Here is a 143,160-nt window from a genome sequence, read left to right as displayed (position 1 = left end):
TGAAAAAAAATATTTAAAACATGTGTTTATTTATTTATTTTTAATCAATATAACATTTTAAAATAATAAAATCAGACATGATAAAGTACACCAGATGTTCATGTGTGTTTATGTGCTAGACAATGTGCTTTGTGACACGTTGAAAAAAATTGTCTGAATTTCTTTGTATCTTGTTGCTTGTCTGTGAGGGAGCATTATCCTTATTACAAAAATGATAGAGCTTCAGATTGTAGTCTGTTGTTATTATTCTTTCAGAAAATTTATGGCTCGTGGGAAATGGGTTCATTAGACTTTAGGGTCATGGGTGACAAAAAAAAAAATATTTAAAATATGTGTCTATTTATTTATTTTTAATCAATATAACATTTTAAAATAATAAAATTTTCATTTCTGTCGATTATAACCGCCACCATTAACTTAAAAACCGCCAGAATATGTGAAAAATATTTAAAAAAAAAAAGGATTTTTTTATATATCCACCAGGACTTTATGTCAGATATAACCGACAAGATTTTTCTAATATCCGCCACTAATTAAATGATGTGTCGGATATAATTTATCCGACATGATTTTTCTACTATCTGCCACCATCATCCACCACCTAAAGCTAATATTGTAGTAGTGCTACCTACTCCATGGCCCTGGCCGTCCTTAATCTGCCACCATGGCTCCTAGCACTGTCGATCTTGCACCACAGCTTCTAGTCATGCCACTTTGTGGCTTCTATTTACGCCGACCTAGCCTACGACACTTCAAAGTTTAAAGCATCCAACAATGAAGCAAAATACAAGGCCTTACTAGTAGCCTCTGCTGGCAAAAAACTTAGCGGTGGAGAAGCTTGCTATCTATTCAGATTCTCAGCTGACCACCAACCAAGCCTCAGAAGAACACACGATGAAACATCTAAGGATGGCGCAATACTTGGAGAAGGCCCAGAAATAACTTATTATGCTTCCCACTTACACCCTTATGTGGGTTCCACAAGCAGTTCGAAGTCTCAAGCATATCGCCAAACAAAATTTCACAGACTAAGGATTATTTCAGTCATCCAGCTTTCCTCAGCTGCGTTCACGACAACGACTTCCATGCTCTCCAATGCGAGGGGGTAAACCAATTCCCTGACACCCATATGGGTTTGTTCTCTAGTGCGAGAGTGTAAACTAATTGCCCTCCAGTGCAAGAGGGTAAACCAATTCCCCGACACCTATATAGGTCAGCTCTCCAATGCGAGAGGGTGAACTAATTGCTCTCTAGTACGAGGGTAAAGCAATTCCTAGTAAGCTCTCTAGTGCGAGAGGGTAAGCTAATTACTCTCCAGTACAAGAGAGAGTAAACTAATTATCCGGCACCTATATAGGTAAGCTTTCCAATGCGAGGGGGTAAACTAATTGCTCTAAAATGTGATAGGGTAAACTAATTCCCCGACACCCATCTAGGTAAGCTCTTCAGCGCGAAAGGATAAACCAATTCCCTGATACCCATATGGGCCACACAGCTCAAAGGATCAAATACTCGAATACCAGCTAAGCAACAAATGGTCAGGTGGCAGCAGCTGATGATGAACTCAACAGCTCGATGCCCCAAGAAGCCAAAACTCACGGCTATAGTGATTCTGTGGGATCGTCAGGCTTTTTTAAAGTAGCGTGCTCAACCGACAGCTTTATAACTAAAAGTTTTGCAATAAGCTTTAAGCAAGCAAAGTTTCAAGAAAAACAAAGATGAAGTAAAGCGAAAGTAGTTTATTAAATTTCTAGCAAATTTATAAACTTATAGGAAAGTTGTCAAAATCCGACACAAGCTAAACCGAGCAGACTACTCATTTACCACATTGGATAACCTTGGGCTTTCTAGCAACCATCCTACCTTTAGCAGCCACTTCGATCTCAAAAGTTTGCTCACCCAACACTTTATCTTCAGCAGCTCCGATCTTGGCAGCACCATATTCGATTACTCCATCTACCGCAGCTGAGAAATCAAACTCAAACAATTTCTTCTTTCTTGACAAGCAGCCCAAACTGTGGCCTCTGCCACACCACTTCCCCGACCCATGTCGAACCAATTCTTGGCTCCAGCCAAGCCGAGCAGCCCAAGTTGTGGCCCTTGCCACACAACCTCATCGGCCTATACCGAGCCGACTCTTGGCCCATGCCAACTGACGTGCTGCACCACCTCAACGACTGCCCTACGACATCACCACCCAAGAAGAAGACAAAGAAAATTAAATTTTTCTTACCTTGGTGCGGCATGTAGAAGACAAATAAATCAACAAAAGACAATTCTTTGCATGAGCAAGCAAAGAATAATGCTAGGGGAGGGGGAGCAACTATTCTCTAACTTTCTCTATTTCTTGTAAGGATAAATAGGCTTTGGAGGCGATTTATTTCACTTTCCTAGAAGAATCTAATTCCAAGTCCAAGTGGGAATCTGCATGAAAGTTGTAGATCTCTACACTTGTTGCCCTTTCTTGAGAGCAGCCCAGCAGGTGTGGGGACGTTTGTGGAGCCAAAAATAATCAAGAAAATTATGGAGATGACACGTGGACTTTTGGGTTAAAAGCAAAATTACCCTCGAGGCACAACGGGATTCCCACGTGCATGCAACGGACAATAACAGCTCCATCAAGGAAAAGTCAAAGGTGATCAAATTAAATTTATTCAAAATCCCTCCTATCATTCCTTATCAAATCCTTATTCAAAAGGTAAATTCTAAAACTTCCTATTTAATTTGGGATTAATTATCATGTTAATTGCAAGATATTATTTCACATAATATCTTGCAATTATTCTCCAAATACACCATATATGGCCGGCCACTATTCTCCAAATAGGGCCGACCAATTCCTTATAAATGACCCTATTATCCCACTAAAATGCTAAGCCATCTGCAACCCACAAACTCCTAAACACACTCTTTTTAGAATTCTAACTTTGGCATCAGAGATTCTTCAGCCAAAGCACCCCCCATTTATCGTGAGGCTTTTGGCCTTAATCTTAGGTGTTATTATCTTGCAGATGCTTTTTCGTCAAAAGAGAAGATGTTGGAATTTAGCATCCACAATTCCAAATCATACATGTTGCACATGTATGCGTACTATTATGAGATGCCTTAATTATATTTATGACCATGAATAGTATTATATTGACTAAAATTATCAGATTACTATGGCATAATCATACTTATGTTACTACTCATCATACATGCTTACACTGGTGTTTGTACTCGCCCAGGGCCAAGGCCAGCCTTCAGGTGTATGTTCACATCACACCGCTACGCTCACCTTGAATCCATGGTAGGTGTCAGTCTTGTCCTAAATTGCTATAGGCAATTAGGACTTGTATGTGATGCACTTAACGCCAGCCTTCACGTGATCGTAGTACTAGAGCGTAAATCATTATTACACCCAATCATGTTCATATCAAAATATTTTTGTGTGAACTTGTGTGTCGGCATATGTTGATGAGCACCGGATGTTATATAGTTTATATGCGAAATATTGTGAATTATTGCATTTTCAAGATATTACTGTTTACGGTAAGTATTTTCATACTATATGTAGTATGCTATATTTGGAAAGTATACTTGTTTCGTGGCGATGGGCTATTACGTTTTCTAAAATATTTTACAAAGCTTTATTTTTAGGCCCACTCACCCTTGTTTTTCGCCCCTCCATGTTTTAGTGGCAGAGCTTTTGTGTCGACGATGATTCTTGGCAAATGTGGACATAGGAGATTACTACCTGATGGTATAATTCTTATTTTACCTCTAATGTACTTTACTTATGCTTTGACATCACGTGTGAAATGGGTTCAATCTCGCTCACATGCGCACTCTTGCATTTAGGCACTCTTAGGTTTAAATTTATTCATATTTTCTACATCACTACACTATATGGCTTCGTAACTTCACTTGAATAGTAAATTGCCATGTCAATTACTATTCATAATGGGTAAAGAGTGAATAGTAATTGACATGGTTGTTACTACTCACAAATATTGATTTGTAATGTATAATTCAATTATTTAGTTGTACTCAATGGATGAGATTAATTTAAAATAGATGACTATGATTATGCCACGTGTCCATGTCAATAAAAATCTTATTTAGATTTTCAAGTAGGTTTCGGTTTCTCTCATTGCACCACGTGTCCTCATCTTATCTTCAGCCATATCTATCAGAAATCTTGTTGAGCTTTTTGAATAAATCTAGTTACTCTCAGTTGCACCATGTGTGCAAATCTTATCTTCAGCCTCATCTTCTAATTACACATAAATATCAGGATACATTCTTCATATCTTTCACACCAATCGTGTATACCCTCTTTATCCCTCTCAATTCTCAAATTTCATAAAAGTAGGTTTTCTCGTTGCGCCACGTGTGCAAATCCTATCTTTAGCCTCATCTCCTAATTACACATAAATATCAGGATACATGCTTCATATCTTTCACACCAATCATCTATACCCTCTCTATCCCTCTCAATTCTCAAATTTCATAGGAGTTGTTTTATCTTCAAGGTTTTACTTTAGTCGCTTGCTAGAGAGAGTCGGGCAACAAAATAAAAAACGAACACGAGACAACACAAATAATGAAATTGAGCAAGAGGTATATAACTCCCAAGTTATTTTAACGGTGGGTTGATGAAGAAAGCCAACAACAATGTGGTAGTTCACGTGTCAGTTATGTACCAAATTTACCCTCCAAAAGGATTTAGTATTTATATATAAATTAAATTTACAAGTGAACATTGTACTATATTTTTTTTGGTGAAGTATCAATTTAGTCTCTGAACTATCACCTCAGTGAAAATTAGGTCCCTGAATTATTTTTTCATGTACAATAAGTCCCTAAATTCATTAAAAATTGCTAATTTCATCCCTACTATTATATTCAAAGTTATTTTATCCAATTTTTCGTCAACTTACGTCACTTGACACACTTTAGAATGTAATACCGTTATTTTCTTGCCTATAAGCCCTTAACATTTCATATAGGTTGCGAATCTAATGTCTAATTTACCCTCAAAAGTTAAATTACACTATTTTTTACGTGGAACTACCAATTTAGCCTCCAAAATTAACTCATACACTAGTTCTTAATGAAAAACTACCAATCTACCCTCCAATAGTGCATCACATGCAAGTAACGTGACTTAAATTGACTGGAAAATTGAATTTATGACCTTTGAATATAATATTAGGGATGTAATTGGCCGATTTTTATAATTCAAGGATTGATTTTTCTGAAAAAATAGTTTAGGGACCTAATTTTCACTGAGGTGATAATTCAGGGACTAAATTGGCAGTTCACCCTTTTTTATTTGATTTTTTGCTATTTTTCAAAATCTTTTTTATATTTTTTGGATTTAAAAAGAAATATTATTACGAAAAAATAGTAAGAACCGTTGGATTAAAGTGAGAAATAGAAATAGACGTCTGAGATGTGGCCATATGGCAAGTAGCCGTTAGAAGCCCAGCCAACTGTTATGGCGAGCCACAAGCAGTTAATTTTTGTCATGCCACTCTCCTAGATGGGCGTGTGTGGCGCACACACTTGGCGCAAAAAAAATAAAGTGGACTTGCTGGCATTAGCACCATGGATTTGGGCTTGGACTCAGAATCAACATGCGCGAGCCATGGTTGGTGAGCCTTGGCGACCCAAAAATGGGTGGAGGTGTGTTTGGGTTGGATTTGGGATCTAGCCATGTCAATTTAACATGGATGGCTAAGGATTGAAGAGAAACTCCTTTATAATTGAGGAAGAACCCTCCAAAATACGTCATGGCATATTTACATAACTTTACATTTATCATCAAAACCCATCATATTATAAATTGTTATGTAAAGATTATCCTACCAAAAAAAATCAATTAAAACTAAAACCTTTTAGTTATTGAACTATATAAAAACAGATGGACGAATTCAATGAAAGTATTATGAACCGTCTATCAATTTGCTACAATTGTTTTACTAGACGATTTTTGTTTTAATTGATTTTTAGAAGAGATGATCTTTACATGATGATGTACAATATGAATGATTCCAATCATAAGCAGGAAGTTTTGTGAGTAGGCTACAAAGTATTTTGAGGAGGAACTCCTCCTTAACCTTAAGAAGCCAAGCTCTTCTCATTAAATTTTGTTCCATCATTTGCTACTTAGTACTATGGTTTAGTAGCATTTATCTACATCTGTAAGTGAGAGATCTTAGGTTTTAATCTCTGAAATGAGAAGTTCGATACCAATCTATTACCCTCATCCCTTAGTGTAAATATATCACTGTATTGGGAAAAAGAAATTATTTTGTCACCTAAAATTCTAACGTTTGAAGCCATGAGCTTGTCAGGGCCCTTGTGAATGGCATGTATATTCACAATACATTTGAAGTAATATTAACAAAAGGGCATGTTGAAAGATAAAAATTCTCTCATGTAACTGTTTTCTTAACCAATAATTCTTGCCATGAGATTTCTCAAATCCTAAGCCCATGATATTTGAACTCAAAACCATTGCAGACATGTAAATTTTGACAAAATAAATGTTTATCAACAAATTAAATTTTGAGCCGCCACGGTTTATGTGGTGAACATCATCGGTCCACAAATTGCACAGATGGTATGTAACTCATCATAACTGAATGGGCTATCAAAAGTGGCACATGTTAGCATTTGAAGCTTTCACCAAACAAATCAAATCAAATCAAATACAAAGGGGACAAATTAATCATAATTTGGTCAAATTATATCAATTAGGATTTAATTTCCTAAATCAATGATTCTGATTTGATTAAGATCTAAATTAATTATTAGCTCAAATAAAATAAAAAAGCAGTTTTAATGAAACACTCTCGGTACTAGTTCATTTTTTACAGAAATGACATTTTTACTCTAAATAGTCACTCCTAGTACTATTTACTTACAACATCTTTTTGTCCTTTTGATTAAAACTCAAAGTTTTCAAGCCATTTCATTAGTTTTCCTAATAAAAAATGAATCTCATAGTTCATCATGTTTAGATTGTGGTACGTATAACTCTAGGCTCATTTTCAAGAAATGGACTTGAGAGAAGGGAAGCAAGTCTAAGCTTTGGAGAAAACTAGAAATCTAGCTCTTTGGCCAAAGTAAATACCCAAACACTCTTATGTTCTTCATCTAGCCCGTGGAGAACCAACAAGCACAAAAAACACACGTGTTGGTTCATCCACGACCAAAGCCAAAGACCACCCACCACGTGAAACTCTTCGTGGTCCCTGTTTCGTTCAAGATCAAGCCTCAATGACCCTTAAAAAAACTTCAAGCTCGATTCAAGATCAAGTGTTCATCACCCTTGAATCAGATTCTACTTTGGAGATTGATTAGAGGAATACTTCTAAAAATAAAAATGTCACATCCTAGCCCGGGGTCCACCACATCCTGGGCCCGCTCCACCACCGTAGCATGATATTGTCCGCTTTGGACCCCAACTACGCCCTCACTGTTTTATTTCTGGGAACTCACACGAGAACTTCCCAATGGGTCACCTATCATGGGAGTGTTCTCGCACGCTACTAGCTTAGCTTTGGAGTTCCCATGGAACCCGAAACCAGTGAGCTCCCAAAAAGCCTTGTGCTAGGTAGGAATGAGAATATACATATAAAGATCACTCCCCTGGGCGATGTGGGTTCTAACAAATAAACCACACAGATTGTAACCCTAAACATTCATTTATATAAGTATTATTTTGTACACATATTCTTCTATCATTAGTTGTAAGAATTTTCATGTTTACAACCACCTTTAACAAAAAAATAAAACAGCTCCAAAACCACCTTTAATTTTCAACCCTTTTAATTGTATTACCGTCTGTTTGTAATTGTGTTCTTGTTTCTTAATGAAAATACTATTGCTTCTTGTTAAAAAAAAAAAAAAACAGTCATTTTGTATGCATTTAATGTTTTAGGAGGAATGCATATTGACTATTTTTTGAGTGTCAATAACAACACCCTTAAATTTTGATGATTTCATCCATAAGTTTGGACAACTACAATTGGGTTTATTATTTGAGATTTAAATGCAACTGCAAAAATGATTATTTTATTAACACCCCACATATTATTGACTACATCGTGCTTACCTGATACACTCCACATCTACTTTTTAAATTACAATTTATCTTAAAACACCCAACTTATTTCCCATACTACTCTTACACTTTTCATCTCACACCAAACTCTATGTTTGTTTAAAAAAAAAAAAAAAAAAAAAATTTGCGTGGTTGTGCCACTAACTTATTTCTTTCTTCTTGGATCTTCAACTAAATATATAATATTTGAAATTCAGTTCGATGTAATCTCTTGGCAGCTTTGTATAAATGTATAAAATGGAGTTCCTGAGGAAATTACCGTCATTTCAAAGAAGATACGATTGCCTATTATTAATTCAGTTACAAACTCACATGTTGCAAAATACAGTTTTTCTTGTTTCTCAATTACCCTACCTTATAAGTTCATAGCATAATTATTTTCTCGACCAGTTCTAAAAAGAATCAAGCATATTGAAATCAAATGGAATTTTGTTCTCAAATGGTTTGATTAATAAGATTCTCATACGTGTTAAGTTCAGCCATGGAAAACCTATACAATGTTTGGAATTGTTCAATTATAATGGGAATATAAGAGAATTTTATCACAGTGAATTTTGGTGTGCATTGATATATACATATGTGAATATATTTAAAAACTCATGGATCTTAAATAGTCATTTTATATTTTACATTTTTACTTTTGTTATTAAAGCATTGGCTATCTGAAGTTTGTATTATTTGGGCCTAGAAAATGGGCTTTCATCCCTCTTTTAACAGGCCAACACAATGCGACCGACAACAATATCGTCCAGAAAGTTTCGAAACGACACCGCATCCCCGAAGCAACATAAATCCCCAAATTCCTCCCCTGACCATCTCTCTTTTTCGTTTCTAGGGTTTACGAAACCCTAACCCGCAGTTGCAGAAACCGAAACTTCAAATCCAAGAAAAATGGGAGGTAAGTGCCCACACAGAAGCGTCAAGAAACGAAGATACTCTCACAAGACTCACCGCCGCGCCAAATTCGAAATCAAAGATATCCTTTTTTCTTCGCCGCAATTATTACTTTCTCGTTTTTTTTTTTACAATTTTTTGGAATTTTGATTTGGTTCCTTGACTGAGAATTTGATCACGCGACGATATGGTGTATGATGGTCTGAAGAAGGCAGAAGACGGGGCGAAGCCATTGCCTCAGGACCAGGACCTTCCTGGGATGGGTCAGTACTATTGCCTACACTGCGAGTAAGCTTTTATCTTCTTTTAGTTTTTGATTTTTTGTGGAAAACTTTATCTGGGTCTGTTTGGTTGCTGAGAAAAAAAAAATGGAAAGTTACCCAGCTTTGAGATTCATTGGTGTTACTAGCTTGTGTTACTTGGGTTTGTTAATTTTGCTTAAGTGAGCAACTTCGTTTTGAAATTGTAGCCGATACTTTAACAACGCATCGGTGAGGGACGATCATTTCAAGACGAAGCGTCACAAGAAGCGCGTTAAGATAATGATGGGGGATGCACCTCACACTCAGCTGGACGCTGATTTAGCTGCTGGGATGGGTATGCCGGATAATGGTCCCAAGCTTATGTCATTTTGAGCTTTCTGTTTTTTGTTTTATTTTATGTTCCTCGTAGCAGAAGATACATGAAACATGCCGCTGTTGTAAGAAGGATCTCTTTTTATCTATAATGATATAGATGTTACTTGGTGAAGTACATTCGCAATTATCGATTGATTTTCATTTTGGGTTTCTATGTGCCATGCTATTTGTTGATTTCTTGGATTCCAATAGATGGGAACAGCTTTCTTAAATACTGATAACTCTTGGGTGGAGTATTTTTGTATGTTTTGTGATGGTCTAGTCTCTGAAGTTTGTACTAGGCGATCTTTTCAGTTTTATGCATCGTTCATCGAATGCATGGCTGGGGAGTAGGAATGTTTTACCTGAAAATAACTGCTGAAGTACTTGTGTAGGTTGTACAATCCCATATAGTAATATTCTTTCTGGATTACAATGCTGTATTCACATTTTTTAGGAAATGATAAAAGTAGGTTGGTGCAGACCGAATATTGCAACTCCGGTTTAGTAGGAGAAGCACTACTAGATTACAGAGACCATCAAAGGAAACTAGAAGCTTTAAAGAGAGACTTTGAAAGAATCAGGATTTTAGGTTTTCTGATTGTTAGGACTGCAGTTTTGAGCACTGTGCCGATTCCTATGTCGATGAACATCCTATTGAGCATTAGGCTAGACTTTTTACTAGAAATTCTTCTACTAACAGAAAGAGAGGGGCGACTTGCATGCTTACTTGCTAGAGTAAGAGCTAGTTCCCTACTTTCCTGTATTGATAAGGGTTTGATGGGGCTTCTGAAGAAGTTAAGTCAACCGGGGTGGTGTTTAGACAATGAAGATTAGATCGATATACTCTTTTATTTCCTGGAGTTGCAACACCAAAATCGCACTGCCACATGCTTCCCACATAACAACAGCTAAATACAATATAGACCCTTTTCCATTTTCAGGTAATGCGTTGGCATTCTATCAATGTTCTATCCTGATGTGGACTCACAGGTTTCTGTTGCCTTTGTAATTAGACAAACCAGGTCTCTGTTGCCTTCTACTCTATTGACTCGTTTGGTGTTGAAAATTGTGGTGGAGTGGATGACGCACTAGATTCAATGTATGTTAAGAAGAAATGGATACCAACTTCAAAATTTGTTTGTTGAAATTTGAAGATGGATTAGTCGTGAAGGAAACAAATCTGTCTCAATCCAACTATTTTTGTTAGATTGGAATGGATAAGTTTTCTTCGTAAGTAATCAAATCTTCTACTTTCAACTACATAACAATTGGAAGTTGGCATCCATTTCTTGTTTCAAAGTATACTAAATCTAGTGAGTTATTTAATCCGATCCAATCCATTCATTGACACTAAACGAGGCCTATTTTCAACCCCTGCCCATTTAGGGCATTCAATTCACCCCTTGTACCGTCTTCTTAGTTGTGTTATTTTAGATCCTATTTTCTCAAGTCAGGTTTTCAGACACTAGCGTTTTGCCTTAGTAAGTCCACTTCAACTAAAGTTTATGTTAGCAGAACAGAGTGCAATGTTCTTCAAAGAGTAAAAGTTCAAAAGCACTTTTTGCTCATAAGTGCTTTTGTTATATGGATAATCTATTTTAGTTGTTTTGGGTGTTTCGATGGATTGGCCATCCCATTAAAGGAGGGCCTAACACCTAACAACACTATTGTAAGTCTCTAATATATACCCCTGAACGGAACTTATTAAGATTTGACACGAAAAGGTCATAATATATAGGAGTTTTAACGAAAAGTTCACGGTACTGTTCATTTTAACGAAAAATCACATTTTTACACTAAAAAGTCAAACTTGGTACTATTCATACTCTTTATTTTGTCCTTTTCATTAGTTTTCCTGAACGTGAAGCATGGGCACCGGGTTGGTAATTGACAAAATCGGAATCATGGGACTCAAGTAACAATTACAAGCTGTGTTAATAAAAATAAAAAATAAAAAATAAAAAATACTATTTAGTAATGTTCTTTAATACTACAGTCTAGTGTTTTTTTTTTTTTTAAGTACATTGATATTTTTACATTAAGGGGAGGGGAAGTTCGGCCAAGCTCAACCTAATTTGGTATTGAATTCGTCATCCACGAGATTTGAATTTAAGACCTCTTACTTTCAAATGAAGAGGAATACCATTAGACCATAGTACAGAAAATCAAATCCAAATTCCACTACAACCGCGCTAACCCCCTTCAACAAAAATTGCCCAGTCGAAAAATTTGCTAATCAGTGGAAAGAAATTAGCAATTTTTTGAGATCAACGAAAATAAATAAATAAATAAAGATCCGTAATAAAAAAATTAAGATTTCAGTTCTTAATGAAAATAAAATTACATATGTCTATATATACAAGTTATTTACTCACTTGTAATTATAGCTCATCTAACTAACTCAAAATTAATGTAACTAGGCATAACGAAGCTGCCCTTATTATCCCCCTCGAACTAAGCTGAGGTAATCAAAGAGAAAGTTTGTCTTTGAGAAGAATGAATCTTGACTTGGACAATGCTTTGCTGCAGATATCTGCAATTTGATCCTGTGTGCAGCCAAAAAGAATAGTCACTATTTTAGCTAGTACTTTCTCCCTAGTATACTAGTAATCAATTTCCACATGTTTCGTTATGGCATGGAAGATATGATTGTTGGCTAAGGAGATGGCAAAAATGTTGTCACACCATAGCTTAGGAGGACAAGTAAGAACTAAGCCAACATCAATGAGTAACTTGCAGATCCAAATGAGTTCAGCTGTAATGTTTGCAAGTGATCTATATTTAGCTTCAGTGGAAGATCTGACCGCAATTGGTTATTTCTTGGACTCCAACTAATAACATAATTTCCTAGAAAAACATAGAACCCATAAGTGGACCTTCTATCTATATTGCAACCAGCCCAATCTACATTTGAGAAAACATTGATACTAAGAGGCTTAGAACATTTCGGAAACTAGAGTCTATGAGAAGAGTACCTTTAAGGTATCTTAAAATTCGTTTGATAGCTTAAAGTGAGATTGTTTGGAACTATGCACGAACTGATACACAAGATTCACTGCAAATGTTAAATCTGGTCTGGTCCAGGTTAAGTATTGCGAGCCACCAACTAAAGATTTATATTCCTCCGGATTTTGAAGAAGAGAAGAATCATGATCCAATTTTGATGTACTGAGAGAAATGACACTAGGCTTAGCACCATCCATGTTAGCCTTCTTAAGTAAGTCCAAGATGTACTTAGTTTGATAAATGAAAGTGCCTGAAGAAGATCTCTTAATTTGAATTCCAAGGAAATAAAGGGGTCCCAAATCCTTAACAGGAAAAAGATCACTGAGTTGAGAGATTGTATCCTTGCGGGCTTAAGGAAATAGACTAGTGACAAGAATGTCATCACATACACTAAGATAAAAATCAATGTAAGATCATTCTTGACAAAAAGAGAATGATCATTCTATGATCCTAAGAAACCATGAGAATGCAGAGGTGTGTATAGTTTCTCATACCAAGCTCTCGTAATTGACAGACATAGTTTGGTTTAGAAAGGTCTTCAAAACCAAGAGGTTGCACTATAAACACAAATTCTGATAAATTTCCAAGGAGAAATGCATTACTCACATTAAGTTGATATAAAAACCAGCCAAACTTAGCTGCCAGAGTGAGAAGAAGTCTAATTGTAACAAGTTTTGCAACTGGGCTAAAAGTTTCAGTATAGACCAATCCATGTTGTTGATGAAACCTTTGGCAACAAGTCTGGCTCTATACCTATCAATATAGCCATCATGTTTCCTTTTGATCCTAAAAACCCATTTGCAGCCTAGTAAGTTCTGAGAAGGACTTGAAGGTACTAGATACCAAGTTCCAGTATGAAGAAGTGCATTCAATTCTTCTTGCATAGCCTGTCTCTAATGGGAATGCTTTGAAGCTTGATGATAAGTAGAAGGTGTATGATCTTGAGATAACTGAGAATGGATATGATATTTGATCTGGTTTGCATAGGATGAGTATTTGTTGCATGGAATTGAGTAGGTACAAGAACAACATCGGTGGTGACAGGGGAAGAAGATGGAGAGAGTGATGGGGTTGGAAAATGTGAGATAGGTAATGTAGATGTTGGAGGAGTTAAATTAATGGCATTAACTGTTTTAAATGTTAATGTTGATGAAATGAGTGAGGTTGAGTGGGTAATGGAGGAATGGAACTAATAGTGAAGTCCTTTTGATGAAAAGGAAATGTGAATTCATAAAAAATGACATGTCTTGAGATGTAGATCCTCTCAATTTGATTATCAATGCACTTGTATCCTTTGTGATTTAAACTATAACCCAATAAGACACACTGTTAACTTTTGGGATCAAGCTTAGAAGTAATATAGGACTCTAACCATGGAAAGCACCTACAACCAAAAACCTTGAGAGATGCATAATTTGAAGACTTGTGGAAAAAAAAAAAATGCAATAAAATAAAATTTTCTCAAGGTGATGTTTTGGTGCCAGTGTGCATTCTGTTGATGTGATAGATGGTTGTAGAGAAGGCTTAAACCCAATAAAAGTGTGAGACTTTAGAAGCAGATAGAAGAGCTATGACAATTTTAAATAGATGTCTATGCTTGCATTCAACACAACCATTATGTTCTGGTGTGTGAGGACATCTAAGTTGATGGAAAATCTCATGTTCTTTGAAGTAATTGGAGAAATTAATATCTAAGAATTCTCCACCAGCGTCAAATCTTATTGCAACAATTTTGGAGCTCAACAAATTTTCAACTAGAGATTTTGTCACATCCCAGTCTCGACTCCGCTGTAGCACAATATTGTTCTCTTTGGGCCACGGCCACGCCCTCACGGTTTTGTTTATAGGAACTCACATGAGAACTTCTCAGGGGGTCACCCATCCTGAAAATGCTCTCCCATGAACTCGCTTAACTTCGGAGTTCCAATGGAATCCAAAGCTAGTGAGTCCCCAAAAAGTCTCGTGCTATATGGATGTGAGCATATACATATAAGGCACATCACCCCCTCTCCGTTGGTCGATGTGGGATATTACAATCCACCCCCCTTATAGGCCCGATGTCCTCGTCGGCACCCTTGCACCACACAGCAGAGTGGCTCTAATACCATTCTGTCACATCCCAATCTCGACTCCAAAATAGCACGATATTGTCCGCTTTGGGCCCCGGTCACACCCTCACGGTTTTGTTTCTGGGAACTCACACGAGAACTTCCTTATGAGTCACTTATCCGGGGAATGCTCTCTTCCGAACTCGCTTAATTTCGGAGTTCCAATGGAATCCGAAGTCAATGAGCTCTCAAAAGGCCTCGTGCTATATAGAGGTGGGCATATATATAAGGCACATCACCCCCTCTCAGTTGGTCGATGTAGAATGTTACAGATTTGAAGTGAACAAAAGTAGTAAACACTTCATATTTGCTCTTAAGAAGGAAGAACCAACAATACTATATATAATCATCAACAACGATGACATAATATCTGAAACCTTGTATAGAGAGAAGTGGTGATGGTCCTCATACATCGTTATGAAGGAGTTCCAAAGGTTTTCTGGCATTACAAGGAACAAAAGAAAATGACTACTTAGAACATTTGCCTAAGGCATAACTGGAACAAACATACTTAATTATCTATTTGAAATTGAAATACAAACTTAGATGCTAGCTTATTTAATACTTTAAAAGAAGGATGGCCCAAACGTTGATGCCATACATCCTGAGAAGCTTTAGCAATTGCTACAAAAACATGTTGATTGCCTGTAACAAAAGAAACATGAAATAGATAAATTCTAGCTTTCACAGGGCCTTTAAAGAGCATCTTCTCTAAAGAAAGATATTTCACAATAAAGTGAAAAGGATACAAATGAATGGAACACCAAGTATCAAGTATGAACTTATTGGCAGAAATCAAATCTTGTCTGAGATCAGGGATATGAAAAACATTTTTTTAGATCAAAACAATGAGAAGAAGTATGAATAGCAAAAGAGCCAAAATGAAGGATGGGAAAACCTTGCCATCACCTATATAGACTTGCTCAGGACCATTGTAGGATTCAAGATTGGGGTTTTTTTTTTTTTTTTTTTTTTTTTTTTATCACAAATGGTTCCTACAATCGACTCTCACCATCAAAATGGTCCCTGAAATTAAAAATCAATTAATGTAGTCCCTGAAAATAGATGTCCCAAATCAATGTGATCCTTCCGTCACAAATCTTTTAAAATTTCGTTATGTGTTGGGATGGCACATAAATGGGCCCCACAATGTTTACGGGTTTTTATCACAAATGATCCTTGAAATTGACTCACAAAATCAAGATAGTCCCTAAAATTGACCCACACCATCAAGATGGTTCCTAAAATTGAAAATCGATGAATGTAATCCTTGAAAATAGGTGCTACAAATCATTATGATCCTTTCGTCACAATTCTATAAAAAAATTTGTTATGTACTGATGTGGGTTTAATAAGTAATTGAAAAAGTTGTCTAAATACCTTTTTGCACAATGAAATTTTTTTCTTATAGTAGGACCTACTCCAAAGAGAGATCCCTTCCATAAATTCTCAAAGACACAAGGCTTAACCAAGGCCTAAGAGGGGTTTGGAAATAGTTTTCAACCAACAATAGATGCACTTCGGTTATAACCTCATTATCTCAAGGCAAACCTTGCCGTTCTTTGAGTCACCAGACCACTAAGGAAGCATCGAACAAGCTCTACAAGATTAAGGTTGTGAGGATGTTGATCGCCTAAATGTTAACGGTGATGTCCCAGAAGTCGTTGCCAATCAGCCAAGCCATCACCAAAGGTGATCTCGATCCAAGTTCAATTTGCTGAATGGTGTCGAAGTGTGTAAAGATGGGTGTGTTGAGATTTTTTTATAGAGAATAGACAATGAAGGAGGTAGAGGAATGTGGAATGGGATTGGAGGTGATTGCAAGACTGGGTTTTTGTTTCACAACTTTTTATCAACTATTGAATTATTAAATCTATTTGTAATTTTTTTAATTTAATTAGACTCGTGTGATCCATTAATGTGTCACATATGCACATAACAAAAATTTTGACAGAGTTGTGACGGAAGGACTATATTGATTTGGGACATTTACTTGCAGGACTACATTGATTGATTTTCAATTTTATGGACCATTTTGATGTCGTATGTCAATTTCAGGGACCATTTTGATGTTGCATGTCAATTTCAAGGACCATTTTGATGTCGCGAGACAATTTCAAGGACCATTTGTGAGAAAAAAGAACTTATGTGACCCATTTATGTGCCATATCAACACTTAACAGAAGTTTTAACATAATTGTGACTGAATGACCACATTGATTTGCGAAACCTATTTTCAGGGACTGCATTGATTGATTTTCGATTTCAAGACCATCTTGATGGTGAGAGTTAATTTCAAGGACCATTTGTGATAAAAACCTTCAAGATATTGCAAATTTGCATAAGAATTGGTCATGTGTGAGTTTGCTCCATAATCGAAAAGCTATGTGAAAGCTATAAAGGAGGTGTTGGCATGAAAGGTAGACTGAGAGTTCTTGGCATAAAATTATTTTACCTAGAGTTGTTGAAATGAGAGCAAGAACCATGAGTGTACCTCTAGTTACCTTGATTGCCTCAACTGTACCTTTAATTGCCTTGATTACCTTGATTGTACCTCTGATTTCCTCGATTCCTAGTGCTTGAAAATTTTCGATCCATACCACGGCCTTGATAGGAATTGAAATTAGGTCCATTCTGAGCAACATAAGCTTGAGAATTTGAGTCACCAGTTGGTGTAAGAGAATTCCACTTGATGAATTGTAGGCTTAAAAAGGTGTGGAAGATGAGGATTTCTTCCAATTGTTCAATTGAATTTCCTTACTGAGAAGTATGCTATGAAGTTCATCAATTATTGTAAAACCAAGCTAAAATCGGATCGCATCAACAAATGATTTGTACTCAAGCAGCAAACTATGAAGAGTGATAAAGATGAATTCAGAATCTTCAACTAGACACTAGCACTTGCAAAAGCATCATCGATTTCTTCAATTTGTTGAAGATAAATTGCAACAATAGATCTCCCTTGGTGATGTTATGAATACGAGACCAAAGCTCATGAATGTGCAATTACAAAGCCGTCGCAAGTCTGGATTCCAATTTTGACCAGAACTCACGAGTAGAGGTAACACCAACAGTGTAAGGAATAGAGAATCAGAAAGCGTAGAATTCATCTAGATCATAATATTTTGATCATGAGTGCAGAATTAGTTTAGATCAGAATATTATGATCATTCTCAAACCAAGCCACATATTGAGGATTTAGTGCAGATGTGTGATTTCATGATGAATCAAGAAGGTATTTGGGCGGAGCCACCATAGGTCATCAATAATTCCAGTGAAATTATACTGACGGAAGATCAGAGCAAAGAGAGCACTCCAGGTAAGGTAATTTGTGGTGGTCAGTTTAATTAGAACCATAGATCCAATATTCTGGATCTCAATCGAAGAAACCAATGGTGTAGTTGAAGAATTAGGGCACGGAACCTATTACGGACTTACATCCCAAGCTCAAAAACTAGTATGTGACCAATAAAAAAACAACATCTGCTGGGTTCAAATCCATTTTAAATGTTTACAACCTAGCCTAACCGGCCCACCAAGCCGGCCCTAAAAAGATGCATGTATGTCCAGGCCTCCCGAGGCAGAAGACAAGTCCCTCTCCCTTGTCCGACCAGCACCAACAGCAAATGATGACTTCAACTAAACTTTGTGGAAGTATCTGAGTGACTCTATCCTACACAGGAAGCATGGGCTCATTATTCTACTAGCCCCACAGTCAAAGCATACCACCTTTTCTTCCGTTTCTGAGCAGGTTTTTATTTTGACTTCTATTGAAGAAAGTGTCTCTACTCCAATAAGCACCCCAAATAACTAACAAATAGAGAAAAAAAAATTAAAATCATTACACGATGATTAAATTCAATTGCTCAATCACGAAAATTCTCCCTATGCTCCATTGTATCGTATGCACCGGATTTTTTTTCCTTTAGACCTAAGGGCCTAAAAACCCGATGAACAAAATTCTCGAGAGCATACCAAAAAAATCCTCAGTCTCCATAGTTAGAGTTGCACCCTTTTCAGTTTTTACTCTCTGATTGAGAAGGAAACATTGCTGTAATCCAACCTGAGGATCTGGCATTCTTGTCTCTTCCATTTGTTTTTCACTTTTTCCATTTCTGTTTCAGACTAGGGATATCGATTCTGTGGCAGACTAGCACTAAAAAGCAGTGTGTGTTTTCCACTATCTCAAAAGGGGAGGATATGCAAACAAAATGATTCATGGTAAATGAATAAGGGCAGGCAGGCTTCAAGCATCTCCAAGAATGCTAGCAAATAGTTGGTTAAATTTGATTTCAAATAATTACTTCGCAGCTATTTGATAACCAGTTACAAAGGTGTGAGTGCCTGAAAAGTAATGTACTACTTTAATACTGCTACTCCAACCACGCTCTCTAGAATGGTGGTGCCAGTAAATTTTTGTCTAGATCTCCTCCTCTAAAGAAGATATACCCTAGAAGCGTCAAGGTGATATACTGAACTAATAACACGATGTCGCTTATTTTAAGTTTCACATGGTAATGCATAATTTGTTTAGAACATTACAACCTTGACTTGCCCAATTCATCAGTCCTTCTCCCATCACTTACCACTCATATATTTACCTTGTATTCCCTTGGGACAGAGATTAGGTGGAGGGCCACTCTCACACACACATGCCACCCACAAATCAAACACCAAAATCTCTCAAATTACCATGTCATTTTCTAATGCCATACATTCATTCTCTCTCTCTCTCTCTCTCTCTCTCTCTCTCTCTCTCAGCCTTTGTCCACTACCAGCCACTAACTTGAAGTATTCATTTCCCAAAATCTCTCAAATTACCATGTCATTTTCTAATGCCATACATTCATCCTCTCTCTCTCTCTCTCTCTCTCTCTCTCTCTCAGCCTTCGTCCACTACCAGCCACTCACTTGAAGTATTCATTTCCCTCCACCTCTTGGGTCTCTGTCTATTTTTTCATCTGTATTCAATCTCCCTCCCATTTCTCTGTCTTTAAACTCATGCACATGGGCATCAAATAACTCAATAATACTGTCCCCCACAAGCTCCATCACATATACATGCATTTATCCTATTCAGATCTGGACTGGGTTGGATTGGACCATTTCAAATCGCCACAGACCGATGGACCAATCAAGTTCAAAGTTTGGACAGTGACATGCAATTAATCAAAAGCCTAACATGCAGGTCTCCTTTTTATCCCAGTCCCAGGTCTACATCCGACGCCATTATACCCATTTGCCATGCGATCAGTGTTGGACAGTGATGGATTTCTAACGCAGTTTATCCAATTCATACTCAAACTGCAGGGGTGCTAATCATTATTGTGAAACACCAACTGGATTCCTGGCACGATTGATCTTGACAATTAAAGCATGCACACGTGGGTTTGTACGTCGAGTTGTCATCATGTTGTGAAGGTTAGAGTTTAAGAGAATCTGTCTTGTAACCGGTTGTATCTCTCCTGGCTCCTATATAACTCTATCTCTTATTACGTGACCTGGACTCCAGAGAATATAAAACTGGAGATAGCTAAGAATCTCTTGGTGAAAATCCACAAGGGTTTAATTATCAATTTCAATATTTGCCGACTATCATTCTCTTCAAAGATTCATAAGGGTAGAGAAACATATATATGGTAAAAATAAGGAGTTTTTTTTTTGGGGGGGGGGGGGTTTGTTGGGGTTTTGGTGGTGGAAGAAAGATACTATTACTATACCAAAAACAGAAAAACAAAAAACAAAAACAAAAAATCAGAAGGGGTGGTATGTGGGCATATACTCCTCTTTACTAGTATGTGACTTCACCTTACTTTCCTTCTCCTTCTTCCTCTTCTCGCGGTTTTACTGATGAACTTGAACCTGATGCAATTCCAATGGCTTGGGTGTGCGTGAATCTTTGTAGCTGTATCATGCGCGCATAACACCCATCCGGGTAATTTTTCAATAGATGGGAGTGGGATCCTTGCTCTGCCACCTTTCCATCATCAATCACTGCAATGACATGCGCATTTCTGATAGTTGATAGTCTGTGTGCAACCACAATTGTGGTTTTTCCCGAGCAAGCACGCTCTAGTGCCTCTTGAATAGAGCTCTCCGACTCAGCATCAAGTGCGCTTGTTGCCTCATCAAGAAGCATAACCTCTGCCTTCCTCAATAAAGCCCTGGCAATTGCAACTCTTTGTTTCTGTCCTCCAGATAACTGAACTCCCCGTTCCCCAACAAATGTTTTGTATCCCTCCGGCAATGCAGATATGAACTTGTGAGCGTTAGCCAGATTTGCAGCTTCAATGATCTCAGCCTCAGTTGCTGACTCGTGTCCATAAGCAATATTTTCGTATATGGTTGTAGCAAAGAGGCATGGCTCTTGTGGAACCACGGCAATGTGCCTTCTTAGGGACTTCAGATTGTATTTTCGAATATCCTTCCCATCAATCATAACTCGTCCTGATGTTGGGTCGTAGAATCGCTGTATCAGCGCAATGACTGAACTCTTACCACATCCACTAGGACCAACAAGGGCAAGAGTCTTGCCTGCTCGGGCACGGAGGGAGAGGTCACGGAAAATAGGGACATCAGGGCGAGTAGGGTAAGTAAAGTCTACATGCTTCAATTCAATTTCCCCACGCAGACGATCAGGGACTACAGTAGCATCTGGATCATCAGGTTCAATTTCAGTTTTGCGGTCAAGGAGTTCAAACACTGATCGCATGGCTCGACCACCTTTGATAAAGTCAGGTGCCAGGGTCAATGTTTCTGCTGCACCATTTGCAGACACCATGAGGACCATGAAAACTCGGATTGTCTTCGAGAAGTCGGAGATTCCATGCTTTACTAGCCAGGAAGCATACCAAAGACCTAGAGCATAGGAAGCATAAAGTGCAAACTGAGCTATCCCAAATCCAATTCCAGCAATCTGGCCCTTCCAAAAGCACCGGCGTAGTGGAATCTGGAGGTTTCTGGTGAAAAGACCAACAATTTTTCCCTCTGAATTAAATGCAGCAACAGTCCTTACATTGGCTATGGCCTCCCCAGCTAGTTGGGTGGCCTTGGCATGTGCAGCTTCAAGGTCTCCAGAGAAACCCGTCATGAACAGTTTCTGTTACAAATTCACCAACAGACCAGTAAATTACATGACCGTGTCAACAGATAATCTATCAGGGAAAAAGAGTAGAACATGCATCAATTTTCACTAGAGTATACTCTTTCCCCCAATTAAATGTCCAGTTTGAATGTGGCAAGATTCGATTAGTTTCCCATGATTTCTAATGCATGCTTGATGAACTATTTTTGGAAAAAAAAAAATACCTGCAAAACTGTGGCTGCAACAACCAAAGGGAAGACGGCTATGAGGACAAGGGCGAGGCGCCATTGCAAAACAAATCCCGCAGTGCAAGCAACAAGCATGAGTGCTGTGTTCTGTACAATCACAGAAATCCTGTCTCCGATAGCTGATCTGACATTGTTGGCATCAAGAGCCAGCCTTGCTGAAATCCTGGCACTCTCATTTTCCTCCTGATCAAACCAAGCCATTTCATTTTTCAAAACTGCTGTCAGCATTTTCTCCCTCACCCGTTTTGTGAGGTTTTCTCCCACAATATCCCAAAAGAAATGTTGCAATGTGTTGAAGATTAGTGCAGCTGATGAAAGTCCAATTAACAAGTAGCAGTACTTATTAATTTGTTTGATCATGAAAGCATGGTCCAGATTGTAGTAAACACTGAGGACAGCACTTAGAACATAGGCAAAGAAAGCACTTAGAGAACCACAAACAACAGAGCCAACTGACCCAAGTAAAGCGTAAACCCATTCAGGAGAGTTCATTTTAGCAAGGCGCCAGAAGGAACTAGCTTGCTCCTTGAAGGGTAGTTTTTCATGCCGGTAATTGGGATATGAGGCATCAAGGGAGAGACTAAAATCAGAAGTAGAAAAGTCTGATAGCCGACGTGAGTATGGTGATCGACCATATGAGGAATTTCTGGCAATTATAGGTGAGCTCACAGAGTTTCTGGCACTAGAAGGCCTGCAAAATGAAGAACCGTGATAAGCACATATATTTGTCAAGTTAAAAACTACGCATTTACAGTAGAGATAAATAAATGTTCAAGAAACAATCATGAATCGACAATGTGTGGACCCTACCTTGCGCTACTCTTTCTCGCATTGTTGAGAGCAGTTTCATGTGCCATCTCTTGCATCCGAATGAGCTTGGCATAGACACCGTTTTCTCCCTTCGAGAAAAGTTCATCATGGGTTCCAATTTCAGAAACACTTCCTTGTTGGAGAACAGCTACAAGGTCAGCTTTGCGAATGGTTGAAAGGCGATGGGCAATGACAAGAGTTGTCCTTCCAATCATAAACCGGTCAAGGGCTTCTTGCACCAGCTTTTCCGACTCAGAGTCCAATGCACTTGTTGCCTCGTCTAAGAGAAGGATTGCTGGGTTTTTCAGCATTGCCCTAGCTATGGCTATTCTCTGCTTCTGTCCTCCAGACAACTGCAGTCCTCTCTCCCCTACCTGCCATTTTCAACTTATCGTTAATTTGCGTATAATTTTACACTTAAGTTCACTTTTCCATTAATTCAATAATTCTTATTTAATCTCAGACATACTCTATAGAAAGAGATGAAAGTTTTACAGCAGGTTTTAGTCTAATCGTTAATCCCAGACAAAATATGTACTTTTTTTTTTTTTGTTACAAGACGACATTCTAAATGCTCTAATCTATGGGGAGGGGGAATCGAACTTCAGTTTTCTTCCTTGTATCTTCTTTTGTCTTGAACTTGCTATTATTTAATCTAAATAAATATTCCCTTCTATTTATTCAGTCCAATGTTTCACCATGGACATGCCAAGCCTTATGATTCCTGCACATGCATTGTTGATTGCACCATGTTACTGTCTACCAAATGCAGACATGACCAAACGCTTCCCCACATTGACCTTTATTTAAAAATTAAAGAAAAAAAACCTAAAGATAAAGTCCGTTCTTGTTTGTTGACCAAATAACTTAATGCATCTTTAATAATATATAATATAAGAAACTAAAAGCCATTAGAAATTGACCTGAATCTGGCTCCTTTCACTCCAGATCCAAAGAGATTTTAAGTTCTAAACAATCCTAATTGTTTCGGGTGTCCGAAATGTATCTCAGAGGGGGTTCAGATTCACGTTGAACTGTGCTAATTTGTGAATATGATAATTGTATGTTACTGTCGTAGTTAGCTCACCTGAGTATCAAAACCATCAGGAAGTTTGATAATGAATGAATGGGCATTGGCAACTCTGGAGGCTTCTTCGATCTCAACTTGGTCCGCATCCGGCCTGCCCAAAAGTATATTCTCTTTAATGGTGGTAGCAAACAGAGCTGGTTCTTGGCTCACAAGCCCTATTTGCTGCCTCAGCCACTTTAGTTTCAATGTCTTTATGTCATGTCCATCTAGCAGCACTTGTCCTGCACACAAATTCAAATATATGAACTCGGGAGCAACGTTAACATCTATTCGGAATTTGGATCGAAGACATTGGAAATGAAATGACTGGATGATTTACCTGAGGAAGGATCGTAAAACCTCTCAATGAGAGAGACCACAGTGCTTTTACCAGAGCCACTGCTACCAACCAACGCAATGGTCTTTCCAGCTGGAACATTAAGCGAGAAATTGTTGAGGATACGATCATCCTGCCTCGAAGGGTAGGAAAAATCAACATTTTTCAGCTCAACTAGTCCTGTAACGGACTCTAATTCCATTCCTGCTTCGCTATTCCGGTCCATGCCTGGTTTGTGATCAATAATTTTGAAAATCTTTGCGGCTGCAACTTTAGCCTTCACGAATGCGCTCATGCTTGGGACAGACTGTCCTAACCCTCTGTTGATCAAAGAGAAGCATGAACGTACAGCAATTTAACAAGTAAAACAGTTTCAAACTCACACGAACGTAACACAGTACTTACATTCCACCTAGCATGACGGCAAACATGGTGGAGATGGCAAGACCGCCATTGGTGAAGTGGTGCCTTACAAGATAACCCCCATACCATAGAAGAAGTGCATAACAGCAGAAAACTACAAAGTAAGTTGCTCCGAGTCCCATTCCTTTAGCAAATCCACTTTTGTAACCAAGCTTCTGAGCCACCTTCAATGCCGCCGAGTATGCTTGTAGCGCTCTCGATTCCCCAACGTATGACAAAACAACTCGAATTTGAGCTACAGTCTGCAATTTGGCTAGAAATCAGCTAAACCCCATATGCAAAAACAGCTTAAATTTTTCCACAAATCAAGTAAAAATCGAAGCTCGGAGACGTAGATGAGGCAAAAGGAAGCTGCATTTTCTCACCTGTTCTACCGTGTGTCCTGCTTGTGAAAGAGCATCTTGGCTCTTGCCTGAGATTTTGCCTAATGCGGTGGTATGAATGGCTCCGATCACCGCTATCAGCGGAACAACAGCAAGTGTGACAAGTGCTAATTGCCACACAGCAGTAAAACCAACCACGAATCCAGACACAAATGTTGCCATATAGTGAATGAAATTACCTAACTGCACGAAAAAACCAATCCCAAATGAGAACCAAATTTACCAACTCGAATTTTCGAGCAAAAGTTTCGAACTTTCCGCTTGCTTCACCTTCTCACTAATGGCGTCCTGGACCATCACTGCATCGGTGTTGATTGCAAAAACGACGTCGGATGTCCGAACCTCAGTGTCAAAGTACTGAACGTCCTGGCTCAGAGCAGCCTCAAGGTACTTTATCCTCATCTTTGTTGATTGCCGCTCTCCGGTCCACATCCAACAAGAAATCTCTGCAACCCAAATTTAGAAAAAAAGTCCCAAGTCCTCACTTGCATTAGCAAAAACCCCAGAAACGAAAACCCAAAATTATTATAAAAGAAAAATAAAATAAAATAAAAAGCCAACGGTTAAAAGCTCACCGGCCCATGAAGCCGCCCATATTGCCGCTCCAACCACCAGAAAGTACAATGCGTACTAAAAAAAAATCACAAACCCAAAAAAGGTCAGTAAAAAATGGAGTTTTGAACTTTTGATTCGATCACCGCATTCATAACAGCATGCTAAGATTTCGTTTCATATAGTACCTTCAAAACCTCCTGCATCATCTTATCCATGTCGTTCGCATTCGCGCCGAAAGAATTAACAAGATCGGCGAAGAACCGGAGAAAAATGGGGAGAGAGCTCCCATGCACGACAGCTCCGACTGACCCAACTGCCATCAGAACGTAATCCAACCCATCAGCGAATCTGAAGAGTTCCTTGAACTGAACTGCAGGTAAAGACTCCGGCTTTTCTCCACCGTCGCCGCCGCCGGTGGAGTCCTTTTTGGGCTCGGAGCTCTCCATTCTGTCTGCCCTTTGGGGAGTTGATGTTGTTGCCCTCTGGGGAGTTGATGTTGTTGCCGTTGGGTTTGATGGGTTTGCTGGTGGATTGGTTTTAAAAGGATCGGCAGCATCAGGCAGCAGCTCAAGACCTTGCATTTCGGACCATCTCCACTGCTCAATCGTCTTTATCCCTTCAGAATCTTGTGACATTTGCAAAAAATTCCTAGCTTTATGAACAAGCCAAACACTCTCTCTCTCTCTTCTGTCTCTCCTCTCTCCTCTCTCCTCTCTCCTCTCTCTACTCTCTCTCTCTCTCTGTCTCTCTCTCCTCTGCTATCTCTCTCTTTTATCAGTTCAATCTACCTGGTGGCTTTTGGAGCTCATTGTCTTCGCTTCTTCTTACTCTCCTCTGATTTCTTTCACTCCCTCTCATAATTTTGTTGTTTTGTGTGTTTTTCGTTATCCTGTTTCCATTGGTGCCTCCCATGTTTTGGTGCGTTTTACGGTGGGAGGGATTGCTTCACTTTTTATAGAGAAATGCTACACTTAGCACTGATTTGTATTATTTTTTCAAGACTATTTTCAATTTTTGGATTAAAACTTAACAGTTTTTAGCTTAAAAAATTTGGATTTTAACTTAGAAACTGTTTTTCTTCTCCAATCCTTATGGCCTAAAATTTTAGTCTTAAATTATTAAAAAATATATTTTAGCCTTAAATTATTAAAAAATAAATTTAGACTAATTTTTTTCTTAAAGTAATTTAAAAAAAATTATGCAAAAATATTTAGATTCCAATAAATATTTAGATTCTGCAAATAATTTTTCGGAAATATTATAATCCAAAAATATTTAGATTCTGATAAATATTGAAAAATCACTAAACCGACACTAAGAAACTCGTGAAATACTACGAAAGAATATAAAACACATAAAATATTTTTTTAATTACTTTAGCTGTTGGATTTAAATTTGAATAGTTAGATGGATGTAATTATTTTTTTAATTACTTTGACTTTTTTCTTCCTTTTGTTTGTTCTTAGATGGATGTAATAGTTGTTATGACCATAAAAAAAACAAAAAAAAATAAGGTAGATGTGATAGTTGAGACGTAAGTTAGGCCAGGTAGAAAAGGTAGTGTATCTGCTGTTGGACTGAAGTTCAAATTTTCCATCCCATAAGTGTAGTTTAGAATAAAAGTAACGTTACATTTATTATTTATTACTATATTGAGGTAAGGTCTACCAATACATGTCTGTTCCAACTTCATTACAGATTGAAGTTCAAATTTTCCATCTCATAAGTGTAGTTTAGAATAAAAGTAACGTTACATTTATTATTTATTACTATATTGAAGTAAGGTCTACCAATACATGTCTGTTCCAACTTCATTACAGATATTATAAATAATAGTACAAATAGATGATACGAATAATATTTTTGTTAGAATAATAGTTTGTAAAATAAATAAAAAATCAGATTGACAGTTGAAGGTCTCAAGGCCGAGTTACTTTGGCTTCTTGTACAAGTTAAATTGTAAAAGCACGCACAAGGGAAAAAAATTCACTTTCTTGTAAAGTTCAAACCTGCTCCCCCTCTCTGTTTATCTCCTCTAAATCCGGCGTTGTTGCTGCTCACTGTACGCTTCACCACCACCCCCACCGTCACCCCCCAAAAAATAACTTCTATTATTTAAAAGGCACCCAATCAAACCCCTTCCTTATCAAATATTTAAATTATGGTCTGTAAATATTCCTTAATTGTATTATTGCTGCGTTTTCTTTGAATGTTGACTGAAAAAACTGTGGACGGTGAGCTCACTTTGTCAATGTAAACTCTGCTATTTTCCCACAAAGTTAGCTGCTTTTTCTTTTTTATAAGATGATAGCGTTAGTGATTAATGTCAGATTAGGAAGCAAACAGACTTCGAACTCACATTAAAATTTAAAGGTACAACTCATTTCTACCATTGTAGTAAAATGCAACTTGCCAGAAAGTTAGCTGCTTTCAATATAAAAAAGGACACTTAAAAAAATAAAATTAATTTGTCAAAAAAAATTGGTTAATTAACCCACGGTCTATTTTTATTTACCAAGAAAAAGCCAAGTTCCATTTTCCACTTTTGCAGTTATTTTTAATTAGATAATTGAAATTGTTAAAAAAAAAAAATCAAGTGGGATTCCAGAAAATTGTAAGTGGTGGACAAATCTGAGGATTCCTCTAAATTTTGATTGAGTTAATCTTTTGCAGAAATGCCAGCGAATATCTGGATTTGTTTAGGTGCAAGATTAATATTCCCTAATTAATTAACTTAATTAGTCAGAGTACAATCTGACTCTGAGCTTAAGAAGTGATTAAACAACTTAAGCATAAAATTCAGCCAACTGTTGTGTTTCATACTTTCAGGCTCTGTGAATATATTCAAATCACGCTTTGGAGTTTAATAAACGAACTGGGCTGTAAGTCAGCCCCTTTTTTCAGCTAAAATACAATAAACTGATTAACATCTGACACCCTGAAAATACCTTCGAGTTTCAATTTTTTTAGTATTGTTTTTGTACTCGGATTGTGTACAAATTTGAGATGACTTATTTACGTTTCTTTTAACCTTAATTATTTATTTCGTATCATTCAATGTTATGCAGTATTGAAGAATATTTTTTTTTACATTTTGTTAATCAAGCGGACAAGAATTCTCTAACTTGAATACAAGAAAGAAAGCACAGTGATTTAGCGATGAATGAATATAGGTTTGCAATTGTTATCTTTTTATATAACGATATATATATACACTCAAAAGAGAGCACAATAATTTAACGAACTTGACTAAATCTAAGTTTTCCATTAGTTGTTTTCTTGGCACAATCATATATTTATACTAACATCAAACTCGCCATTCTAAGTCTGGATTGTTTGTTCTTTTTGTTCAGCTTTGGTTAATTTTAAGGAATAAAGGAAAAGTGAGTTTTGATAGCTTTCTCTCTTTTCACGCTTACAGTACCATGTATCTGGTTCTCCCTCTGCAAGGTCTCGTTTAGCAGAGGCTCTGTCTGTTTTGCTTTCGCGTTTCGCCTGCGGGAGTTTGTCGACTCTTGTAACTCCCGCCTTCAAAAATGCCACTTCTGTTGCATTTTTTTCACATGCATGCCCTTCCTTCACCCATTCTTCTGGTCAGTTTTTACTTACATATGTCACTGCTTCACCTATTTATTTATGTCTCCACTTGTTTGGTTTTGTGTCATATTTGTTTCATGAGTGTAATAAATGGTGCAATAGTTCTCTTCTTTGTGTTGTAGTACTTCTGTATGATGAATTAATTTGTGTATAATTAGAGTTCGATAGATCTTTTGTAAGGCATCGATATTGTCTTTAACTTCCTCCTTAGGTTAATATTGGATGTGATCATCTCATTTATATCTCAAATTTTATCTTAGAAAGCCTTGGTACAACCTGATAACAATATTTATAATTTAAGTTAGAGTTCATGTCACGATACAAATAGATTTACAGTATTTATCCTATAGTTCATTTTAAGGAGATCAACATACATACATAAAACGGGTTTCACGTCACATAGTATTATATGATTTAATAATAATTGTGTGGTAAGACATTCACAATAATGATTTTATTGGAACAAAACGCTATAGACAGTAGATATGTTTTGTGTAAGTCATTTTCCATTTGAAAAGGTTAGGATCCATTAATGACATGAACTAGAAGACACTGAACCCCAACGACTACTTTTAACATGGGATAGAGAACTTGGTGAAGTAGAAAATATGGAAATAGGTAAATCTGATGGAGAAGGTAAATATGCTACAGTTACTACTTTTGGGGAGTAATACTTGCATTCTCTTTTTTGAGGAGAAAGCTCGTTCACTTGTAACTAACATATCTTCATCACAAAAATTTTATAATCAAAATTGTTCAATGTCTTAATTTTTATTTGAAAATTATCCTTACAAAAAATAAAAAAAACATTCGAATAAAAACTCATTTACTCATCCAAATGGTTCAATGTCTTAATTTTTATTTGAAAATTACCCTTATATTACGCTAAAATCATGATTTTGTCCCTATAGTTTGATGTAGATCCACTTAGTTCCTATGTCAATTGTTCTCGTAGTTTACTCATCGTAGCAATTCAAGAACAATAGCTTATTTTTTACGATTATTATACTTAACTAATTATGTAAGGGTATATATTGAACTTTTTGATGTTTATATCTTAAAGTGTAAAAATTATCTCCACTCTTATTAATAGACGTAGATTAGTATCGGCAATTGACAATGTTACGATCCCATTATTCATCTTCAATCACCAAATGCTATAAACTAAGGCTTATGTATGAACCCTTATATCAAGCTAAACCCCCTGTAGTTTGAGCGAAGATCCAATAGTCGTTGTAGTTTCAATTGGCGCAATTTAATCTTTGTAGGTTACTAGCTATAACAATTTAAGAAAAAATAGTTTAATTTTGTAGATTTTTCAACTTAATTAACTCAAGAGTTGAGGCTACAAAAGGTAGGAACTAATAATCGTTCTTAAATTGAAACACTTAATAAATCATATGATTTAATGCGCAACAATCACTGTTCTAAAAAATCACCGTCTAGACGCTAGACAGTTGGTCACTGCTTCGATTAATTTTTCAGCTTTGAAAATTAATATCAAGTGCCTAGGCACCCGCCTAGTTTGCTAATCTCACAGATAAAAAACATATAACTTTCATTTTGCATTTTATTTTTTTAATAAATTGTAAGAGACTTATTAAATTCTTAGATGAAAACACATTATGTATTTGTTCCCCATGGTTTCATTATGTTTTAATACTTTATAATTTGTATGTCATTCTATTTTATAGTTTATATATCTCAATGAAATTATATATGTTTTAAGTATAAACAGACATTTATTCATACAGTATTAATAAATTTACTTAAATCTGCACAGGCCCTAGGCCTGAGTCCACTGCCCAACTAGTGCTTAGCGTTTTTTAGAACCTTGGCAATAGTGGAGTGAATGAGGCAAATCAGCTAATTGAATTGTTAATGGGTACCCATTAAAACTTGTTTAATTTGTTATCATCATAATATAAATGTGAGATTGGTAGTGGTAATGATGGTGTTAGGTGAAATCTAATTAAATGAGTCTTAATGAATACCTATTAATAGCTCAATATGTTGATTTGCCACCTTGACGATTGAGACTACAGAAACTAAAAATAAAACTTGACCGAAATCATGTTACACTCATAGTACACTATAATTCGCATTTTGACTGGAATAAGGTGACATTGGCATTACCATCCTAAATACATTTGTAAGCACCCAATAAACTTGTTAGAAATATAATGAAATTTGCAGGTTGTTACAGTGTAGGTATAAATTAATAGGTTGGTGACCAAACTTCTATATGGCAGAGTTAAATTAAGGTTAATTTCCCTAATAAAAAATAAAACTACTATTTACACTTTAAAATTTTAATTATGCACTGCTTATAAAAGATTTTTTTTTTTCAAAATATAAAAAATTTAGAGTGCTTAATTAAAATTTTAAAGTGTCAATATTTTTTTTTTTATAAAATGGGAAAGGAGAATAAAATTTAAAACCCAAGGAAAATACTCAAGTGGCCACTCAAATGTTCAAAAGTGGTGCATGTGGCCCTCATTATGCCGTTTTCATTGTCTTTTATAAGGTTAAGTGTGGTTTATTTTAAGATTATTCCTTAATTATTAAGATCATGAGGGATCTTAGTTTATAAGTAAGGATGATTTCCTTTGATGTGGCTGTAGATACACAACCACAACCACAAGATGTCATCTTAGCAACTTGGGATTTTCTAGTTATTTTCTGTTATTTTAAGGTCACATAGGGATGGGGCGGATGCAAACAATTTTTTTTTTCATATTAACTGGATTTTGCGTTATATTTTTCGTGCTTATATGATTGTCTTCATTGTCCACTCTATTATATCTCATTCATTATTCGTGTCTCACTTTATCCCATTCTGTCAATTGAGTTTAAAAAAGACATTTGTTTTGCTAAGATGGCGAATTATTTTGGCCATTTTCAGCCTCTTTTAACATTTGGGACATCTGAAGCCTAAAAAATCACCATTGCACATAAGAACAAAAAACCCAAAACTCTCTGCAATAATACCCCAAATTCTCTCCTTCAGGTAAATGACGCGACTTTCGAAGATTACCATTAAAACTCGCATTTTCTTTAGCCTAGCCCTACACTAACTGCTGAAAGGACCAAAATGTCTATGCCACATTAATGATACTAACGTTTCCTTCAACCCAGTTGGCGGAATGACGATCTTCGCGTGATTCTCTTTGTGAATATTCGAATAAAGGTCATCAAATTATATCTGTTTATCGTAAATTACGCGATCAGAAATTATTAAATTTTTTTATTTAAAATTAAATTTAAAAAGTACCAGATAAAAACTTGACCGTACGATATACAATAAACAAATATAATTAGAGAATTTCCAATATCCTCACAAAGAGAATCCGAGAGGATCCTCTCTCAATTAAGTGAGACATAAATGAACAGTACACGAGTAAAGTGACATAAAAATAAGTCTTTCAAAATTTAACAACTGCTGTAAATGAAGGTTTGACTGTCCACAGAAACCATGTGAAATAGAATAATGGAAGTCAAAGAAGTTTGGTATTTATAGAATTTCAACATTTAATATTTGGCATTATGGACTTTTGCATGGTAAGTGTTTTAAATAAAGAGCATATGCAATGTATGACAAATAATATAAGAAAAAACATAAAACATATGAAGGAAAGGAAAGGAAAGAAAAGAGGAAAGGAAGAGAAAAAAGAAAGAAGAGCTATGCAGGAGAAAATATCAATGAACTAGGTTAGAGAGAAGAGAGAAAATAGTGAGAGTTATCTTTGTACATTATTGTTTCAGATAATGAAAGAAAATACTACTACTACCCGAGGACGTAAGCACACTTATCGAATCTCGTAAATATTGCATCTTGTTTACTTTATATTTTAATGCACGCGTATTCTTAATTTCACAACAACAACATATATTTCTCAATTATTCCACATGTTATCTAACTTTTCAGCCAAATTAATGAAAATGTCATAAAACCAAGAAATTTGAACATCTCTCTTTTTGTGTACTTTTTACCATGTAGAACCATTTTTTTTCTTTTTCCCCAACCGGACTACGTCTATCGTATGGTCCTTTGTACATGGACACAATAATACATTTGCTTTAGTTATTTATGTTCCCTTAAACTGCTGATTTTTGCTAGAACAAGCCAATTAGTATTGACTTTGAGTAGTGAGTAGTCAATTGACCACTCACTTTCAGTGTTTAAAAGTAATTAAAGGATAATCGACTTATAGAAAAAGAAGAACAAGAACTTTGAAAAAGTTTTCACTTCTTTAGCAGTGCAAACTAATTGATGGCTCGGGTGAAAAGAAAGATGATAGGGCACTCCTTGTGCATGTGATCGTAATGGGGAACAATTATTATCATTATTTTTTTTTTTAAGAATTTTTATTAGCATTCTAGAAATCTCATTTAGCATTCTAAACTTTTTATAATTAGAAAGAAAAATACACTTGTGAGGAGTGTAGAATGAGATTTTTGAGTGTTAATAACAATTTCCTTTTTTTATTCTCTCTCTAATTAGTGTTTAATAAAGGATAATGCTAGAGAGATCAAATTTTAAACTAAACTTGCAAATTAAATAATGTGTCGTCAATAGAAAATAAGTAGGTTAATCAATACTTAAATATTAATTCAATTATTAAAATCCACAAAATTTGGTTTACAAAATTTGATTTAGAAATTGGTCTATCTAGCATTACCCTTTAATAAATAGGTACTGCTAGGAATATCAAAATTTTAAACCAAATTTGCAAACGAAATGATGTGTCACCAATATTAAATAAGCACGATAATTGACACTTAACTAATAATCTAATCATTTACAACCACATCATTTGTTTGCAAATTTGATTTGAAAATTTTGATCTCCCTAGCATATCCTTAATAAATCAATATGTTGAGGGAATGAAGAGCTTTGGAGTGGAAACTGATCCATAATCGGGTCCACCTACTTAGTCTCAATATCGATTCCTAACTCCTAAGTTTTGACTTTCAATATATTAACAATTGTTAGTTTTATGGTTAAAGCAACGGTTTTTATGTCTTTAATTTACATTTATTTGAGTATTTTAGATGGTAATTTTCACTGTCTTTTTCTTCTTATGCACTTCTTCTTTTATTTAATCATAAAGCTAAAAAAAAGTGAAACCAGGCATGCATGGGCTCCATGGAGAAACTGAGAAATGTTAGGTGCAAAAGATGAAAAAATTATGTCAATTGGAATGGTTCATGGGTGCGTGTCGTGATAATTTGCTAGTTTTGCATATCAGTATGATTGATTTGCTTCTTGAACATAAGATGTCGCCATATCCAACCAGAATTAGTTAAAGCTTAGGATTTGTTGTTGAAAAATGATCGGGAAAGAGAAGTCCTTATCTGCATATAAGAACATCAACTTTTCAAGAAGGCACTACCATATTTTGTCCGGAAAATCCAAGTCCCACACATGTGTAATTAGTTTCTTTTTTCCTCCATATCATATTCCAAATTATCTTAGTGTCTGGGCCTAAATTAACATTTTTGGTTGATTTGAGTCTCGTCATTCTCAACCAATAGTGTTGCTGAAGTAGCCGAGTCCCGAATAAGCTAGTACTGGTGAGGATTGAGATGTTTTCTGATAAGGATCGAAGATTGTGGCTGGTGGAATAAGGAACGAATTAGTCACATAATAAGTCATGGTTTAGATTTTTAATCAAAGAGGGTGAGACTTGGATGCGATAAAATTTCGGCTGAGAATAATTCTAAGCATATTTAGAAATATGCAAGGAATTAGATATTATCATAATTTTTTACTTCGCAAACTTGGCCATCACGAAATTCAAACGCTCTACGTATCGAATGACCTCTTATTTTTACAAATCAGCTTAAATAGAGGTAATTATCATAATTTTAACTGAAAATAGTTACCAAATAAAATTTTAAAAGAAATAAAAACTGAAAATAAAATACGTATCGAATGACCTTTTATTTTTACAAATCAGCTTAAGAAAACATACTCAAAAGTCTAGGTACTACTATAAAATGTTCTATATTTTCAACATTGGACATTGGCATTCTATGACTTGAATATTTGAACTTGCCTCTTGGGGGGGACTTTAAACCTTTGAGATGCATACAAGAGAATATCCAGGTTGCATAATTGCAAGCCAATGGCCATTGCTTAAGATATTTAAATAAAAAGATAATACAGTTTTTATTCATATTAAGATATTAGAATTGCTACCACTCCACTTTAATAATGCAGAAGGCAGGGAATTTATATGATAAAAGGATCCACATTATTATCACCAACTCATTGCAATTTATTTGTAACCATTTGAAATTTGATTTGTGAACACTTTTAGCTCATCCCCTTATAATATATAGTAGTTGGTACACTACATCCTTGTATTTATTTGACACTTTGTGGAAATTTCCCACTTCCTTCTAGATAAAGCTTTTGATTAAAGATGCAAATTATTCCAATTACATGTTTGTTTCGATTATTTTCCAGTGGGAATCTAATCAGAAAGTATCCTTGCATTCCATAAAAGTCTTTTTTTTTTTTTTTTTTCCTTTCAAGAAATAAGTATCCTTAACGGTAGCAAACCTCCATCAAATGAAACATAATTATATATTCATACATTGCTAAACATATGTATTTGATTAATTTAGCATGTTAAGTGGCTTCCACACTATCTCCTCCATGCTTTCATGGCCTGTCTCTTGGAACATTAAAAATGTCGAAGCCACATGCATGGAGTATCTTAGTCAAACTTTACGTCTCAAATAAGGGTTTTCAATAATAGAAAGTGTGTTTAAGTATTTCTTTTGGGAAAATATGTTATAAATTTCACAAATAATAGTAGTTGTAGACCATGTATTACTTTGACAACGCAAAATGTAAATTATACTTCAAATAAAGAGAAAAAGAGAAGGTTGAGGTGATGTATCTTTTACGAGTAGACAGTAGAGTTTAAGTCTTTGACAAAGTGTTCTAAATTTTTTTTTTTTTTTTTTGGAAGATGTGTTCTAAATTATTAATTACTAAAAAAAAGTGTTAATAATTAGTTTTTCCTATAAAGTAGAAAATGGATGGGGGAAATGGAGAACAAGGGTCAATTGTTCACCTAAACCTTGAATTCTACAAAAAGAAAAAGAAAAAGCAAGCTCAATCATGTGTGCGAAACCAAGACCTTGGTTTCGGTGCGGAGTTTTACCCCGCTTTCTTTTTGGGTTCTGAATTCTTGTTCTACTGCACCGGAGTTGGAACTATGTTCTTACTGGTTCCCTGGTAGTGGATATAGTTGTGAGGTTTGGTTGCTTCTTTCGGTTTGCAGGTTAATTGGTAAAAAATTTCAGTTTTGTTTTGGGTATTTTGATGTTGTTTGTTTATTATTCGGGGCCTTTTAAGGTTTATATACGGTATGATGTAGGGGTGAACAACTGTTATTTTGTGGTGCAAAATTGGTTGTGTGGGTAGTTTAGCCACTTTTGGTTTCTGAGCAGCTGCGACAGGTCCTCTCTCACCTAGGCTTCTAAGATTTTTTCTACTAGCAATTTTTGTGCCTCTACTATTTGAGCCCCTACTATTTGAGCCCTACTATTTGAGCCCTTGTGGAGGATCTTTTTTATGGGTTGAAACTCTTTATGTTATTTTCTTTATGTATTATTTTGCGTCTGCTGCAGGTAAAGAACTATTACTCAGGCTTTGTTTGCATAAGTGGTGTCTTCTTTCTATAGGCCGATCATTTCTAGAGTTACGTACTTTGTAATCTATCTGATAGGACTTTGTTTTGTGAATGTTTCTCTACCTTTGACAAAAAAGATGAAGATGTCCATTAGTGGAAAACTTTGTGCATCACATAAAATATACGTTCAGCAACAGGACATAAACTCTCACTCGTTAAGATCAAAGTATATATTTTGGCACCTCTAAATCACAATAGAAAATGATAAAGATAAAGCCAAGTTAGGTGAAGTAGGTTAATGATACAATTTGAAAATGGCGAGTTAGGACAATAAATCCATGGGTTTCCTTTGGTTGATCCAATTAATGATGCAAAACATGGATGAGAGACTAATGGGTATCATGAGAGTTGATGAATAGTGCGGATTTTGGGCAAAAAGGGCAAATGACAAAAAGAGTGTGTTGTGTTGTAATGATGAAAAATGATTTGTTACATAGTAGGTGTTGGTTTTTTGGCTTCCATTTATGCATGTTAGTGATCGATCATACACATGTATATCACACCACTTTGCATCTTCCATGCTTTGCTCCCTTGCCCTTTTTGTCATTTTCATCACTTTTTTTTTCCCTCTCCCCTCCTCAATTATTTCCAACTCTTCCTTTCTTCAGAAGAAAAATAAAAAATAAAAAAATTATTGCTTGTATATAACAAATTACTTGAATGCTTTATATTATTGTCAAAGAAATCATGAATGTACGGTCATGGCATGGGCTTTTTTTTTTTTTTCCAATACAACAATCTAAAGATCTCCCCCCCCCCCCCCCAAAAAAAAAAGAAATATATAAGTTGGAATATTTTGGATGTGGAATTACAGCAAAATCCCAACCCAAAATCAAGCAATTGAAAAGCAGGATCTGGCCTTTTTTCATATGCTGGACATGTGAACCAATACCTAACCAAAAATTGATGAATCACAGGTCATACAGCAGATGAAAAGAAAGATTCGACTAGTGAACACACAAGCTTTTTAGTAGGAAAATGATGTTTGATAATGTCAAAAGCAGATGCATCAAAGATGTGAAAGACATGTCTTCAAAGTGTTGTGATTTGATAAATTCAACGAACTACCGCTGGTACTTTGTACCTATAGGATATCAAATCACATAAATAAACCAAATTCAAGTTAGGTATTTGTCTACGTTACGAGTTCGTATTGCATGCAAATACCTCACGTTCACTCTTCTTTGCTAAGGTTTAGATTAATTACAGTATACCAAATTGTGGCCCAACTAGAATAAAGTATAAAATGTGAGCATATTCAAGGTTCTAAAAGACGCTAATTGTTAGTTGGGCGGCGGGTTGGGGTTTAGCACTTAGACTGCTAAGCGGGGGTCTAGGCGAACTTAAGTAAATTTATAATATATTGTATAAATAAGTGCTTTCTTATATTTAAAATATTACATAATTATTAGGCTATATAAATTACAAATAAAATGATATATAAATTACAAAGTATTAGAACATATTAAAAACATAGGAACACAAGCATATAATAAGTTTTCATTCAAGTATTCAAAGAGTCTCTTACATTTACTAAAAAAATACAAAATGAAAGTAATCAAATTTTTTATCTAAGTGAGAATCACAACTTAAATGAGTGCCTAAACAAAGTAGGTGAACGCCTAAACAGGTCTAAGCGTCCTTTATTAATCATGGAGTTTTTTTTTAGAATGGTGACAGAGGGTGGGGGTGGAGGTTTTTTTTAGAATGGTGACAGGGGGTGGAGGTGGAGGTGGGGGTGGGGGTGGGCGGTTGGTGCTGGGCTTGATCCATGTGCCACAAAATTATTAAAGGAAGCTGTGCAGCATTAGATCGTCTAGCATCTAATGTCAAAGTCCTATGAAAGAAAAAGTCACATTTTTCAGACCTCTCGGACCCCATTTCTTAGCCTTTGGAATTAACGTTTTACCTAACGTTATGGCATGGTGCTTGAATTCTCAACCTCCAAAGTCTTGGCCGAAAAGTCGTGAGGCTAGGAAAAAAATGGGAAACCATAAATATTTCAGTATTTTAGGTGGATAGAACCCGATCTTTCAAGTAGAGTTTTGTGATTTGTGGGTGCATTGAAGGGATGATTAATTTTAAGTAAAATGATTTTGGAATGATAACATATTTTAAAATGATTTTCGAACATTGTCCGACTCCGACTCTCTATATACGAATCACAATTTAATATATGTATAAAATTAACTAATTAAAAATGCAGGAAGAAAAATATCCATGTCAAATTATTAGAAATCATTACTTCTTACATGTAAGGAAGGAGTTAAAGTATTTTCCTTTTAATTCAATAGATATCAAAATATATGGACTGTTAAATAGACAAAAGTTAGAGAGATAATCTTTATTAGGAACAGGAGCGAAGCATGTGTAATATATCACATTGTTTGTTTTCGTAACTATAACACAAAAGGATTGCAGGTAAAGAGAGGAATAGAGGGATATTGATATTATTGCTTTCACTTATTTTCTTTTTCCGTGTGTTGTGATCATATACGGAATGCTCTTTATATAGAGTCACATCCGTGAATAATTACAAAAGTGAAATGTGTGCCTTTTGAAAAACATCATACAACAACAATAAGGCTACCATTCCAAAGTCTTCCTCACTTTTGGCTAAAAACATGTGGGGCATTCACTCCTACAACTTTTACAACACTCCCCCTTAGATGCCCACATATCAACATTAGTTGCCTCGTTAAAACCTTGCTCGGAAAAACCCAGTGGGAAAAAAGCTATAGTGAAGGAAAAAGAGTATAACTTCGCTTGGATTGTTAATATAGTGTTAAGTGTGCTTATGTTGCCTCATTAAAACCTTGATAGGAAAAATCCGATGGGAAAAATCCTAGTCGAAGGAAAAAGAGTACAACATGCATGTATCATGGATGCTCCCCTGATATATATCTTCCCTTGATTCCGCATTCTTCAAATTTAACTGATTGGTAAGCCAACGTAATCCGATACCATGCACTAGCTTCTGAAACGTGCACTTTGGTAGAGATTTGGTGAATAGGTTTACCAAATTTTCATTGGAACATATTTGTCTGACTTCAATAGCTTTAGCATTTTGAAGCTCATGTGCACTGAAAAACTGTGGAGATATGTATTTAGTCTTATTGCCCTTGATGAATCATTCCTTCATTTGACCAACACACGCGGCATTATCTTCATGAATGAAGTTGGGGGTGTTTGTCTTTGAAGGTAGATCACATAAATTCCGGATGTGGTGGATCATTAATCTTAACCAAGAACATTCAGAACTGGCATCATGTAGAGCAAGTATTTTCGAGTGATTGGAAGATGTAGCAACTAATGTTTGCTTTGTTGAGCGCTATGAGATTGCTATATCTCCATTAGTGAACACATATCCAGTTTTTTAGTAGGTATTATACGAATCAGAGAGAAAACCAGTATTTGCATATCCAACAAGGTTCTGGTCATTTGTGGATTTCTTGGAGTAGAAGATACGCATGTCTGTTGTCCCACGAAGGTATCGTAAAACATCTTTGACTCCCTTCCAATGGTGAATTGTTGGAGCAGAGCTATACCTCGCTAACAAGTTAACTGAAAAAGCTATATCTGGTCTAGTACATTGTGCTAAATACAATAAAGCACTTATTGCACTCACATATGGTACCTTTGGACCAATGACCATTTCATCATCTTCTTTTGGATGAAATGGATCTTTCTTAATGTTCAAAGAACGAACGACCATTGGCGTGTTGAGTGGATAAACCTTTTCCATGCCAAATTGCTTTAGGATTTTTTCAATGTAAGCTGATTGATGGACCAAAATTCCATTAGCACAATGCTTAATCTGCAGGCTGAGACAATATTTTGTTTTTCCAAGGTCTTTCATTTCAAATTCGCTTTTTCAGATATTCAACAATTTTAGTGAGCTCTTCAAGGGTTCCAACTAAGTTCATACAATCGACATATACTGCCACTATAGCAAATTCAGAATTTAATTTCTTAATGAACACACAAGGGCAAATGACAATATTGGTATATCCTTCTTTGATCAAATACTCACTGAGACGTTTATACCATATTCGTCCAGATTGTTTCAACCCATATAATGATCACCTTAATTTGATGAAGAGCATACCTCGTGTTTTGTTAGTTGTTTCAGGCAACTTAAGTCTTTCTGTGACCTTCATACCCACACGCGCGCGCGCACACACACACACACACACATATATATATACAATTACGTAATTCTCCATATAGATACGCGGTGATGACATCTATAAGTCGCATTTCAAGTTTTTCTAAAACCACCAAACTTATTAAGTAACTAAACGTAATTGCGTCCATTAAAGGAGAGTATGTCTCCTCATAATCATTCCAGGTCTTTGTGAAAAACCTTGTGCAACGAGTCGTGCTTTATATCTTACAATCTCGTTTTTCTCATTGCATTTTCTTGTGAATACCCATTTGTAACCCATGGGGTTTACTCCAGGTGAGGTTTGGACTACTGGTCTAAAACACTTTGTCTTTCCAAGGAATTTAATTCTACCTAGATTAGATCTTTCCACTTATGCCAATCTTGTCTCTGTTTGCATTCATCAACGAAGCGGAGCTCAATATCATCGCTTAATATGATTTCAATGGCTACTGCGAATGCAAACATATTGTCGATGATTATTTCATTTTGATCCCCCAATTCATTATTAAATGCATAATTATGGATATTTCTTTGCTTTCATGTATTTCTGTCTCTTTAAGGATGTGTCTCATCAAGGACATTTTCTTTTTCTAGAAGCACATAATCATGAATTGTGGATTCGTCATTTATTTTCTTTTCCTTAGTGATTTCATTTGAATTTAGTTGTGCCCTCATCTTCCTCTTTCGAGGGGTTGAATCTTTTGAACTTGGAAGTCTACCACGCTTCAGGTGTGTAATGAATGAATCATATGCTACCATTTTATTTTGTCCAATAAGGACATCTATTCTTGCATACGCTTTTGCAGCTGGTAAATGTGATTTTGTCACTTTCATAACATCATTAAATGCATCTAGCATTTAATTAGCAATACTTTAAAGATGAACGATCATTTTCACACTAAGTGCTTCGTGGATCAAAATGAGATAAGGTGGGTACAACCTATGTCAATTCTTCATAAAAATGGCAATCTGCAAAGTGAGCGGTAAAAATATCACTTGTCAAGAGTTCCAAATATCTAATAATAGATGGTGAATCAAAACCCACATAAACTCCCAGTCTGTGCTGATATCCTATTTTAGTGGTTTATGGCGGTGCAATAGGCATATAAACAACACAACCAAATGCTCGTAAATGTGAAATGTTTGGTTGATGCCCAAACACGAGTTGTACTTAGGAGTATTGATGGTTGGTTATAGGTCTCAATCGAACCAATAATGTAGCATGTAAGATGACATGTCTCTATGCAGAAACTGGCAATTTTGTTTTCATGAGCAAAGCGAGCTATTAATTGAAGACGCTTGATAAATGCTTTTGTTAAACCATTTTTCAGTATGGACATGAGGAACAAGGTGTTCAACATCAATGCTTAGTGTCATGCAGTAATCATCAAAAATTTGAGACGTAAATTCACTAACTCTATCAAGTCAGATTGACTTAATGGGGTAATCTGGAAACTGTGCCCATAATTTAATTATCTGAGCAAGAAGTCTCGCAAAAACTACATTTTGAGTAGACAAGAGGCAAACATCTGACCATCGGATAGATGCATCAACCAAAACCATAAAATATCAAAATGGTCCACAAGGTGGTTGAATAGGCCCACAAATATTCCCTTGAGTTCTTTGCAAAAATGATGGAGATTCAACATCAATCTTTAAATGTGATGGTTTAATTACCAACTTCCCTTGAGAACAAGTCTTGCAAGGATTATCATTTGATATAGCAATGTGTATGCTCAATAAGGGATGTACATTAAAGTTGGTAATGATTCTACGCATCATGGTAGATTCTGGATGATCCAGATGGTCATGCCAAAGCATGTAAGTTTTTGGATCAATGAACTTTTGGTTCATGACAGTATGTGCGTCAATTGTCTTTACGTATGCATAGATATTCCACATTTTCTGCACTTTTCGTTCCAATGTGGTATCCATTTAAACGTATGTTTTAAAACTCAACAAATTTCGAGTAGATCGAGTAGCGTATAATGCATTTTGTATGCATAATATTGTTCTATTTGGTAACATGATATGGGTTTTTCCTGAGCCTTCAATTATATATGATTGGCTTGATATTGTTGTTCCCTTTACTTTTGTAAGCATCAAGCTTGAGAAAAAATTTCGATCTCGAAATATTGTATGCGTGGTTGCGCTGTCTGCAAGACAAATATCTTGGCCATTGCTCTTGTTTTGAGAATAACCATAGTTTTTATCTATGCTCTCTAAGTAAGGGAGTCATAGTTAAAAACAATTTATTCATAATAAAAGGAAATTGAAATGCCACTTTTATTGAATTGACATGTGAGCTTTAAACTACAATTTCAGATAATAAGAGTACATCAAGCATAAAAATGATTCAATTGGACCAATATACTTCATTCTCTATTTCCACAATGAAGTCTGAAACATCCAAGTGGGTTGTGTTCAATTGCCTTGATAAATTAAACACTGGATCAGGTATATTCGTTGGTTTAGCCTGGTTGATAAAATTGGTTTTGACACACTTCTCCTTGAGAGAGGTTGAGGCTTGATAAAATCCATTAAATGTTTTGGGGTATGGCAGGTACATGCCCAGTGCCCATTGCTACCACACATATGGCAAATTTCTTCAGGATTTCTAAAAGATGAGTTTTACTCTTGTGGCGATTTACATTTTTGAAGCTCACGCCTAAATTATGCCTTGGACCTTGATTGTAAAACTGGACACCATGATTCTTGCCTTTTCCATTCCATCGGCCTCAGTTTGTGGTTACATCCTTATTTGTAATTATTGCCACGAGAAGATGTGGTGTTCACTTCGAGAGAAGCAGCATTCACTTCTAGGAATGGCGCCGATCCAATAGGTCGGGATTCATGATTTTTCATTAGGAGCTCATTGTTCTGTTCAACCACAAAGAACATCGATATTAGTTGGTTGTACTTAGTAAAGCCTCACTCTCTATACTGCTGCTGTAGGAGCACATTAGATGCATGAAAGGTGCTGAAAGTCTTTTCCAGCATATCTTCCTTAGTGATAGTCTCCCCACAAAGCTTCATCTGGAAGCTAATTCTGAACATTGCAGGGTTATACTCAGAAACCGACTTGAAATCATGGATCCTTAGGCGTATCCACTCATAATAAGTCCTTGGGAGAATCATTGTTTTCAGATGATTATATCTATTTTTAATGTCTTCTAGATGGCTAATGAATCTTCAATTGTTAGGTACTCGTTCTTCAATCCTTTGTCAAAATGGCGACGAATAAAGATCATAGCCTTCGCCCGATCTTGAGATGATACATTATTTCCCTCCTTAATAGTTTCTCTAAGATTTTTTGCCTCCAGATGGATCTTGATATCCACTACCTAGTTAAGGTAGTTTTTCCGAGTAATGTCAAGGCCAACAAAATCAAGTTTTGCCAAGATCGTCATTTTCTTCTTATGAAAGAAAATTGAGATGTGTAAGAACTTACAATAATATTTATTATGGAGGAATGTAGTGTTAGAACTTCTGGTTCTTACAAATTTTTCATTTTGATCTTCAGGCCAAAATTATGAGCACTCAAAACTTCAGGCTCGAGATTTATACAATTAATGAGGAAGACGATTATACCGCACCACTCAAGCAGTAGGAAAATTTAAATATGTAGTGTAGGATGGGCGATTATACTGCACCATCTAAAATTGCCGTAAAATTAAGTCTGCATTTCAAGATGGGCGATTGTACCACACCATCTAAAATCGCAATAAAATTAACATAAATAAACACTGGGTTATTAATCAGGAGCTACACCAAACAAGAAATCAAAAATATAAGTAATTGTTATATTGAGAACTAGAAGCAGGCATGGTGCTAGCAAATCTTGGCGAGGGTACATCAAGCATGTGAGACAGAGGAGGAAGAAGAACAATAAGATCCTTGGAGGAGGCATTTTTTTTTTTTTTTTTTGGTGAAGGAAAATGAGAACTGGTTAGGATTAGAGAGTCATGCTGATAACGTGTTTAGGCAAAAATTAGAGAGATAACCTTTGCTAGGGACATAAGCAAAGCGGGTGCAATGTTTCACGCTGTTTGTTTTCGTAACTATAACACAAAAAGATTGTTAGTAAAGAGAGGAAGGGATATTGGTATTATTGCTTTCACTTTTTTTCTTTCTGTGTGTGGTGATCATACACGGAATGTTTTTTATATAGAGCCATATCCGTAATAATTACAAAAGTGAAATGAGTGCCTTTTGAAAAACATCATACAATAACAAGACTACTATCTTAAAGTCTTCCTACCTTTGACTAAAAACATGTGGGCAGTCATTCCCACAACTTTTACAACATGAACGAACATTTGCCATGTTACAATCATAACACTGTACATATGAAAACATTTACAAGAACATGCATGGTTGACAATTCTTGTGAGTCTTGGTCGACGAATTATTTTTGAGATTTTGGGTTTGACCCCTGCATTGTTGCACCAGACCGGGTTAACATTGAGCCCCTTGTTAGAAACCTAGTACCTTACACACTAAAACTCAATAAGACCCCAACATATATATAGTAGCTACATAGTTTACTCCTCGGGTGTGTTTGTTTCACCGGCATATGTGAATTTATATGGTTTCTCATTAGTCATTTATAATTCAGCTGTTGAGTCTCCCTTTTACATTTTTTTGGAATGTTCTTGGACTATAAGTCTTTGGTGTTGGTTGTTGAAGCTTTTCTTTCTTTCGCCTCTAGTGGTACAATCAGTGTTACATGTTTTTTTGGAAACTTTCCTTGCAACTTTTTCTAGCTCTACTCGTAAAGTTTGGGTTATAATGGCTTGTATTTTTATAATGGGGAATTTTTTTTCTTCATAATCAAACTTGGTTTGAGGGAAAGTCTGTTTCCCTGGATCATGCTAAGTGTTGGCTAGCGGCTTGGTTTCGTGACTTGGCACTATTGTGTTTCTTAAGTGGTCGTTCCTCATCTTCGGTGCTACTTATTTTCTCAATAATGGGTATCTCACTGCTTTCTATTGTGCTCCATCTCTTTATTCCAGTCATTTGGAGGTTACCAATTCATGTGTGCTCAAGGTTAATATTGATGGGTCTTGTGCCAACGCCCGTGCTGGATTCCCCAAATTTTTCGCTCTTCAGAGGGTGTGGCACTTGGTGCTTTTGCATCCAACACAAAATTTGTAAGTTTAGTTGCTGTAGAAATTCTTGCTTTCATTGAGGTTGTTGGTATAGCTTGGGTCAAAGATTGGAACACATTTTGGATTGAAACAGACTTCATGTTGGTTATTAACTATCTTTTTAAGGCCCCTAATGTGGCCACTTAGTTTCTAATGGTGAATTGAAAGAATTGTCTTTAGCAACTTCGTCAAATGAGATTTATATGTACACATATTTATAGAGAAGGAAATAAGGTTGCAGATGCTTTAACTTCTTTTGGGGCAAATAGTTATACTTATTACTGGTGGTATACACTTCCAGATTTTGTAGCTTCTCATGCTCATGACATTTTGTTTTGTTCTTATTATCATTTTCATTAATTGTCTTGTCTTATGGGTCTTGCTTGGGCCCCTGGTTGTATTTTTTTCATTTAGTTTCATTACGATCAAATAAATTGTTGGAGAAGGGATGCGGGGGTTGTTTCTGGTTGTAATGGTCATCTCTCCTATGGGGAGGGTAGGTGGCTCGCACGTAACAATTGCCAAATCAGTAATCTCTCGTCTAATCTTTCTCGAAAGAAAAATAAAATAAATTAGAGCCATGGACCCCAACCCACCCCCACCCCCCCACCTCCCCCCCCCCCCCAAACAATCTTGTTGACCATGTCGAAAACGACTGACTGGAAGCCAGCTATCAAGCCAAGTGATCGAAATTTGGGGGATAATAAACCCTAGTTCTCTCCCTCTCGCGGCAGAACAGAGAATTTTTGTCCAGAGTTTGTTGTTGTATTCCGTAGAATTGCAATCCTAAAAAGTTACTAATTCTAAACCTACTTGTCTTAGGTTTTTATTAATAAGGGAAATAAGAAATCCCAGACACTCAATTTCCTACAAGAAAACTAATTCTATTAATCCTAGTACGACTGAAACTTGCCTATCATTATAAATACAAATTAAGGGTTACGAACTTACGACCACAACAAGCAAACGCACTACACCTTAAAAAAACACTAAAATCCAATCTTTCTGACATAATAAACATGCAGTCTTTCAATCCCAACCAGAGTCACGACGACGACTACAATATAGTTGTGCTGGTAGAAAACACAGGCTTCCCAGATGATCAATCGCTTCCAAAGTTTCCTCAAATTTCAATTTCTTGGCAGGTTTACAATAGCTACCATGTTACTGGCACCAACAGATCCATTCAACACAGAGTCGCAACACAAAAATTTGACATACACTCGTTACCGTCACAGGACACCATATCAAATATGTTAGGTAACATACAGATCCCGTTCCCATTAGATAGGCTACGATGGAAGACGCGGCGTGGTGTTAAACATTCTGAGCCACTGAACAGCATTGACGATATGATCGGCAACATATGTTGCTCGGTTAATCGGATGCTTGTTGCAGGACTACGGAAGAAGCTGGGCGTGATAGTCAAGGTTGAGAAGCAGATTAGTATCACAATTCAACAATATGATACGATGAATGAAAGAAGATACTTGGAGGAGAGCATAAGGGGTTTCCATTCTATGCTTTCACGTTCAGGTTTGCTACAACAACCAGGAGATGGGGTACGCGGCCAGGTTTCAGTTACTGTTGATATTTTAAACCGGCGATCAGCTGAGATGTATTGGAATGAAATTAAGTCACGTGCAGCCGCTGCAGGGTTGATTAATGATATTAACAATGGCAATGCTAATTCTAGAGAAAATACTGGATTATTGGATGTTAATGCATTACTGGTAGAGATAAGTACGGTGATGGAGGCTGTATCGGGTGATTATCAATCGTCAAAGTCTAGGCCGAAGCCGGCAAGCAAAGCATTCGTTGAGGCCTTGGACAAGTTTATAAAAATCGATGGAGTAGATTGTGGTACTAATAGTGAATTTTGTGTGGTTTGCTTGGAGAAGATGATGAGTGGGGAAGAAGTTACGCCCCTGTCATGCTCTCATATGTTTCATGCAAACTGTGTTGTCCAATGGTTCAAGTCGGGTAATACGTGCCCCGTGTGTAGGTTCATTTGTCCGACTGATTGAAGTGAGTTCAAAGATCCCGAGAACGTTTCCCCCATAGAGGGATTTTACCTCCTTTAAATCGTGCACTTTGTATTGCTTTTTGACTTTATGTTTCGTTGTAACTAACAAGATTTCAAAACTGTTCCAATCCTACGATCCGAATTGAGCGAATTTGTATACCATTTTATTAGTTTCAAAAAGCATCACCTAAAAACTAAAATATGTTGTGCAATCCGCCGAGTGATTCCGGTAGAGAGTCGCTTCCTCAAACCTGAAACAAGAGGAGCGACAACAACTTTACCCTTCAGAGCTAAACCTGAAACATACAAGCTGCCAACTCGAAGTTCTTAAAACTGAAGATTTTATCATTAATATTGTCGGGGTTATAAAGTTAATACTTATATGATGCTATCCATATCTTAAATTAATTTCCCTATATATGGGTTTGGAGTTCAAAAGCTTTCACGATTTACTACGTACCCCTTTGGAAAAACTCCCTCATCCAACCATGCAATATTCTCACATTTGTCCAAGTCCATGCACTTGTTTGCCCAAGTAAGGGAGTGATTTACATCCTTTACCTGAATGTTGTTTGGATGTCCCCCATCAACATTTTACCGGTGAATGAGATATAAAATACCTATTTTGGCAGGAAAATATAAATAAAGATGTAATTTTTTTATTGTCCTTCTCGGTTGGAGAGCAATCGGGTACACGAACAACATATGCAACAAGGACCTTACCGACTTTACCATCAGGATGTCACCAACAAAAAAATTGATATGAGCTAGCTACACTAACATCCCTAAAGTTCTAATTTGATTTCACATCATCCATTAACGAAGAAATTACCAAAGCAAAAAACTAAGATCAGGTACTTTTGGACTAAAGAAAGGGACAAATCTAAGGTCAGCATGTGTTATGTTTTTGCTCTGTTACAGTTACATTCGTGAAATGTCTACAGAATTCACAAGAAAAATATGGAGTTCACATCAATTCCAAAACCCTAGAATTCAAAGAGAAACACGGAACTTCCACATCACTCCAAAAGTAAACCCTAAACGTAAGAGTTTTGGAAGATCCGGACAAGAGAACATATACTCAAGTTGAGAATTGTCCGAAAATCCATTACCGTGATGTAGTACTAGTAAGCTTAACATCTAATTTTTAGTATGCACCAAGAGAGAGAGAAAAAAAATATAGTTGGTGCTTTGTGTCTGGTTATCCGTACCATCTGAACTCATGGATGTTCCAGTTGCAATTTTCCTTGCATCTACTGTTTTCTTTATTGTCAACTTCATTATGAAGTTCACTTCAAGTTGGAGCTACGTTAAGTTGGTGTAAATCTAACTTCACTATGTAAAATTAAAGTTACATTGTATACATAGTTTTGTTACTAGAGATGCTAGGGTTCGACATTCTTTTAAAGTGAGGGTGAGAGATCCCTTTTATAGAACAAGGGTTTATTTCCCCGCTTACATACTTAATTGGCTAAATAGTGAGGCTCAAATATTTAGCCCAATCTATGGTAAAACATTGACAATAATTGTGATTCATGGAAATAAAAATTGCTGAACCAAAAGGAAAAGCATTAACAGAAGCGCAACAAGAGAGTGGTGATCGAAACTTGAAGACCTCAAGGCGAAGAATTACCTGTTCCAGGCAATTCATTGTTTAATTTTGGAGTGCTTTCTTCAACTCGTGTGCCTTCTTCTCCTTCCCTTACTGCACATAACTTGGGGGCAGGGGCGGATGAAAATAAGGATCAAGGTGGTGGTTTTAGGACGACCTAAGTCTAGAAAATAAACACGTGAAGGTCTTCTGATGACCTTCCAAATGTTTGGTACGAGTCTATTTTCTGCTTGCTAAATGTTTGATGTAATGCATGATAGGCATATCTCGACATGCTGCATCAACAACACATAACAAATCCTCTTTATATCACTCATCAGATTACTTCGGCATATGCTGATATCTGTTGACATGTGTGCATAACAAGCTCATCAAGTGAATAAACTGATTTATGTTTTTTTGCGTGCTTTGCGCTCTATTCCTATCTAAAACACTTGTATTTAAACTGGGATCCCCAAAGTTCAAATCCTGGATCCGCCACCGTTTGGGGTGGTTCAAAATACACTTGTTCCTACAACTCTTCAGTAAAAAAGCATATTTTACATTTAATTGAAATAGTTACCATAAATTTGAGCAGTTATTAAGGGAACCAAACGAAAAGTATCCACTCTGGCCACTGGAGCAAACACCTCCTTGTTAATAGCAACATTTTTCTTCCAACTTTGTGCAACCAATCAAGCCTTGTGCTTATCATTCTTTGCCTTCTTATTAAGCTTGGTTTTGTAGACCCAATTTACACCAATCGAATTATGAGGGTCAACAAGTAGTGGATTTTGAAGAGAAAGGCTTGAGGTTCATTACGTTGTCTATTGGAAAGAGGGGTTGCATGGAAGTTGGCCTAGGCCAGGGTTCACCATCTGTAGTGACATATGGTGCTCCTTGCATTTGTAGGGCGTCTACTAGAGTTTACTTGGAACATGCCACCCAATGTGGGAAAAATTGATCTCACTAAGGATCAGGCATCCTTCAAGAAGGTTACCCTTTGGTTGGGCATGCTAAGCCTAGCTTACCTGCTATTGTAGTGTGCCAATAGTGTAATTGTGAGTTGGTTGGTACGTCGTCATGCTCAAAACCGATCAGCTTTGAGTTTACTGGTGTTTTGCCTCTCTGTTGATAAAAATAATTACCAAAAATTCTAATAATAGAAAGAAAAATAATATAATTTTTTCAAGCTCCTTGTTTAGATTGATCTTTCTACGTTATTCTATAGTCAATCTCACATCGTACTTTTACCACACATGAAAAAGTATCGATGACCAAAACAAAGAAAATAAAAGAGTAATAAGGAAATATTGTTGTGAAATTTAGTGTGAATACCACACATGCGATTGCACAAGCAAGCAAACCAAAATAGGCTTTGGTGGCAACCTTTAAGAGTTTTAGGTGAAAAAAATCTTAGGAAGGTAAATTTTTCTTTATGTATGTAAGGTTGTGTCGGATCAAAATCTATATATAGAGTTATGTCTGTGACCTCATTACAACACACAAGATCAAGAGCGAAAGTAACAATACCAATAACCCTCCCCCCTCTTTAGCAACATTTTTTTGTGTGATACAATTACGAAAATAAACAATGTGATACATTGCATCCGTTCCATTTTTATCTCCAGCAAAGATTGTCTCTCTCTCACTTTTGTCTATTTATAACAAGTATAACTTCGTTTGATGGTGGAAATAAGCTGAAATTTAGTTAGGTTCGATGGAAGTAAGGGGCAGAAGCAGTCACAATTTGGATTAATAAACAAGTCAACCGTACCAATCAAAATTAATCATCATGAGGGATGACGTCTAGAAAACTTTGGGAATGTCAATTTGCAGCAATATATGAAGAGACAAAGATGATCCTGTAATTGACGATAAGAAAGTGCAAGAGACATAATCATACCCGTCGGTATTTAACATGTCCAATAAAATTTCATATTGGATGCTCAACCCCCATGCGGCAATGGTATTAGAATATAAGGCTTAAAAAGTTCTTGCAGGATCTAATACTAGCTTATAGTATCCCTCGCATATAAACTAATAACACTCACTTAATTTCGACAGTACGAAAAAAATTTATTGATATGAAAAAAAAAATCACACTTAATTACGAAATATCATGATCATTCCCATCTTAATGTGGAGGAATTCATGACACCGACTAAATCTTAAGTCAACCACACAACAACACGTGGAAGTCTCTTTGATATAAACTTCCTGGTGTTGATAAACCACTTTAATTAATTATGTTTGCTCTCTATAATGTGGCATGTTAAACAGGTTAGCAACTAGTTTTACCCAAAAAACCGATAAGATGGTAAATGTTAGTCTAGCAATTTCTTACAAGACTCCATAAACTTGAACGAAATGACACGAAAATAAGAAGTTTCAGGTATGACACAAATGTCACGATATGATCTGTTAAGATAACATGATTGACACGAAAACGACACACACACGAATAATGCAACCCGTTTTACAGGTTTACTCATTAAGTCTAGAAATTCCTTGTGCGAGTCATTAACCTGACATGAAATAACAAACTTCAGATTGAAACATCAAGATAATAAGTTTGGTACGATACAATTTATTATTAAAAAGAGTATGATATGAAAATAACAAACATGACTATATCAAGCGGGATGCAAAACAAGAAAAAGGATTCGCTAGGGATTCAGAAATCATGTGCATTTATCGTATATCGTGCTGTCACTTTTCGTTAAGTACTATTTATATTTAAATTTTAAATTGTAAATAATTTCTGATTACATAATATAGAATAAACGAACAAAATTACAAGATCCTTATGATCTCTAAGAAAATGATTCGGCGATCATCATTTTCCATAAAACACTTGTAAAAGAGGAAAAAAACAATTAACTAATAAAACGTCCGGTACTCCCACGTGGCCATCCTTACATGTGGAGTCAAATTCGCTTCCCTTCCCTTTCCGTTTCCTTCTTTTCTTCTCCGTCTCTCCTCTCTTCTCTGCAGTTCCTCTCTCCAATGGCCGAAATCTCTGCTGCTCTCCGCTTCTCACCCTTCTCTTCCCTCTCCTCCTTCACTCGCGCCAAGGACTCCTCTTTCTCTTCCTTCTCCGCAGCTTTCCCTCCAAAATCTCCAAATTCCCACCCTTGCCCCTCCCGCCTTCTCCGATTTCCCGCCAAATCGTCCTCCGATTCGTCCAATTCCTTACCCGATGATCTCTTCGGCTTCTTTCCTTGGTCCAATGACTCCGGTAGGTACCCTTCTTCAATCCCCCACACATCGTATCCATGTGTAATTAAACAGTATAATTTCCATGCTAATAAGGGTTAAATTTAACATTTCCTGATTACTTTTACTGTCTGATCTTTTGATTTTTTTTTATGATTATTTTTTTACTGTTTGTGATCATATTTGGCAGAAATTGAATGGGTTCCTGAGGAGAGAGTCACATTGTTCACTTTTGATGGGCTAATTCAGATTGGAGGCTCCATGGTCCCTCGACGTATCACTTCTTCGAATGTATGTTTTCTCCATATTTATCCTTATGATTTTGTATTAACAGATAATGTATCCCTAATGAAATTTTACTTTTCATCTATTAGGCCTCATTTGGTTTCTAAGATTCGATTTGATTAGATAAATTATGTTGAATGAAAACATGGATGTAAACTTGCACAGTTTGTTAAGTTGAAGGAAATTTATCCCTCATAGTACTAATATTTTTGTTACAATCGGAAGGATAAGTTTCCTTAATGACTGATGCATCTTCCACCTTCAACTTGACAAAGTTTGGAAGTTGTATCCACTTCTTCCTTCTAACATAAATTGAATCTAGGGAGTTGTCGAATCCATTCCAATCCTAATACCGAATGAGGTCTAATATTACGTATGGATTATAATTAGTATGAAAGATCTAGCTTTTTTTTTTCTCTCTATCATTTTGGACCCCATTTTTTGTACTGAGTTTGTTTGTTAAATGATCTAGTTGAGTGTGTATGCTTGACAGAAGAAGCAAGGGAGGTCGAAGACTACTCAAAGATTTCAGAGATTTCAAGAGAGTGATTACATGGACACAGAGCAGAGTTTGTGCCTGGGTGCACTCTTTGATATTGCAGCTACAAATGTAAACAACCCTTATGCTGTTATTTGTATTATTTAATTTGCCATTTGATTGCTGTGCGCTTTCACTTTGTCTTATGTATGTGAGAATTTGTCATTCTAGGGCCTTGACATGGGCAGGAGACTCTGTATCTTTGGCTTTTGCCGTTCCATAGAGATGCTTAGCGATGTCGTGGAAGACACTGTGTTGGAACATGGCGGAGAGGTATGTTATGTTAACATGGTATAAATATTTTACCATTTCATTCTTTTTCCCTTTCAGAATCATTTTGTTATGTCGATAGTTGTCAAGAGCGAAAGCTAAATGTTTGGTTTCAATACCCTGGCTACATTTTCATAGCCTAGTGGTCTAATTACAAGAATCATTACGGAGACATTCAGGCTCCAAAAACTCATTCATGTTTTATGATCTATGATCTGCACTGATATCACCCGTGAAAAAATGGATTTATTTGTTTCTGGTGTGGTTCTGTTGAATTCTCTATTTATTTACTCTAGTTCTTAGTTTCTCACTTCCAAGTACATGTTTTATTTCCAGTGATAGAAATAGATAGCTGTAAATTCAATGTCTGATAAAGAGATGGACTGCGCATATGTTGGTCCAAAGTGTGTTAGGCTTGTTTTGTCTAGTAAATTTCACTGCAAAAATTTTATTGTATACAATCGCATGGGCCATTGACAATTGTCCAGTGACCGGCCAGGTAGGGGTAATCACTTTCCATTCTGGCTGGAGCAAAGGGAAACAGACATGTTTAATTCCCTAAATTGTTTTCTTTGGAGAAAATTTGGTTAATGTTAAAGATGTTTAAAATTGCTGACTTGGCACTCGTTAATATCTTTAGAACCTAAGCTACGGTCCCCCATAGCAATGTTGCTCGAAGGGGCTGTTCTCTGCTGATGCGTCTCCAGATGCAGAAGTATACAAGTTTTGTGGCAAGCCAGCTTGCTCTTACCCAGTAGCCATTCTCTGTGGAGGGTAGGGCCAAAAATAAAGCGATAAACCTTGTCAATAATGCAAAACTTCCCATCAGGACAAACTACACTATAACAACCATTAGCAGTTGTAAGTTAGATGGCTTGCTAAAGAGTTCCAAGTCAGGAGGGCCGATACTGCTACATTCATCTCTCAAGAACCTCCTTACCTGTGGCGTGGGTTGGTCAAGATGGCTTGCATCACCTGTACGGTGATGGTGGCTCCATATGGAGAAGTTAATTTTGCGGTTAGACTCAGAAAGTGCTGAATCCATTTGTAGTTGGTCTATAAAAAGAAGCTTTGAGACTATTGAAGAATAACGTAAAAATTTACTTCTTGAACTACTAAACAAAACTAGACTCCTGAGCTGAATTGGCCACTCCTTGAGAAGGAAATGAACGATGGAAGCACTTCAATAATAACACAACAAAGAGAGATGAGAGCACGACAGTAAAACGAGCTTACTATCTGGGGACGAGAAAAGAAAATGAAGTAATAAAGAAATATAGAACTAGGGTAGAAAAGTTGAAATGTTATTTTGAACAGGTTAAATGGTTCCAGACCCAAAAGAGAAGGTTATGGTTGGCTCTAGTAGCTGGATCGGAAGCAAGAGTTCTGCCTACGATAGGAAAGAGTAATCCTAGTAGACATATTTCTCCCCTCCAGGGCTGGTCACTGTCTCTTCTTGTATCTTAGATGTTTATGTTGTGCGTTTCATTGTGATTAAATTCTCTTATGTTGCCAGGTGCCAGCTGATAATTTTGGTAGAATGCCGGGTCTCTGAAGACTCGAGTCCCAAATAAAGTTTTTGTTTATAGATTTCTGGTTTTTTCAATTTCAGGTTGTTGCTGCAGAGAAGGCGATGAAAGGTGGTTTGCATGAAAAGCTAAGAATGACGGTTGCAGTGCCGTTACTTTGGGGGGTTCCTCCTGCTGCCGAAACACTTCACCTTGCCGTAAAGAGTGGTGGAGGAATTGTAGACAAAGTTTATTGGCAATGGGATTTCTTGTGAAAAAAAAAAAAAAGATTAGCATCCCTTCCTAACCATTATTTGTGCATGTTGTACATAATATTGCTGTATTCCCCCCATATGTACAATACCAAATTGTTGTATTTCAAATCAAATCAGCCTCCTCCAATGTCATTATCTCATGTATTACTAGCTTTTGACTCTTCCATTTGGCTACATTAAACAACTTCTCCATCAAAAAATTGATGGCGAGCGACTTACATGGCAAGGGGGCACTGCAATTGTGATGTTCTACGTTAATCATGCAATGTCATTAGAGAGAACTTTATATGTAGCGTCGTGTCATTGTGCAAGACGCGCATATATTGTGGTGTATTTGTGTCATGTAAGATGTGTTCGAACTGATGAAGGCCTGTATAATGCCTATATTAAATATTAAGATGACCGGGCAAGCTCTGGATGAAGGGCACGTTTTACAACTTTGGTCATGAAGGTCAATGCAAATTTTATACTTCAAAACCTCTTTTGTGATCATAAAAGGTTTTTCTTTTTAGAACGAAAGTAATGTAATGAAAGCTATATTTTGAGGAGAACGAAATTGAACAAAAGATTACAGACCCCACTGAATCTTTTCAACTTTAATTTGAGATTCAGTTTAAACATTTCATTGAAAAGATTAATCAAGCAATTTTGGCCCCTTCTATTTTGGCTTTTAAAATAAGGTGCTTTATTAGCGTGCAAAATCAAGCATATGAGGTTGCATCACATTTGTGGTGGATTGCCTTGATGATTATAATATTTACGTTCATCTCACTGTTTGTTTGCAGGGTTCAAACCCACTTCCATGTCTCAAAGTAGTATAGAGTAGAAATATCAGTTGTAATACAAAAATTAATAAAAACCATATGTGGATATATTTGATTACAAAAGACTATCATAGCTAACATGCATAATAGGTAGTAGGGGTGCAAGTTTGATTAGAATTTCTGTCTCCGAATATGAAAATTTTCTATCCGAATGAGAGACATTGAGATTCAAAAGATTTCGAATTTTGATCTGAATTTTTACGAAATATTTCAAAATTTCACTAAATAAACTACAAGAAAAATATAGAAAATTGTTTGAAAATTTTATCATAACAAGTTTGAAATATTTCACCAAAATTCAATACTAATACAATCTTCATTTCGACGGTCTTATTGTCACATCCCGGCCCGGGGCGGACCACTTCCCGGGCCCGCTCCACAACCGTAGCACGATATTGTCCGCTTTGGGCCCCGACCACGCCTTCACGGTTTTGTTTCTGGGAACTCAGAGGAGAACTTCCCGATGGGTCACCCATCCTGGGAATGCTCTCGCGCGCTACTCGCTTAACTTTGAAGTTCCCATGGAACCCAAAGCCAGTGAGCTCCCAAAAGGCCTCGTACTAGGTAGGGATGATAATATACATTTAAGGATCACCCCTGGGCGATGTGGGATGTCACAATCCACCCCCCTTAGGGGCCCGACGTCCTCGTCGGCACACACGCGACTAGGGTTAGACTCTGATACCAAATTGTCACATCCCGGCCCGGGGCGGACCACTTCCCGGGCCCGCTCCACAACCGTAACACGATATTGTCCGCTTTGGGCCCCGACCACTCCCTCACAGTTTTGTTTCTGGGAACTCACACAAGAACTTCCCGATGGGTCACCCATCCTGGGAATGCTCTCGCGCGCTACTCGCTTAACTTCGAAGTTCCCATGGAACCCAAAACCAGTGAGCTCCCAAAAGGCCTCGTGCTAGGTAGGGATGAGAATATACATTTAAGGATCACCCCTGGGCGATGTGGGATGTCACACTTATGATGATTGTATAAATACATATACTCATATGAGTTAATCTAACCTCCTGGTTGTGATTGATTAAATAAATATTGGTATTGTAGTCAAATTATAAAAAAGAACAATGAATTGTATATACATCCAAAAATTTGTAAAATACATAAACCACGAATAATGTTCCGAAAATTTTGGATTACTCTGATTCCTATAATTTTGAATTTAGAAATATTCCAATATGACATGAAATTTTTGAAATAGATTTGGACTTGTTTCAGATTTATCGGAAATTAAGTATTAACACCCCACCACCACACCCTACCATTTATGCAACCACCACCATCACCATCTTCAGAGTGGCGGATCTAGGATTTCAAGATCGGAGGTTTCTAAGATAAAAGTTCAAAAAAAATAAAAATATATTAGACTAGTTTGGTTCCATAGCACTATTTTTTTATTGAATTTGGTTCATTGAATAATCAAAATTAATCAACCACATCAAGTGGTTCAGTGGTAAGGGCACAGAGAAAGCTGAAATGCCTTTGTGAGTCTTCTAGGCCCCTAGAAGGGGTAGATAACCGTGGCTTGCCACTAGTTGTCCCACTTTTAAAAAATAAAATAATAATAATCAAGATTAATCTCAAAGGTAATAAAACCAACAAATTTTCCTCAGCAACATAACGCATCAATTAATGACTCTACAAAGATGAAATTTGTTAATGTAACATATATATTACAATTGGGAGTTGAGACTAGAGTCTAGAATTAAAAAACTTAAATGAATTTTGAAGAAATAAATTTAGGTAGCTAGAGGTGGTGGAACGGCAAATGGTGCTAGGGGATGGGGTAACTTGAGTTTAAAGTTGGGAGGTTGCGACTATTTGGAGGATTAAAATAAAAATTAGAAACCTCTTCTTCTTTGTTATAAGCATTGCTGCATGCACATCCATGGAGGCAACAAGCCTCTCCGTTGAACCTGCCCAAATAGTTCGAGGCTCCTGAAGATCGATCACAAATGTTTCTTCGGATTTCTGAAGGGTCCCGAAACCTCCCAGATCCCTATATGGATCCGCCCAATCCTCACCACCATTTCAATCGCCATAAACCATCCACTACCATTGCTATACTATCATCACTCCGCACCATCATTGTCCGCGACGCCACACACACCCACCCATCCCACCACCATATAAATGTAACTCGATAGATTTTTTTTACTAAATTGTTTATTACATAAAACTTTGACAAATCATGTCCCTTATAGTAACTATATACAACTATTACAGTTTTACATCAAATTTAACAAAACACCATGACACTACTTTTCCGCATATAGCACTGAGAAATACATTATCAAATGTTTAACTGCTAGCTGATTATTCTCAAAGTATAAAAAATATATATAAAGAGCTCTAACATTAATAAACTGGCTCTACGTTAGGTCAACGGTTCAACACCATTCAGTGGATCTAAAGAAATTGGTCCACTCATACATAACTATTACAGTTTTACATTACAGAAACATTGTGACATAACATTTCCCAAGCGTAGCACTGTTAAAAATACAATTTACCAAGTGTTTAACTGCTAGTTGTTTATTATCAAAACACAACATAATTATTTATTATTTTGCACGTGGTCCAACATTTTAATGGATAGGATGTTGTGTTTCTACCTATACTTTCCAAGTTTCGCTCTGAGTTTCTACTTATATATCTCAAGTTCAAAACTCTCATTCTCTAAATAATTGTAATAGTTTCATGCTATTTCCTCTCTCATCTTTATATATAAGGATGTGATATCCACACATCATTTTTTACTTCTCACACACCCTTCTAATTTTCGGCCATCGGATCAGATGAATTGAAAAAAATCAACAGACAAAAATTAACAAAGGGTGTGTGAGAAGTAAAATGGGATGTGTGGATAGCACACCCCTATATATAAAGCCAACAACCCCTTTTGGAGTAACAAGTTTCACCAAAAAGTTTTGGACAAAAATGCCTCCAAAACAAAAAATTTCAAAACCAACTCAAAATAATGCCCCTAATAATGTAGGGGTATTTTGGTCATTTTAATAGTATTTTTTTATTAATTAATTCTTTTTGTATAATTCTTTTTTTAATTAGTACCTCACAATAAGCTAGTAATAATGTGATTCAATCAGTTGTTCCTTAAATATTATTTTCTCGATTTTTAAACAAGTTCAAAACATCTTAAGAGGCGTATAATGTTTGTTATAAAAAAAATAAAAAAAATAAAAAAATAAAAAAAAGTCTTTCGCACGTGTATAATAATATGATTAAATTAGTTGTCAAACGATTTTTTTTTTTTTTGAACAAGCGATATTATCTACACTAATGAGGAGGGGGTGTGCTTAGCCTCACAATGAGCTAGCAATAATGTGATTCAATCAGTTGTTTATTTTTTCTATTCTTAATGTAAATTCAATAGAATGTAGATGGAAACTGAAAGACCAATTTTATAATGTGAATTCAGCTACTTTGATTGGTTTGTGAGGGGTTTTTTCTAGCATGATCTAAGATTATTCATTTACTTCAAATATTTGACTTTCCTTTTGTCAATTCACGCATATAAATATATTTAAAACGTGTAAGTCGCGCGTAGCACGCTGTAATTCAAAAAATGTCTGCACGCACATGAGCACGTGCATGAAGGCTAGTTAATAAGAAGAAGAAAAAAAGCTCCCAACATTGTGTTAGACACCCACGCTTAATAGACAAACTAGCCTTCATGCACACGCTCATGCACGTGTAGAAGGCATTTTTTGAATCATGGCGTGCTACACGCGACTTACACATCTTAAATTTATTTATATGCATAAATTGACAAAAGGAAAGAAATAAGTGAATAATCTTAGATCATGGTAGAAGAACCCCCTTATAAATCAATTAAAGCAGCTGAATTCATATAATAAAATCGGTCTCTATAGAATTTACATTAAGAATAGAGAAAATAATATTTAATAAACAACTGATTGAATCACATTATTGCTAACCTATTGTAAGGCTAAGCCCACCCCACTCACCCTTAGTGTAGATAATATCGTTTGTTAAAAAAAAATAAAAAAATCATTTGACAACTAATTTAATCACATTATTATCCACATGCGAAAGACCTTTTTTATAACCGGTATTACATGTTTTGAACATGTTTAAAAATAGATAAAATAATATTTAATGAACAGCTGATTGAGTCACATCATTGCTAGCCTATTGTAGAAGGTATTTTTTGAATCACGGCGTGCTACGCGCAACTTACACGTTTTAAATGTATTTGTATGCGTGAATTGACAAAAAGGAAAGTCAAATATTCGAAGTAGATGAATAATCTTAGATCATGTTAGAATAAACCCCTTAGTATTGATAATATCGTTTATTCAAAAAAAAAAAAAAAAAAAAACAATCATTTGACAACTAGTTTAATCACATTATAAAATCGGTCTCTATAGAATTTACATTAAGAATAGAGAAAATAATATTTAATAAACGATTAATTGAATCACATTATTGCTAGCCCATTGTGAGGCTAAGCCCACCCCCCTCCCCCTTAGTGTAGATAATATCGTTTGTTAAAAAAAATCAATCATTTGACAACTAATTTAATCACAATATTATCCGCGTGCAAAAGACCTTTTTTATAACCGGCATTACACGCCTCTTAAGATGTTTTGAACGTGTTTAAAAATAGAGAAAATAATATTTAATAAACAACTAATTGAATCACATTATTGCTAGCCTATTGTGAGGTTAAGCCCACCTCTTCCCCCTTAACGTAGATAATATAATTTGTTAAAAAAAAACAATAATTTGACAACTAATTTAATCACATTATTATCCGTGTGCTAATGACTTTTTTTTTATAATTTGCATTACACGCCTCTTAAGATGTTTTGAACGTGTTTAAAAATAGAGAAACTGAATCACATTATTGCTAACCTATTGTGAAGCACTAATTATAAAAAAAATCATCACAAAAAAATAATTATTAAAAAAACACTGTTAAAATGATGAAAATGTCTCTGTCTTATTTGATGCATTATTTTGGGATGCTTTTGAAGGTTTTTGTCTTGGGGCATTTTTTTCCACATATTTTTGTTGAAACTTGGAGACACCAAAAACGCTATTTACCTTTGTGTTGACTTTATATACAGAAGAACAACTACAGTGTTCATGTTTCTTTAATACAACGACGTAAGTATACTAATAGATGGAGACTTTAGGTTAAACCGTACACTTCAATTAAAATTCTTAATTTCGTCGTTGCTTCCAGTATCTAGGACTTAAAGAACAAAGAAATGGAAAAGAAGAAACAGTGGCATATATCAACAATTTGTATAATAACAGACCCCTAATCAGATGACAAAATTCTGTATGACTGTTTAAAATCGAGTCATTGGCCAAGCAGAGCTCAAGTTAAGAACTGATTAGAAGGGAACTAAGATTAGTAGATTTGTAATATCTATTTGCCTATGGGCTATGCACAACAGACTGGTCGTAAGCCACATAACCCTCTCTATACAAACGGAATAGGATCCGGATCCTAAGAATTTTGGAGATCACTTGATCGTGTCCGTTCATCTGTCATTTTTCGATTAAAAGTTATTTTGAATTTTTATTTAAAATTAAATATAAATAGTGCCTGATGAAAATTAATCTCATAATGTATAATGAACATACATAATAAAATATTCTCTTGAATTCTATAAAGAAAATCCAGAGAGAATTCTCATTCTATACAAACGTCCAAAACTCCAGATTAATTTAAAGAAATTTTTTTGCAAAAGGTTGCCTAGAAATTTCGTGGGTCAGTTTAGTTGGTGCCGCAACTTCTACCTTTTTCCCTCCACTGGAAAAGACAGTCCTGATAAGAAACCTTTCTCCATTGCTTTAGAGACAATTATAATTGTTTAATCCCACTTATATAATGCCTATAGCTGGCAAAACACATTGGTCTAATCTTCTAGCAGAAAGCAGACAAAACATACGTTGGAAGAGGTCAATGCAAATTATGCAATGCATTTATCTTCGACATTGCTTTCTGTCTTTCTTATGGAAAACAAACCAGCAAAACCCTTCAAGCCTCCCCGAAGGCATCATCAAGTTCCCTTTAATAATCCCTGCTCTATTGGAGAACCTTAGCTATTTTTAGTTGTGTATTATCCATCATGATGAGAAAGATAGACATAAAAAGATATACAACTAGTTATACGCTAGACTCTTTGATTACTTCACAAGTTCAATTTGTTTATGAGACAAGAATTTTGTACGTTTTTCTCATTCTATACACTTTTGTTTATTTTTGTCTTTTAAAGTAAAAAAAAAAAAAAGAAAAACATAAAAATTTTAAAGGAGAAGTATAATTTGGGAATTACCTTCCTTCGTTCATCATTTACGTGTTTTTGTTTTTTGTTTTTTGTTTTAATTCAAGGATGGATCTTCCCCTCACTACCCCATAAGTCTTAATCAAAAGTGTTATCAATTATTGACACCCACCTCACATGTTATTTGCCTACAATTAATTAATTAATAAACCACTGAAAAGACAGATAACTCAACAGCAGGCTATGATTTAAAAATCATAGTTTAAAATTTAAATTATGTTTAAGCCTTAACCCCATGGCATAATCAGCTCTACTTCCAAGGCCTCCAAAGAAAATTAGTTGTCCTATTTGCTCCCATGCCCAAAATCCTGATCATAATTTGATGACTTTTTCAACAAAATTTAAGGAAAAAAAAAAATACAAGATGGAATTTGTTAAATAATTAGCACCAGTTACTATCGACCATGCCAAATTATCATGTTACGTGTGCCGTTGGCAGTGCATAAACAAGGAACTGACGTGACTGATGACGCCAATGAGATATGCGTTTCGGCTTAATATGCCTGCCTTCCGTTCTATAATATTGTTGGTTCTATAAATTATTAGTACTGAGATTGGGATTAACTTCTAAGTTATTTTTAATTTTTAAAGGATAGTGTTATCCACACACTTATTTTTATTTTTCACATGATTCTCTAAATTTCTGACAATCAGAAATTAAAGAGTATTAATGACCAAACATTAGCAAAGCCGTGTGAAAAGTATAAAATAGATGTGTGAATAACACTATTCTTCTTAAACTCTAACATAAAATTTAAGAGCATCTCAATTGGGCTGCCTAGATGAGCTCCTAGCTCAATTTTAAAGAGGATTAGAAAAAACTCTATCTCCAACGCCCTATTCACCTCTTAGGATAAAGTCTCCTTGGAGGTCTGAAATATAGGAGTGAGAAAGAAGTTTTTAGCGTTAATTACTAATGTTTTAATAATACGTCAAATAAGAACGCAACCTATTGGTCCACAATCGTTATCTCTCTAAACTAGAGAGTATGATTGGAGTAGAACTTTTTAGAGAGCTACTAGAGTAACTTTTCATTTTAGTTACAAAAATAAAGAGCATAATTGGAAATGTTGTAAACACTAAATAATTAAAAACTCTTAAGACGTTAATATCCATAAAGATCTAAGACGACAATGGTTATAATTTTTGTTTATCTTACACATCACAACATGGACACAGGAATTCGTTGTAGGAAATTTTTTACGATGCATGAAATAGGAATATTCGAGAGCATGAATCCGTTGTCGCCGGAAAACATTTCTCCTCACCCAAACTTGACCATGGAAAGGAACAATGCACAAGTACGAAGAAATAATTGGTAGGATGAAAAGAAAAGACTGAGGACATGGAGGATGCTTGGCTTTTAAGATTGCAGATTTTGTTCTTTAAAGGTGATGCACCCATCATTTCCCAAAAAGTAAATGCACAAAGGAAACGTCTACCATGTACTGTCAAAAATAAAAAATAAAAAAAAATTCACCCACACATCAGAAAACCTCCTAACCCTCTCTCTCCCTCTCTCCAAAAACAATCGAAATCTGAAAATCTCCATCCCATCCCTTCCTAACCTCTCCAGATCTTTATGATTTTAGTCACACAGTCAGCATCAGTAGTACATCATGACCTTTTCCTGTGTCTTGTTTTCATCAAACAAAAAGTTGTTGCAACTACCTGTACTGCTAATTAACTGCTTAATCTCTTCAAGTCCATAGTCTAATCGTGCTTGATCTTCCCACATCTCACTATTTCCACTGGAATTATTCTCCATAATTTTCTGCTCTCCTCCAAACCCAGTAAAACAATTATAATTTTTTAAACCCATGTGTAACTTCACCTCCCCATTAGTTGAACCGCCGCCAGCGCCGCCATAAGCACCACCATATTCATACTCTCTTTCTCTGATCTGATGATTGCTGTAACTCCCATCAGAAGAGCAGCAACTTGCTTCACCTCCAAACATCAAGATGTTATCTTTGACTTGGTAATGCTGCTGATGCATGTGTCTCCCCACAAAGCTCTCTTGGGGGACTTGGAGTGCAGAAGCAGCAGCAGCATTAGTAGAAGTGCTGCTCATGAGACTTTGTGAAAAAGAAATGGGATCCAAAGTGTTGGTGAAAGACCTGGTTTGTGTGTAATAGCTAGTGCTGGTGTTGCTCCCTTGGTATGATGACGAGTGAGATTTTAGCCGCTGGGATGGGAGAATGCTTATGCCCATAAGCTTCTTTTTTAGCTTAGTGTTCCAGTAGTTTTTTATGTCATTGTCAGTCCGGCCTGGCAACTGAGCTGCTATAATTGACCACCTGCACATTGGTGTAATTTAGTGCCGTAAAAAGAAATGTGACTGCATATGAAATTATCATAAAAGATCTAGATCTAAACGTGGCATGCAAGGAAAGAACCCAAGAAATTAAAACATTATCATTTGAATAATGCAAGAAAATTAAAGAACCCAAGAAATTAAAACATAAATTCAATAATTTAGATACAGGCACAAATTCAGTCTGAAAGACTACGTAATTACTACGCGCTTTAAGCAATCTTTCAACCCTTATTGTAAGGTCATTGTCCTGAACCTACACGTTATGAAATTTTCAGCATATAGCCCATACAATATTCTTTGTAAGATGTAAAGTTCCTCTCTTTTAAACAATTTTTTTTTTTTTTTTTTTTTTTTTTGAAAACCCAGGTGGGGAAATTGTTAAAGAATTGAAGGGAAAAAAGGGGAAATTGTAGAGGAAAATAGGATTTGAAAAAAGAAGGGTACCTGCTTCCAATGTTAGTAAAGAGGTTGCAGATTATGTTATCTTCTTCATCAGAAAATTCACCATGTTTAATGTTGGGCCTGAGATAGTTTAGCCATCTTAATCTGCAACTCTTCCCACATCTCTTAAGACCTGCAGTTGCAAACCAAAAGGCAATTCAGTAATTATCAAAAACAAAATATGGGGATAAAGGTTGAAAAAAAAAAAGCTATACAAATACATGTGATCAAAGTGATTACATGAATAAAAAAACAACATACCAGCTTTCTGTGGAAGAGAAATCCAATTCCCTCCAGTTCCATATCTTTCTATGTACTCTTTCAGCTTTGCATCTTCTTCAGGTGACCATGGTCCTTTCTTCACATTTGCCTTGTCACAGCAAGGAGCTCTCCCCATCTCTCTCTCTCTCTCTCTCTCTCTCTCTCTCTCTCAAATACAAATAGGCTAGTGGGCTTGTGTGCGGAAGTTTGCTGTCTAATTTTACCTCTGTTTCAAGGAAGGAGAAGGACTTGGAAGAGAGGTTATGGTGACTGCTGCTTTCAGGGGATATTATTTATTGAGAGAGAACAGATGTCAAAGGACAGACTCTCTAATTTCAATCATCTCCGAACTTTTTCCAACTCTCTGTTTGTTAGGAATTGAACCTACTAGGCCTAATAGCCTCTCGGAGAACTTTCCATCATAAAACTAATAGAATAATAGACCCTTTCGCCCCACTTCCCGGTCTAAACCTTGGTCTCTTCCTCCTCCAACACCACAAAGAATCCCAAGCTTCATCAAGGTCTTATGTCACGAAACATATAAAAAAAATAAAGAAAATTAATGAAAAGAACTTAAAAATTTTGAGTTTTAATGATAAGGACAAAATAAATGGTAAAGTGAATAGTACAAGGTTTGACTTTTTAGTGTAAAAATGTGGTTTTTCGTTAAAGTGAACAGTACCGTGAGCTTTTCGTTAAAACTTCCTATAAAATAAGAGAATCGCATTCACATTGTCTTTTATAAAATTTTCTCTTTTTTTCTTTAATAGTCAATGAAAATCAAAAGACCAAAAATTAAAAAAATACGCACGAAAGAAAAATAAGAATGTGAAAATCACTACTCTAGCATTTAATTTACGTTGGTGCGCTACTACCAAAGTATCCATATATGTTCCTCTAAACTTTTTTGTTCCTTTTTGTAATACAAGCCAATGATGAGAGCATAGGCTTACGAGATTCAGTTTAAGGACCGAGCAAGAAACTATTTGATTCGAGCAACCACCTAATATTATTGTAGACCTTTTGTTAGAGGATAATTATGATTAATTGATTTTGGTGTGTGGTATTTTTTTTCCTTCAACTGGGTTAAAATGTCACATCCCGGCCTAGGCCTCCACCACATTCCGGACTCGACTTCACCATAAGCACGATATTATCTGCTTTGGGCCCTGACCATGCCTTCACGGTTTTGTTTATGGGAACTCACACGAGAACTTCCCAGTGGGTCACCCATGATGGGATTGCTCTCGCGCGAACTCGCTTAACTTCGAAGTTCTAATGGAATCCGAAACTAGTGAGTTGCCAAAAGATCTTATAAACTGGTTATGTCGTCCACACACATCAAGTGATGTGTGAGCACTTGATATGCGAGAGCAACATAACTAGTGTATAAACTACGTACCTAAACCCTTCGATAATGAAGTTAGTTGATTTGAGCAAAAACTAGGGATTGAAGAAATGGAAAGAGAACGTTTGAAAATTTGGTATCCTTTGAACTGTGATCCCTTGAGTGAGGTGCATGCATGCATGAGGTTGATTTAATTTTCAATCAATTGGGTTTGGTCAATAATATGTGAGATATAAATAAAAATCAACTCTGTCGGTTTTAAGGGCAAAACATCCAGTCAAAATATAATTAGTTTCAAGTTACATGCATCTTTAAATATAAAAAAGTGACATATCACTTGACTTACGAACCAATTTGTTTTCTTAATTTTACTTGCAAATGTGCAAAGAAAATAGAGTCATGGTCACCAAATAATTTTAAGATTGAGAACCATGTACCAATAAATAAATGTCGGTCATATTTGGCATACTGCAACTAATGTTCTTGTGTTATGATTATAGACAAGACATAGCTTGTGTATCGCTATATAGTATTTAAAATAATAAATAAAAATTGTTATTTAGTACTACAGTCTAGTGGTATTCTTCTTCACTTGTAAGTGGGAGGTCTTGAGTTCGGTTTTCACCGAAGGTGAATGTGAACCACATTATTGCTAGCCCATTATGAGGCTAAATACACTACCTCTCCCTTAATGTAGATAATATTCTTTATTCAATAAAAAATAAATAAATAAAAACTATATGAGCTCCAGTTGTCAAAAATTAGGAGTGAATTTCCTTATTTTTCATCAACAATAAGTCCCAGTGTGGTTAGACTTCCTTAGGTTAAAGAGCTTAGTCAACAAACCATGTTCCATTTTGAATTAATTTAAGCGACATTTGGTAATGTGATTCGTGGTTGATTTTTGTCAAAGATGAATCTGAACCATATTATTGCTAGTCTATTATAAGATTTAACACACTTTTTTCCTCTTAATGTAGATAATATTATTTATTCAACAAACAAATAAATAAAAATTATATGAGCTCCAGTTGTCAAAAATTAGGAGTGAATTTCCTTATTTTTCATCAACAATAAGTCGCAGTGTGGTTAGACTATCTTAGGTTAAAGAGCTTAGTCAACAAACCATGTTCCATTTTGAATTAATTTAAGCGACTTTTGGTAATGTGATTCTTGGTCTTATTACGTTTTGTATATTTTAATCGATGTTCATACATAGCTAGGTGTAGACAATTCAAAATTGTATCTCACTTAGATTGGTCCCAGAATCGTATGGTAAATATAGGAAGCTCGAGGTAAATAAAGCAAAAGCTTTGAAACCTTTTCCAATGCCCGAAAAGGAGGATGCATCAACTTTAGGAAGGTTCTTTTTTGGGTGATAGCTTCAACATCGTGCTTTAATTGGCTTCCATGGCGATTCTTTTACCCTTTGGCCAATAATGTATGCTACGATCACGAGTATATGCGTTTATTTTTATTTTAAAGAAACATTTCTAATATTGTTCATTTTTAACAAAAAATTGCATTTTTACCTTTTTTCTTGTACTAGTTCACTACACTTTTATTTGTCATTTTTATTAAAACTGAAGTTTTTTTTTTTTTTTTTTTTTGACTTTTCTCTAATTTTTTTTCTTTTTTTGTCGTTTAAACTAATAAGGGTAACTGGTCAAAGGGCTTAGGAATTAGGCATCAATATGATGCCAAATGTTTAGAAGAAAGATGTTTTTCTGCAAAATTAATTAGTAATACGAGGATAGTCCAATTCTTTATAAGCACTTACATGATTCATTTTTTTCTAATGAAGAATTTACTCTCAACACACACACCTTTACATGTGATGAATTTTCAAGCCTTATACATCAACGCAAATTGGGTGATGGAAGTATGTTTGACCATTGAATTTCACATGCATGACAACATGCTTTGATATTATGACGAAAGTTGAGATTTCACCATAAAACCAATTTGCAATATAGGAAGTAATTCACACTCAACAAATGTCACACCTCAGTCCCAACATACGTCGAAGACCAACACGTGACGTCACCACAATCCTGTTTATCTTTTGTCTCGCCTCCGAGACAAGATCAAAACACAATCAATGATTTAACGACACAGTCATTCTCTTTTATTTCATGGCTGCATCTAACCTTTGCGTTAGACTGCCTACGTACCCTAAGAAGGGATCAAGTCATTCGTAGTTCACCATTCTCTAAACTCAAACATTTATCCCAATGCGTTCTAACAAGAAGGCATAACATTCCTCAATCAATTATTGGGACTTGACTAGCATGAATTACTAGATTCATGCTACATAACAACCCACATGACAATCAAGATTTCCATTTCATCTATCATATAAATCACTATGTTTCAACATAATACCACAATTTATAGCATGCAACATCTCAAAAGAAAAAAAATAAAAAAACAATCAACTTAGCACAATATTATTCTCTAGCCACAATGGTCAACTAATCTAATAATAATAATAACAATTATATCCAACATCATTCCAGAATCACTCCAATTAATCAATCCCAAGAATCAAAGATGCACGATGTTATCATTTAACTACGTTAATCAATCAATAAGATCACATATCAATTCACGAAATTTAATAAAGGAATTCTACATAATTCTCTACCTGGATTCCAACTAATAACTTGATAAATCTAATTTATAAACACAACGTCTACCGCGAGCAATTCCTTCCTATTCACCCGAATCTAGGGTCGGACTAACCTTATGGAAATGAGCAAGATTAGGGATTCTAGACCACTCAACATAATCCAACTAAAATATGGTCGCCTATCAAAATGTACCAAGTGCAACTAATCCTCATCACCCCTAAAATGCATATGGTCCCCCATTGCGGATATACCAAGCAAAACCATAGGCATAATCTAATCGTACAGGCAGTGATCACCCATCAAGGATATATCAAGTGTGATCAATCCTGAAATACGTATGGTTCCCTATCGCGGATATACCAAGCATGATCACTCCTAGAATACGTATGGTCCCCTATTACAGATAAACCAAGCAGAACCGTATGCATAGTCTAATAATGTAGGCAGTGATCACCCATTGCGGATACACCAAGAATGATCACCCCTAACAGTCCCCCCATCATGGATATACCAAGCAGGACTGTATCCTATAGCTCTAGGTAGTGATCACCCATCACGGATATACCAAGCATGATTACTCCTAGAATGTGTATGGTCCCCCACAGAGATTACTCCTAGAATGTGTATGGTCCCCCACGGATAAACTAAGCAGAACTATAAGCATAGTCTAATCATGCAGGCAATGATCACCCATCACAGATATACCAAGTAGGACCATCCATGTACCTCTGCTACATGGTGCAATTAGATCAGCACATAACTTACTTACCCTTATCTCCACCCTATGTTTTACAATGTAATCACCTACACTATCAATTTCTCATGACCACTAACATGTCACACAAGCATACAAGTTCCACATGATACTTTTAATAGGATTCTAGGCTCACATTGTCATCATAGTTACCATACACGTAAACTGAGATATATATTACTAACCGATATAGCCTCACTAAGCGCTACTTAGTCTCTAGTAACATTAAATTTAGTATTCAAGATCGATTAAGAACATTTTGATCAAAATCAACCCTAGTAGATCAATCTGGAAGATTTGGCCACTGGATTTTCAATCCGTAAGTTCCTAAGGTCCTCAAATATTACATATAATAACATATTAAAGTTTGATAACGATCTAACGATCGGATCGTCGATTTTTATAATGATCAAGCAGCGGCCTCTAACAAAAATATGTTCAAACGATGGGATTGCATCAATCGGATGTCACATATGGATTTGGGGTATCGAATTTAGACTAGAAAGACCAAGTTAGCCCACTAGCCACGCGCCGCTGCATGCGGCAGTTTCCAGCGAACGAAAACCCAATTTTTCGATGAACTTCAAAAATTACCAAATTTTACAGAAATGTAGAGCAAGTCAAGGGGAATAATTTTTTTATACCTGGGTCAAAGTCCAATTCAGCTGGGAAGTGGCCTGAAAACGCCTCAATCTGCCATAAACCCTAGAAATGAGTGTTCTTAATTCGATGCCAAAACGAACTCCGATGCCCTAACCAATGCATGGGCTTTGTTCCTGAGGTTGAGGGGAGTTTATTGGGGTGGTGGTCGATTGTACCACAAACTCACCGGGGAGTTCTTCACAAAATCAAGGCCAAATTAACTCAGATTTTTGATGAAATTGGAAGAGGAAGTGATGCTAGGTCGATTCCAGGTGGTAATTGGCTTCAATTCATTGGAGAAACCACCGTGAAAGGCATCCGGAAACATGGATGCTGCCGGGTCGGGTTGCAGGTTAAAGAGAGGGTCTGGTTCCCTCATTTTCCTCTTTTTTCCTTTTCTGATTGGTCACCCTCCTCCTTCTTCTCTCTTTTTCCTCCTCTTTCCCGCTGCCATCTGGCAGTTTCCAGTCTCCTTTCTACTTTTTTTTTTTTTTCAAAGCCTCTAGTTTCTTCATTCTAACTCCAATTCACGAACGGTTTTCACCTATACATTCGTAAAATCCACCTCTATCCAATTATACTTAGTGTGACCTTGTAAATTCCACGAATTTTTAATGATTACTGACCAAAATTCAAACTTTGTAATTAGTTTAATTAAAATCTAAATTTAATAAATTAATATAAATTCTTGAAAATAATATAAAATATGCTTAATACAAATACGTAGTTTGCAATAGTGAAATCCATGAACGGGATTTCACAACAAATGTAAGTGGAACTATAGTCCATAGTTTTATGCCACATTGGTTAACCATGCGATGTGTTAAAATCGATTCTTTTTGGTCTTTTGATTTAGACCCAGTCAACAATGTTAATTGTGAAAAACCACTTGGTACTACGGTTTAGTGGTATTTCTCTTCACTCGTAAGTGAGAGATCTTAAGTTCGATTTTTGGCAAATTTGAACCATATTATTGATGGCCCATTGTGAGGCTTAGCCCACTCTTCCACCCCTTTAATCTAGAAAATATTGTTTGTTAAAAAAATTGTGAAGAAAACCTACCTATCTGCACTAATAAATATAATTCACTTAAGCAACCTACTGACTATGACAATAATACTGGTAGATTTGGGGTGATTGTAAGGGACAACAGGGGAATTTTGTGGCAGTTCTCTCAGGTAGGCATGTGGAAGTGATTTCGCTATTGCAAGCAGAGTTGATCGTTGCAACAAGGGGTGTCATGTTTGTACATGAGTTGTGAGTTATTAAAGCAGATTTGAAGGAGATCTATCATTACAATAGCTGTTTTGCAACAACAAAGTGATGATACCTCTAATTTAGGGCCAATAATTAATGTTTTTCATTCATTCCTTCAATTTTTTTTCAATCCAAACTTAGTCATGTTAAAAGAGAAGCAAATTAGATAGCAAATAGGCTTGCAAGTGACTTGAAGAGCAACATGAGAGGCTTGGTTTTAGGAACAATTGGACATGAACACCAATAATTATTTCATAAAATTGTCAATTACTTTAATTTAAGACTTACTTTTAGCTACATCCCAGGAAACTCGATTTTTATTTCACGTACTTTGCTTCCTGTAACTCATAATTCGCTTCAATTTTCATCTTGGAACTCGATTTTGACTTAGTTTGCCCCTTAAAACTTGAAAATGGTCTCTATAATATTCAAAATTCACTCCACATTGCCCCAGATATGTTAGTTTCTTAAGTGGGTTTGTTTTGGGTGAGCCAGGCTAATCAATTTCTTTTTTATTTTATTTTTCCATCTCTTCAATCTCTTTTAAACTTATGATTCTATGATTGTTGAATATTGACGCATAATAGAGATTTATATTCAAACTTATTGCACATGTAATATAGTCTTATTGGGTGTTGGGTCACATATATGTTTTAAGAGACGACCTGTCAAGAAGAAGAGAGAGTTCATAAGTCGAAGTGGAACAAATTTTAAGTTTCAAGGTATAAAGTGGTAACTTTTAAGTTACAGAAGGTAAAATGAAATTAAAATAGAATTCCAAATGGTGTAGCTAATAAGCGTTAATTTATCAAATGCATATGATAAATGAGCATATTATGTGCCTTCTAGGGGGTAAAAAAGAAAATTTCACCCAGTTTTGTCTAAACCCTAATTTGATTCATCACCTTAAAAAAGGAAAGTTTACCAACATATTAGTTAAAGAGTTTAATTTGAAGATGTACAAATTTTGGGTTTTCACTAAAATTATGCCTTCAAAATAGACTAAAATCAACTTTTCTATTTTTTAAACAACTATATTCATTAAAACAACTAGAGGAAATTGTAGAAATAGTTCCTCAATTTTAATTCAATTGGAGCAATAGTCTCTCAACTACAAATTCATGATCATTGGTCCCTTAACTGTGAAACCCTGTCCCAAATTATGTGTGTTTTCATATTAATGGATTTATGAAATTACCATTTTGCCCCCTTATCCTCTCACCCTACCCGGATCTCCCCTTTTCCCTTTTGGGATTTTCCGTATCCCTTTTTATTATTTTTACAACACTCTCTCCTCTTCTCTATTCTCTCCCTTGAGGTCACACACTCTCTCTCAGCTCACTCACTCACTCACTCTCTCTCTTTCTTTTTCTCTATCTCTCTCTCTCTCTCTCTCTCTCGCACCAATCCCCTCTCCTTCTCTTTGATCTACACACACCCATACACCCAAATCGAGACAAACGACGGCGACGACGGCACCACCACACCCATCGTGTTGGGTTTCTTTCTTCTCCTCTGTGAAACACAGAGAACCCATGAAGCTTTTCTGGCGAGTCCCATGGCTTTCGAGCCAAACTTTGGCCACCACACGGGGTGCTTTAGGTATGAATCTCTTATTCTTATCCTAAACTTCAATTTGGTAGTTAGATCACACCTCGGGGTTGGGTAGCGGAGTCGATTGGAGCTTGGGAAGCTTCGGTCTTCTCCTCGTCGAAACCGGGTCAAACCCGACCCGAGATCTTAAGACCCGGATCGAAACCCAACCTAAACCCAAAGCCTTGGGCCGGGCTACTAGGCCCAAACCCTTTAACCCAAAACCAAAGGCCTTCGGCCCACTGAGCCCAACTCAAATCCAATCCTTTGGGTCAGGTTACAAGCCCAAACTCTAGGCCTAGACTCTTTGAACCCAGGCCTTTGGGCTGTGCAAACTCGGGCCTTTGGCTCGTTGAACCCAAGCCCCAAACCCAATTGGAACCAAGCCCAACCCTAACCCGGTCGAATCCTAGAAACCAGGCCGCATGTAGGCACGGATGGGTGCCCCCTGTGCCGGTGCGTAGAGCACACGTGCCTCCACTAGAGGCATTGTGCTCTGCCGTCCACGGCGGCACCGACGACTTTTCTGGCCAACTTTCCAGCGACCTATCTCGGTGCGTGCGGCGATGCGTAGGGGTACCTGAGGTCCCTCCTTATGTTTTTTGACGTCCTGAATCCGTTTATGACGTTTGTCTTCTGCTATTCAATCATTATGGTAGAGTTTTATTAATTGGACCCTTTATGTGCTTAGGTACGATTATTAACGACGTTTCTGTCCCTTATATTTCGCATGGCTCTTCGATGACGAAGTATCTGTGAATGGACCCCTTCTAGAATGCATATTTTACTATTAGAAATGCATACATGAAAAACATGATTTAATGGTTACGTTTTACGAAACATTTATGAGTAAATTGGATTTACGCTTTATGATATTCATGCTTTATTGATTTTACATTCTTCGTAGTATATATGATTGATGATTATATACTGCGAATATGTTTTACGATATGATGTTTGAGCTATTGAGCTTCAATGGTATATATGCACATGTATTTTGGAAAGATTATATTCAATGATTTTTGTGCTTATCTAGTGTGTTCTATATGCCTTCAGACGAATGAAGAGTTCTATATGCCTTCGAGCACTATTTATCACACTATATACAATATATGTTTTATAAAGGTTTTATGGCATGCTAGGGTTTTTGGAAAACCTATTACTTATTATGCTATATGAGTTTTCATACACTTTGGGGGTTAGTACATTATTGAATAATTATGCTAGTACTATTTATATATCAACTTGGTCCACTCATGTTTGTTTTGCGCCCCCTCAAGATATAGGAACGAGGCATACGATCTGAGTTACGAGGCATTCATCTACTAGTGATATCGTGTCATCCTCTCTGCTTTCAACATCACTTGTAAAAGCACTTTTTGTCACACCTTCTGCTTGTATTCTGAATTAGATGTATGCTATGAACATGTCAGGCATTATCACTATCATTTTATTGACAATTGAATATTATTATATTATTTTGGTAAAGTTTGTATGAAAATTACATTATGTAGTTCGCGTGAAATTCATATGCATGTTTCACATGTTCTTGGCATATGCATTCATTAAATGGCTTGTGTCACCCTCGGGTGTCAGCGAGCACGTGTCCATCCCGCTGTCCCCGGACATCGGGATCAGGGCGTGTCATTAACTTATCAAAACGTTCATCTATGGTCATTTTCGTCATTTCCGTTAGAACTTTCGTCAAAACGAATCTCGTATCACACATGTGAAGTTGAATCAAGGGGCAAATATGAAATGCCAAATGAAAAAAATTGTAGCAATGGTCCCTCAATAATAACTCAATTGAAAATGGTCCCTGCACTTTAACTCAATTGGAGTAATAGTCCCTTAATTTTAACCCAATTGTAGCAATGGTCATTCTAAAAACAGTAAAATCTAGCATAACAGTTGCATGAGCCTACATTTCTCAGACCAACGAAAGCTTTAAATGAAACCATGACGCTGAAGCCTAGCCACCACCACAATCAAAGTTGTGCTACCATAAAACCCACATCATCTAGCCAAGAAGAACCTGTAGAACAAAAGGAAGATATGGAGATGAGTTAATATGCAATGATCCAACTATTCATAATAACAATGAACGTTGCATTATAGTCTACTTGCAAAGAAAAATCCCTCGAACATAGATAAGAGAAATAAGTACATATTAGTTGTCACACTATTAATTGCACTGTAAATTGTCTTAGTGATGGGTTTTCGGTGCATAGAGTTCGTCTTGCAAAATTAAAAATTGCATTGAGACTTTAGTCTTAGTGTAACAAACAGTATAGCAATAATCGGCACATCGATCTCAACTCATCATTGCTCAAGTGTTGTTAATCTCACGTCATGAGGATATAACCGGATTATTCATCCTACACGTGAGACTCTTGAACTTAAGGTTGAAAATACATGGGGTACAAGTTGTACCATACAACTACAGAACCATTTATACAATTGTCCAATAAGTAATGATTATGTAGGTGAAAACTTAAATGGTTACTGGGAAGTAACCAACATTAACCATCAGCCATAATCGTTATCCGTTCGTAGGTACAACTACAAATCCATAAACACCATAGTTGTCTAGAAAGTCAAAATATTATAAAATAAAAAATTGAAAGAAAGAAGAATCCGTTACCTTTTGATTAGTCCAATATTTTGGTGCTTAATTAAATGTGTAAATCTTTCAACTTTTTGGCAAAGATATCTGAAGTTAAGGCATTATATATGTTTGCCATGGTCATGCTTGCAGATTATATATGCACACTGTGTATTTGACTATGACACTTGGAAGTTAGAACCATGTGATATGTGCTTTACAGTAATTTGAATTTGGACGCATTGCATTGCATTATTATTGCCATAGTCTTCTGTGACCAACTATTTATGGATAAAACAAAAGAAAGCACAGTGATATGTTGACAAACCAGGCTTTCACATCTTTGTTAAGTATAGCATAGTATAAAAATTTGTCATGGCTGACATTGATACGATTATGGTTTGCATATTTGCCGGTGTGGAGTCTTCTAGTGAAGGCAATTGTGTGGTCCATGAATTATTTTAGGTAGGTATTATGGAGCATAAAAAGAAAATTGTAGCAATAGTTTTTTAACATTAATCTAATTGGAGTGTTGATCTTTCAAGTAAAAATTTATGATTATTGATCTCTTAACTCGTCAAAAAGTGCAACTATGGTCATTTTTGTTAACTCTATCAGGACTTCTATCAAAATGGGTCATAGTGGAAGGCCATTCCTACAATTGAGTTGAAGTTGAGAAACCATTTCTCTAATTGGGTTAAAGTTGAGGGACCATTGCTACAATTTTTTTATTTTGTTTTCCATAGTTGAGGGACTAAGTTGAGGGACCATTGCTCTAATTAAGCAAAACCATTTTGACAGAAGTTCTGCCATCAGGTCATACCAGTCCAATGGTGGTAGGGCATCGACTCTTCAGAGTCTTCCCTTGGGTGTCTGGCGCATATGCACTCTTACCAACATGGACTTTGAGAACTACTAGCTAGCAATACTGCGGAGACTGGCTTGCATTATCAAGGATTTTCTAGTATGCTCTGTAGTCTCCCTCCCAACATCCTACTAGGATTTCCTAGGCTTGCATTATCAAGGATTTCCTAGTATGCTCTGTAGCTCCCATAGGCCTCGGCTCATTAGTGCAACCTTTATAGGCTATGCTCGCAGTGCATCACATGTCTGCTAGTAGACACGATAGAGCAAATCACTGGGGGATTTACCCATCTTGACACATTCGATCGTGATATTCCCCAAACACCATAGTAGGCAAGTGCTGGTTGACACTCGAAGTGACGAAACCATATTAGGATGCATGAGAACAACGAATATAAATACAATGATTATGCAAATGTGGAACGTGTTCAGAGCATACAACTAATCCTAGACACTAAAAAGGAATAACACAAAATTGAATGAGCAAAGGAATGTGTCTTACATTAAGAAGACTCGAAGATGCCGATGCGGAGTGCCTTGACGCCGGGATTGTATGCCTCAATTCTAAGTCCTGAGGGGGCACAAAGTAAAATATAAGTGGACCAAGTTGATATATATATAATACTAAAACAATTGTTCAACATACTAAGCCCCAAATTTTTGTGAAAAATCATAGCATAATATGTAATATGTTTTCCAAAAACCCTAGCATGTCATAAAACCTTTCATGAACATATATCATATAGTGTGCTAACTAGTAGTATCATAATCGCTCATAGTACTATATCTCTTGGCCCGAAGCCAATAACTATGTCTCCTGGTCCGAAGCCAACAACTATATCTCCCAGCCCAAAGCCAATATAAAAGTATCTACGCCCATAGGTAGAACAATGATCACTAGATACGCACAAAAACATTGAATATAATCTTTCCAAACATAAGTACATATATCTCAAAACATCTTAATAGCATATAGTCATCCATCATATATACTACAAAGAAGTGTAAAAACATGTTCATAAATAGTATATAGTCATCCATCATATATAATACAAAGAACATAATTTTCGATAAAGTACGATATTCCAAAATATTCTCAGTAAAGCATGATAATCATAAAGTGTAAATCTAATTTACTCATAAAACGTAAGCATTAAATCATGCTTTTCATGTATGCATTTCTAATATTAAAACATGCAGTTTAGAAAGGGTCGGCTCACATATACTCCATCATCAAAAAGCCACGAAAGCTAGTGAAGAAGGGAACTCCACAATAAATACACCTAAGCACATAAAGGGTCCAATCAATAAAACTATATTCAATGACTGAATTTAGGAAAATAGACGTTAAAAACGGATTCAAGATGTCGAAATTAGCCTTCCCGGACAAAACCCAAAACAGTTAACCCAAAAGTCAACGTTGACGGGTCAATGGTCTAAGTTAACGGGTCAGACCAAGTCAGCCAAATGGGTCGGGCCACTGAGTTTGGATCAATCGGGTTTAGGGCTTAAGGTTTGGGCTTGGGTTAGGGTTAGGTTTAGGTGGGTTGGGCTTTGGGTTAAAAGGTTAATAGGTTTAAAGGTTGGGCTCTGGTTAAGGCCGAGTTATAAGGCCTATAGATTTGGGTTACAATAGTCATAGGTTGGGCTGGAGGCATGTGGGTTTTGGGCTGGGTTCAAAGGACTTGGGTTGGGTTGACCCATTTTTAGGCCAATGAATTGATTGGTTTTTGGGCACCACTTCAAATGCCCATAACTTCTTCATTACTCAACCAAATCAAGTGATCCAAAAATGAAAGTTGTAGTAATCAACGAGACAAAGATATTGGTACCTTGCATGATGGTTAACTCACCGTGTTTGGCCGAAAAATTCCTCGAAAAGTGACTGTCTGAGGGAAAACTGTTAACTCATCGGAATTTCTAGGTAAACTTTAAATATCCATAACTTTGTCAATACTCAACGAAATTGAGCGATTCAAAAGCCAAACTGTAGTTAGGAATGTGGAGAAGATATTCATACCAAGTAGGGACTGAGTGATAGACAGAGTTGGCTGTTAAATATCCTGAAAGATGGCCAAACGATCAAGGCCTGGAAATTTCCAGATTTGCACATTAAATTTCCTTGAACTTTTCCGAGTTCCTACATCACCAAAACCACCTAAAAACTTACTAACCATTAGGCCTGGCAATTCCTGACACGACACGACACGAAATTAATAGGTGTTTGGGTTGACACGATAACAAATCGGGTCGTTATCGGGTAACACGATAAGCACCTGTTAAGATAACGGGTTGATTCGGGTATACACGTGGGTAACACGATACACGATAAGCAGAATATTATTTTTATAATTTTATAACCCTAAAAAAATACTGTAATAATTATATACATTAATTTAACAATTTTATACCCCTAAAAACTATAATAAATAAATAAAATATATATATATGTTAAATTAACTATAAAGTCTATAATAATTATAATAATTATATATACTATAATAATTATACCCCCAAAATATTAACTATCTATAATAATTATATATATATATATTAAATTTTGAATTAAATTTTATAAAAACTATAATAATTATTAATTAATATGCATGATGCATGATGCATCCATTGATTTGATTCCATTCCATTCTTGCCGTCATTTTTGAAGAAAAATAGAGGGAAAATGAAAATCATAAGAAAAGTTGAAAATGAAACAAAAAAGTGAGGGAATTAGGGAAAGATGCTGGAGGGAAAAGTAAAAATTATAAGAAAAGTTGAAAAGGAAACAAAAAAGAAAGGGAAAAATGAAAATTAATAGAAGTGGTGAGAAATTATTATTATTTTTTTTTTTTAAGTTATTAACTTTTTATCACACATATGACATATCTCACTATTTTTATAATGACACACGTGATGTACTACTCCGTGTACCAGTCAATTATACATACAAAATAAATAGATTTAAATCTACTTAATAAATAAATATATATATATATATATATATGTCTGTGTGTGTGTATATAAATATATATATATATGTATCTATATACACCATTGGAACTTGATGGGATACGAATTTTCCGAAACTAATTTGAACGATCCCAACCGTCAAACTTGTTTGTATATGCTTTGAGATCACATCACCAAAAAATCGCAAAAAACAAACATTCAGATATCAAGTAACGTGACAAAGCTTTTTGACGGTTATAAACGAAAAATCATGATTTAACAGTTATTTTAACTTCGATTTTGATGATTTTTTATAGCTACACTCCTTGACCCTATATGAATACAATGAATGAATTCGATCTTCAATTTAAAATATTTACACAAGTGGATACTACAAAATCTTATATTATACTTGATGAAAGTATAAATAAACTAAGTGTTAGTTAATCTATTGTTTTTATGGGATACGAATTCTCTTAAACTAATTTCAACGATCCCAACTGTCAAACTTGTTTGTATATGCTTTGAGATCACATCAGCAAAAAATCACAAAAAACAAACATTTAGAGATCAAGTAATGGGACAAAGCTTTTCGACGGTTATAAACGAAAAATCACAATCTAACGGTTATTTTAACTCCGATTTTGATGATTTTTTACAGCTACACTCCTTGACCCTATATGAATACAATGAATGAATTCGATCTTCAATTTAAAATATTTACACAAGTGGATACCACAAAATCTTATGTTATACTTAATGAAAGTATAAATAAACTTTTAAGTGTTAGTCAATCTATCGTTTTTATGGGATACGAATTCTCCAAAACTAATTTCAACGATCCAAACAGTCAAACTTGTTTGTATATGCTTGGAGATCACATTAACAAAAAATCACAAAAAACAAACATTCAGAGATCAAGTAACGGGACAAAGCTTTTCGATGGTTATAAACGAAAAATCACGATTTAACGGTTATTTTAACTCCGATTTTGATGATTTTTTACAGGTACACTCCTTGACCCTATATGAATACAATGAATGAATTTGATCTTCAATTTAAAATATTTACACAAGTGGATACCACAAAATCTTATGTTATACTTAATGAAAGTATAAATAAACTCTAAGTGTTAGTCAATCTATCGTTTTGATGGGATACGAATTCTCCAAAACTAATTTCAACGATCTAAATCGTCAAACTTGTTTGTATATGCTTGGAGATCACAGCAGCAAAAAATCACAAAAAACAAACATTTAGAGATCAAGTAACGGGACAAAACTTTTCGACGGTTATAAACGAAAAATCACGATTTAACGGTTATTTTAACTCCGATTTTGATGATTTTTTACAGCTACACTCCTTGACCCTACATGAATACAATGAATGAATTCGATCTTCAATTTAAAATATTTACACAAGTGGATACCACAAAATCTTATGTTATACTTAATGAAAGTATAAATAAACTCTTAAGTGTTAGTCAATCTATCGTTTTGATGGGATATGAATTCTCCAAAACTAATTTCAACGATCCAAACCGTCAAACTTATTTTTATATGCTTGGAGATCAGATCAACAAAAAATCACAAAAAACAAACATTTAGAGATCAAGTAACGGGACAAAGCTTTTCGACGGTTATAAATGAAAAATCACGATTTAACGGTTATTTTAACTTCGATTTTGATGATTTTTTACAGCTACACTCCTTGACCCTATATGAATACAATGAATGAATTCGATCTTCAATTTAAAATATTTACACAAATGGATACCACAAAATCTTATATTATACTTAATGAAAGTGTAAATAAACTCTTAAGTGTTAGTCAATCTATCGTTTTGTTGGGATACGAATTCTCCAAAACTAATTTCAACGATCCAAACCGTCAAACTTGTTTGTATATGCTTGGAGATTACATCAGCAAAAAATCACAAAAAACAAACATTCAGAGATCAAGTAACGAGAGAAAGCTTTTCGACGGTTATAAACGAAAAATCACGATTTAACGGTTATTTTAACTCTGATTTTGATGATTTTTTACAGGTACACTCATTGACGCTATATGAATACAATGAATGAATTCGATCTTCAATTTAAAATATTTACACAAGTGGATACCACAAAATCTTATGTTATACTTAATGAAAGTATAAATAAACTCTAAGTGTTAGTCAATCTATCGTTTTGTTGGGATAAGAATTCTCCAAAACTAATTTCAACGATCCAAACCGTCAAACTTGTTTGTATATGCTTGGAGATCACATCAACAAAAAATCACAAAAAACAAACATTCAGAGATCAAGTAACGGGACAAAGCTTTTCGACGGTTATATACGAAAAATCACGATTTAACGGTTATTTTAATATATTTTTATATGGTATAGTATTATTATTTTATTTCTTTTCATAATTATTTTGGTAAACTTCTCATAATTGGAATGATTTTTAATGTTTGGTTTTTCTATACTTAGTTTATGCGGAAGAGAGTTCTGACATGGAAAACCTTACTGAAAACATCTTCAACATAACTCTTCAAGGCAATAGATCAAGCCAAAATTTCAATACAATTTCATGATGATCAATGTAAATTGAAGATTTTGTAGATAGAGGTGTAAACTTTTGAGAAAGACTTACAATCTTGAAAACAAAAACTCTTTCATTTTGCATATCCTTGCACATTTAATATTTGTAATAGATTAGTAGTGTATGTATTATTTTTTTATTAGGCTCTTATTTTCGAGTGTAGATATAGTACTTAAACGACAAATGTTTTAATGTTTTGAAGTAATATTTATGTGGCAATGTGTGGTATGTGCAAATTTAAAAAAAAATATATATTTTTTTCTTAACGGGTCATAACGGGTCGAGTCACTTTACCCGTTGGGTAAAGTGACCCGACCTATTAAGGACCCGTTAAGATAACGGGTGTGACACGACACGACACGACACGACCCGTTAAGATAACATGTGTTACACGAAAACGACACGAATACGACAGACACGACCCTTTTGCTAGGCCTACTAACCATGAACCTAGACATGATATACAATGATAGGGACCAATTTCGAGGCTTACCTTCGTCAGAAATGGCGAGAAATCGTTGGAGAAGTTCCTTGAACAATGCAGCTCGGGGGTAAGTTTTCAAATGGTTTTTCTTCTATCTTCTTGGTTCAAGAACTCATAGGGACAATGAGGGAAGGTTGTGGTGTAGTCTAGGTTGTTGTTGTGTGTTGTTGTTTAAGTGAAAACCCTCTATGAGGGTTGGTTTCTAAGAGAGAAATGAGAAGGCTGAAAGTGAGGGAGAGAGAGAGAGAGTTGTGAGGGAACAGAAAGAGATGAAGATTTGGGCCCGAGGAAAAAAAAATCAAGGGTGGGCTCCTTGAGCACACCAATTAAGACCAAAAGCAATCCCTTCAAAATATCTAGCCCAAAGTGAAAATTTACGAAAATACCCTTCAGTTCTGTAATTTCTGGGACGGGTTGTTACACATCTAAAGTCTCTTTCTTTATAGTTTGTAGACCTCAAAATGACGCTCAATCAGTAGATGAGAATGCTCACTCAACTCTTAACTCATCCTAATCTCATTAGAGATCTTGATTTTGTCTTGCCAAAAATAAAGTGAGTTGAGCAATAGTCACCATTCTACAGACAACTAGGAAAAGAAGTTGCAGATGACACATTTTGAATATGTCAGCAGCAATAGTATGAGCTTAGAGACCATCCAACAAATAGGTGTGAGACCATGATTTTTCAAGGCCGTAGTAAGGCTGATTGGAATACAGTTACCTCAAAAGTCTGGTCATGGACTCGACAGCTCCAAGTGAATCTGGATCAAACAAAGCAGCCATGCCACCGTTACCTTATTTTGGACAATAAGTGAAGTCTTCGCGACTCTATTAATATGACCATGTTTGTTCCACAAGACACACGATTTAATCTGGATATGGAATTAATCATATCCTTCATATGTGTTGGAGTTCCTACAATCTAGGAACTGGCATGCGTTGCAAGTAATCACAACTCTTAAGAGGGTGCAATATCTTTTGTGGGACCATGATTTTTCATGGCTAGAGTAAGGTTGCTCGGAATATCGTTACCTTAAAAGTCTATTCATGGACTCAACAGCTCCAAGCGAAGCTGGATCAGATGGAGCAGCGTGCCACCATCACTTTGTTATGGGGTAATAGGCAAAGTCCTAGTGACTCCTCTTGAATAACCATGCTTATTTCGCAAGGCACACAATCTCATCTGGATATATAATCAATCTGATCCCTTTTATGTCTTGGAATTCTTACAATCTAGGAATTGGCGTGTGCCACAAGTAATCACAACTCCTAAAATGGTGCAATGTCTACTTCTAGGATTCTCCTGACTTGGAACGAGGTATCCTAAAAAGGTCTCTTTCCCAACGACTCACTTAACTTTGTCACGAATTGCAACCCACGATGGCGTCACAACCATGACCCATGATGCTGTCGCAACCAACAATCCACATATTCATGCTACAAAACCATGCAACCGCGTGAAACTCGAATCAATCTGTACATGTTACTGCAAATTAAACCTGTACTTAGTCTATGTACCCTCTGATATAAATCGTATCAAAAACTCGTTGGTCACAAATCGTATAAAAGAGAAAAAAAGACGACGTTTGAAAAGAGAGATGACGATGATGACATAGGAGGAGAGGAAGATTGCATGCTACATTGCTAATCTCGCGTTGTAACCCGTGTGTAAAGATAGATTAGATAACCTACTGTATTGTGGATGCATAACCCATCCCGTCCACTTTCTATTTTGACATAACAAACAGTTGACTGGACTCAAAATCCATTTTAATTGGTCATAACTCATGCCCACTAAACATACCTTATATGTACTAGAAACCTATGATTGTGTATGAACTTTTGCGTGCACACATACGCTCTAGCAATTGCCTATGCGCTTTTGCGCGCACATATATGCTCTAGCAATTGCCTTCATGCTATGCATGAAGTATGCAATCTACATCTATTTGGGTACCTATATTCATCCCAAGTCATAATATTATTTGGACCTGTATCCGTTGTTGATGGTATATTATATTTACGGCCTCATTTGTTTTACGAGATTAAATTGTATTAGATAACACAGTAAAATAAAGTATGTTGGAGGAAGAAATGTAAAAAATATATCCAACTTAAAGATGAATTACTTATTCAAGAAATTTATCTTTTCTAATATCCTCAAAATATGAGAAAAAGTAAGGGCTTGTTTGGTATCCTATTTGAAATTTTTATAATTTCTCAAAACATTTCTTAAGAATTTTTCTTGAAAACAATTTTATTTAAGACTCAAAAATTTGTTTGGTATGCAATTTAAAAATTTTAAATCTTACAACTTAAACTGGACAAAGAGATCCAAAAAGACGGGATCGACAGAGAAAGAGGAGAGAGGAGGAAAGAAAGTAGGAGACGATTGGAGGAAAGAGAAAGAAGTGAGAGGATAAGAGGAGATAGAGAGGAAGAGAAGTGAGAGAAAGAACCGAGAGAATAAAGAGAGCGGATTGGAGGAGAGACGAAAAAGGTAAAAAAAAAGTCATACCAAACAAGTTTTTAAAGCCTAAAACTTGAAAATTGTTTTTGAGTTTAAAAAGTTGGATTCAAGTAGAGTAGCAAGCAAGTTATATGGTTCTAACTTGTTACTAAATCACTATTACCCAATCGAAACTGGTCATTTGTTAAACATTAAATATAATTTTTTTTATGTTTTTATTTTTTTTAACTTTTTTTTTTATAATTATGTGAATAATTGAACATGAACACGTGTCAAGTTTAAATTGGCTTTGTCATGCCACTAAGCATATTATTTTTGGGCTTCTAAAGTTAATTGGGTTGTTTGGACCTTGCGACATTTGGTCAGACTAGCGCGGGCCGAAATTTACCCTTTTTTTTTGTTTTGTTTTTTTTTTTTTTGGTGGTAACTAAAATTCCTCCAAAATTACAAAAAAAAATATATAATGATAATGAAAATGGTTTGAAAATTTTAAATTTTAACAGTAAAGATAAAATAAAAGATAAAGTGAATAATATCATAGTTAACTTTTGAGTATAAAAAATAATTTTTCGTTAAAATAAATAATAACATAAACTTTTCTTTAAAATTCCTAAAAAAAAATTGCTAAATTCAATGGTTGCTGCAAAAATCCCGCTCGTTGACAACTTCTTCATCGCTGAAATCTCTGATATATTAAAAACTAATATTTAATAAAAATGTAAATTAATTCTTAGAAAAGCTGCGTTGCAGTAAGCACTTCTAACTGTTTTCTTTAACCCAAAATCACTCTCTAGAAAGCGCTTTCACTTCCCAAACGACCCTAATGAGTGATGACTGAGAGAGAGCCATGGCGGCCTCCGTCTCTCACCTCCCCGCCTTCCTCTCCCTCTTCTCTCACAAGCTCTTCTTCTCCCACCCGCAGCAGCAATCCACTCTCGGATTCACCGCCCTACAACGCTGTCCACCGCCGCCGCGCTGCACCCTTCGCGCTTCTTCCGTCAAGAAGAAAACTAGGTTCGCATTCCCCGTCTCTACTCTTCGCTTTCACTTCTACACTTTTTTCTTCTTCTCACTTTCGTGTTTTGGAATTTTGAGTAGGAAGGTAAAGAGCAATGCGGAGCTCTGCAATGATCTCCGGCAGTTCCTCACTGCGGTCGGACTTTCGGAATGTCACGTTCCATCCTTGAAGGAGCTCTCGCAGCACGGAAGGTTCGAACTTGTTCCATCACTTTTCTGATAAATTTTGGTTCGTTTTCCCCTCGCCAGAATTTGATTAGTTAGGGTTTATCTGTGAAACTGAAAGATTTAGTTGGAATTACAATTGCCTCTTTGATTTCTCAGAAGTTTCGATAACGTTTGGATTATCAATTGCTGCTTGCTTGTTGCAATTTTTGTTTTCTTCAACAAATTTTGACATTAGTGGTAACGGTAGTATAGTCTTAATATTATGTTATATTACGTATATGTGTGTGTGTGTGTGTGTGTGTGTGTGTGTTATAGTTTTGACTTGGAGACTTCATAAATTGGAGCAAGTCTGACATTTTTGTTTTATCAAAAATGACGAATAGGAATGATCTTGCAAACATTGTCAGACGAAGAGGATATAAACTTATAAGAGAGCTTCTTGTGGACTCAAGCAATACAGATACCAATGGTAATGCCGATACCGGATTTGCTGGAATTCAGGATGCAATCGATGATCGTAAAGAGATAGTAACAGGTCAATATATATTTTTTTTATGTTTGCAACCTTATTTTATAGTATGTGCAACTGTTACTGATAGCCTCTTAACAATTTAAAAGGTCAGGATCAACAGGTGAATAATGTGATTGAGGATTTCTCTTTGTCAACTGAAGTTTCAGTCTTGGAAAGTAATTCTGGTAGTCCTTCAGAAATTCTCACCCCTTCATCCTTGGGCGAACTTGATGACCTATCCTTGTCAACCACTGGTCGTGTCAAAGAAACCATTTCTTCTAGTTCAAATGTTGGTTTGGATCTAAACTCTGATGGACGTCCTCGCATGCCTGTAGAATCTGTGGATGGTTTGTCATTGGATGAAAAGGTCTTAGATATATGTCAGGATGGGAAGGTTGACAATATGGCTAATGAAGATTGCTCTTCAACCATAGTTTCTGTTTTGGAAGACCATTCTAGTTCAGATCTTGATCCAAGTCACAACTCTGATCATCATAGTTATCCGCCTTTAGAATCTCCACCCAATTTATCCTTGAAGGAAAAAGTGGCAAACTTTATGCAGAATGGAGACTTGGATGCAGTTGAAGGTAACTTGCCTTAAGATGCCTTGCTTTCAAATTTTTTTCACATTTAATTTTGTTCTGCTACTTAATCCTTTTTTAGTTCATGTGCACTATCAATGATGTTTCTTTTCTTGTTTGTTGTCACTGTTGATTTTTTTTAGCACTAAATCATTCAGACGTATGCTTATCTTCACACTGTTTGTTACTAAATATACTTAACTTTCATGCTATTTGTTACATGCTTCCCTTTCATTCTTCTTTCACCTTAATTCTTTGTTTCTTTCATATTTGATATTTATTCGGAGCTTCTTGATACAGATAATGTCTATGGCATATTAACTGAGAATAATGATGAAGAAATCAAGGAAAAATGTAGATTTGGAAACACTGAGGAGGTTCAAATAAGAATTCCTAAAAATGTGCTAGACAGAAGTGATGCAATTATGGCATTGAATCGAAGGACATCAACATCAACTACGGCAGTTGATCCCTCTCTTAGGTTGGTAACTTGTGCATCTGTCCAAAGTTCCTTGTTTTCTTCTCTAATTATTATTGTTTCTTCCATTCTGCATGTGGTTACTATTCAACCTAATTTTGTTGTAAAATCCCAAAGTATGACATTATAAGAATCCGAATTTTTAGATTATGCTCTTACGGATCTGGAGGTCAAATGTGATGCATGACTGAACAGTGTTTTATTGTATTCTTAGTTTTATAAAGAACTTTTTTGTGTTTACAAAGCAGGGAGGATAGTTCATCAACTGAGGGGCTGAGTTCTCTATATGACAAGGATTTGGATGATAAGGTCATTACTTAACTCTTAACTACGTTACTTCTAACATCAACTTTGACAACAGTATTGCATTGACTGTTGTGTTTTTGTTTTACAGACAAGTGAAAGTGAGGATCAACTTGAACTTAATCATCTCAAGTTCATGCTGGTACTATTTTCTTAATGTTCTGCTTACGCCATGGAGCGTTCTATATACTTGAATTGTTGATTATAATTTTGATTATATTCTTTTTCTTAGCATCAGAAGGAGATGGAATTGTCACAGTTGAAAGAACAGATTCAGAAGGAAGAGGTATATTAGCTATTTTGGGCGCTCCTTTATATGGCATGACCTTGTTCACAGTATCAAAATATAGAAATATGTATGATCCATCCGATTTTTTTGCTGGTGATCCATCTGATTTTGCTTGTGTTTGCATGCAATTTTTTCAATGGGAGTTTCGTACTTTTATGGGCAATATTATTACTGATCTGATTATAGTGGATTTTACTTCTTCCTTCAGCTTTTTTTGTCAAACTTGCAAACCAAATCTGAAATGGCAATGAGCAAAGCACAAAAGCTTGTCTCTGAAAAAGATGCAGAGTTACTTGCTGATGAAGAAAGCCTTTCAGGATTAGTGGAGGTATCACATCTACCATTTTGCTGGACATATTTTTGTATATATTTAATTATGCTATTAGAGCATCTTGGCAGTGAGTAGGATGTTTTGTAAGTAACAAAAGCCCTAGTAATCATCGCTGACTTTTCATCATTCATACATAAGCAAATTCTGATACATGACACGTATAAAAATTAAAAAAAATCTCATACATACACTGATACACCATTTGCATGAACGGAATTCCTGATTTCATCAGGTTGAGATTCAGTACCAGGGAGATGGCAAGATTGTGGAGGTGACTGGTAGCTTCAATGGTTGGTATCATCAGATTGAAATGGATCCACAGCCATCATCTAGTGTCATAGAGAGGTCTTAACACTCCTTTTCTCTGTATAATTTGGCCTCAAACTTTCATTTTATCTTGCTGCTTCCGTTGTGCCTAATTTGCATTTTATCTTTCCTGAAGATTTGTCATTATCAGTTGACATATTATTGTAGGTTATTGTTAATGTTCCCTTTTATCGCCGTGCTATTTCTCCATTTAAAATAGTTCAAGTGTTTTATATGCTTGATGCTCAGAAATATTAGTGGAATAACACTGATTGCTAGGACTACACGTTCTTGCAGGGAACCTAGACTATGGTCAACAATGCTGTGGCTTTATCCAGGGACGTATGAGGTGTGCACATCTAGCAGCTAAACGATATGACATTTTTTTCTCTTTGGCGAGGAGTGTGAACCTTGAATAACTGTATCTGATGTGAAATGTTGTTAACTGCAGATAAAATTCATTGTTGATGGCCAATGGATGATTGATCCTCAAAGAGAGTCGGTAACCAGGGGTACCATATGTAACAACATTCTTCACGTCAACAGATGAATTGGCTCTGCAGGGAAGTCCACTATCTGCCTTCATCGCGGTAAATAACTATATATACAGTCTCACTCACGAGAAGACCAATTTCCACATTCAAAATCAAATGCTTGAAACCATACAGTTTCACTTTTCCAGTTTTGATGATGATTCTTGCAATGGATAGTTTTCTAAGATCCTCGCTTGTTTAACGTAGCTGGTACAAAGTTATTTCCGTTCTTGTTGATCATACGCTTAATTTAACTTCTATATGTCGAATGTGTTGCAAACAAGGAGCCAGATCATTTAACGTAGCTGGTACAAAGTTATTTCCGTTCTTGTTGATCATACGCTTAATTTAACTTCTATATGTCGAATGTGTTGCAAACAAGGAGCCAGATCATCTACTACAATTGAAGTTGAAGCAGTCTAAGCCTATGCCATCTGAACAAGAAAGTGAATTGAAGACCACGCGCGCAGAAGGAGATACGGGGCGGGCAAAGTCGAGAAGCGAAATGGTCTTATGCCTCGCAATGTATATATATCCGCCAGTCGCCATGGCTTTTAAGTTCGTAATGATTTTTGTTTTCCTGGTAGGTTTGTCTTAATGATAATTCTCTTCAAGGAAGGGATTCTCTGTTCTTAAGGATATAGTCAGCATTTACGGTAGCAATGCTCTTGTTAGAAAAATATATGAGTTTTGGAGTATCAAGATATTAATAACGAAATAATGCTGCACTAGTTAGATGCAAAGTTTCAAGATTTTGCACTGGGAAATGCAAAAATTCTACAGTTTTATACTCTGGATGTTTTAACCATTAAATCTTAATTTTTGTATTTTTAATTGAACATCTAAATGTTAAAACACTTGGTGCTATGAGATACTCAGGGACGTGTGAAAAAAATCCCTTGAAAATTGGGGCTCTCTTGAGATTCAACTTACTTTTTATCTGGTTGAGAAAAAAAATACTCAAACAATAAACAAGAGCACCATATTAAGTGAATCACGCGTTGTCATGTATTTGAAACGCTAACATGTTGACATCCCACAATTACATGGAAGTCCTCGTTTCACGAAGTCGGTCGCTAAAAGGCACCAAAAAAGATGAGCTTGTAGACTGTAAGGTGTTCGCGTGGAAACCACGTGGAAAGTACCAATGAGAAATTGTTCAGTGTCGAGAATCTCCCTCTATACCAATTCACTCACAGTCGTGTCTCCTTCCTCGCCATTCCCACTACCCTCCCTACTTCTCTGTTATCTTCTCCCTTGCTTTCTCTCGCTCTCTCTCTACTCTCTCTATCTCTCTACCAATGGCTATGGTTACTGCCTCTTCTCACCTCTCTCTGAATCCGTCTTCTCCTCTTGTGCTTCGTGCCTCTCGATTTCTGACCAATGCTCGACCACCTTCCTCCAAATGCTTCCCTGCGCCGATGCCACCAGTAACTTCCGCGTCAGCAAGTAACAGAAGTAGAAAAACTCTCCTATCTCCATTTGTGATCAACAACGACAAATTCAGTTCAGACATTGTTGAAGATGATGACGCGGCTGACCAAGAACAACAAGTGGGGAATGCCAATGCGAATGAGACCCTTCTCTACTCCTTCAGTCCTTTACCTCTGCTGCTCCTGGCTGCTCTTCCTGGAGGTATACCTTTAATTTTAACTCTAACATTTTTCAGCATATACCTGACTTGATGTTTTATTTATGTGAGAGGAAACTTGACATGATATATTACATACTTATTATCAAATGGTTCCACTTCTAATTGCATGAGGCCTCTTACTTTGTGACAAAATCTCACACCTGTTGAGCGCATGTGGTTGTGTTACTTTGAAATCTTGACAACTTTTCTGAGGATAATAGTTCACCAATTGCTTTTAATCTGCTGGGTTTTATAGCTTTAAATAGGAATTTTGTAAGCTTTTTCTAAGTTTTGGGGATTATTTCTGATTTTCTGTAACTTTTTTGTAAGTTGGTTCCTTTCATCGTTGCAGTTACAAGACTTGCTGCATTTATCCTTGCATTGCTCTCTGCTTCTAAAGCATAAACAGTCCTTTCATCACAGAAGCTAGATGTCTTACCACGTTTAAAACTAATCCTACTGATATTACACTAATCTGAAAATTTGGATACTAGCTGGTACTGTGGCATCTCTGTTCGAGCCTTTCGTTGAGCTTGTCAAATCATTTGGTCTTCCTGGCTGGCTTGTTCATTGGGGTCACCCGGGCAACATGGTATGCTGTTTTACTCTGCTAAGTAAAAGAATGTACCTCTCTTAATCATGTCGCGCTGGCCTTGAAAGATATTCGTCTAAAGTTGCTCGACATTATTGTCTATGGTTTCATGTATTTTGTAGGCTGTTGTGCTTTTTGCTATGGGCGGCTATGGAACATATCTTGGTTACCGGATACGCTTTTCAGATGATGTGGTATGAACCCAACAGCATCATATGTTTAGATAAGCCAACGACGCCTAATATTTTAAGTAGTACATCGATCATGGTATGTTCTGGTCATTTCAGGAGGAGAAGGCCAATGCCAAAGACTTGCATCCTAAGCTTCTTGCAGGTATGTTTTTCTTCTTTGCTCTTGGAGCAACTGGAGGAGTAACATCTCTTCTCACTTCGGACAAACCTATTTTTGAAAGGTAAAAAATGTTATGCTTCACTAAAATTCATTTTTCTGTAAATTTTCGAATCAGTAATTTGGAAAGATTACTACAGATACAACAAAGGGATCAGTTCGTGTGCTTTACTGAGGCTGAAATTAATCTGTATCTATGTTTGCAGCCCTCATGCTGTTACAGGGCTCATTGGTCTTAGCCTCTTGACCATACAAACAATTTTACCTGCTTTGTTTGAGGTAATATTTATTCTGAAACAACACAGATACAGATCACAACACATAAGGAGTCGTTCCTCCTTGCAGACAAATCACAATTTGACGTGTGCGTTCAACTTTTTTCTGCCATGGTTTTAATGAGTCACTTTTCAAAATTATATCGGATTGTGATTTGCCAATAAAGAGAAACAACTCCTTAAACGAGTCAAACGGTGTTGAGTGTTCTTGATAACTTTGTTTACGCTCTATTTCTTTTTCCGCTTGTTGTATTATTTATCATGCAACTCAGTTTTTTGTTCTTTCTTTTTTAATTTTTACAGGGTAAACCTGAATTAAGAACAGTTCATGGGGTGTTGGGCACTGGGATCATGACATTGTTTGTTGTCCATGCTGCCCTTGGACTTCAACTTGGCCTAAGCTACTAATATTATCTTTTCCATGCCTTAGCTAGTTTCCTTGTACTTTCTATCATTCATTTTAGCTTCTTATATCCTTTTACACACTTGGTTTATCAGTATCAGGCAATCAGCAAACTCAATTGGTTAAAAGCCAATTGAGGCATGGGAGACTTACCTGTTTATCATTGGTTATAAGCCAAAGATTAACCACTAATTATAGCACAATTGTTTGTCTTCTATTTAAACTTATAGAATGTTTTCAGTGGTATGCAAGCAACCAAGTTATGATATAATTGACTTCATGGTGAAATTTTGTTGCAAATTCAGTGCACTAATTGTCACTTAGTACTACGGTCTGGTGGTATTCCTCTTCACTTGTAAGTGAAAGGTTTTAGTTTGAATCTCGTGGATGGTGAATTCAATACCAAATTAGGTTGCCGGTGGCTTAGCCAAACTCCTCCCTCCCCTTAGTGTAAAATATATCTATACTAAAACAAAAGAATTTTCAGTGCACTAATCTGATGACATGAAACTGGCAGTAGGTAATAGTCATTCCATATATAGCAATATATATCATAAGCTTTAGATATGATAGGGGTGGTATCAATTGGATAACCTCATTATGATTCACATATCAGGGATTGGACGCAGGCTAACTACTGATCATAAGACGTTGTCTCACTAACTAGCTAATCAGGCGCAAGCCCCTTGGGTGAGAGTGATCATATGTTGTGACATAATGCTAATCTTGTGACTCATCATCGATTGGGGCTTCGCCCGGACAAGGGAACAGGGCTAGCGAAGACCTAAACATGTTTCACACAACCCATGAGGCGTTGCCAAACAAGGAGGACTTACATGAAACGGGGACATCACAGTGCCCCAAACTAATGATTCGACATCACAGAGGTGTTGAACTAGTGTCCAATTTAATATGTACGAGTTTGCATTTGTATATAAGCCTGAAATGGAATTTGATCTCAATAGAGATAGTTGATAATTTATCATGCAACTCATGCCACGTCTCCTCTTTCTTCACATAACCAAACATGTTGTATACAACTGATGAGCCTAAGCAACAAGTTTGCGACGGACGGTGCAAAATTTGAGTATGCCAAACTGAGGTTTTTGGCTAAAAGCCAAAAATTAGACGCTAATTATGACACAATTGTTTGTCTTTCATTAAAATGTTTATAGAATAGTTTCAATGGTATTGGCATACAAGTAAGCAAGTTGTGATATGATGGGTAAAACGTCTGTTTGGCAAAATTGATTAATCCGATGGATTTGCAGTAGGCAATAGTCATTCCATATAGGAAGCTAATTTTCAAACACTCTTTTTAGCGATCATAACCAGTATTTATTTTTGGCAACTTGATTGGTTAAATGAAACAGAAATAACGAGCATGATTAAACGTGCGTGTGTACGAAGAGAAATGGAGAGCGTGTTTATTATTTTTAGAATGTGTAGCAATTGTCATCATCTTTAGGTGTGATTACGTCCGTCAACGAATTAGCTAACCTGATTATGATTTACATCTGATAATCATGGACCAACTACTCATCATTGCCTAAGTAAGTTATTGCCTCACCAACTTGCTAATCGGACAAGAACCCCTCCATGGTCAAGCAATCTCATATAAGAATGACATTAATCCATGTTTCACAAAACCCAGCTATGGTGGCTCAAACATGGAACATTTACATGCATGAAATAGAAATATCGAAGTGACAATGTCTCAAACCAAACAAACCATGTCATGATGGTATAATTTATTCACAAGAAAAGACCAAGGCCGAATTAGGGTTTAGGATTCAATGTGTTATACATGCAATATGATCCGTTTGGAAACCTGTATACTGCATTAGATTAACTAAACATGTCCCGCAACTATATACATGCTGAGTTGGCAAGCTATGATTGTCCACTGAAAGTCCACATGGCAACTAAGTAGGATCCAGTACGACCAAGCTGGCAAATCCAAACGTAGCGCACCTAGGAGAATGACACACTGCCAAAGCCAAATGGCAGAAAGAGAGAGAACGAGTCAGACGTAACTTCCTGTCTATATGAATACCACTCTCCAATCTCCGCATCCCTCTCTTTCATTTTTTCAAGTCTCTCTCATCCCTCCTCCTCCTCTCTCGCTCTCACATTCACAGGTTCGTTCATATTCTGCACTCGATCTCGATCTACTATTTCGCAATTGCTTCGAATAATGTCTGACCGATCGGTATTTGGTTTTTGATTTGCATGTCATTTGTTTCGTTAGATCCATTTCGTTCATTACATTTGATGAATTTTTTGTAACGTTCAGATTTCTCTGTTTAATATTTTGAGGATTTGGTGTTTATGGTTTTGTAAAATTTCAGTCGTCGAATCTCTTCGAGAATTGTGGTGTTTAATTAGATCGAGGTTTGTGATAACAAGATGTATTGGTTTGCTGATATCTGTGGCTAATTCTTGTTCATCGTTGTCTAGACTTTTGTAATCGAAATCTGATTTCATCGGTAGGTAAGATGGGAATTGTTTAGATCTGGCATACCATGCGACATGATTCGGGATTCGGTTTCGGTTTTTGGTTTCCAGTGATGGACATTTTATGCATGCCTTCATATTTCATATGCTTCTTTATTTTTTTTTTTCCTTGAGATTTCAGTGTTCTGGTTGAAATGGAGAAGTGATTCATATTATTTTGTTCTTTCGCAGTCTAGAGATGGAAACCTTCCTCTTCACCTCCGAATCCGTCAATGAGGGACACCCCGACAAGCTCTGCGACCAAGTCTCAGATGCCGTTCTCGATGCTTGCTTGGAACAAGACCCCGAGAGCAAAGTTGCATGCGAGACATGTACGAAAACCAACATGGTCATGGTCTTTGGTGAGATCACAACCAAAGCGAAAGTAGATTACGAGAAAATAGTCCGAGATACTTGCAGAGGAATAGGGTTTACATCCGCTGATGTAGGCCTTGACGCTGACAACTGCAGAGTCCTTGTCAACATTGAGAAGCAAAGCCCTGAAATTGCAGAGGGAGTTCATGGACACCTTACCAAGAAGCCCGAGGAAATTGGAGCCGGCGACCAAGGCCACATGTTTGGTTACGCCACAGATGAAACACCTGAGTTCATGCCACTCACTCATGTCCTTGCTACAAAGATTGGCGCCAAGCTTACGGAGGTCAGAAAGAATAAAACAGTCCCATGGTTGAGGCCCGATGGTAAGACCCAAGTGACTGTTGAGTACAAGAATGAGAATGGGGCCATGGTCCCGATTCGGGTGCACACCATCCTCATCTCAACCCAACATGATGAGAATGTCACAAACGAGCAGATTGCTGCTGATTTGAAGGAACATGTGATCAAACCTGTCGTCCCCGCCCAATTCATTGATGACAAAATTATCTACCACTTGAACCCTTCAGGTAGATTCGTCATTGGAGGACCCCATGGAGATGCGGGTCTCACTGGCCGGAAGATAATCATAGACACCTATGGTGGTTGGGGTGCTCATGGTGGTGGTGCTTTCTCTGGAAAGGATCCAACCAAGGTTGACCGGAGTGGTGCATACATTGTAAGGCAGGCAGCAAAAAGTGTTGTGGCATCCGGGCTTGCTCGCCGCTGCATTGTTCAGGTTTCTTATGCTATTGGCGTCCCAGAACCCCTATCGGTTTTCGTGGATACCTACAAAACTGGAAAAATCCCAGACAAGGACATATTGGTTCTCATCAAGGAGAACTTTGACTTTAGGCCTGGAATGATTGCCATCGACCTTGATTTGAAAAGAGGGGGCAACCTCAGGTACCAAAAGACCGCTGCTTATGGTCATTTTGGCCGCGATGATCCAGATTTCACATGGGAGACCGTCAAGATCCTCAAGCCAAAAGCGTGACACACTAGCTCGTAGCCGCAGTTCAGCTTGTTAGCGAATAAAGAAACTTTCAATTCATACGTCTGATGTCGAGGTCTACATTTCGAGGCTCAAACCAGCGTTGAGAATAGGCGATTTGTGCTTTTAAGTTGAGGTAGTAGCAAAGTTAGGCGCCAGTAGTATTTTGTTGCGTTGTCTTTTGTCGTTTTATCATTTTTCATGTTTCCAAATTTTTCCCGTTACCCAGCTTCTTGATTGTTGAGGATTCTGGCATTGGACTTGGTTAGAAGCTTATTACAAACAATTGAAATCGAATAATTGTATGATCGTAGACTGCAGTAGTTCCAATTTCGTTGTAGAAAGACAGAGCATCCAATCTTTTGGGCTTCTGGAACATCAAAGATATCATAAACCATAAGCTCATTGTACAACTAATGTAATAGCTTGGATGACTACACCCATAGCAAAAAGTTTGAAGCAATTATCCCTAACATGACTCGTTTCACGAATGTAACCACAAGCGATCGTGCAACCGCTCTTCTCCAGCACCAAACATCTCATCAACCCTTTCGCCATCCCGGTAGTAATGGAAGGTGGGCGTGTAGCGAATGTGCTGTGTTGTTTCGGGGCATTCATCAATGTCTGCATAGACGAAAGAGAGCTTTGGGAAACTGTTACTCAGCTGGCAGAATGCAGGAAGGATCTGGCTACACACACGGCACCTGAAAACGATACCAAAATCGAAGCAATTGAGTCACTGAGGCAATTCATCAAACACCTTGTGTGCAAAATTCAATTGCTAGTAGTTTTGAAAATAGTACGAGTGGGAGACGTACCAAGAAGCACCATAATTGATGACTGCCTGCAAGAAGATGAAAAAAGACAACATTTAATGGGTTGCAATGGAAAATTGCCATATATATATATATATTGAAAGGTGGGATTTTGGGTGCATACAGGGGATTTGCAGGACTTGATTTGAACAAGGATGTCTTTGAGGTTTTGGTCGCTGGAAGCACTCTTTAGGTTGCCATGGCGATTCTCTGGTAAATCCAAGCCCGTGCCTTCTAATCCCTTCTTGCTGCCGGTGGCTCCGTCGCCTCCGCCGCCGACTCCTCCCGCCATTTCTCTCAGCTTTCAATTGTGCTCTCTCTCACCCACGAAGGCCACAATAGGATTTTACAATTCGACATTGTACACCATGTCGTGTTAAAATGGGATGATTTCGACGAGGAACAGTGATTTGGCTAATTGTTTTTTCACAAGACACCCATATATTTAGAGTATAATTACATTATAACCCTCCACATTTGGGATGTGTCTTAAAATAAACCATGCTCACATTAGAGAATGACTCGGAGTTCTTACAAAGTGAAATTATACAGTACCAAACACGAAATAGATCCTTAAATGAATAAGGCTTTTTCCGAATAAGCCAATTCATTTGGACTCTACGGATCCACTCTTTTTCCTACTCAAAGATCAGCCTATGTTTTCACATCGAAAATTCTTTGTAGATTAAGAAATGTAATAAAATGACACTAACATAGTGACACGATTCTTGGATTCATGTCAAGTATTACTCTACCTTAATTCGGTAGTTTTACACTGGATTTATGTCATTCATCGAGATAAGCTAACAAGTGATCGAAAAGAACCGTCCGGTCGATCACCTCAAATAGAATTGTAATGGTTTAGTAAACTATGAGATGATGACTGTTAACATTTCCTCCATTTACAGGGAGGAGCGGGCTTTGCCCGGTTACCAGCATCTATAATGTTCTTCTGTTTTCCTTCTCGTCTTGCTCCCCTTCCAAATTCCATTGCAATGAACTCCTTGTTCCATCGAAATATACAGAGGATTCCGCTTGTTCCATCATCATTTTGGTATACGAGAGGCCGGTTCAAGTGGAGAATAACTCAGCATTTTGAAGCAAAAGAAGACCACTTGAACAACCGCTGCAATCAACTTGAGTTGATTTCGACAAAAGCCCCCGGATGGAACTTCTTGCACAATGCCTCTATGGCTGATTGAATTCGGTCTTGGTCCTGCAACCAAATTTCTCAATGATATTCATTCAAACAACTTATATAATGTAACTCCGTACCTAAAACCTCAAGAAATGTTCTAGTACCTTGCCCTCGAAGTAGATTATAACAGGCTCCGTCCTGGATTTGCGACGACACCCTTAATATTTCCCATGGAAGATCACAATCAGAATTAATATATGATATCATGTTGTTCTAGAGATCTAAAGATTTCAAAAGGCACTTACCAATGAAAAGGTCTGGAAATTCAAGGCAAAGTTTTGACAGAGGTTGAGCAATTTCGACCTGCAATTTTCACCCAAAAAAAAAAAAGAGATGACTACCACGCAAACAGTAATATATCGATTTATTCCCAATTAATCGCATGCTAATACTGCACTCAATGTTTGACATTATATATTCCAGAATTTCTAAGAAAATGCGATCTTCTCAATTATAGAACTCAGTACTTCAACGACTAACATTGAGAGAAATCGATAGGTATCCTTCTGAAGTGGACTATATACGCAAAAACACAGACCACTTATCGCTCTTGGCATAAGTTCTATAAGCTCGTCTAGTGCCTAGGATTTGATTGGATTTGATAACTCACTAGATTCAAGGTATGTTGAAGGAAGATGAAGAAATTTTGACCATGTTAAAGGTTGAAGACGAATTAGTCATGAAGGAACGCTATCCCTTTCCAACCCCACAAAATGGTAGGATACGAACACCTAATAGCTTATCCTTCTAGTCCCCCCAAAATGAATAATCATTCACCTCTAACTTTATTTTTTAACTTCAACATACCTTGAATGTTTAGAGTTTTCCAATCTTAGGCACCAAATAAGCCAATATTCCCCCTAATGATTCATCTCATGTACCTTTATGGTAAAGTAGGCCAAGCACAGCATAAAAGAATCATCATCCCAACTATGCAAATAGGGTGATTCACACAATGAGGATTATGATTATGATTACATGCCTATAATTTATTTCAATACAAGAAAATAAGATGTCAGAAGTTGAAATGGAAGCTACATTAACGAATTAGCAGGGATTGCAATATGTTTGTGTGTTGAGGTGGGGTGGTAAAACTTTATAAGTCTTGCATGCTAATGTTGTCAGACAGTCAGTGTGGACCCCCGCCCACCGCTGCTTATTGTTTAAACATGTGCTTCCATTTAACAGTCCAGTAAATAAAAAGATATTGTCTGGAAAAGAACATTGAGTGTGTCTTGCGTGCGCACACCCAAATTTTCAAGACCTAATATATTGAAAATATAATGGAATAGCGGAATTACTTACATCTGTAAGGTTTGTTGTCAAGTGCTTAGATACAAATGGTTGCATCGTTGCTAGTGCACTATCGGATCTCATTAGTTCAATTAGACAGTTCCACTGCTCATCCAGCTCCAAGATATTTGTTGCAGTAAGGATTATTACATTTTTACACTTGATCTGCAAAAGTCAATCATTTGATCATTCTATATATAATCCGTACTTTACTGTTCAGATGTATATATACACACAAATCAGTCAAGAGGAAACTTCAGATTTTTTCCAGTGGAAGCTTCAATACGATGTCACGAATTCTAGCTGACCAGATATACTAAAAGCAAAACTTCATATGCGACCTTTCAAACACATACCAAAGGGACAATCAGCTTTTCATGATGCAATAGTTCAGTGATACCTTCAGGCAACAGAGCCATCTGAGAAAGCAAAAACAAGAATAAAATCAAATTCATGCTGTAGGACTCTGTCACTGTAAGATATGTAAAATAACTATTTACGGGAACATATTACACAGAAAGTAACAACCAACAGAAATGAAACAAAGCACAACGAGATCGTGCTATCATACATTGCATTAAATAATAAAAAACTTGTAACATCTAAGTACCTCATTCCGGTCACCAGTACATTGATCACCTATAAGATGCCTTAGATATTCTTCAAATTCTTCATCAGGAGACTAAACAATGAAGATTGACCAACCTCAATATTGCTAGGGGCTTAGAGAAAAACTAAAATAATTGCATAAATTCGGACATCTCAATGATATTCTCATGGATTCCATTTTACAAGTCGATGGTTGAAGGATTAATACAGATTTCCATTTTCCAAGAATGAAATACTAACAGATTCAATAACATATCACTCTTTTGTGCTTTAGAAAGTTCAGCCAAAACAAACATACCAGACGAACAGCAAAAGCCTTTGCAACACCTGCCAAAGTGACATCTGAGTGCAGTGGACCAACCCCTCCATACATAAATACCTACATAGTAGTTTCGAAAAACATTGACTAGAGACTAGAACAAAAAAAGGAAAAATCTCTCATCCATTTCATAACTAATAAAACCCCTAAGAACTATCAAACAGGTTGTAATGATTTACCATATCATCAGTTGATTGTCGTCGCTCGACTTCTTCGGCGACAGCATCTATCTGTTACCGAGAGAATGTCATGGAAAATGAAAATGTAAGGTGATGCGAGTAAATGTTTCAGGTTCCACATGTAACTGCATCATCACTGCAGTTACATAATTAGATATATAGGTAACTGAAACTAGGCCAACTATGTTTTTATAAAAAATAAAAAACTTTGCAATAGTAACTCACATCATTCCGAACAACAGCAGTTTGTGATACCGACCAGCCAATAGAATGGAGCTTTCTACACAATGAAGGCCCTATTTGATCCTCAACAGTGCCAAACCTGAGCTATCAAACAGATAAAAAGAAACGAATAAACTTCAGTAATAACATTGGGTTGAGGAAAAAATGGTTACACAAGTTACTACAACATTTAAACCATGAATCTTTTCTTTCCTTAATGTTTTGAAGTAAATACTATGTCAGTCTTCTGACACTAGTGACTGTTTATATGTTCCTTTGCATAAGTTATAATTAAAAATGTAAGAAAAACAATGATCATGAACATGGACATGATGACTAATAAAGTTAACTCGAAGGACTAAATTCAATTTCGTTGGGTCTAACCACAACTATGAGAAATTTAGAGATGCTTCAGCCTTAAACTGTGAGATAATGAAAGGCTACAGAACACAAAAGAGAATAGTTGAACAAAATGGTTTCTACTGAAAATCCAACAAAACGCCTGAAATTTAAAAAAGTAATCACTGATCATTGATATCACGGCGCAACCAATGAAATACAGGATCTGTGGCGCAACCATATTATTATGGTCATTGATTGCAATAAAAGAATCTAATACTGACGAAGGACTTACAGAATCTCATCACCCACAGCAATGGCTGAGGACATGAGTAGGCTACTCCCATGTAAGCCCACACCATCAAGGCCATTCATAACAGCAGACTGATGCCCACGAACTGAAGAAGAAAGTTTTTTAGCCCTTCCGGCTCTCTCTAATCTTCCATCAGAAAGTAAATACGCAGGTCTAAATACTTCTTTGTTGTCAGATGAATTGTTAATGCTCAATAATGCATTTGGAACTGTGTCATATATGCTTCCAATTGAAGTATAACTGTGAGAATGAAATAACATAAGTTAATTAGTCGAATATAACTAAACTAGTATAACAAAACAGTGCAATCAATTGAAATGTTACGACATATGCATCAGGAACCAACTCAAAAATTATGGCGAGCGTTGAAAAAAGCCAAGCATCAAAGCAACAGTTCAAGCCACATACCCTTGATCATAAAGACTGCAGTACTGCACTTGGCAAGTTAAGAGAAAGGCCCACACATCTCTGCAATGAAGTGCATGGAAGTCAAACCCCAGAATGTACTAGAGTTTTGAATTTGGATAAAGAGGAAGCCTCCTAATGGTTTAATGTAACGGTAACTAAATTCTGTAGCTTAGAATTTAGATCACTTTAGAATTTAGATCAAACACACTTCTAAGTCACACTTTTTAAGGTCATACAAAAGCATAAAATTCAGATCATATGACATTCTCATGTTGCATTAAACTCTTAGCTACCTGATACCTAGTACTAGAATTATTTTCTTTTGGCTTATCCAGGGATTTGTTTGTTCAATAAGTGGAAATTTTGTATATAGAAAACTCATTTTTCTATCTTTCAACGAGAAAAGCACTATAAAGACAACTTGCTCTCTAACAGCCTTTCCATATGCCGAAAAGAAAGAAAATAGATGAGAGAGGAAAAGGTACAAACATACCTGTATGACCAATCCAATATAGGATTCACCCTCATGAAAGGTGGCCATCCAACAGAACTGGGAGAGAATTGTTCTTGACCAACCTGCAAGTCAGAAAAGTTAAGGCATTTTTGCTACAAATATCTGCAGAATAATCTGACAATATGTGTACAATATGATTGTATCTTTGCCGAAACAGAAAATCAATTACCGCAGTAGGATCACCGATTCGGACACCAAGGAAAATAGCTTTGATTGGTTTGGATTTTAGTAAATCCTCCAAACCAGACTTGAAATCAGAGCGAATGATATCCAGTTGCAAACCATAGCTGCTTAAAAAAGAATATGTTACTAGAAGGCTACATCCTCCAGCATTTAAATTTATGCGAAAACTAGAAACTTCTGATCATACAATGACATTTTAAGACAATTAAAAAACAAAAGAGTAAAAGGGGGAGCATCTCTCACGTAGTGGCTGTATCATAAGTAAACGAGTTGATTTCAGGGAAAGCAGATGGGCACTCGAAATATATCGTTCGCATTGGAAAATATTTTACACCCCCATTAGAACAGCTTTGCTCCCCTTTATGCAAAGAGCAGCCAGCCCTGAGTAGGTGCAACAAAACCTACAGAACCAAGTTATTAATACTATCAATGACACAGAAGGCAGCTGAGTTAAATAGATAACCAGTAAAATCACTTGTTAACTTACAGTTGAATCCTTTCCCCCATTAAAGCTGAAGGCAACCTCTTCAATACTGTTGATTAAAACAATTTAGGGAGTGAGAGTTCAAATCTCAAATGTTTCAAAAGTGGAGTTCATGTGTGAATTTCGCTCCAAGGTAAATGGATAGCATGAGCACCTCAAGTGCATTGATTTATTTTATTATTTTCCAGTGCTGTTTGATTCAAATGTATACATTAGTTAGTGATTTTCATGTCATTAATCTCCTAATAATGGTTGAAAAATTGTAACCATTTGATATGAGATATTTTCCAGATAAGGTTGCCAGACATTCAAACTTTCACAAAGAAATATGCAAGCCTAGTCTGATTCATAGTGCCCAAATCACCAGCAACACGTGGTGTATACTCATAAAGGATCTTAAACGGATAGCGACAAACCAGGCAACAACCGACAAGGAAAAGCAGAGTAACATTTACTTGGAATTCACATAGATTCGAATGAGTATTTTACTAGATACTTCCGCACATCAATATCCAAGTAGTTGCCTCTACCTTTTACAAATCAAAACTGTATCAGGAATCAACTAACCAACTTGTTTGTTTTCTCCTAACAGAAATAGCATTACACAATACAAAGCTCAACATTTTAAAAATTTAGAAACAATAGTCTAGCAACTGCATTGAGTTCAAAATGAAAGGTGCGCGGGGAGAACACGAAAAGGAGCAGAAATATCGTTACAATGTAATCAATACAGAGTTTTTAGCTCAACCCATTTAATTTCTGGGAAAATGTAGTAAAAATAACAACAAAAAATGGTTCTTATAAGTTTCATAAATACTGGGCCAACTTATATAACTGCTTGGTTCACTTCGAAAGTCCTACATATTTCTTAAAATCTACAAAACTCAGAAGAAAGCAAACAAAGAAGAACTTACGAGTAGAGCGCAAGAGCTCTCTGAATAACATAGATAGCGCTGTTGTACTTGGTCTTAAGCCTTCGATCATCACACTCTTTGATTGCCTTGTCAATCTCCATCTCCCCTCTGCAAACAAAACACAAAAACCCAGCACAAATTCATCAAATAAGCAAATGAGGTTTCACAGATTCAACAAAATTTGACGATTTTCTGAAAAACCAACCAAATGAGTGCTCTCAAATCCCAGAAAGTCGACCTCTTTAACCAAATTTACCAAAAGGGTTTGCAGATATCGAACGAAATTTGCAGTCTTTGCTTAGCAATCAAGAAATCTCACAAGAAAATACCAGTCTTCAAAGCAATGGAAATCTTGGCGGAGGGAGGTGGCTATGGAGTTGAAGGTCGAATGGGAGTAATTTGATTGAATATCCGAAGGAGTTTTGAATCAAAACAAAATTGGGTTTTGGGAGTATTTCGTGTTGGATGGATGCCACAAGTTGCTTATCTGCGAAACGGGCTTTGGTTTTGGGTTCGTCTACCTGGAATTTGCAAATGTGATATCAACGCTACGCGCACTTCCAGATGAAAACCGAATTTGATCAACCGGATCGGATAATTAGACTTTAGTACTAAGTGACATTTAAAAATAAAAATAAGAATACCATGTGATTTGAAATTTCTTTCCTTTTTTTTATTATTTTAATTTTTTATTATTTTTTTTAAAGGAAAAGCATTGGTTGCATGTATTTTTATTTATTTTTTAAGTAATGCTACACTTATCACATTTATATTACTTGTTTACTAAGGGTAGAATTTACATGTGAGCTCATTTATATTAAAGAGGTGATACAAATGTGTTATGAAAATTATGATAAGAGTAGAATTTTTGTTATCTTTTGTTTGAGAATGAATTACATAGATTATATTCACCAACACATGACTTCCATTGGGCAATAATGCATTTGCTTTGTGGATGTTAGGTGATGATGAACCCGTTCCATTTAAGTTGCTCCTTTTTTACTTGGTTTTGTCAAAATTAAGTAAAATATAAACTACTTATTAACAAAATCCTCTTGTCAACCAAAAGAGAGTGAAAAGACAATTTGATCTTATATCACAAAAAAAACATGGATAGTAATGTAATTTTGCACAAACCAAATTTTACTTTTGTTCCTTCCCTCAGCCACACGTCGTCATAGTATATCGTTAACTATAAAAAATAAAAATATAAGCCACTTAGTACTACGGTCTAGTGGTGTTTCTCTTCACTTGTATGTGAGAGAACTTAAATTCGATTATCGTCAAAGACGAATTTGAACCAGATTATTATGGCTTACCCATTATGAGGTTTAACTCACTTCTCTACCCCTTGATGTAAATAATATTGTTTGTTAAAAAAAATATGTAAAACTATCTACACTACCACGTTTTCTCTCTCACTCCCTTCGTTTCACATTTCTCTCCAACTTCTTTTTGTCCCATATATTTCCAAAAAAAAGTACTGCTTCACAAACAAAGTGTTGGGACTAGGTTAATTTGTTTTAATTTTGTAGCTTTAGAATACACAAAAAAATATAGGAGATTTGGATTATTGCAAAAATGGGAATGAGGTTATGATTTACCACAATGTAACAATCAAATTTTTCGTGCATGCATGTACAAACTTATAAACTTGAATTAGGTCAAATTGACTAGAATAATATACTCTCCTCGATTTGCACCAAATTTTGAGTCTCCTCCCACCTTCCTTGTAGTATTTTTGATAAACTAGTGTTAATCAATGCTGGTATTAGAAAAAAGGAAAAAAAAAACATTGGAATGACGTAGTAGCTAAGGCAACAACATTTTTTTTTTCTCTTTTTTTGTTAAATTGGAAATCCAATACCAGAGCAAAAGCCAAAAAAAAAAAACAAAGACCAGGAATCAAACGTACAAACAGACGAGCAAGCAGGAGAAGAGAATCACAAGACGCAGCCACACATAGCTCAAACGTGACTCCAGCAGTCGTAGAGCACCTAACACCTATGGTGGGCAACAAACAAGTTTATCAATATGATTTGACTGCTCCATGGAAAATTTGTTATATCCAAACATGGGTAGGGCATGATAACCCAAATTAGTAATATTTACACCAAACTAGATGGCATCAAGCATCATGAATGGTATGGTATAAAGTTACAGAAAATCTGTCACTTAGTAGTACGGTCTAGTGGTAGTTCTCTTTACTTATAAGAGATCTTAGGTTCAATCCTCTCCCAATACTTACCGAACCAAACTATTATGACTAACTCATTGTGAGATTTAACATACTTTCCTAACACATAGCGTAGATATCATGTGTATTAAAAAAGTTATAAAAAAAATTGTAATACGAACATTTTCTGAACAATTAGATCCGCCTAAATGTTCAAGGCAGTTAGTAGTTTGGATGCAGGTAATTTCTAGAAGTGATTAACCAAAAGGTGGGGATTTGATTGCCATATGCAATGTTCTTCTATCCCGTATCAAAAGGTGCTGAAAATTCAGTAACCCTTCATTGTCAGCAGCCGATAAAGTCATGGGAACACTTTAATAACATCCTTTATTTTGAATGTAGGGGCTAGGGAAACGACATGGAATGATTTCACAGCTACGTGGTGCCTTAGAACGCATGTTAATCATTTAACATTACGATAACGGGGAACGAATTTGACGTAGGTTTGTTTTCGCTTAGAGGACTGGAGTCATAAAAGTCCAATAACCAAAAGTTTCCACATGAGCTTTCACCAGGATATGTGGACATTTCTCACCCAAAACAAGGTTGTTGATTGCGATTATACAGTGAGTCAATACTCATCTTATGGCATGATTGTACATAAATTTTTGTATTTTTATATCATCATTGGCGTTAAGCACCTTTTAAGTACAAGAAATCATGTCGTTAAAAAAAATTATATAATTGAATAAATTTATGGTGAATTAAGGAACATAAACAAGTAGGGAAGGTAAGGAGGGCAAATAGAAAGCGAATATCATTCGTAAACGCACATACATTAAAATCAAGAATATTGTTGGTGTAAAAAATCAGATAAAGTCTAGACTGGATTCAACATGTATTTTTTATGAGAGTTGCTTTCGGTCTCTATGCCACAAGATGACCCGAGAAAAAGAGAGAATAGGTGTGCCACTGTTGGACGCTACCAACTGACAATGTTCGTGTTCGAATATGTGTGAGAGTAGCACGTAAATCTAACTTCTTAACTAAATGATTGTGGATCGAGCGTGATGCTGGTTTGGTTAAGTTCTTTTATGTGCCTTGAGAGAACCATGACTTAAAATTCAGTGTAACTTCATGAATGCCTGCCTAAAAAGTAAATGAAAGTGAAATAAAAACTAAAGCTGAAAACAGAATGTAATCATTTCATGATGAAGTCAATATTACAAATGTTTTCAAAAGTAAATTTTGGACCGATTGGCCGAACTACATGACTTGAAATGTAAATTGACTGGAAATGTAAAGAAAACATTGAAAACTCTAGCAAGATTTAGGCCCTGAAGGACAAGATAATGTTAGAGGAGTCCATCGAGATTACTGGTATTAGATTGGACTTTGTACATAACATGCACCTTTGATAGGGAATCAGGGTGGTTGGAAATATCAACCGAATCAACCACAGGGTGACAAAGCTGTAAAAGTTTTAATCTCAGGTATCTTAGGATGTGTTTGTTGCAAATGAAGGCTTTAAGATTGTAGCTGAAGAGTGAAGAAGCTTGCTAAAGAGCAATTAGGTTTTTGCTAAAAAACAGTTGTGTTGATTGAAGAATCATTCAAGATTTTAATAATCATACAAATTGAATTTGACGAAGGTCTTGAGCTAAAAAGCTTCTGGCTCTATTTATAGGCAGTGGAGAATAAGCAACCTCGATCGTATTGCCGAGTTGGAGCCCTGATAGAATGGTCATTTGCCGTTGATAGTGACTATAATTCCTAGTAAGTGGCTTTCAGTTATGTCTTGTGAGGGTTTGCACAATCACAATGGTGACTTAAGCATGTCAGATGACACGTAGATCGTTACTTAAAGAGGCGAGATATTCTCGGGTCTTGGGTCTAGTCATCTGTGTGGCAGACGAGCCTCGGAGGAAACCCTGTCCGACCCCTTAAACGGGTTAGAGCGAGGTGGTCATTCGAACCCTAGGGTAAGATCCCAATTGGTCATTAGACTTGGTGGGCTGGAGTCGTGCAACTTTTGCTTATATAAAACTAGTTTGGCCTTCTAACAGACCTTATTTTTATAGGAAAACTAACCAAAATGACTTGAAAACTTTAACTTTTAACCAAAAACCACATTGTAAGTTTATTTAATGGTTAGTACAAAGCCCACTTTTATATCAGCCCAAATAAAATAGCCCAAACAAAATAATATGGTGATTTGTCAAATTTACCCCTAACGGATATGGTTAACCTAACTTAATATTATGTTAGATTAGTTAGTTTGGAGTTAGCCAAACCTTATGAACTAATTGAATTTTAATTTTTGTAGAACAATTGCAGAGAGTTCTTCAATTTTTTTCGAATCTGGTTGAGTGGTTTGAGTAATGCTTGCCAACGAATGTTGAGAGCGCATTTAGAAATCGTGATCGCCGTTGTTCTTCATCCCTATTAGAGGGATTCTTCTGAAACAAACCTTGGTTTCAAAACAGTTTCGCAGTGGTTGCATATTTTGAGATTCTATTGAATCATTATCATTGGTGTTGTTCGTTGTGGTTGAATATATTCACTAGAGTGATCGTCTTTCATATTTGATTAGATTTTTGTTTGGAGGTAATCGACACTGTTTTTGCAGTTTTGAATTCGATTTTGTCGTCTTTTTTTTTTTTTTTTTTTTTGGCATGTAATATGCTTAGCTTTTTATTTGACTTATATATTGTTGTTGATTTGTTTTCAGATTAGCAGATTGATTCCGGTTTTTGAAATTTTCAGTTAGCAGTTTCTTATTTCGAAGAATCTCAAGTAAGTTTTGAATTGTTTTGTCTTTTATTTTTTGTTTTGTTTGTATTCTATATTGTTCATCTTGGTTTTGTTTTCATTTTTTAAAAATTTATTATGAATTAATTTGTGTTCATCACATTTGATTTTTTTAACATTTTTCAGAAATAGTATTTTTTTTTTTTATGAAGCAGTGGATATTTCAGTTTACTTTTTGTTTTTGTGATTGTTGTGTTTTATAAATAGTATTATTTTTGTTCACTTTATATGTATATTGTTTAACTAATAGGTACTGATTTGTTTTACAAAGATTGGAATTTGGTTTTGCAACATATTAATAAACAATTGTTGTTGTTTATTGTATAAAAGATTGTGTATTGATTTAAATTGTTTTGTTTTTTTGTTTTCGTTCAATAGTTATGGAGAATGGTAAACTAGCTCAGTTTATATATGGTGGTTTATCCATTGTTATTTCTATTTCATCAACTTCTATCGTCAATCAGATTTGTATTGATCTTTGTTATAGGTTTAAGGGTTTGAGAGTTGGTTGTTTTGAGTTGCGATATGCTTTGAATAAAGATCCTCATTGTATGTTAGATTGTGATACCGATGTTATGAATATGTTGATGGTTTTTTTATGTTGTTGGGAAATCTATTGTAGAAATGTTGGTTATGGATAAATGTGATGGTTCTATCTTTCAGTTACATACGGAAAACATATCTTCTTCTTGCCGTACATTAGACTCTATAATTGTTGCTAATGAAAATGATTATTTAGGGAAGTATGGTTCTCATGGTGTGTACAATTATATGTCATGTGAATGAGATAGTTACATAGAAACTGAGGGGCAAGTTTTTAGGAGAGGCTGTGTTGATTTCCTAGATAAGTTGAAGAAGTTTTCTGTTGAATGTGGTTTTGATTTGAAGTATTTGAAGAATGATAAGAATTTCATTAATTCAAAGTGTTATTGAAATGAATCTAATGGTTGTCTTTGGCGTGTGTATGTATCAAGTGTGGTATTAATGACTTTTTTGTTATTCGGAAGTTGCATAATGTGAATACATGCAAGGGTATGATTCGGAAGAAGAAAAACAAAGTTGTTGCACGACAATTTGTTGCTTTTTTCATCAAGGATAAGGTTCAGTCAAATCCTCTTATTAAACCAAAGGAGATCATTTTAAACTTAAAACAGTTTTATGGATTAGATATTGATTATACTACTGCATACTTTGGCAAATAGATGACAGTTTTTGAGTTAAATGGTGATGATATTGATGTTTACAAGTTCTTGCCTTAGTATGTTGAATATGTCTGTTCAAGCAATCATGGATCTGTTTTTGAGCTTGTCAATTGTTGTGAGATTTGATATATGCTTTTTGTTCCTTTGTCCAACTAAAATCATGGTTTATCAAATTCACGAGGATATCTTTCCTTACTTTTATGACTTGGTAATCTTTGATACGTCTTTGAACCTTCCAGTTAGTTGAGAGTTGGTCAATGAAGCTCATCATGTATAAGCCGCAATCTAATTTGATTTACAAAGAAATTCAAGTCAATGATTATGAGTATTAAAATGAAATGAAGGGCTAGTTTGGTATTGATGTGCTTTGAAAAAAAATTGTTTCTACTGTGCTGTGAGAATAAGCAGCTGTGAAATAAAACAGCAAAGTGTTTGGTAAACTTTTTGTAAAAGTGTTTTTGAAAAAAAAAAAAAAACAGTATTATAGTATTTGATAAACTTTTATGTAAAACAGATGTGAAAAAAAAAAAAAAAAACTGGTTTTTCAAAGCTGGGTTTTGCAACTTTGTGTTTTTGGCTTTTTTTCATCCAAAATTGTGAAAAAAAAAAACTGAAACTGAATGTTTACCAAACATAAAAAAGTTTCCAGCTTTTTTTTATAACCACTTTTTTCAGAATCACCTTAATACCAAACTAGGGCGAAGTGTGTGGTATAGAGTAGTTATTTAAAAAACAAACTATTTGTATAACTGCATCAAATTATTCATATTGTTTTTGAAATGTAGTAAACACAAACTATATATATAACTAAAATGCTTTTCACTTTATAACGTACGATGTTGGTTTCTGTTGTGCACATGTTCTATATTCTTTGACTTAGAATTCAAAGTCAATTTTGATGGAATTGATTTTCTTCATTATGGCTTGAGTTGAATCCATAACATTTGAATTGCTTGTTAATTTTCTTGCTTTATCAAGCCAATATTGAACAAAGTGGCCCTGCAAAAATTTATAATGTAATAATAAGATGTTTGTTTTCTATAAATATGAGTTTTTGGTTGTGCGTTTTTGCTTACCACTATTGATGCATTTTCCCAGTAGCAATCAAAGTTCACATCTTCTTCTGTTGTGCTCTGTCGAAGAGAATTGTAATGAATCATTTTTGCATTTTTTGTGTCCAAAACTACCAAGGAGATATGGTTGTAATGAAACAATGGGAAGAAATTTTTTGATACTTTTCCATATTGGTCCATCAATTGGTTGTAAAGCCTTTCCCTGTTTCACACAGTTGTTTCAATGCTTTGTTCATTGATGTTATTCTTTTGAAAAGGAAAATCATCTAAAATCATAATTATAGATTAATTGTTTTAATTTTTATATGTATATGTAAATATTATTTTGCAGAATATTAGTTGTTTTGTTTACTCACAGAAATTGTTGGAGACATAGAAGTTCATTTGTTTCGTAATGTTCTCTTGTTCTCTTTTTAGGTAGCAGAAAGAATCAACAATCTGAGTTGATGTAGGTCCATTTGCCATTAAACTGTGCAGGTCTTCTTTCAATACCATTATTCTGTAATAGTTGAAATATGTAGTTTCAGCTGTCTAGTATTCATTGTTGCAGGACAAAGCAAAAGTTTTAATTATACAAGAATTCGTTAGTGCTTATAAAGTTATGAGAGTGTGTAAAAAAACTTCAGTTAAAAGTTTTTTTTTTTTTGTATTACTTACATACTGTTTGTTAATCAGAATTGAGTTATTCTTCTTCTATCATCTGATTTTATCATCTTGTACACTTAAAGTTGTGTCCAATTCACGATGATGTCTATGTGATTTATTGCTGGAAGGTCATCCGGTTGTGAAGAAGGCTCATCTTTTAAATCCAGGTTGAATGATGGAGTTTCGCCAAAGACTTTCTTTTTGTTTTTTGTCGTTGGCTTTGTTGCTTTTTGACTGACTGTTTACTTTTTGACTTGCAGATCATTCTTGTTGTGAGCATCGTTGCTTTTTAGAGCTTCAATATTTGTTTCTTGCTCTCTTTCTTTTGCCATTGGTGAAACAATTTTGTGCAACAATTTTTCAATTATGTCACCATGCTTATTTGTTTGTTATATTTCCTCTTTTTGCACCATTCCTTCTTCAATTTGTTGCTTCCTTGATTCTAAAACTGGTTTGACATTTTCTTTTTCTTTCTTTTAATTGCTATTGGTGGTTGTAGTGTCCGACATCTTTTCTTCTACCTCTTTGATTCACAATTGTTCTGTTCTTTAGGTTATGTCTCCCTCTTCCTCTGCCTTTGTAATGTTTGTTTGTTTGGGTTTTTTTTTTTTTTTTTTTTTTTTTTTGCACTTTGCATTGTTTCTCCAACTTCTTCAATAGTGGTGTTAATTTGTAGATGAATTGTCTCATTCTTCGTATGTGATATTTATATATACTAAAACCCAAACTCGGGTGGCACTGTTCTAGAGCAGTGTGCTTCCTTTTTTGCCCCTGCTTGATTAGTTTAATTGCATTTGTGCCATGTTTCACACGTGTTGGTCATCGTGCTCCCTTCTTTTTGTTTTTACTCTTCCATACTCTTCTGGTGTATTTTAACCCTGGTATCCAATAGAAGTGTCTCGACTTCTTCCTCAGAAATCGCAGAAATCCAAAAAGGAAAAAACTGTGCTCTTCAACCGATTAGCAATTTCGATTCCGCTTCGTGAGATCTGTCCGATCTTTGCTTCCTCATCTGTTCAATCTCTTCGACGCGCCATCGTGCTCCCAATTTAGCCTTTGACAGGTAATTAAATCTCACTTCTTCTCAACTACCCAGAAGCCAAATATTTGATTTTTTTTTTTTTTTTTTTTTGTGCTTTGTTACTTCTTTGTTGAAATTTGGTGGTGAAATGTCTTCCATTTTGTTCCGTCTCTTTTCCTTTTCATTTCCTCTCTCTATCTCTTCGTCTGTCTCTCCGTTTCGATTTCGATTCCGTCGTCTAGAAAGGCATTTTTGGATTTTTTTTGGCTGTTTTCCAGAAACCAATCGCGCCATTTTAGGTGTGTTGCTTCATCCGCATCTTATTTTCTGTTTGGTTAGCAAGAAATTTTTTTTTTTAATTGATTAGTGTAAAATTCAAGTCTTGCCGTTTTGTGCTAAGCGTTTTCTTAATTTTTTTCGTACTTTGTGTGTGGATGTTTGATCTGATTTCATTTTTTGTTGCAGGAAACATTGGTCTTCGAATTTTAAGGTTTTATTGTACAGGCTTGCAAGCCCTTTCTGGGTGAGGTATATAATTTATGTTTTTGTTCTTAAATCTTTTTCCAACAGAATTTTTAATTTTTTTTGGGTCCTGTTTCGTTTTTGGTGGGATGATTAATTATTGGGGTTTCCTTTGTCTGTTTGGGATTTTAGTATGGGTTGTGATTTGGTTGTTTTTTTATTTTCAGGGAGAAGTGTTCATGGTTTATGAGTTTGGATTTTTAGTGTGGGTGTATGATTTGGTTGTTTTTTATTTCAGGAAACGTTACCGTTCGAATTTTATGGTTTTTGTATAGAAGTTTGCAGGCCCCTTCTGATTAAGGTATATAATTTATGTTCCTGCTCTTATATCTTTTGTTGAACAAAATTTAAAATTTTTTTGGGTCGTGTTTAGTTTGCGGATCTATTTTCTGTAAAAAAAAATTTGGTGATAATTAATTTTGGTACAGAAAATTGGTGATAATTAATTTTGGGGTTGTGTTGTATATGGATTTTTAGCGCGGGTATATGATTTGATTTTTTTATTTTCAAGAAGCAGTGGCCATCGTTTTTGCCGCTTTTGTATGTAGGGTTCCAGATGCTTGAGGTATAGAATCTTCAAATTGCTCACCTTAAGTAGACAGTGGCGTGCATATGTAGTTTATCACTGAATAATCAACCTCTCATCACTAAATTAACGTTTAAGTTTGTTTTTAATTTAGTTCACAAATGAATCAACCAAGTTTTCATGCCATATTGATACGAAATTATAAAGCAATTTCGACCATACTTTGTTTGTTTTTTTAATCATTCTTTTGAGATCTATTATTCATATATATCATAGATGATGAAGAATAAAAGAATTTAAATGCGGCTTTGGATGATAAGTTGATGTTGATGACAAGTACTATTGATGATACCCACCGTTTCTCATCTGTTCTAATGCTGCAGGTATGTATATTATGTAACAAGTTCTCTACAGTTTGTTAATATCCATAACCAATTCAGGTTTTCAAACGCTTATACAGGTTTGTATTTCAGTGAAAAATTTCTAGGAAAAACAAAAGGAGGTTGAGCCCATCTACATAGGGAGTCGAAAGAAAAATTAAACTCAACAACTAGAGAATGAGAATGCGTCTGATGAAAAATAGGAAATGAACACATATAAGGTTATGCCACAAGGTGAGATTTCAGTATGAAATTTTCATTGTCATACTGATTAATGCTTTTAAACCAATTGGTATAGATTCTATTTTTAGTTTCTTTTGCTTGATCAATTTACATTACTTTTTTGAACCAAATGCAAGTTCCAATATTGCATTGATAACAAAATAAATTAATTGAAATTGAAGCTTTCTCTGATTGAGAAATCTCTTTTTGTTTAAATGGTGTTACAAGTTTTGTCTTTATTTTTTTGCCAATAGGTGGACTTAAAAAGGATCAAGTATGCAGGGGAATGGTAGGATCAACATATCAAAGGTAGAGATTGACTCTCTCTCATGTTAAACTTATACTGTGATGTTTATTATTACTAAATTTTGGAAAAATAATTGCTTATCATAACCTTATCACAATACTAAATAATAGGGAGAGAGATGAAAAATAGAAAGGAATCTATTTGATTGTATGTTTACTTTGGAGATTTTGGATAACAGTCATGAATTATGGTCTTAGTGCATCTCTATTTTTTTTTCTTCACGTTTTTGCTTACTGTTTATAGCTAAATGATTTTTATTTGGGTCTTCCAAATTTTTAACTATTACTCTGAATCTCTGATGAAGTTTTATTAATTTTTTATTCATTTGTTTCAAGTATGGCCGTTGACTATGTGAATTCTACGTTTTACACAGTTAAAGAGACTAGATGGTAATGTTTCATTTCTCTCTTTCTCCCTTCTTATTTTCTCAGCCACGAGTCTTAATAAGATACGACTGACTAAGAATTTGTTAATCATTTTAACACGTATGAGATAAGATATTTACTTTTTATGATACATTTCTAATTTTTGCAAATTACTTGATTTACTATTGTTATATGGTTGGCAGAATTTTATGTTAAGTGTGTCACTATATTGTTGTAATAGTTAAATTGGTTGTAATATGAAGTGTTGACACAAAACTAGACACAACTAATTATCTTTCACTTCTTGAGATACAACCATTGTTTGATTTAGCTATAACTAATAAATCTTTAATTATAATTGGTTTTTTTAGTTTACTTGGATCAGAACTGATAACCATATAAAAAGGCAGTAAAAATTAAAGTCTGCCTGTTCTGATGACAACTGATAAATATACAGGTCTGCACGTATACTGGTTGATGAAAAGGTGAGCAATCATTACTTAATGATCTTAAGTAATAAATACTTAGTATTGCTCATTGAAAATTTGTTAATTGTTTCAATGCATATGATCTAACGTTTCTGTTTTATGTAATAAACTATCTAGGATCTTTATTTTTTGGGTCAAAAACACTATTTGGGATGCTTGATTTTGTATTGTCAAATGATATATATTTTCATAATCTTTGTGTCTATATATTATATGGATTTATTTTTTATAATATTCAGTGTTCTATTCTTTGTATTAGATCTTTTTATACTTAAACAACTTTTTTAAAGTGTTAATGAAAATGGTTAATTGATAGTTAGTGTTTGCCTATGCATATTATTGCGTAGTGTTTACTATGCACATGCATATTCATGTTATACTATATGTAATGTTGACTGTTATTCATTTATTCACATGATATTTAACAATATTTCTTTCTTGCATTTTTTCCCATGCTGAATTGTCAAGCAACAATCAATATAAACATATGGATTTTGTTTCTTCATTGTTAATCTACTGATGCTAGGGATAATTTAAGCTTCTACATTCTTAACATTTTTCATATTTGACTTACAGGATTAGTGTCAATGTACACCTTTCCGCAACTATTTGTTTTGTCTTTTTCCCTCACTCTGTATAATTTTAGTCAAATTGAACTACTTTTTAAAACTTGAGATTTAACTGAAGTGCTAAGAACTTGGTTAAATGAAAGTTTACTTTGGTTTGATGACATTAGGTCCACAATCATTGGATGCATTATCTTTTACATTTTTTAATCATAATTTGTCACAAAATTTTCAATACCGCAGCAACACGCAGGTGACACTTCCCGCAGCAACGCGCGGGTCACACTTTCTAGTGTTTTCTATTTCTCAAAGCATTTTCCTTTGTTGCATCTTCTTTGTTGTTTTCGATATCATTTTGACATTGGCTTTGGTTGAGTTTGACATTTGTACAATTATTCTAACTAAAACCATATAGTTTTTATTAGAATGCAACTTGATTGTAAACAAATAAAAATCAATATGAGTACACACTATATCTGAAGCATACCAAAGTGAATTACTATTTATGGAAATACAAAACATTTTTATAACTGCATAAATCTTTATACGATTCATATAACTAAACAAATTAGAAATAAAAATGTACAATAGGAGGTGGATTATGTGTAAGATTTGAAAATTTTGCAATTCTATTTATAAATGAAGCAATTTGTAAACTATTTTGTAAACACTGTTTATTAAACTTTAAAAAACACAAACTATTTTGTTGAATGTATAAATTATGAATAGAGAATCATACTAGTTTGTGTAATAACATAATATATGTTTATACTAGTTCGTGAATGCATCCCAGATTATACTATTTCCGTACATTTCATTTTATTTACAAATGAAGCAAATTGTAAACTATTTCATAAACACTGTTTATTAAACTTAAAAATCGTGAACTATTTTACTGCAGTGTACAAATTACAAACAGAGAATCACACTAGTTCGTGTAATAGCATAATGTATGTTTATATATTAAATAATTGGCTAGTAAATAGTCTTTTTTTGGGTGAATCTGTGATGGATTCGTACTGAGAGTAAATAACAAAACAAATTTATGAAAATAGTATAATCTGTGTTTTGTTTAAGTTGATGCATGTTATTGTACATGCTTGATTCCAGTAGATATTAGTTATATAAATAATGAACCGTATCATTTTGTGAAACATGTTGAGAAAAATTGTAAGATTGTTACCTTTGTTTATTTTATGGGTATTTCTACGACCAAGTTGCTCACCGAAGTTGAAATTTGCATGAATTCGTCCGTGAAAGAACTAGAATGATGTACGAAATCAAAAAATGAGGATGCATGATTTGTGTTGGGGGTTGGATTTCTGTTTATAGTGCATGCACTTTCTTCATCGTGAATGACTTATTTGTGCGTGAAAATGGAAGTTGGTGTTAGGGAGAGAATGTGAAGTTAGTATAAGAGTGAAATAATGATTTTTGTTGGGGGTTAATTATGCGTGAAGGATGAGGAATTTGGGTGTTGATCTGGCACTGAAAAAAAAAACAATAATAAATAGCTATTATTTTCATTTTTCAAATATAGTGTGTACATATATTCCAGAAACAGTTTAAGTTATCTAGTTTTTTGTTTTGCATAAATTTATCTAAATTGGTAACCATATTCTTTGGATAATAAAATGTGGTTGTTTTTTAAATAGATTAATTTTTTTGTATGGTAGTTGTATTTATTTAATTTGATTGTGTTGTATAATAGATGAAATAAATTTATATTCAAAAAGTGATAGTAATTGATTTTTTGCAATCTTTTGGAGTAGAATATATAATTTGAAATTGATAATATAAAATGTAATGGAATTTTTGTAGATGTCATAAAGTAATTTGTATATTGATATAAAATGTAATTTGTAAAACTCAAGCTAATGTAATAAAATCCTCATCAGGAATGTCATCATATTGACCATGTTTATTTTGTCGTCTTCTGTGTTCAAGTATCTTCTTCAGTCCATTTGCATAACTATTCTCATGACTCACAAGTATAGTTGCAATTTGAGCTCTTTTGGCAAATACTTCTTCCTTTTCAAAGGTGGCTTCTATTGGTTTGCCCTCTTACATTTGGTTTGCAAATTGAATGACAAATATGTCATAATCCAATCTGCTTTTTTTTTTTTTTTTTTTGGGAAAAACAAATAAGTATGACAAATAATAAGATCATATTATAACATTCGATGACATATAAAAGTGAAAAATGAAATTATTTCTGAAACTGGATCATGACACTTTTACATATTGTAAATTAATACCATATTTTTCCCATAATGAATTTGTTTTTTGCTCTTTTTGTGTTTTATTTTGCATATAATTTAATTAGATCATAGATAAGTATTGAAAAAAATAGAACTATTTCTTATTTGTAACACTGTTTTGCAAACTAGAACTATTTCTTAAAGTATATTATGATACTATTTTGCAAAGTATAAATTTATACTATATTTTCCTAAAATGATTTTGTTTTCTATTTTCTGTGTCTTATTTCCATATATTTGTAGTTAGATGCCATACAATTATTGAAAAAAATGAAATATTTGTTGATTTGTAATACTGTTTTGTAAATTGTAAAGAGTGAAAAATTAACTATTTCTAAACCTTCTTATGACATTATTTTGCAAACTGCAAGCTGGTTATGACATTGTTTATAACACTATTTTGCAAACTGGAACTATTTCTAAAACTATATTATAACAATATTTTTCAAAGTCTAAATTTATACTATATTTTCCTAGAATGATTTTATTTTCTGTTTTCTGTGTCTCATTTCCATATTTGTAGTTAGATGACATATAATTACTGAAAAAATGAACTATTTGTTGATTTGTAATATTGTTTCGTAAAGTGTAAAGAGTGAAAAATTAACTCTTTTTTAAACTTCTTATGACATTATTTTGCAAATTGTAAAGTTATACTATTTTGCAAATTGCAAACTGGTTATGACATTTTTTGTAACACTGTTTTGCAAACTGGAGCTATTTCTGAAACTATATTATGACACTATTATGCAAAGCCTAAACTTATACTATATTTTCCTAGAATGATTTTGTTTTCTGTTTTCCGTGTCTCATTTTCATATATTTGTAGTTAGATGGTATATAATTACTGGAAAAATGAACTATTTGTTGATTTGTAATATTGTTTTGTAAAGTGTAAAGAGTGAAAAATTAACTATTTCTTAAACTTCTTATGACATTATTTTTGCAAACTGTAAAGTTATACTATTTTGCAAACTGCCAACTGCAAACTATATTTCAAGTATGAGTCTTGTGTTTGTATATATGATTTTCATGATCCTTCTTATTTGTTTGAATGTATAAATTTGATTGAAAAATATAAAGGTCAACTTGTTGTTTGTACTTACAAGTCCTCCTTTTGTTGTGCACAAGTTAAACATCTTCAAATTTCTATTGTAAGGTTACTGTCACCTTTGAAATCTTTGTAACTTGCTTATATTTTGTCTCTCTCCCAAAACAAATAAAAATAACATAAAAAAAAATTGTATTATGAAGTTTGATTTTTCTTATCAGCATAAGAATATAGTTTGTAATTGAGTTATGATTTTGTTCTTACCACTTGCACGTCATGATGAAAGTATTAGTCTGTATTCCCATGTATCCTTGGTAGTTTGGAATTGTAGTGTCATTTTTCCATCTTTAATGTCCCAAACTATCAAGCTAAAGTGGAAGTAATGCTTGATTAGTATGAAGACCTTTCCAACTTTATCCACATTATCTTGTAAGACTGTCTTCAATGTTTGGTTACTATGCTCCTAATTACTCTTACTTTTTTCTATCTCCATGTTATTTTGAACCAACAATACACATTTATTTATCAATCTTAATTAATAAGTAACACTAATTCTTAAACTGAACCAAAACACTAAACACTATTTATGAAAGTTAATTAAATTTACAAAATATTTATAAAATCGCACTAACCAAAATTTTTGTAAACAAAATTGTTTGGCACTTACAAAGATAAAGGAAGGAAGATACAGATTTTGTTGTTGCCCTATTTTTTATTTGTTTTCTGCCATTATGTAGAATGAAGCATCAATTATGTTGGCATCGATTGCCCCATCCACAAACAATGATGTCAGATCTGTTTTTAGGACAACAAGCTTAGTTGCCATGGACCCTTGCGTTGGTTGCATCCAAAAGTAGTCCTTGTGTAAGAAAATAAAAGGTATTATATATATATATATATATATATATGTGTGTGTGTGTGTGTGTGTACACATGTATTAAGTTATGATTAATAATGTAAACTTACATTTTCTCTTGTTTGTATTATTACTTGAATTTTTCTTTTATCCCATCTTCAAGTAACTTGTACGCCCTGTTGATGCAAGTAGACGAATACCGTTTGTCAAGCTTTTCCTTTGTTTGCTTTGGCTTCTTTGGAGGGTTCTTTGTAGTCTTCTTTGTAGGTTTCTTTAGCAATTGGATTCAAGGGTGATTGAACCTGTGGTTGCTCTTTTGCTTTCTTAATTATTGGTTCCAACGGTTGGCTTTGTGGCGGAACAATTGAAGGGCTTTCACTGTCACTCACAGCATAGATGTATTTGGCCTTCTTTTGTTTTTTCTGGATAAGGATATAATCATAGTCTGGATTGACATTTAGTTTATGATAATCTCTCTTTCATATATTTTTTACTAGTGTTCTCGTCTTCTTCTTAGTAGTTGTTTTTCCTTTTGCTTCAGGATTCTTGCTAGTTGGAGTCTGCATTTGAACATCTTGTTGAACTCCAAATGTCCTTTTTGCAGTGGCAGTGTCCTTTCATTCATGCTCTTGATCCTCCTTAGCTTGATCTTCCTCATTTTCATGTGGATGATGATCAGTTGCATACCCTTGTTCTCGATCCTCTATAGCCACATCATTTTTAGTTGCATTTTCTCAAACTGGATCCTCAGTAGTAGTATCCTTATCATATGTATACTCTTTAACTCATCATCATTATCTGGATCTTCTTTAGGTGGTTCCTTATTTTTTGGATCCTTTTCATTTGGATCCCTGAAACTTTGATCTTCCTCGGTTGAAACGTTTCGATTTGGTACTATTGGTTGCTTTTCTAGTAGTTTCTTCTTCAAACTTCCAAGTTCATCTAGAAGTTTATTTACTTTCATAAAAGCTGACTGTGTTCTTTAATTGCAACAGTCTCGTTTCAATTTTCATTGAACTAATCTTCTGCTTGTCCTCATGTCGTTCTTGCAGAAGCTTTTCAATGATTATGTTGAGTGCTCCAGTTGTTTAATTCATTACAATTGAATCTGTGTGTAGGTTGTCGAGTGCATATATCATCATGTGACTGAGGACTAGATACCTCTTTTGATCCATGCTCGCACATCTTTTAAACTCTTCAAAACCTTCCACACCTAATGTGTTATCAATCCTGATGATGTCCTTTTGATAAATTGCATCCAGTTTCATCAATTATTCTCAATACAGTTGATCAAACTATAATTAAGCTTCATTGATGGTGTTACTGTGATCTTCTTGAGCTTCAGCTTCAGTTCTCTTCCTTTTCCTTCATGTTGTCTTCTTTTCTTTTTTCTTGGAAGACTCATTTCTTTGTGCAAGTGAATGAATGACATTATCTTCTTCTTAGTTTATGTTAGAATGCTCCTCTGTTGGTTCTTTAGAAGGTATAGCAGCGGGAATTTGCTCACTTGGTTCAACACAAGGAATACCACCACCAATCTGCACATAGTCACACATTAAAAAGATGTTAAATTACATGCTAATGTCATTGTTTCGTAAACACTGTTTATTAAACTTTAAAAAACGCAAACTATTTACTGAATGTACAAATTATTAACAAAGAATCACACTAGTTCGTGTAATAGCGTAATAAATGTTACTGTTTATAGAAATGCTAAGAGAAACTATATATACAACGTGAAATCTAAACTATTCCTAGATCATTATTATGACATTATTTCTGAAATTGTAAAATATCAATATTTGTAGTATGACATTATTTTTTGGATTTTGTATTATTACATTATTCATAGATCACTATTTATTGAAATGCACTTTTCTTTTAGACTGCAAACATGAACTCTTCAAGAAATTTAGAAACTATTGCTGGATTTGTTGTATTAGAGATTATGCAGATTTCATTGTCGGTACTAATGCAAAGTTGAATTATTATTGAACTTCAAATTTGAACTATTTCTGTATGATTATGAAGCCACTACTTCTGAAACTTCTATAAAGATCACTATGTTATGAAATTGTAAAGTGCAAAAATATATTGTTTATTGAAATGTAGATTGAAATAATTTTATTATTGGTCCTTACCACAATTTGTTCAACTGAAATATCTCGGATTGCTTTGTGGATTTTGGTTATGTCTCATCTTCCAATGGCAGGAACCATGTTTTCTCGTCCACTTATTGTCTCCACCGGATTGGTGTGAAGACAAATCCAATATTGCATGAAATAAGTACTTTGAATTACTTTCTTGTGTAATTTATAAGACAAAATTCACATTTTTAAAATATAGTTCTTATTTCTTACCAAAATAAGGGTAGTGCATCCGCTTGTTGTTGCTAATTCTTCTCCATTTTTCCTCTTTTTCTTTGATTTGTTAATCATCTTGAACAAGTAGTCCCTCACTGCCTTTTGCCGAGTTGTATTGCTGATTTGGTCCAATGCCCCAAAAATTGTTATGAAGCTCTCTGTGATGTGTGTTCGGAGGTTGCAAATAAGAGGGATTGTAGGAGATGCGCACATATGATTGAAGCAGTAGTTTTTACCCTTCAGGAGTTTCGTCTTAAATTGCTTTTTGGTACGCTTCAAGAATGTCCTTTTTTTCACTATTTTTTGGTCCGCGAAATATGTTTTGACAAAGTTGTCCTTCATGTTCTTTGTGGATTTGTCTGTGTTTAGTAGTTCAACTCCTTGGTTGTTCAATCCAAAGATTTGAACAACATCTTCACTTGTTATTCCTCTTGGCTCATGATTTTTGAATTTGAACTTTTGTTGCTTGGAATCATAGCATTGTATAATCTTGATCATATCCACATCAGACTTCTTTTTTCTTTCCGTTGCAACGATTTCATCATCCTTATAGAACTTGATCAGACTCCAAAATGGTGTCTTGCCCAAATGATTGCAGACATCATGGCGTTGTTGAAGCATTGACTTGTACAATTGCATTGAATTTGCAAACACAAAAACATTGCATCTGTATTGCACATAAGATGTTGGAGGTCTTTTATTCTTTTTCTTATCTGAACTCTTTACAGCTAAAGTCTTCATTCTTGGTTTCTTGGCTTCGTCCATCTGTAAGAATAAACATAGTTTAATTATTACAACTATTTTTGTACCTATATCAAAATATGCCACAATTTTTTATTATGAAGATGAACTATGAAAACACACTAATTCTGAATTCAAATCAAAATAGGTTACAGTGTTCATCAAACAAAACAAAAATAAAACTACGTTGTTTCTTAAATTAGAACAAAACTACACCTGAGTATTTTGTGATACTAAACTAAAAAAAGTAAACTATTTAATGATCTATATTTGTACAGACCACACTATTTATCAAAGTGAACTAGAAAACCACATTTTTGTATTTTGTGATACTAAACTAAAAAAAGTAAACTATTTAATGATTTATATTTGTACAGACCACACTATTTATCAAAGTGAACTAGAAAACCACATTTTTTTACCATAGCAAACTGAACTATTTATCAAAGTGAACTAGAAAACCATACTATCTGAATACATCACAACTAGAAAACCACACTGATTCTGGATCCACAACAACATGGCCACACTATTTATCAATCAAAATAACTCAAAGTACTTACGAAACTTAACTTAAAATATTGAAATATTGATGGATTTACATCAGAATAGGGCATGCTATTTAAGAAAATGAACTAAACACCACATTGATTCTAGATTCATACTGTTTATCAAACAGAAACAAAAAACTACACTATTTATCAAACTATACTGTTTGTTGAATGTACAAATTATTAACATAGAATCACACTAGTTTGTGTAATAGTGTAATATATGTTTGTACTAGTTCGTGAATGCATCACATATTATAATATTTTTGTACATTTTAATTCTATTTACAAATGAAGCAAATTGTAAACTATTTCGTAAACACTATTTATGAAACTTAAAATTGTGAATTATTTCGTAAACATTGTTTATTAAACTAAAACACCACTGGAATACAATGTTGATTATATTTAAGTTATTTAAGCAAAGCAACCAACATATGAGGGCAAGAAAATACTATTTAAGGGTTATAAGAAAATGAGTAGTTATCAAAGTGAAGTAAAAATATACCATTTTGCAGAAACATTGCTCCTTCAATGAATTCAAGGCATGCAAACTTACATATTACTGTAAAATTATCGAGAATATTAGAAATTTTATGGTACCTACCTCTATTTCTTCTCTGTTACTTTTATTTCCCTTTTTTTTTTTTTTTTGTGTGTTTTCGTCTACATGCAAATCAGAATACTCTGAACTGGAAGCATAATTCATTTTTTAGAATCTCAAACATGCAAATGTACATATGTGGTAAATTAAAGTAAGAAATCATCAAGAATATCATAATTTATAGGTTCGTACATGTGTTAGGCAGCTTTGGCGTGAAGGGGTTAGGCTCCGTTTGGGTTGGTGAACATTAATTGCGTGGAGGGATGATGAATTTTAGTAACTGCAACTTTGGCTAACGAGCCTGGGTTAGGCTCTATTAGGGGCAATTTTGGAATATTAATTGTTATGCGGTTTGGGCTTTTTGTTAAGTCCGTGTATTTTAGTTTTTGTAGGGCCTAAGATAAAAGTTTTGTGTCCTCATGATTAAAATTTAAACCCTTTTTATTAAATAATAATTTAGAGTGATTTTTCATTAAATAAAAATTAACCCAAACTCTTTTCGTTAAAGCTTCATATTTTTATTTATGGTTCAAACAGTGCTCATCAAGTTTAAGCATACCGTCAGCGGGAGACGTGTTTAAATTTATAGAAAGAGAAGTTATCAAAAGTCGCGCGACCTCTGATCGATTGCCACCAACATCCGACATATTTTCTTTATTTTATTTTGAGAAATCACTTGTTAATCGCGCCAGCGATTTAATCATAACTTGCTTGAGAACGGTTTGCCTTCACTTCCACTAGCTTCCCGACTGGCTACGGCAGAGATTTCCGCTCGCACCATTGAGACCAACTTCACATTTCCTCATCAAGCCCAAGCCCGGAGAAGATATGCATGGACAGCTGCGGCTGACACCGCTATCCGTGGTTCGAGCGCTGGAGGCTTCACGATCGTCCCAACGACGGGGAATATGACGATTTTGCTGAGAAGTTCTTCAGCTATGTGCAAGCCTGTGATATTTTTATGTACAGCCCAAACAGTAACTAGCCTCGAATAGGAGAGATTCTACGATATAATCAATGACTTATCACCCTCCCCTATCTCTCGTAACATGTGATGTGAGAGAGAGCAAGTGATAAATCACCGGTTACACCCAAAATTTATGATGCGATATTGATATAGAAAAAATCCGAAAACCTTCTGTTAATGGAAGGGACGAGGAATTGACGACACAATGCAGTACCAGCTCCACAATCATCCGGATAAGAACCATGAAGTTGAAAATTAGACTGTATATCATTGCAATAAGAAAGAGTTGTCAAAAGGCAAAAAGTCAAATGACTCTGTATCGAAAGCGAACTATAGAACCTGACGAGTTGATTACACAAATGCTTAGCAGTCAAATGTGGTAAGAATCTAAGATGAATGGATATGTGATTCACTTCTCCACTGCAAACAACTCTGGTTTAAGCAATAAGGATGGAGAAAACCGACTCTACCTTGAATAATAAATTTCAGATATAGCTTCGCTTCACCATCAATAAGCACAAAGAAAATGGTCCAAAATTCTTACTGTGCATAATGGACACAGGATATCCAATCAACTAGCCATAGAGGCCTTCTTCTTGCCAGATATCAACTAAAAAATCCACCATTTCCTGCATAACGCAACAATTTAAATTGTTCACATCGATACCATCCAAATTAGGAAAGAAAAAGAAATCAATTAGAGAAACTTACAGCTAAAGGTATGGGCTCCTGGAAAGGTTCGGTAGATAAAAGAAGATCCTCATACGTTGTGGTCCAGCTGAAAAAGAAGATTCCACATTACAACTTAAAGGTTGCACATCCACCACACAGGTATATATGGAAGAATCACACATAGCCAACAATATGATAGCACCCAGGAACTGCAACTTTAGGAGCATTTGATTTTTTCACTGACCTTGTGAATTACATTTCTTTCAAAATCTTAGCATGCAAGTGGAAACGTATTCTGCATTTTTTACATAATTTTTTCTTCTTCACAAGATCATACATTTAAATAGAGATGCCAATTTATTTTCCTCAAGATCCATCCATTACGAGAATACGTCAAGAACTCGACAATTTTAAATCCAATTGGAGAAACAGCTCAAAGAAATGAAGGGAAAAAAGAGTAAAGTTTATAGCTATACAAAAATAGATAAAAGAAAAGAGGCACAAATGTTGAGGAATGCTTCAGTTTCCCACCTAAATTATTGGCTATTAGCCTACTCCTGACTTAAATAGGAATCCAGATAAACCAGGAATACATTTTGTTAGGCTGGTCTACTAGTATTGAAACACCAATGTGACCAGCAGGGGGACGGTAGCTTAAGTAGTTAACAGCATTTATCCCTACACTCGAGATCCTAGGATCGATTCCTCCCTTGCCACTATCACTTGTATCCCAACAAAAAAACACCAATGTGACAGTAAATGTAGAAAACTGTACCTCATAATCGGTTCTCTTGGCGCTCTTTGTGATTTCTGAGACTGATCACCGACCCATTCTCTTCTTCTCTCTTGCCAAGCTACCTCCGCTGCATCATAAGGTCATACACATTACAGAAATAATAAGATACTATTTCACAAGATTCTAATCATCAAGGTGAGAAAATGAGGAGAAAAAAAATGAGGCATACAGTTCCCTGAGTAGGCTAGATAACTTTCAAGCAGCAGTCAATGTCCGAAATCTAAATCTTGATCGTATTATAAATATTCTGTAGATAATTCTTCAACTCGTTTATATAAATGCTTCTGTTTACCTATTATACTTCTAAAAAGTTATAAATACCATGCACCACATACCTAATACCAATTGAAACAACCACTCTTATTCACACTAGAATTCAGAGAAAGTCTTCAGAATAAAAGAGTTCTGTTTTAAGGCTTGACCATACTTCTACCAACTTGTATTGATAGTAGATTGATAGTTTACTCGGGAAGGAAAATTTGGGGTTTCTAACAAATAAAACAAGCTCCTTATATTTTCTGGCTGAGGTTGATTCTGGGCAGAGAGACATACCATGATTAATAAAAACTTCTTTCTCAGTAAGCTTCTCCCTCCTATCAATATTTGAAGCATCTGAAGGCTGATTTTCATTGGAATTAGAATTGCTACCATTAGTTTCCATTCTCCCTAGATGGGACAATCATCGCCTATTAAACCACTGCTCCAAAAAAAAGAAAGTAAAAATGGAGAACTAGTCTCCATGCGAGAAACATCATCAGCTTGACAAGAGATAAAATCTTAAGTACCAGTGGATACAGAGAAATAAAGCAGGGAAACAAAAATGAAAAGAAGCAACTCATGAAATCATATAATGTTCAAGCACATTTTCAATCCCATTATATACTGCCACCGCAGAATTTCATAGCTTTTACAATTCTACATGCTGCATTTAAATCACAGATACACAAACATCACACACACACAACAGAACTCATGAATCTTACATCAACCACGTGGGTTCTCCAGCAATGCCCCTCCTCTCTTTCTGTGTGATTCTTTATAGAAACATCAGAGGCATGTCTTGGACTCTCCCCTGTCCATATGGCCCTTTAACCCCAACTGTAGTTTCTTTGCCCCTGTTTACTTATCAGGGAATATTACTCCCTTATAGAGAAGTGATCAGCCTTAGAAGCATAACTTTACTGTCTACACGCAAAACTCGATAAACCATGCTTCATTATGAGATGAAAAAAGAAGTTTAATCCTTTTCCCAAATTCAATCCCTTGTTGGTCATGGCAGAAACTGATGGACCAGGAAAGTAGCCAACTTAATTTTTCTCTCTTCTTCCATCTTTGAATCCACAACGATTACATTATCTAATTCAATATCAACTCACCTCAAAATCTAATTGCAAGTTTCACAACTTTGAACTCATTCCAAGAATCCCCAATTATTTATTTCTACCTAAGATTCTAAAATAAATTGCAGCACTCCAAGAAAATCCAATAGCCTCACCAGAACCTAAACCTCTCAGTCATTCAAACTCAATGTTGCAATCGTCAGTTTGCTTATTTATTCACAGTTGCCACCTACCCTGATAAGATACAAACAAGAAATTCCAACAAACCAACTTCAAGCAATAAAACCCATGTTTCTAATGCACATTTACAGGAAAAAAACAAAAAGATTAGTACTTTGAATCAACCAAAATTTCCAAATAACATAAGATGAAAAACCCAAACATTAAAATAGAAAACGATTAGGAGGGAGGAGGAGGGCAGGCCATACGTACATGGGTTTCTTGGACTCTGTAGTGAGTGGTGGGGGTGGCGAGTCAGAGTAGTGCGAGGGGATTCAGGGAATGGTATTTCGCTGAGGTGTGAGTAACCACGAAGAAGACGAGAGGTCTTCGAAGATTCAAGAGTAGGGTTTTAGTGAGACAAAACTCAATTAAGGATATAAACATGAATTTCTTTGATGATTTCAAGGTGTGGAGACTTTGGGTACAAGGTCCTTTAAGGAAGGGTTCTCGTGTATTTTCAAAAAATGAGGATTAGGTGTAGGATGCACTTCATAACTATTTGAATAATCTATTTTGTAATTCTCGATTCATAAATTATTTTTAAAAAAAAATTAATTCAATCCGAAATCATTTGCCTGTTTAATTATCACGATGAAATTTCAATGTTTAGTCTTCTCTGAGCCCCACTTGGATTAAATTAAGGGAACTTTAACAAAAAACTATCGATATTGTTCACTTTAACGAAAAACGATATTTTTACACTAAAAATTCAATTATATACTATTCACTTTACTTTTTATTTTGTCCTTATCGTTAAAACTCAAAATTTTCAAATCATTTTCATTAGTTTTCTTTTAAATTAAATGTAGATGGTGCGTAGCGGTCTCCTTGCCTCACAAAAACTTTGGCTTCCCTTAGAGCAGTTCCACCCCTAAGGACTTTGTGCTAGCACCCAGCCTATTTATCCACTTCAGTGAACAGTAATATACTCCAATGAACAGTAATAAACCAAAGCATCTCCACCCCTAAAAAAATGCGATGACACAAACGATCTCCACCCCTACAAAATGCGCTGACACCCAGCCCATTTAAAATATTATTAATTTTTTATAAAATAATAAATAAATAAATAAAATTGTTTTAATTTCAGATAAGATTTTTAACCAATCTCGTCACGCTACGTGTCATTATCCGAACGTACTATTTTAAGTTTATGTAATTTTATTTAGTGTATTTTTTTTGTTTTTTTGAAAGTTTATTTGGTGAGGTTATGTAAATTTAATTGGTGTTTTTTTATTTTTAAGTTTATTTGGTGAGTTTATGTAATCTTATTTAGTGTGTTTTTTGGTGAGTTTATGTAATCTTATTTGATGAGTTTATGTAATCTTATTTGGTGAGTTTATGTAATCTTATTTGATGTGTTTAAATAAAGTACAAAAAATAAATTTGAAATTGCATAAAGTTCTAAAAACAAAGACGAAATTACATAAAGTACTAATAATAAATAAGAAATTACATCTATTAATAAAAATAAAGTACTAAAAATAAAGACGAAATTACATAAAAATTACATAAGAAATTAAATAAAGTACTACAAATAAATACGAAATTATACAAAATCTCCGGAGCTAGGATATATGGTGCTAGGATCTTCGTTGTAGGAAGGATTTGTGTAGCTAGAGCCCCCTCGACTTGTTTCCTCATCTCTTGCACACCTTCTTCGCATGACCTCTTTTTTTTCCGATGTCCAAAAATATTTTGAATTTGGAGATAGTCTTACTAGAGGCTTGTTCATAGTGTCACAATCAGTTTGAGCCATCTTTTCTTCTCTAAGCATCTCATTTTCTCGATTAGGTGCTTCTCTAATCATCTCGTTCTCTCGATTAACTTTTTCTCTTTGTCTCTCAGCCGCTGCATCACATCTCTCAGTAGCTACTAATATTGTTGCCATAGCAGCAGCTTTTTCCTTATCTCTTGCCTTTTCCTGCACCATCCTCAGTTCACCTTGGTGAGTAAGTTCCTCCATATATTTAGTGTAGTCATTTTTGGAAGAATTACCTTTTTTCTTTGATGCCTTTTTACCTTGAAGCCTGAGGGACTGACGAGTCGATTGGGTCTCTGGTACTTCTTTAGGCATCATTTCCGTCTCGCAAAATGTGTCGGTTTCTTGTTCGGTCATGTCTGCTTCTGGTGAACTATGTAAACCCATATCGTGCATGACAACTTCTGGACCAGTTGCCACAATTTTGTATTTGGGGCAATCTTTGACAATTTGCCAACATTCCCATTTGTTGAATGATTTGTTATGGTTCTTTGCATTGTAGAATGCTTGTGCTTGTAGTGTCTATATATGTGGGATAACATAGTATTAAAAAATGCGGGTGTAACACACATAAATAAATTAAAATATTGATGCGGGTGGAATGCATATAAATAAATAAAAATATTGTCACCTAATCCGCTAAACTTGTCCCACTACCCAGATTACCCGAAGCATGAGAGATGGCGTTTTTCCAACAAGTAAAAGATGCGTTGAGTTTTTTCCAACGACCTTGAAGACCTGAACTACTTCTGGCATCTTTTCCATGTACATCGCAAAATGCTTTCGTAATTTTACTCCACATTTCTCGCTTATCCATCTCATTACCCATAATCGGGTCATGGGTAGTGTGCACCCAACATTCACACAACGCAACATCTTCAATGAGCTTCCATGAAGTCATTTTTTTTCTCTCAAAGTGTAGAAAATATTGAAATGTTGAAAGTGTAAAAAATATTGAAATATGGTGTAAGGTGGAAGATAAGGGTTAGGTATTTATAGAAAAAAAAAAAAGTTTTTAGAAAAATTTATGTACTTTTTTATAATTTTGTATAAATTTTAATGTATTAATTTATCTAGATCGTTGGATTTGAAAAAAATTCAAATCCAAGAGCCAAGGAGATGCCATGTGGCCAACGGTTATAATTCTGACTGTTGAGCCTTTTTTTTTTTTTTTTTTTTTTTTTGGGGGAAAAATTGTGGACCATTGATCTGTGATCAAACGGTCCAGTTTAAAAGTAAAATTCAAAATTTTTTTACCGTTGGAAATCCAACGGTCTAGAAAAACTAGCCATTGAAAATCCAACAGCATAGAAAGGGCCACGTCACCTCTTCTGGGTGAAAAGCAAGTGGGCTGACAGCGGGCCCCGCCGCTTGCACACTTGTCCCCTACTCGCGCCCACGCACGAGTGAGCTGCACGCGCCAGCCAAATAGGCCAGTCCCTGGGTCAATAAAAAATGGGCTGGTCTTTTGCCTAGCTTGGGCTGGGTGCCAAGTAGTTTTGTGGGCTGGAGTGGATTGACAGACCCCCAGTTTGGTTTTTTGACTGGGTGCTGAGCTATTCCACCTCCGGTGGAACTGTTCTTATGAGCTTCTTTGTACTTTTCTCTTCATCTTTGGCATTTTCAATGCATTGCTCATTTGACAAAAAAAAAAGTCATATAATTTGCTTTTGAATTCCATCCAGATTTAAATTGTGCGTATCTTAAAGATTCTCACATCTTAGCCATTCAATGTGTATCGTGTGATTAGAAATCATTTGAGAAAAGCAGTGAGTTCGTGCAAAGAGATGGAAAGGGAAATCATTTGAGAAAGGCAGTTAGAAATCATATGCTAAACTATGCGATGTCTTGTTTTAAGCTTCCGGTGAGTACGTGCAAAGAGATGGAGCAGGAAATAGTAAGATTTTGTTGGAGGGGAAATAAAAAAAAAATTTAGGAATGCCTTGGATTCATGGGAAAAATTGAAGAAGAGAAAGGTGGGTGGTGGATTGGGGTTCAAGGACTTACAATGCTTCAACCTTGCGTTCCTGACTAACATTGGGTGGCGTTTGATGATGGCTCCAAACTCGTTGTTGACTCAGGTACTTAAAGATAAATACTTTCCGAACACAACTTTTTTAGATGCAAAGATAGGGTGTAAATCGTCATGGGGTTGGAAAGGTATTTTTCAAGGGAAAAAAATTCTTGAAAGGGGGTTGCGCTAGAAGGTAGGGGATGGAATGAATATCAAAGTCACTAGGGATCCTTGGATTCCTATACCCAACACTTTCAAACTTTAGACTTGAAATGCTTTGAGGGTGGAATGGGTGATTTTGATTTGGGTGGGTGGAATATGGAGATGGTACATGAGCTTTTTGATGAGGAAGAGTCAAAGTTAATTTTGGGAATACCATTGAGTTTGATGGGTTGTAAGGATAGGATTATTTGGCATCATACGAAACATGGAGGATATACGGTTCGAACGGGGCATAAGGTTGCGATGGAGTTGCAAGTGAATGAGGATTTCAAAAGAAGGGTTATGGGCATGGCAAGTGGGAAGGCTGAAGGGGACTGCCTGTGGAAAGGAATTTGGGGGCTTCATGTTCTTAAAAAATTAAAATTTTTTATGTGGAGATGTTGCAACGGTTCACTGGCGGTAAGAAGGAATTTGCTTTGGAGATGTATGAATGTGGATGGTAAGGTGTGTGGTGTATGGCCCTGTGGAGGAAACAGAGGAACATCTTTTTCTCTGGTGCAAATTCAGTAAGGTGTTCTGGTTTTGCTGCCCATTACAAATTGATTCGTTGTCTCTAGTGGGACAAGACTTTAGGGGATGTTGGGAGGCTTTGCTGTCATGTATAAAAGGGATGGCAATGTAGGAAGAAATTCTCCAAGACATGGTCTTTGGGTTGTGGAGAATTTGGAAATGAAAAAATGATGTGGTGTTTCAAGAGAAAGCAGAGAATCCAATGGAGGCAATTGAGGTATGAATGAGACATGTGGGTGAGCATCGAGTAATTGAGAAGGTGGTCAGGGATTCTTTGGTTAAGTCAAAGAAGACTGGGGCACGAGAGGATGGCGGAGCAACTGAAGGGTGGAGGAAACGAAAGTTTCATACATTGAAAGTAAATTGTGATGGATCATGGAATTCTAAAACAGGGTTGGGGAGTTATGGGTGGGTGATTCGAGATTTTGTGGGGTATTTGCGAAGAGCAAGAAGGGCGAGGAAGAGGCCTTTTAATTCAGCAATCTTGGCAGAAGCAGAGGCTATTCTTGCAACACTTGTATTTTGCAAAAACGAGGGATTTATGAAGGTGGAGATTGAATCGAATGCCAGGTGTTATTGTGAATGATTAACAAGGAAATTGAAGTGGATGATGATTTGGAATGTCTTATGTTTGATATTGATTCTTTGGTGAAGCATATTGGAGATGTCAAAATTGGGTTTGTGCCACGAGGTAACAACTTGGCTGCGATTGCCTCATTTATTGCCAAACATGGTGGTCCATTTGTTTAGGACGAGATAGACCTTGAGTTTTTATTTAATTTTCTTGCTCTAGATGTAAACATTTTGATTAGATTAAAAATTAAGTATATCTTTTGACAAAAACAAAAGAGCAAATAAACAAACTAAAACTCTATGAAATTACTGTTCTATATCATTTCTTGTTAAATTGTCAAGAAAGTTCGTTGTAAGGGGCATGGAATAAATATGAATTTTTTATAATATTAATCTAAACTACCTAATAAAAAAGGTTTGAAAACTTTGAGTTTTAATCAAAATGATAAAAAAGTATTGTAAGTGAATAGTACTATGAGTGATTTTTTAGAATAAAAATGTCATTTTTTATTAAAGTGAACAGTACTGAAAGTGTTTCGTTAAAACCCGCTAAAAACTCTATGGAATTACTATTCTAATCTTCTCATCAAAGCTAAACAAAATGAATAGACATGACAATTTAGTAATTACATACCACTCAAATTTTATATTTTTTTACACAAACCTCACTGCCAGGTAAACGTAACATATCCTATTTAATAAGAAAAAATAAATAAATAAATAAAAAGAAGCATTAATGAAAAGGAGTTGGGCCAACTTTTTTTTAATAAAAAAAACCACCCTAAACTTTTATTTAATTATAAGGACACAACTTTTCATGTACCAACCCTACCAACATTAAAAATATGGGCTGAATTAAAGCCCAACCAAATGAATCATCACCGCCAATAAGGCAGAGCACGAACCCCCGTTTGATCTCAGTCTTGCCCAATGAAGTAAGGGAGGGTCGCGTGGGATCGTATTGTTACCACGAGGACACTCAAGCATTTTTTTGATTATTTAGACCACTAAAAGATGATCAAGGCAATGTGCAAGCTTTCATGCAGCCAAGGTGACAAGAAACAGAAGCTTCTAATTCTCTGCAATTCCTCGCAAACTTTTTAATCTATTAAATTCTAAAATAATGTATATTATTGAAACAATTTTTCAAAAATAGAATTTTCCCTATTTAATCTTTGTTTCTCTCTACATTTGGCATAGTAACAGTTATGTGGTAACTAATTTTCTTTTTGTTTTTAGTTTTGGGAAAGAAAAGGGATTTTGTTTGGGAATTTAAACGAAAAGCTCTCGGTACTATTCACTTTAACGAAATGCCACATTTTTACACTAAAAAGTCAATCCTAGTGCTATTCACTTTATCCTTTATTTTGTCCTTATCGTTAAAACTCAAAGTTTTCAAGCCATTTTCATTAGTTTTCCATTTTTGTTTGGGTTTGTTTTGGGTGTTTGTCGTTCAATCTCGTTCCTATTTTGTTGTATTTCTAGAAATAATGTTTATTTTGTTCACTTATAGAAATACTACGAATTATTTTGGTTCAGTTTCAGAAATAGTGTGATTTATTTTGCTATAGTTTCAGAAATAATGTGGATTATTTTGGTTCAGTTTCAGATAATGTGGGTTATTTTGCAGTAGTTCCAGAAATAGTGTGGGTTATTTTGCTGGAGTTCTAGAAATAGTGTGGATTATTTTGATTTGTTTCATAAATAGTGTGGGTTATTTTACTGTAACTTCAGAAAAAGTGTTTATCTTGTTCACTTCCATATATATTGTGGGTTATTTTGGTTCAGTTCAGAAATAGTATGAGTTATTTTGCTGTAGTTCCATAAATAATGTGGATTATTTTGGTTTAGTTTCAGAAATAATATAAGTTGACACACCCCGACCGAGATCAGGGCATGCTGGCCGTCACGTGGAAGTGACGTAGCCATGTGCACAGTGCGGAAGCTAAAACAGTAATATAAAAGTGCGAATAATTTAAAAACTAGCAAATATAGAGTGATAGAATATGTGCTAGCGTAATTAAGACACTGAATTCAGAGCCTAAGGCTTACCGCAGACCCAAAAGAAACAGTACAACAAAAGTACACCCGAAGGTGACCCTACGTAGGTGTGTATCTGTCAGAATGCCGGGACGTCCTCCGGGAAAACCACCAAACCCGCTAAGCTACTAGAACCTGGAGGGGCGCAAAAACAAAAGCGTGAGTGGGCAAAACAAATCTCTTAGAAAACCATTTCATAAAACATATTATAATCCCTCGCCGTAAAACCTGTATACTTCCCAGAAAATAACATATAAACGTAGGTATAAATATGCCAAGTATACTCAAGGGTATGCCAACATGCTCAAATGTATGCCGTCATGCTCAACGCCTCATAATAACATGCAAGTGCTCGGGTATGTATATCACATCAATAGCATAATAAACTGGCAGCCGGAGTCCCCTAAGTGACCTGTACGGCTGAATCTAGAGCTCAAATCACAACTCAATCCCTAAACCTGCCCACGAGTCGGAACCATCTATAGTGGTCTATACGACAAGCCTGGGTGTAATACATATAAACGCTCTAGTGCTACAATCACGTGAAGGCTGTGCGAATAATCGCGGGTCACCTACGAGTCGGAACCACCTATAGTGGTCTGTACGACAGGACTGTGCACCTAACTTGGATTCAAGCTGAGCGTGTGGTGCGGGAGGTGAACAACACGTGAAGGACTGTGCCCTACTCTGGGCGGAAGCACTAACACCGGGGGTGCAGGTTATGAGCTCTCTAAGCACTTCAAATCACTATTTAATGCGAATGTAAAACAACGCTTACCTGGCACTTACCTAGGCCGCCACAGCACCAACATATATGTAAATGACGTAAGAATAAATATATAAACCAACTTATATGCCACTAATCATGCATAATCATCAATCATATAAAATTAATGGCGTAAAACGAGGCATTTATACTAATTTCTGGGAAATAACATGTATATAGGTATATACGGAAAACAAAAGCCCACTCACTGATACGTAGAAGGGTCGTAGCCCCCCTGCCTCGAATGTGCACGCTCGTCCTCGGGATACGTGTCACCTATATGCGAATTAACTATAAAAACGTTAACTTTAAAGCACATAACCGTCCGTTCAAAATAACTTCTCATACATTGCTCAAAATGGACAAATGAATATACCAACGTGATCTACACAACCTCACGATCACAACCATATTTTTAAAATAATTTTTGGACACGCCACGCGCCCCCACGCGCCAGCACAGACACGGGCCCACGCGCCCCCACGCGCGGCCACGTGACATGCACGCTGACGGCGTCAAGTGACGCTGTCAGGAATATTCCCTGGAATCTGACGGAATATTCCGTTAACCTTGACTGACGCCGTTAACGTCCGTTAGGAATATTCCGTTAAACCCTAACGGAATATTCCCCTGTCTTCTCCGGCCAACCCCCCTCGCCGGCGCCGTCGCCGGAAACCTGCAACTCGCCATATCTCACTCGTTTTTCAACCGTTTTTCATGATTTTTGCACCATTTTGACCCTTAGGACTAGTAGAACACGATCCTACAAGTTTTAAGGCTTAAAACTACGAGAAAATACCTGTCCAAGTTTCCAAAACTCGGCCAACTTCGAACCAAGCTTTCCCGACGTCCAAACTTGTCCAACGAAGCACTCCTAAGCTCCTGGGAACCTCACAAACACAACTACAAGCTTCAAAAGTCCAAAAACAAGCTAGATTAAGTTTGCATGAACAGTGTTCAAAACGGAGCTTACGAGATCGACGTGAAAACGACTGGTTTCTCACCTGAAAATGGCACCACTAGACTTCTCTCAGCCTCACCAACACGATGGTGTACTTGGTTCCCTCGATCTGCAAAGATTTGGTGGGCGTTGTGTTTGGTCCGTACGTTTACAAAGAGAAGAAGGAGGAATGGAGCTCGGGGGAGAGAGAGAGACAGTGAAGAGACAGAGGAAAAGAGAGGGGGACAGGGTCTGAGAGAGTGTTTGTGTGTGTGTGTGGCCCAACACATGCCACACCACACAAAACAATCCACAACGTGACAAAAACGAACTAGGGGCAAAGTCGTAAATTCACATGTGCGTTTCGGTATTTCCGGGACGGGATGTCACATAAGTTATTTTACTGTAATTTAAGAAATAATGTGGATTATTTTGGTTTAATTTCAGAAATAATAAAATTATTTTGGTTCTGTTTCAAAAATACCAGAAATTAGAGTCCTAAGTAGCTTTGGCGTTACTTCCAAGTTATTTTTTATTTTTATTTTTATTCTTTTTATGAAATTACTTCCAAGTTGTTGACTTGGAAACTCAAATCTATTCCACACTAGTCTGATGGCAAACTTGTATTCTGCCCATTTCTAATTTTTAATATCAAAGTTGACAGCAAAGACGGTCTAGAGATTTTTTAGGCCCAAGACGACACCAAAAAATGCACTCTCACTTTATATAAAAAAAAAAATATTTATTTTTACACGTAAGACATCGATAAAATTATACTTAGAAAAGCACTTCAAACTTAATAATTTAGAAACACGGAAAAACTAATTTATTTTGTATCGTGAGAAGGAAACCAAAAAACTCTGGGTTTACAAGTAGATAGATATGAGTTTTGTTTTCCATCTGAATTTTTTAAAGTGTTTTTGTATAAATCGTGAGGTGTTTTTTTTCTTATTTACTCATCTTGTCAATATGAGACTAAAAAAATAATGATGTTTTTGAGTCTTTAATTGATATGTATAAGTAATAAATGGGTACTAAATTAAACTTTTTGATGACACGTCATATGATTTGCAAATTTGGTGTAAAAATTTGGTCAACTCATTACCCTTTGTTGAATATTAGACTTGAATTGGAACAAATGTTTAAAAATAACAACCCACATAGCTACTAGCTACTAATTAAAAATAAATTAACAACCAAACAAAAATTCATAAAAATTGAAAAGAATAAATATGCACTTAGCATTTTGAACTTAGGACCTCTCATTAATTTTAAACAACAAAAACCATTGATTCTAATTAAATTTCTTGATCATTTAGCCAAATTTTATATATTTATACTCTTATGAAAGGAAATTTATAAAATTGAAAAGTAAATAAGCACACATGTTGTTTTGAACCTAAGACCTCCTCATTAATTTCAAACAACAAAACCACCAGTTTTAGTTAAATTTCTTTGCCATTGACCTAAATTTTATAAATTTATACTCCTATGAAAACATATATAAATATACCACCCTAATAATTTGATGTCCCCAATTATTTTGGACTTCGGATGATCGCCCTGCCTGCACTAGGCCTAGGCTGGCCCTGGTTGACAGTGAGGTGTAGAAGTGCGGTTTTTGCACCGCTTGAAAAGAGTATTGTAAATTTAAAAGAGTATTGCACTACTTGGGAAATCAACTAAAAAGCTACGTCTTGCTAGAAAGAGTAATGCACCGCTTGGAAAATCTCGAACGCACAAGGGAGGACAAACTGACCTTTTTATTCGGAAAAATTGTTGAATTTGAATTGAATTGAAATCTAAAATAGAGATCAAGAGAGGTTGAATGGAGAAAACAAAATAGAAATTTTTTTCTGTGCAGCGGAGGGATCGAGAAAGGGAGATCGGCGAATAGATCGAGAAAGGGATACAGGATTATACGGGCAAAGGATTTCTATCAGGGGTAAAATTGGAAGCTTATTATTTGGGCCAATCTGGTTGGGCTGGTTTGTTGTTGGATTTGTCCTAATTATTAAATAAAATTATTGGGTGGTTTTTAGTTAAAACTCAAAATTTTGAAGTCCTTTTCATTAGTTTTCTTAAAAAAAATGTTCAAGGAGTCCCAATGTGAGGCTTTAAGCAAACTTAAGCTGCCAAAGTCATTCTTTCTTTCAATCATTGTAAGAACTTTGGACTAACAACATAAGAAACCTTAGGGTTTAGCGGTCCCCCATATGCATAAGCACTTTTTTATTCATATATTGATGTACGAAATGGAAATGAATACCATTCTTCTCATAAAAAGTGGGAAAGCCAAGGAAAGAGATCCCCTCCACCCAGCTCCCCCTATTTTCCAATTACTTAGATCCAAATAAAGAGAAAACAAGAGCATCAATGGTCGTGGTTCTTGTACGGGGTTCACCGGAAAAAAAATGGAGGTGTAGAGAGATGTGAGTTTAGGGTTATTGGTGTAGAGATTATTGTAAATTTTCCGAGTTTAAATGTGATTATGTAAATCCTAGATTAGATTTAATTCTAGTTATTCTTTCATATATGGACATGTATTCCTTGGGGATGAAGAATTTATTCTCCCTTTTATTACTATAAATAAAGGCATTACGTAGGGGGGATAACACACACATTCATCTACACATTCTACAAACACATATCTCTCTTTTCTCTCCTTATTGTCAGCCCATTTCCCATTGTTAGAAAAAATAGGCCACAACATGTTATCAACATGCTCTTACTGCTGCGCTTAGGAATCTGACGTGGAAGTTTATTCAACATCAAACCAATTCATCCATATCATCACGCAATCAGGTTCTTCCAAAACAACGGTTTTTATCTCAATATTTTTGCAGCCCTGATAGCATGAACATTCACCATAATGCATGACCCAATTTTACGTTTTTCAAATTTTAGATTCTGCATAAATTATGCATGCATTATATCCATAATTATTGAATTATGTGAATTTGATATTGTCGATGTAAATTTTCGCCGTCTTCTGTCTTGATGAAAATGCACTTGCAAAACAATCAACACCTTTGATCAGAGACCTAAGCCTCACGCGCCCACGAGGTAGGGGGTTAGGTTAACGGATCTCCGATGCCTAAGTTAGTTTGTCTGAAAGAGTAAAGTGTTTAGGGCTTTTTTATGCTTGCAAAAGCTCTCAAAATTTGGTAAAATGTGGGGTATTTATAGGGCTAGGGCCGGCCATATAGTGTTTAATGGAGAGATATTCTCTAAATATTCTCAAGATATTAAATAAGAAATAATATCTTGAGATAATGGTGTAATTATCCCTAATTGATTTAAATTAGGATTACTTACTTGATTGGAGTCAATCTTCAATTAGGAATGTATTAAAGATAGGATTTGGGTAATTAATCCTTATCTTTAATTCCTTGCCAATGGCAGGTGAGTTGTGGGCAGTTGTGTTCAGCTGCTAAGTCCTCCAGGTATGTGAGCTGCTCGTGGAGCATCTGAGAAACCTGCCCATTTATTTAGGGCAATTTTGTCATTCTTGAATAAAAGTTCACGTGTCACCTCTAGAATATTTGAGATTATTTTAGGCTCCACAAATGCCCCCACACCTACTGTGCTACACGCAACAAAAGGATTGTAGGTGTAGGAATCCCAAGCTGTTTAGGCTTGTGAAGTTGTTTCCCAATTTGAACTTGATCTTCTTTCTTGATTTGGAGATAGACTTTTCTAGGAAAAGTAAAATAATTATTCCCAATACCTATTTAATTCTGCCTTAAGTAGGGGATTAAATAAATTTGAAGAACAATTATTATCCCAACAAGAAAGAGA

The 143,160-nt window shown here is 35.6% G+C and overlaps 10 protein-coding genes and 1 long non-coding RNA gene across 32 annotated transcripts; 6 read left to right on the top strand and 5 right to left on the bottom strand.

The window, feature by feature from the left end:
* Positions 1–8,937: 8,937 nt before the first annotated feature.
* LOC103965491 (zinc finger protein 593) lies at positions 8,938–9,760 on the top strand. The gene is made up of 3 exons (XM_009378558.3): positions 8,938–9,092; positions 9,190–9,298; positions 9,480–9,760. Exons 1-3 carry the CDS (start codon positions 9,008–9,010, stop codon positions 9,643–9,645), a joined length of 360 nt encoding a protein of 119 aa, XP_009376833.1. The 5' UTR covers positions 8,938–9,007; the 3' UTR covers positions 9,646–9,760.
* Positions 9,761–20,288: 10,528 nt separating this feature from the next.
* LOC103965492 (ABC transporter B family member 1-like) lies at positions 20,289–26,443 on the bottom strand. Its single transcript, XM_048567514.1, has 10 exons — positions 25,839–26,443; positions 25,674–25,728; positions 25,369–25,544; positions 25,081–25,281; positions 24,698–24,957; positions 24,296–24,612; positions 23,974–24,197; positions 22,887–23,260; positions 22,053–22,767; positions 20,289–21,843 (listed from the first exon to the last, which is right to left on the bottom strand). The coding sequence occupies exons 1-10, from the start codon at positions 26,286–26,288 to the stop codon at positions 20,554–20,556; spliced, it is 4,062 nt and encodes a 1,353-aa protein (XP_048423471.1). The 5' UTR covers positions 26,289–26,443; the 3' UTR covers positions 20,289–20,553.
* Positions 26,444–52,875: 26,432 nt separating this feature from the next.
* On the top strand, positions 52,876–56,142 carry LOC103965671. Its single transcript, XM_009378739.3, has 5 exons — positions 52,876–53,138; positions 53,307–53,407; positions 53,895–54,011; positions 54,111–54,212; positions 55,822–56,142. Exons 1-5 carry the CDS (start codon positions 52,907–52,909, stop codon positions 55,990–55,992), a joined length of 723 nt encoding a protein of 240 aa, XP_009377014.1. The 5' UTR covers positions 52,876–52,906; the 3' UTR covers positions 55,993–56,142.
* An 8,379-nt stretch (positions 56,143–64,521) lies between these two features.
* On the bottom strand, positions 64,522–66,694 carry LOC103965672 (transcription factor RAX2). Its single transcript, XM_009378740.3, has 3 exons — positions 66,198–66,694; positions 65,940–66,069; positions 64,522–65,475 (listed from the first exon to the last, which is right to left on the bottom strand). The coding sequence occupies exons 1-3, from the start codon at positions 66,331–66,333 to the stop codon at positions 64,782–64,784; spliced, it is 960 nt and encodes a 319-aa protein (XP_009377015.2). The 5' UTR covers positions 66,334–66,694; the 3' UTR covers positions 64,522–64,781.
* Positions 66,695–87,125: 20,431 nt separating this feature from the next.
* LOC103965674 (protein PTST homolog 3, chloroplastic) lies at positions 87,126–91,648 on the top strand. Of its 6 annotated transcripts, none has more exons than XM_048567655.1 (13): positions 87,126–87,395; positions 87,480–87,590; positions 87,950–88,101; positions 88,185–88,664; positions 88,959–89,139; positions 89,382–89,445; positions 89,531–89,581; positions 89,678–89,725; positions 89,937–90,056; positions 90,292–90,404; positions 90,663–90,714; positions 90,817–90,955; positions 91,276–91,648. In XM_048567655.1, the coding sequence occupies exons 1-12, from the start codon at positions 87,229–87,231 to the stop codon at positions 90,913–90,915; spliced, it is 1,638 nt and encodes a 545-aa protein (XP_048423612.1). In that variant the 5' UTR covers positions 87,126–87,228; the 3' UTR covers positions 90,916–90,955; positions 91,276–91,648. The 6 variants fall into 6 exon arrangements, with proteins under 6 accessions (XP_048423612.1, XP_048423610.1, XP_048423609.1 ...); XM_048567653.1 differs by having other exon boundaries at positions 89,672–89,725; positions 91,288–91,648; XM_048567652.1 differs by having other exon boundaries at positions 89,672–89,725; positions 91,281–91,648.
* Positions 91,649–92,033: 385 nt separating this feature from the next.
* On the top strand, positions 92,034–94,417 carry LOC103965675. Of its 3 annotated transcripts, none has more exons than XM_048567521.1 (6): positions 92,034–92,533; positions 93,026–93,123; positions 93,246–93,317; positions 93,411–93,456; positions 93,590–93,750; positions 94,050–94,417. In XM_048567521.1, exons 1-6 carry the CDS (start codon positions 92,200–92,202, stop codon positions 94,152–94,154), a joined length of 816 nt encoding a protein of 271 aa, XP_048423478.1. In that variant the 5' UTR covers positions 92,034–92,199; the 3' UTR covers positions 94,155–94,417. The 3 variants fall into 3 exon arrangements, with proteins under 3 accessions (XP_048423478.1, XP_048423477.1, XP_009377020.1); XM_048567520.1 differs by having other exon boundaries at positions 92,036–92,533; positions 93,411–93,535; positions 93,612–93,750; XM_009378745.3 differs by having other exon boundaries at positions 92,042–92,533; positions 93,411–93,535; positions 93,678–93,750.
* Positions 94,418–96,136: 1,719 nt separating this feature from the next.
* LOC125467869 (S-adenosylmethionine synthase 4) lies at positions 96,137–98,327 on the top strand. 2 transcript variants are annotated; one of them, XM_048567518.1, is made up of 2 exons: positions 96,137–96,290; positions 96,838–98,327. In XM_048567518.1, exon 2 carries the CDS (start codon positions 96,845–96,847, stop codon positions 98,015–98,017), a length of 1,173 nt encoding a protein of 390 aa, XP_048423475.1. In that variant the 5' UTR covers positions 96,137–96,290; positions 96,838–96,844; the 3' UTR covers positions 98,018–98,327. The 2 variants fall into 2 exon arrangements, with proteins under 2 accessions (XP_048423475.1, XP_048423476.1); XM_048567519.1 differs by having other exon boundaries at positions 96,218–96,361.
* A 55-nt stretch (positions 98,328–98,382) lies between these two features.
* On the bottom strand, positions 98,383–99,169 carry LOC103965677 (thioredoxin-like 3-3). Its single transcript, XM_009378747.3, has 3 exons — positions 98,954–99,169; positions 98,833–98,858; positions 98,383–98,718 (listed from the first exon to the last, which is right to left on the bottom strand). Exons 1-3 carry the CDS (start codon positions 99,119–99,121, stop codon positions 98,499–98,501), a joined length of 414 nt encoding a protein of 137 aa, XP_009377022.1. The 5' UTR covers positions 99,122–99,169; the 3' UTR covers positions 98,383–98,498.
* Positions 99,170–99,522: 353 nt separating this feature from the next.
* On the bottom strand, positions 99,523–106,305 carry LOC103965678 (FAD synthase). 2 transcript variants are annotated; one of them, XM_009378748.3, is made up of 17 exons: positions 106,010–106,305; positions 105,805–105,912; positions 104,894–104,939; positions 104,650–104,807; positions 104,393–104,510; positions 104,203–104,285; positions 103,710–103,769; positions 103,284–103,541; positions 102,653–102,749; positions 102,428–102,478; positions 102,228–102,308; positions 101,931–102,002; positions 101,677–101,739; positions 101,333–101,485; positions 100,273–100,330; positions 100,132–100,184; positions 99,523–100,045 (listed from the first exon to the last, which is right to left on the bottom strand). In XM_009378748.3, the coding sequence occupies exons 2-17, from the start codon at positions 105,903–105,905 to the stop codon at positions 99,962–99,964; spliced, it is 1,536 nt and encodes a 511-aa protein (XP_009377023.2). In that variant the 5' UTR covers positions 105,906–105,912; positions 106,010–106,305; the 3' UTR covers positions 99,523–99,961. The 2 variants fall into 2 exon arrangements, with proteins under 2 accessions (XP_009377023.2, XP_009377024.2); XM_009378749.3 differs by having other exon boundaries at positions 106,124–106,305.
* Positions 106,306–113,929: 7,624 nt separating this feature from the next.
* LOC103965680 lies at positions 113,930–118,276 on the top strand. The gene is made up of 8 exons (XR_007252063.1): positions 113,930–114,774; positions 115,198–115,260; positions 115,493–115,555; positions 116,057–116,163; positions 116,254–116,394; positions 116,637–116,691; positions 117,512–117,539; positions 118,119–118,276. It is a non-coding gene; the product is annotated as an uncharacterized LOC103965680 (long non-coding RNA).
* Positions 118,277–127,078: 8,802 nt separating this feature from the next.
* Positions 127,079–130,989, bottom strand: LOC103965681. 13 transcript variants are annotated; one of them, XR_007252078.1, is made up of 7 exons: positions 129,954–130,987; positions 129,523–129,700; positions 128,950–129,037; positions 128,214–128,280; positions 128,047–128,131; positions 127,671–127,762; positions 127,079–127,483 (listed from the first exon to the last, which is right to left on the bottom strand). XR_007252078.1 is itself a non-coding variant. In XM_048567719.1 (6 exons), the coding sequence occupies exons 2-5, from the start codon at positions 129,629–129,631 to the stop codon at positions 128,078–128,080; spliced, it is 318 nt and encodes a 105-aa protein (XP_048423676.1). In that variant the 5' UTR covers positions 129,632–129,700; positions 129,954–130,977; the 3' UTR covers positions 127,079–127,762; positions 128,047–128,077. The 13 variants fall into 13 exon arrangements, 9 of the variants coding, with proteins under 9 accessions (XP_048423676.1, XP_048423670.1, XP_048423674.1 ...); XR_007252077.1 differs by having other exon boundaries at positions 127,973–128,131; positions 129,954–130,984; XR_007252079.1 differs by having other exon boundaries at positions 127,671–128,131; positions 129,523–129,589; positions 129,954–130,989.
* Positions 130,990–143,160: the final 12,171 nt, after the last annotated feature.

This window comes from the organism of the source record quoted next, unplaced genomic scaffold (assembly GCF_019419815.1).
Source record: "Pyrus x bretschneideri cultivar Hongxiangsu unplaced genomic scaffold, Pyrus_bretschneideri_v1 Contig45, whole genome shotgun sequence".
Taxonomy (NCBI): domain Eukaryota; kingdom Viridiplantae; phylum Streptophyta; class Magnoliopsida; order Rosales; family Rosaceae; genus Pyrus; species Pyrus x bretschneideri.
Note: the sequence above shows the minus strand (reverse complement) of the source record. Positions and strands in the feature narration are given on the sequence as shown.

What these genes read in the sequence shown, in the direction of transcription:
- LOC103965681 (XM_048567719.1), bottom strand. Translation starts at nt 129,631, where the DNA reads ATGGAAACTAATGGTAGCAATTCTAATTCCAATGAAAATCAGCCTTCA. An exon ending in CCAAGAGAACCGATTATGAG is followed by an intron (nt 128,281 to 128,949) that starts GTACAGTTTTCT and finishes CTTCTTTTTCAG; the next exon opens with CTGGACCACAACGTATGAGG. An exon ending in AGGAGCCCATACCTTTAGCT is followed by an intron (nt 128,132 to 128,213) that starts GTAAGTTTCTCT and finishes TGCGTTATGCAG; the next exon opens with GAAATGGTGGATTTTTTAGT.
- LOC103965678 (XM_009378748.3), bottom strand. Translation starts at nt 105,905, where the DNA reads ATGGAGATTGACAAGGCAATCAAAGAGTGTGATGATCGAAGGCTTAAG. An exon ending in TGCAGTCTTTATGATCAAGG is followed by an intron (nt 103,542 to 103,709) that starts GTATGTGGCTTG and finishes TCATTCTCACAG; the next exon opens with TTATACTTCAATTGGAAGCA. An exon ending in GCTGTGGGTGATGAGATTCT is followed by an intron (nt 102,750 to 103,283) that starts GTAAGTCCTTCG and finishes TTGATAGCTCAG; the next exon opens with GTTTGGCACTGTTGAGGATC.
- LOC103965677 (XM_009378747.3), bottom strand. Translation starts at nt 99,121, where the DNA reads ATGGCGGGAGGAGTCGGCGGCGGAGGCGACGGAGCCACCGGCAGCAAG. An exon ending in TCAAGTCCTGCAAATCCCCT is followed by an intron (nt 98,859 to 98,953) that starts GTATGCACCCAA and finishes ATCTTCTTGCAG; the next exon opens with GCAGTCATCAATTATGGTGC. An exon ending in ATCAATTATGGTGCTTCTTG is followed by an intron (nt 98,719 to 98,832) that starts GTACGTCTCCCA and finishes TATCGTTTTCAG; the next exon opens with GTGCCGTGTGTGTAGCCAGA.
- LOC103965491 (XM_009378558.3), top strand. Translation starts at nt 9,008, where the DNA reads ATGGGAGGTAAGTGCCCACACAGAAGCGTCAAGAAACGAAGATACTCT. An exon ending in CGCCAAATTCGAAATCAAAG is followed by an intron (nt 9,093 to 9,189) that starts ATATCCTTTTTT and finishes GAATTTGATCAC; the next exon opens with GCGACGATATGGTGTATGAT. An exon ending in TACTATTGCCTACACTGCGA is followed by an intron (nt 9,299 to 9,479) that starts GTAAGCTTTTAT and finishes TTGAAATTGTAG; the next exon opens with CCGATACTTTAACAACGCAT.
- LOC103965675 (XM_048567520.1), top strand. Translation starts at nt 92,200, where the DNA reads ATGGCTATGGTTACTGCCTCTTCTCACCTCTCTCTGAATCCGTCTTCT. An exon ending in TACGCTTTTCAGATGATGTG is followed by an intron (nt 93,318 to 93,410) that starts GTATGAACCCAA and finishes TGGTCATTTCAG; the next exon opens with GAGGAGAAGGCCAATGCCAA. An exon ending in GACAAACCTATTTTTGAAAG is followed by an intron (nt 93,536 to 93,611) that starts GTAAAAAATGTT and finishes AGATTACTACAG; the next exon opens with ATACAACAAAGGGATCAGTT.
- LOC103965672 (XM_009378740.3), bottom strand. Translation starts at nt 66,333, where the DNA reads ATGGGGAGAGCTCCTTGCTGTGACAAGGCAAATGTGAAGAAAGGACCA. An exon ending in TTCTCTTCCACAGAAAGCTG is followed by an intron (nt 66,070 to 66,197) that starts GTATGTTGTTTT and finishes TTGCAACTGCAG; the next exon opens with GTCTTAAGAGATGTGGGAAG. An exon ending in TTTACTAACATTGGAAGCAG is followed by an intron (nt 65,476 to 65,939) that starts GTACCCTTCTTT and finishes ACCAATGTGCAG; the next exon opens with GTGGTCAATTATAGCAGCTC.
- LOC103965492 (XM_048567514.1), bottom strand. Translation starts at nt 26,288, where the DNA reads ATGTCACAAGATTCTGAAGGGATAAAGACGATTGAGCAGTGGAGATGG. An exon ending in AGGACGCCATTAGTGAGAAG is followed by an intron (nt 25,282 to 25,368) that starts GTGAAGCAAGCG and finishes TTTTTCGTGCAG; the next exon opens with TTAGGTAATTTCATTCACTA. An exon ending in GCCGTCATGCTAGGTGGAAT is followed by an intron (nt 24,613 to 24,697) that starts GTAAGTACTGTG and finishes TTTGATCAACAG; the next exon opens with AGGGTTAGGACAGTCTGTCC.
- LOC103965674 (XM_048567653.1), top strand. Translation starts at nt 87,229, where the DNA reads ATGGCGGCCTCCGTCTCTCACCTCCCCGCCTTCCTCTCCCTCTTCTCT. An exon ending in ACAAGGATTTGGATGATAAG is followed by an intron (nt 89,446 to 89,530) that starts GTCATTACTTAA and finishes TTTGTTTTACAG; the next exon opens with ACAAGTGAAAGTGAGGATCA. An exon ending in ATCATCTCAAGTTCATGCTG is followed by an intron (nt 89,582 to 89,671) that starts GTACTATTTTCT and finishes TCTTTTTCTTAG; the next exon opens with CATCAGAAGGAGATGGAATT.
- LOC103965671 (XM_009378739.3), top strand. Translation starts at nt 52,907, where the DNA reads ATGGCCGAAATCTCTGCTGCTCTCCGCTTCTCACCCTTCTCTTCCCTC. An exon ending in TTGATATTGCAGCTACAAAT is followed by an intron (nt 54,012 to 54,110) that starts GTAAACAACCCT and finishes TTGTCATTCTAG; the next exon opens with GGCCTTGACATGGGCAGGAG. An exon ending in TGTTGGAACATGGCGGAGAG is followed by an intron (nt 54,213 to 55,821) that starts GTATGTTATGTT and finishes TTTCAATTTCAG; the next exon opens with GTTGTTGCTGCAGAGAAGGC.
- LOC125467869 (XM_048567518.1), top strand. Translation starts at nt 96,845, where the DNA reads ATGGAAACCTTCCTCTTCACCTCCGAATCCGTCAATGAGGGACACCCC.